At 41.8% G+C, this 144179-nt stretch overlaps 5 protein-coding genes across 7 annotated transcripts; 2 read left to right on the top strand and 3 right to left on the bottom strand.

The window, feature by feature from the left end:
* Window positions 1–640: 640 nt before the first annotated feature.
* Window positions 641–42509, bottom strand: PDCD11 (programmed cell death 11). 2 transcript variants are annotated; one of them, XM_027112494.1, is made up of 36 exons: window positions 42387–42509; window positions 40943–41061; window positions 39825–39956; window positions 38585–38752; window positions 36924–37085; window positions 35324–35447; window positions 34651–34832; window positions 30136–30243; window positions 28818–29024; window positions 28080–28204; window positions 27839–27899; window positions 27050–27196; window positions 25463–25714; window positions 24778–24912; window positions 24082–24276; window positions 22951–23121; window positions 21963–22182; window positions 21021–21170; window positions 20495–20610; window positions 18492–19033; window positions 17541–17603; window positions 12819–12927; window positions 11198–11287; window positions 10904–11006; window positions 10300–10477; window positions 7657–7713; window positions 6946–7068; window positions 6262–6384; window positions 5575–5881; window positions 5261–5377; window positions 4427–4576; window positions 3958–4208; window positions 3095–3263; window positions 2381–2534; window positions 1721–1886; window positions 641–984 (listed from the first exon to the last, which is right to left on the bottom strand). In XM_027112494.1, exons 2-36 carry the CDS (start codon window positions 41048–41050, stop codon window positions 813–815), a joined length of 5637 nt encoding a protein of 1878 aa, XP_026968295.1. In that variant the 5' UTR covers window positions 41051–41061; window positions 42387–42509; the 3' UTR covers window positions 641–812. The 2 variants fall into 2 exon arrangements, with proteins under 2 accessions (XP_026968295.1, XP_026968296.1); XM_027112495.1 differs by having other exon boundaries at window positions 3958–4205.
* Window positions 42510–42567: 58 nt separating this feature from the next.
* ATP5MK (ATP synthase membrane subunit k) lies at window positions 42568–47890 on the top strand. Its single transcript, XM_027112493.1, has 4 exons — window positions 42568–42737; window positions 46152–46247; window positions 46330–46422; window positions 47787–47890. The coding sequence occupies exons 2-3, from the start codon at window positions 46161–46163 to the stop codon at window positions 46417–46419; spliced, it is 177 nt and encodes a 58-aa protein (XP_026968294.1). The 5' UTR covers window positions 42568–42737; window positions 46152–46160; the 3' UTR covers window positions 46420–46422; window positions 47787–47890.
* On the bottom strand, window positions 47875–62040 carry TAF5 (TATA-box binding protein associated factor 5). 2 transcript variants are annotated; one of them, XM_027112491.1, is made up of 11 exons: window positions 61441–62039; window positions 59294–59531; window positions 55742–56057; window positions 54804–54967; window positions 54561–54696; window positions 53744–53864; window positions 52863–52992; window positions 50985–51149; window positions 50065–50242; window positions 49259–49436; window positions 47875–48932 (listed from the first exon to the last, which is right to left on the bottom strand). In XM_027112491.1, the coding sequence occupies exons 1-11, from the start codon at window positions 61997–61999 to the stop codon at window positions 48715–48717; spliced, it is 2403 nt and encodes an 800-aa protein (XP_026968292.1). In that variant the 5' UTR covers window positions 62000–62039; the 3' UTR covers window positions 47875–48714. The 2 variants fall into 2 exon arrangements, with proteins under 2 accessions (XP_026968292.1, XP_026968293.1); XM_027112492.1 differs by lacking the exon at window positions 50985–51149 and having other exon boundaries at window positions 61441–62040.
* A 12107-nt stretch (window positions 62041–74147) lies between these two features.
* PCGF6 (polycomb group ring finger 6) lies at window positions 74148–101877 on the top strand. Its single transcript, XM_027112490.1, has 10 exons — window positions 74148–74572; window positions 75303–75402; window positions 75495–75591; window positions 76392–76447; window positions 76548–76607; window positions 77612–77720; window positions 82343–82370; window positions 91193–91291; window positions 97162–97248; window positions 100637–101877. The coding sequence occupies exons 1-10, from the start codon at window positions 74210–74212 to the stop codon at window positions 100691–100693; spliced, it is 1056 nt and encodes a 351-aa protein (XP_026968291.1). The 5' UTR covers window positions 74148–74209; the 3' UTR covers window positions 100694–101877.
* Window positions 101878–114802: 12925 nt separating this feature from the next.
* On the bottom strand, window positions 114803–127125 carry INA (internexin neuronal intermediate filament protein alpha). The gene is made up of 3 exons (XM_027112487.1): window positions 125978–127125; window positions 118276–118400; window positions 114803–116839 (listed from the first exon to the last, which is right to left on the bottom strand). Exons 1-3 carry the CDS (start codon window positions 127040–127042, stop codon window positions 116530–116532), a joined length of 1500 nt encoding a protein of 499 aa, XP_026968288.1. The 5' UTR covers window positions 127043–127125; the 3' UTR covers window positions 114803–116529.
* Between the last annotated feature and the right edge of the window lie 17054 nt (window positions 127126–144179).

Here is a 144179-nt window from a genome sequence, read left to right as displayed (position 1 = left end):
ACTTTAATTCCCTTAAGACCAAGCCAAAAATGAACTGGCTTCAACAACTAGCTGGGTGTGTTTTGGCCTCGAGGAACTCTAGAACATACAGGATTATTACTTATCAAGCAGAAGGAGAGACAGTCTTTCTGGGAACTTTACAGGGAGGTGGGGGTATAGCGGGCCCGTCATGTCCCCTTCTCCCTCAGGACTCAAGGACCAGCAAGTCAGTCAAGGCCCTCTGCCCAGCAAGCTCTCTTCAGGGGAGCTACAGGGAGCCAGAGAAACTGTGCAGCTCTCCCAAAGCCACACAGCATGTGTATCTACGTCCCAGCCTCACAGCCTCCACAAAGGGGCACGAGGCACTAGCTGAGCTGAGGCTGAGGGAATGCCCAGAGGCTCTGCGATCTAGGAGAGCAACGCGCTTCCCAGACCCTGCTGACCCCTAGTAGCCGGACCAAGAGCCTGGCCAGGGCCAAAGTGGGATCCTGACCACAGCGTCCCTGGGGGTCGGCCCTCCATTCCTGCTCCCCGGGGACCTCCCATGAAGGAGAGACTCAGCTTTTCTGGAAGCCCAGGAGCCTACCGCCTGCCACCACTGAGCAGCCCCAGAAAAGGAAAAAGATGAAATAAATTGGTTCCTAAAACAAGCAAAAAGGAATTATGAGAAATCTTAAATCCTTCTTTATCTTGACAGGATTACCCCAGGGATGCTGCAGAAAAAGCAACACTTAAACAGAGTCCTCAGGCAACACAGTTTCTCAACTGCCCAGGCGCCTGAGGGTCGGCCCGGCTGGCCCACTGCCACCAGTGCCCTCGGAGCCAGCTGGCCACTAGTCCTCCCACATGGAGCTCTTAGCCTCCACGTATTCCAGGGCCTTCGCCTTTACCGCCTGCACGTCCTTCTCGGTGCCGTGTTGCTTCTCGTAGTCCAGGTAGCGCTTGAAGAAGAACTTCATTCGCTTGGGGGCCAGGCTCAGGTGAATGACACGCTCAAAGATGTCCCTGGGAGGGAGAGCAGCCAGTGTCTGCCTCTTGGTCCCCGGCCACACGATTCCTAGCTAGCCTTCACCCACTTGCTCTACGGCTCTGGAGCCAGGCCCTCTGTTATCCAGCACTACCACTTCTACCTTTATTTTTATTCCCTTTATAAACTCCCATCACGTCTGTGGAGAGGGAGAACACCACCCTCATTTTCCAGAGGAACAGAGATGTTAAAGGACTTACTGGTCTGAAGTCACACAGTGAATCTGGACAAAGCTAATGGGATGGGGACAGGCAATGAGGTGTGGCTCTGTGAGGAAAGCTCTGCTTAAAACTCACTGATGGGCTTGGGTGAGGCATCAGTTCTTTCTGGACTGAAGTCCACCACCGGTCTCTAATCCTCCCTGCCTTGGGGGGATGCTGGCGGTTATCAGTGAGATCATGCCTGTGAACACTCTCTACCACGAGAGCCAGGCTCAGCATTAATTATGAGGAAAACCCAAGTCTCCTGATTCCCAGGCCTGGGGCTAGCCTACCTCCCACCCAAGGTTCCAGCCAGACCAGAGGCTAGCCGCTGAGGCAGAAAAGAAACTGGAAACGTGAATGTCATAGGACGTGTCACGTCAAAGCCGTTTTTCCAGACAGAGTAAGAGAACTGGGGTTCCGGGAGCTGCTGGGGGGCTAAAACGCCTCCAAGTGGCCAACGTTCCCAACCCCCCAGCAGGCAATTAGGCCTCAGCCTGTCCTCCCCTCTCACCGGACTTCCTTCTGGCTGCCACGCTTGATGAGCATGTCGATGTAGACCGACCAGACATCCGTGCGCTTTGGGTAGGTGCTCAGCGTGTTCTCGAAAATGGCTTTGGCGCGCTCCGCATCCCCCAGCTGGAACTCAAGCTGCGCAAACTTGGCAATCACATCCACGTCTGCAGGGAGAGGACAACTCAGACATAGAAAGCAGACAGATGCCCTCATCAAAACACACTACCCTACAGGGACAGAGTCTGATGCCTGATTCCCTGCTCTTGGGTCCTAAGACCTAGGTGACGACAAGAGGGACAGTGGGGCGGGTTTAGGGCCGAATACACAGATGGGCACTGATCTATGACTCCCAACAGCAGACATCCTACTCTCCGGACTGAGAAGGGGGAATCGGGGGATGAGAGGTAGGCCGTGGGGCAGGCAGAGGAAAAGAATTAGTGCTAATTCCTTTCTGTTCCTCTGTCTTCGGAGTTTAGAATTTAAAATGCAACACGAGCTATGTTCATGAGCATACGATCAAGAGAGAGAGAGCCACGTACGCTCCACAAGGCTGTCCTAACACCAGCCCTCGGATGAGGAGACCCCCGGCCCTCTGCCCAGATGGGAGACAGCCTGCTGCACCCTGGAACTGGGCCCGTGGGTGGGAACAAGCACTCACGCTCTTTCTTAGGCAGGCACTCGAGGGCTCGCTGCATCACGCGGTGACTGGCCCCAGCCTGGCCCCTCCGCAGAAGAAAGGCGCCGTATTTGATCCAGACAGCTTTCTCCTGCCTGAAACGTTTCAGCATCCGGTTGTAAAGTTCACCAGCTTCCTGTGGGAAAGACGACATAAGCTGAGGAGAGTGATTAAGACAGAGGGGGCAACGGCAGAGACAGGCACCTACACTTCTGGGAAGCTAGACCTGGGCTCAGACTCCATCAGTATCCAGGCCCAATGTCAGGTACGCGGGGGGAAAGGGCAGGCGCACAGGATGAGGAGAGCGCATGATGGAGAGTCTCCCTCCTAAGCCTGTGCCGTGAGGAGGTCCTAAGACTAGAAGAGAGAACGTGAGCATGAGGAGGGGGAGGAGGAGAGATGAAAAAGGGCTACTGGGGTATGTCGCCTCCTGTCGGTGACACCCGTCGGCATCCCAAGGGATAGACCCCGGGGTCTGCTGTCCCTTCCCTTCCCTCATGCCGGCCCCACATTCCCAAAGCGGAGGCGGGGGAAACGACTTCTCCCACCTGGAAGGTGAGCAAGCCTGGGGCAGGACTGGGTCCAGATGCGGCTGTTCTCCCCCGAGACTTCCCTGCTGCCTCTGGGACTCCCAGGAGCTCGTTTCTAAGTGGCTGAGGTCCCCCTGGCAGCCGGCCACCTGGCCCAGACTCCTACCTGGAATTTCTCTGACTTAGTGTAGATGTCAGCCAGATGGAGAAAGACCTTGAGAGGCTCGTTGTACTGCACGGCCCGCTCGAAGACCTTGGTCAGTGACCCCTGGGAGCCGTACATGTTTTCTAGGTTCAGCAGGGCCACCCACACGTTCAGCTTCTCCTGCTCCTCTCTGGAGGGAAAGCAGTCAGCACGTGAGCTCCATCATCTTGGCCAAATGAGCCCCCCACTGCCATCGGGGGACCGGAACTACATCCTCCTCCCCAGGCTCCACCCACGTCCTCAGTTCCCACCCCCAAGTGCAGGCCCCGAGAGGCCCTGTCCCCACTGCAGCTCACACAGAAGCAGGAACTCCGACCCCATGGCTGTGGGGTCTGGGGCTCCCCTGGTTTCTGCCTCCACTCCTGGGAAGGAAACCTACCAAATCTCAAACCGGCCTGAGGTCTGGACTGGAAGGCATCTGTGGTCTGAATCTCCCCCCAAACTAAGAGAATGATGCAAAGGAGCGCCATCCCTCTTCACCAGCCTTTGGGAAACCCGCTCTACCCTCTGCCTGGAACATGGTCCCCGACATCGTTTTCGCCCAGGTATGTGGAGAGTGTTTTCCCTCTTGTACTTCTGCTCCGAGTGGGGCACCTAACTGAGGGCCCATGCCTCGTGTAAATGTTACCCTTAGCTATCTCGGTGAAGAGGACTATAATATATAAATGAGCAGATCTATTTCACAGATGGCACATCTCTGAGAGAAAGCCCGTGAACCCACAGGCGCCCGGTGGCAGCCACCCAAACTGCCGCCAGCCTGCCGAGGAGACGCAGCGCCCCCTGGAGAAAGACAGGGCCCCAAGGCAGGAGGGCACAGCCGAGACCTGAAGGAGATGGTCTTGAGCGCCCTCTCGGCCACGGCCCGGGCCTTCTCGATCTCCGTGGCCTGCAGGTGGAAGGCCATGTACTGCAGCCACAGGATGGAGCTGCTGGGGGAGCTCAGCACGAGCCGGTCGAAGTCATCTGCCGACTCCGGCTGCCGCCGGGGGTCCATCAGCGCCTCCTCGATGCGGGACAGCTCTTTCTCTGCCTTCTGCTTCTCCAGCTCCCTTTCCTTCCTGCTTTTCTTCTTCTGCTGTGGAAGGCAGAACACCAAGTGAGCAATCTGCTCCTCAGCCCCGGGGAAGTCTGTGGTGGAAGTCAGGAGCTGGCAGGGCAGCCCCCGAGCTCCGCAAATACTCCCAGCCTGAGACGGCCCCACCCCTCGGAAGAGACACCCAGGGTAGGACAGAGCACGGAAGATGGGTGCCAAGGGTCCCTGCAGAAAGGACGAAGCCCTGGAAAATACAGCACCGTGGCCTGCTCTGGCTTCTCGTCCTCCTCGCTGTCAGAGCTCTCTTCGCGAGGTGGCAAGGCCGGGGTCAGACTGTCCAGCTCCACATCCCAAGCGAAGCCGGAAGACAGCTGCAGCCGGGGTGCTTCTGCCGGCCTGGTCTGCTTCTCCTGGAGGATCACAGGCGCATGTGAAAAAAGCACTGAGCCCAGGCTGCCCCTGTTCTGCAGCCCCTTTCCACCCGGAGGAGCAGGGACTCCCACGGTGCCCAGAGACCTTTTCTCTCCTCCCACCGCCAGGCTAGGCCCCGGTGCACTGGGGACACTTTTAGGAGTGACATGAAAGCTTCCTTTGTAAATAAGTAGATTTAAGTAATATTTTTAAAAAGCTATGTAGGCAAACACATATAAACGTGCAGGCATACAACAGCAGCAGAGCTGGGACAGAGGCAGGACATGTTCCGAGGGTGGCAGGGATGCGACACCTGAAGTCTGGGAAGCCCTTCCACACCTGCCCTCAGTCCCAGTAGCGCTGTCCTCATTTCTCAGAGCAGGACACAGGCTCAGACGGACAAGCCTCCTTTCCTTTGCCCGTCCCCCCACCCCCCCCAATTCAATTTCACTCCAGCTAATAAACATCGACTAGAATGGACTTTCACAGCCCACTCCGCAGGTGAAGCAGCAGCCCTGTTCTCAGGAGCTGATGACCAGCTGAGGAAACCAGGCGGCCCCACCTCCTCCCATTTTACAGAAAATGAAGACAGAAGGGTGGTGCTGAGGACGGCCCAGCCCTCAGGCAGGGGAGCAGGGACTCCCTCCTGGGGCGGCCCTTCCCCCACATCCAGCGCCACTCACCTGGGGCCGCACACCCGTCTCCTCCACCTCCTCTTCTCCCTCCCGGTAGTACACTTCCACACCGCTGTCGTCCTCCTCGGACGGGGCAGTTCTCCTCTGCCTCTTGTTCCCGCTTTCCTGCCATGACAGGCGGGGACGACGCTGAGCCTGGCTTCTTCTCGCCCTGAGCGCCCTCTGCGGCCCCGGGCGGTACCCTCTCCCCAGCCAAACTCAGCCTCTCTCTGTCCGTGAGGCTGAGGCAAAGCGGCTGCCGGGCGGATTCTGGAAGGCTCTCCTTTTCCTGTGAAGGAGGCCATCCTCCCCGAGGGCCCTACCTGCTCACTGCCAGACTCCGGGCGCGGCCGCTTGCCCAGCTTCTTCGCCCGGGGCTTCCGGGGCTCCTTCTTCTCCTTGCTGGGCAGCTGTGCCCCCTCCTGACCCTTCCCAATCCTCTTCTCTTTCTGTTTCTGATTCTTCCTCTCCTCCTTCTCTTCTTCTCCTTTGTGGTCTCTCTCCTCTGCCTCTGTTTCCCTCCCCTCTTGCTTCGGAAGTGGCAGTCCCAGGGAGGCAGAAAACACGTCTGGCTTTCCAGTGTCGTCGGCGGGGATTGACAGCTCTACCAGGTTCTCCCGGCGGTTCAGGCTATGACAGGGAGACCAGACGAGCGGACCATGGGGACAGCATAAGGAGCACAATGGTCATAGCGAGGAGCCCACCGTTTCTGGGCCTGCCCCCACCTGCCTTGGAATCTGTGCAGTAATCTCAGGAATGATTTGCACAATTGCTTGGTAGAAAAATACAGAGGGCAGCTGTGTTATCCCTTCCTCCATCCCCAAAGACGGGTGCCTGTGCAGAGGAAAGTCTCCACAATTGCCTTTAGGAGCTGAGGTAGAAGGCTCCACACAAAGGGAGCTCATTCATCGTTACTTAGCACTGCCTAAGCCATTATGTTTACAGTTCACCTCTCCATCTCCACCCAGCGTTCCCAGAGAAAGAGGTGAGAAAGAGAGAAGAACACCTACCTTAGGACCTTGGCTGTGAGCAGCTTGCCTTCGGGGAGATACCTGTCATAAGGGGCATCCTTGGACAGGCTGTACTGGGAGACATGTGGGTATTGGGCCAAACCTGTAACTGAGGGGCCAAGGCTGACAGGAGAGAGAGACAAGGGTCCTGTGGTCAGAAACACAGCAACAGAGTCCCCAGCCAAGCCTAATGCCTCCTCTCTCCCAGAGACTCAAGTTGTGATGAGGATTTAGGACAGACATAAGGTTCCTGGCACTCAACAAAATAAAGAGGGCTTTGTAAACTGGAAAAATCATCAAGCGTAATGAAGACATAATTGAAAGATACTCTTTACCCATATCAGAGCATCACAATGCACTCACAAGCTGCTAGAAAGACCAGAAGAAAATGAGGAAACAGAATTACAGCAGGGAAGGCTGTAACATCTGGGGGTTCACGGAACATTTACAAATCATGACCATGGATATGCCATAGTCTTTGTCAAAAACACCAAACAAGAGGAATTCAAAACTTTTTTGAAAGTATAAAAAGACTTGGAGTTTAAAACACTGGTGGGAACACAGACTCTCCTTCCTTCATGATCCCTCCAGAGATGGTGACCGAGGGCAGCAGCGGGCCAATCAAGACAGGCCCCGGGAGAACCCTCGGGGCTGGTCCACGTCCCCGGGCTCCGCCTCACTCACCCTAAGAGCACACCGGACGGCTGGACGGACTTCACGTAGCCCCTCAGGAGCTGCCCTTCCTCAATATCCTGGATGGAGTTAATCTCAGGATCTGTTATTTTGCTTTTCGTCTCCGGGTTCGTCCTAAAGGAATGAAAGGCTTACTACACATGCACCTCTGACCCCATTTCCCGACCCTCACCCCCAAATCTCCTGTGATAATCACACTTTGTAAGAACACGACTCTGGACCTGTCAGTAGGATATCACCATCAGAGCCCAGCCCTACCCTCTCCTGAACTCCTGTCAGCTGGGGACGGCTTTAATAGTAACAGGGAGAGGCTGAGCAAGCCAGAGGGAGGTTAAACCTCATACATTCATTTCGAACCATGACTTCAGGCCAATCCACTTCACGGCACACTTGTCCCTACTATGGAGCCCTGGGGGCTCCATCACCTCCCCTCACTAGGACCGCCATCTGGCAACTCTGAACACTACTATGGATGTTTGAACCTTTCTTTGGGAAACAACAGCCTGAGCAGACAGGTTCTTCTACAACTGAATGTCCTCAGCTTTTCTGGATAAAAAACGGGGCCGGGCATAAAGGGGGTGAGCAGGGAAGCAAGCTGGGAGGCCCAAAGCTCTGTGTCAGATCCACACAGCCTCTCCTCAGTCCTCTGGGGCTGGGGGGGAGTTCTCCCCCAATTCTTCCCCCAACAACACAGACACTCACCTGGACGATCGCAGTGACAAAGTCAATACAGGGCCTGTAGCGGACAGCACATAACACCTGGAGTGAGAGCAAAAGAGAAGGAAACGCTGGCGCCAGCCAGCACCTCAGGAGACTGGAGAGGGCCTCGGCTTCCTCTCCACAAGGCTGAGCAACAGGCGAGAGCAACGGCTCTGTTCATACTGCTCACAACCTGCTGAGGGACTCGGGACAAGTCCCCTCTCCAGGCCTCAGTTTACTAGTTCGTCAAGTAAAAATACCGCTACTTTCTCTCCTCACCCAAGAACGGTGCTGGGAGGAGGAAACAAGAGGATACATGCAAGCCCTATGGAAGGCGCACAGAGCCACGCGGTGAGTACTTAGGAGGTGAGACCAGCCCTGCATCGGGGGCTGGGAGGATCCGGTCTCGTGGAGAGAAAGACTTGGCACAGGAAACCATGACAGGGGGACGGCCTGGTGCCACTGCCGACTCAGAGCAGTGGGTCAGAGGAGCCCATGAGGGAGGCCTGAGCAGGGGAGGCTTCTGGGAGGGAAACAGGGTTTACTCTTCCGGGGGGCTTCCAAACCCACCATGCAATGGTGGTGTCATTTATACCACCACGCAAGGTAGAGAATCTTATCAGTAGAAAGGATCTCAGCAACAATGTAGTCCAAATTCTCCCATGACAGGTGAGTGCCTTTTCTACCAGGGAATCACAGCCCTTAAAGCAGGAAAGGACCTGAAGGGATCATCTGTCTTTAGGCATTTAACCTATTATTCACATTGATAGACGAAGGAATTACAACTGAATGCTACTCATACATTTAACTACAATAATGTTATTTATTTATTTATTTTTTAAGATGTTGGCGGTACGAGTTTATTAATTAATTTATTTATTTATGCTGTGTGGGCCTTTGTTTCTGTGCGAGGGCTTTCTCTAGTTGTGGCAAGCGGGGGCCACTCTTCATGGCAGTGTGCAGCCTCTCACTATCGCGGCCTCTCTTGTTGCGGAGCACAGGCTCCAGACCCGCAGACTCAGTAGTTGTGGCTCACGGGCCTAGCTGCTCCGCGGCATGTGGGATCCTCCCAGACCAGGGCTCGAACCCGTGTCCCCTGCATTAGCAGGCAGATTCTCAACCACTGCACCACCAGGGAAGCCCAATAATGTTATTTTTTAAAAATATTTTGCTAAAAAAAAAAAATCACACCTGTATTTTGTAAGCCTAAATAAGCGAAGCAGAGATGATCTTGGGCTTCCCTCTGACTCATTCTTTTTCTCCTCCTAGGCCCTGGGCATTTTGTGCTCTTTAGCCCTGACAAGTGGTTGAGAATTTACGCAGGTGCTGGTGCCTGGGACACTCGAGATGGGAGGACAATTACTACTTTCCAGTCTCTGCCTCCTGAAGGTGTCTGCTCCACTGTTGGATAACTGTGGTTGTCAGACAAGTCTGTATTGTACAAGGCTGAAATATGCCTCTCCATGCTAGTTTATTCAGGCTATAAAATGGTTTTAAAACTCTGAGGTAGGTTCATTTCTGTGCACCCAAAATACTTCATAAAGCACCCCCCAACTGCGAAAGGTCACTGCTGTCCTCTTGCAGAGAACACACACAGATCAATTTTGCTTTAATTAAAAAGATGAATGGTTCAATAGTAAAATGAGGAAGCAACTTGGCCAAGCAAAGCACAGAACAAATGTAAACAGCCTATAAACATGAAAAATGACCAGTAAGAGAAATTCAAATTAAAATGCGAGACCAATTTCAGCCTATTCAATGGCAAAGATTAAAAATTAAGAATATCCGGGCTTCCCTGGTGGCGCAGTGGTTGAGAGTCCGCCTGCCGATGCAGGGGACACGGGTTCGTGCCCCAGCCTGGGAAGATCCCACATGCCGCGGAGCGGCTGGGCCCGTGAGCCATGGCCGCTGGGCCTGCGCCTCCAGAGCCTGTGCTCCGCAACGGGAGAGGCCACAACAGTGAGAGGCTCGTGTACCGCAAAAAACGCAAAAAAAAAAAAAAAAAGAATATCCAGTGCTGACAGGGGTGTGAGGAATGAACAGTCATATTTATTGTTAATTGAGATAAAAATTAGCAAAGTCCTTTTGGAAGACACTTTGGCAAAATGCATAACATTGTTTGACCCATCAATTTTACTCCTAGGAATTTATTTCACAGTTATACTTTCACTAGTATCCAAACATATGTGCAAAGATATCCACTTCAACATTATTGTCCATCAACAGAATTGTTTAAATAAACTGTGATTTTTAAAAAAACACATCATGCAATACTAAAAAAAAAATGTTAAAAATAAGGTAAAAGAACAAGGCTGATTTCGATATATTAGCACAGGAAAGAAAAAGTGTATGCTAAACTGCCGTGAGAAAAAAGCAAGTTGCAGAATAGCACATAAAATGAAATTCTACTATTACGTACGGGCAAATTATACCTATATATGTTAGAGTCTTGAAAGATAGAGCTCAAAGTATCTAATGGCAAAAAGTGGTGGAGAAAGAGAGGAGCAACAGCAATTTTCATTTTCCATCTTATATACTATTTTTTTCTGGTACAAAATCACACATCTATAATTAAAAGGAAAACAAAAACAAAAAAACCCCACCAATCCCACAGAGAGCTGAAAAGAGGAAAAGAACTCAGCCTACCTGACAATCTTCTGTGGGGTAAAGTTTTCCAGGGGCGTCTCTGAGTAGGAGTCACTCACGTGAAATATACTGACTCTTCCGATCTTCCCGAAGGGGAACGAGACGGTCAGTCCCTCCTTGGGAAGCACCTTCACCACGCGGCCCATGGCCACTTCCCCTTTCTCGAGCTTGTGAGGACCTGGCAGGAGAATGAACCAGATTCAGGGAAGAGGAAATGAGCCAAGAAAGAAGCCGAGACACTGGCCAACCAGAGTCCAGGGGAGGTGGAGGCGTCCGGACTCGGGCTGTCTAGGCTGAGTGGACCTGAATGATCGTATAGACTCAGATCACCATGCCATGTGGTCAAGAATGCCAGGGCCATGTGGTGGACAAGCCTTTCTGAGAGACCAAGGAAAAACAACTGTGTAGGTAAAGGTGACTCAGACACAGGCCACAGAGCAAAGCCCCGAGAGAAAAACTGTTCCAAGGACATAGCCACCACACTAGGCTTTCTAAGGACTCCGAAACCCACGGCATCCTTCAACCTGGGCAATGACTGAAGACCTCTTCCCGACCTCTTCCCACCCCCTCCCTTCCCTGACCAGGTCCCATTTCATCACCACACCTATGAGTGAAAGACACAAGAAGGCCTTGGAGGAATCTGGGCCAACCACGGTGGCCTTCAGGGCCTGGCCAATCCGGAACTTCTTATCTGGATGTTTCAGAACCTGGAAGGGCAAGAAAATTCTTCTGATGTTTGAGGAAAGGCCTGTCATTTATCCAAAACCACAGCATTTAAGTCTGCACGGTAAGTATCTCCCACAGTACAGTTCCCTGTACCCACTGTGAGCACACACCAGACACTAAGTTGAACTCAGGGAGCTGGGGTTTCCTCTCCAGGGATCTCAGGCACACTGACCTTGAAGCTAAGAGAAGTGAGCAGTAAGGGAATTCTCCCCCGGATGTCTGGAGCGATGTCCACCTCAAGCCATTTCTTAACCACGTTGTACTGGGGAAAAAAAAAAAAACAGGAGGAGAAATGGAATGGGCAGATACAAGCGTCTCTTCTCTTCCCTTCACCAAAACAGACTCTCCCAAAATCACAGGGCTCAAAGAGCCCAAAGCCTACATTTTCCCAAGGAACAGGAACGCACCCCTATGTCCCAATGCCCCTGTCCAACCTCCACTTCTCGCAGGCTTCACTCAGAGTCTAGCTCAGAGCCTTTGCCAGCCCAGCAGAACATGCATCTCTCCTGGTGCCTCAGCTGATTAGGAGGCAAAAAAGGCCTCAGAGATATCCTCAAGCAGTAGGACCAATCCCACTGACCTCTGTCACCTCCCCCAAACTCAGCTGTGCCCAGTGAACGTTAACCATCCTCAGGGACTAACATCTTATTTCTAAATCAATTTAGATTTTGCTATTGACACAGTGCTCTGCCCTAAATACACACCCCAATTTTCAGGTCAACTCAACAAAACATTTATCAAGCAGCCACTATGTATACGGCATGAGACTGATAAGTAAAAGCCAGGCCCTGCCTTCAAAGAGATTACAGTCTGCAAAGAGTAAGTCAAATGAGTATGCAGGAGCAAGCAACAAGTAAGAGCACAGTATGTTACGGGACCTTGTAGGAGAACTAGTAAGAAGGGAGGGTTATCTGTGCTGCACCTTGAAGGGTTGTAGGCAATAAGAATAGACAGTACTCCCAGTGTAGAAATAAAGACAAGAAGGGAAAAAAATAGAGGAGGTTTTCAGCATGACTGGTATACCAGATTCATAAAGTCTGATTATGAAGAGCTTAAACACCACTCTAAGGCATCTTGGGTTTATGAATGTCTACAGACAATAGGTAACTAAAAGGATCAAGCACCACAGACATACTCAGATACATGCTCATGGAGGAAGAATCTGGCAGCAATGAAGAGGAATTATCCCTCAGGGTCAAGCCCAGACCAACCTTCTCTCTGATGTATTCCAACTGGTATAGTTCTCACTGATCCCTTCCCTTTACTCAACTCCTGTTCCTCTTGGGGTTAGAACACATAACCTGGCACCCAATTATATACTGTTTTGCACTGTTCCCGAACTTTATAAAAGGCAAGAATCTAAAATCCAACATTTTATTTTATTTTAAATAAAACATTTTTATTTTTATTTAAAATATTTGTGTGTGTGTCTTCTGATAAAACTTTATTTGTGGACACTGAAATTTGAATTTTACATTATTTAAAATAAAATAAAGAACTGGATTTAAAATCTTGCTCTATGATATATTTTTCTTTCCACTTTGTACAATTAATCTATAAATATGTAGAACTGTGGGTTGCTTGCTAGCTGTTTTGTAAGCCATAAATTTAGCTCCTTGATTAGACCAGAAGTTTTCTAGGAGCAGAGGCCTTCTACAAAGGCCTTTGTCTTCTACAAACCAGCATGGCAGCAAACACAGAAGCAAAGTCTAGTGCAAATGGTCATTGTCAGTTTCTCCCCGTTTTCTTCTGTAAGAGGGACAGCATCGCATTGCAGGGCGTGCACTACTCACCTTCTTCAAGAAGCAAGTCACAGTCTGACCAGCCTGGTACTGTTTAATCTTCTCCAAGCGGCTAACAGAATGAGTGTTGAGAGCGGTGTGGCCATCCTTCTCCAGCTCACTGGTTGCAGAAAGGCAATGCAAAGAGTAAACCAACCTCTGGATAAGCTTCTAGCTTGAAACCATCTCCCTCGAGTGGCCATGGATTGATTTTACAGGACTCCGCTAACTCATACACACCCACCATGCACCACCCCCCGGCCATTTCTCTCCTTAAAGGGGAATGAATGTTCATAATACCTGCGTGAAAATTAATCCCTTCCAATTCACTCACCTAAAGCAGGGAGCCAACAATAATCTTTATAAGTATAGGAAACAAAACTATTTTACTTCTTTCAGTGCTTTAGCTACTGCTTTACAGTTTGCAGAACTGCTTTCACAAATAATCTCTCACTGAATGTGACAACACTCTCGTGTGTGAATCAAGTAGGATACTTTTTTTTTTTTTTTTTTTGCGGTACGCGGGCCTGTCACTGCTGTGGCCTCTCCCGTTGCGGAGCACAGGCTCCAGACGCGCAGGCGCAGCGGCCGTGGCTCACAGGCCCAGCCGCTCCGCGGCACGTGGGATCTTCCCAGACCGGGGCATGAACCCGTGTCCCCTGCCTCGGCAGGCGGACTCTCAACCACTGCGCCACCAGGGAAGCCCAGGACAGATATTATTAAACTCATTTTATGCTACAGACCCAGGAGTTGAAGTCAGAGTTCCTGATTCAAAAATCCAGTGCTCTGTGCCCTATGCTACCTCGGCATTATCACTTTCTTGATTCTCTTTTTCTTCTCAGAAAAGCAACAAGGAGATGCGGTCTGAAAGTTATCAGTCCACAAATCACTTCAAAGGAAGCACAGAATTCCCACCATTCCAACCAGCCCAGCTTACCAATTCAAATTTCTAAAACAAAACAGAACTCACCAGTAAAATGGTACAATACTGGTAAAACTGTAACGTGTAATAGCAAGTACTGGTGAATATAGGAACACAGGAAACTCATACACTAGTAAAGCTGAAACACACCCAGCAATTCCACCCTAGAGAAATCCCTGCACATGCGCACAATGGAACGAGTTCAAGGATGTTCACTGTGGCATTGTGGAAACAACCGTAAACGTCTTCCATCAGCTTGAAAATATATACAGTTTGGCACAGGCACAGGATGGGTTACCGTTTTAACTCTAGGCCCCAAAATGGAGAGATGGCAAAAACAAAATTTTGAGTGAAGAAAACAAGCTGCAGAATATTAAGCACAGCATACTATTTATGTAAAATTTGAAAACCATACAAAATAATTTTTTGTAGATATATATATATATAACGAAAGTATAAAAGCAAGAGATGGATATATGTCAAATAATGGAGAATTCATCCTCTGGGGGTGAAGCGAGAAGCCTGGGAAGGGAACATCTGTAAAATGTTATTTCTTAAAACACACACAGAACATCCATTTGCCTGGCACTCTAACAGATAACTAACAGATAATTTACATTCATTATCTATAATACCTTTATACATATGTATAGTTAGGATAAAAAAATTTATTCACTCAATAGCTGATACGGGAATGCCTCTGTTATGAGCTGAATTGTCTCCCCCAGCCCCCCAAATTCTTATGTTGAAGCACCAACTTCCAACACCTCAGAATGTGACTGTGTTTGGAGACAGGGAATTTAAAGAGGCAATTAAGTTAAAATGAGGTGGTTAGGGTGGGCCTTAATCCAACACGACTGGTGTCCTTATAAGAAATTAAGCCACAACTCAGTAATAAAAAAACAAATAACCTGACTGAAAAACAGAACTGCAACAGACATTTCTCCAAAGAAGATAATACAAACATCCAAGTAGCATAGGAAAAGGTGCTCAACATCACTAATAGTCAGGGAAATATAAATCAAAACCACAGTGAGATATTAACCTCACATCTGTGAGGATGGCCATTATCAAACAGAAAATAACAAGCATTGGCAAGGATGTGGGAAAAGGGAATCCTTCCCTGTACACTGTTGGTAGGACTGTAAAATGGTGCAGCCACTATGGAGAACAGTATGGAAGTTCCTCAAAAAACTACCATATGATACAGCACTCCTACTTCTGGGTATGTATCTAAAAGAATTAAAAACAAGATCTCAAAGAGATATCTGTATATCCATGTTCATTGCAGCACTATTCATAATAGCCAAGGTGTGGAAACAACCTAAATGTCCATTGATGGATGAATGGATAAAGACAACATATATACACACAATGGAATATTACTCAGCTTAAAAAAGAAGGAAATCTTGCTGTATGTTACCACACGGATGAACCTTGAGGATGTTGTGCTGAGTGAAATAAGCCTGTCACAGAAGGACTGTGCAGGACTCCACTTATATGAGGTATGTGAAGTAATCAAACTCTAAGAAACAGAAAGTAGAATGATGGTTGCGAGAGGCTGGGGAGTCAGGGGGAAATGAATGGCTATAGAGTTTCAGTCATGCAAGACGAAGAAGTTTAGAGATCTGTTATATAAAAATATGCATATAGTTAACAATACCATAATGTATATCTAAAAAGTGTTAAGAGGGCAAATTTATGTTATGTTTTTACAATAAAAAAATGTGAAAAAAGAGGAGATTAGGACATAGATAAATACAAAGAGGAGACCATATGAAGACACTGGAGAAGATAGCCACCTGCAAGCTAAGGAGACAGGCCTCAGAAGAACAAACCCTGCTGATACCTTCATCTCAGACTGAAAGCCTCCAGAATTGTGAGAAAATAGATGTCTGTTTAAGTTAAAAAAAAAAAAAAATTAAAAATAAAACACAAACACACATAACAAGTATGTGTTACCTTTTTTCTTTTCCCAAAAATGATTTTAAACTGACTCTCTTAAAAAAAAAAAAAAAAGGTGGGCATAACTACATTAATGGCAAGAGAAAACTCAGTGGCTAGCAGGAATTCCAGAGATACATGTAATGACTTCTGAACCGCTCTGCTCTCTTAACTTCCCCCCCTCCAAATGGGCAAACGAGCAGGCAGCGTTTATCCAGCTTGAGTGTCCCTCACCAACCCTGAACTCAACTCGAAGACACACGACATTCTCTTTGGGCACAAGAGCTCCATATACAAGTGGGAATGAAAATATGATGGCATTTTGTAAGTCAACACCGTCAATTAAATAAATGTTTTTCCTCCTGACTTCAAAACATGTATTTTAAGACATAAAGCATTTGAGAAATATAGCAACAATAGCAGTATGTTTATACTAAGTTTCTCAGGGGCCTTGATTAACATAAAATAATTAACAATACAACATAGGTGCGTGGAGGAGGGGGAAGATGTGCTAGAGTTTTTTACCTGTCCATCTGTCTATCTGTCGTTATAACTCTCCATCCTCCACCTCCTCTATGGAATGAACACATTTCCTGGCTTGGCCCGCACTGCCACTACCAAGGACCACCGCTATGGCTCACGCTAGTCTCCATAGACAGGAGGGTGGACCAGCACAGCAGTGATAGTTCATGAGAGGCTCCAGACTCTGAGGGTCAAGAACCATTCAGGATGTTAGTAAGTCTTCCCACAATGCTCACTGACTCACCCCTTGCAGTATTCATTAATTTAACATACCTACCCTTAGCCTGGATAAACACTACTTGACCTTAACCCTTAATTAAACAAGACGTCCAGCCTCAGAGGTGAAGACACCACAGACTAAAACAACGAATATGAGGAGGTCTGTTTTCATGACAAAGGGACACAATCAAATCTACAAAACTAAGGAAACCGCAGATTAAGCAAACAGGAACGTGTGCATCCACCAAATCCCATCATTCTGGAACTCAAGGGCTTACTTTCACATCCTTCAGAGGAAGCGTCATTAGCATCCGGTACTTCAAGGTTCCAGGAATATTTCCCTACCTCAGACACAAGCCTTCTCAGAACTATTCCACTTCTACTCTGATCCCTTCAGGATGCTGACCAAACCCTATACTCGGAAAGCTGCTTAAGAGGTCTTTCCATGACATCCTAGGCACATAAGACTTACAACCTGGATGGATCTGGGCCTGACCCTGCAGAGGTTCTGGCACAGTCACGTGTATCTAGCTTCAGTCACTGATGGCCTATCAGTTCCTACAGGCTGGGTTTTTTTAATGGGGGAAGCAGAAGCAGACAGGCCCATAGATCAACATGCTTGAGATCCTCTGAAAGAATGACCCCAGACAAACTGGATCCACCACTTCACGGAACTACTAGTTCTACCGGTCCACCTAGAATCCCTCGTGGAACATCCCTCTGCAGAATCCACCAGAACGTGACCTCAAGTCTCAGTCACCAAGCAGTGGTCTATTATCAAAGAACAGGCATTCTTGGCTACCTGGTGTTTATTTAGGGAATTACTGAGTTCTAGAAAATTAGGTTGAGAGCAAAAATGTTTCTTTTTGTTACATGCCAACAAACAGAACTGCAATCAGCCTTTAAATTGATACTTAAACCCTGAATACAGCTTTCACGTTAATTCTCATATAATCCCTCTAACCAGCTGTATGAGAACCAGACAAATATCCCTCCTGGAGAAAAAAAGACAACCTGGAGAGAGAGAGGCAAAATAAGTCTCAACCCTGGCTGAATCAAGCCTAGAACTCAGGCTCCTGACTCCAAGCCCGGCGCTCCTTCCACGAGACCACCGGAGTCCCCCTTACCTGGGCCGAACACTCAGCTCCGGGATGGTTCGAATAAATCTGGGATGACTTATTGGGAGAAACCTGGAGAAACAAATAATGTCAAATCATTTCTCTTATTCTCTGCAACACCATAATCGGGAGACCAGAATTTCTAACTGCCCACCACACCGAGCTTAAAAACCCGCCCACTCCACTGCCACACCGCCCAGTGGTAATACCAGGCCTGAGGGCTTCCATTCTCATCGTTTGAGTAAATGTTAAGGAACTGGCTCATCTGATCTTTTAGGGTTGTCATATTAAACCCTGAAAAGAATTTTCCAACTCTTTCATTCTAAAAATAAGGAAATTGAGGTCTAGAGAGAACAAATGACTTACTGAAAATCCCACAGTTACTGAAATTAATATGCAAATCATTGGCTAGACTTTGAATTCTCTTTTTGGTTTTCTTACAGCAAGAACTTCTGCTGCAATAACACACTGTAACTAGATTGAAAGTAAACGAGTATAATTAAGGTATGCTGTGGAGGATGGATTATAGTAACTGCTGACACATACGGAGCAATAACTATGTGTCAGACAGCACACCAGGCACACTCAGTGCTACGTGTTCTCTCTTCCAATCTTTGCAATGGCCCTGCAAGGTAGTCACTACCATTACTCTCACTTTACAAATTAGGAAAAATAAAACTCAGAGGGCTGAGTAACTACTTAACTCCTGGTCGCATAATTTTAAGCGGCAAATCTGGAATTCGCCCCAGATCTGACTCTAAATCAACGCTCTTAACCACTACATTATACACCATTAAAAAATAAAGACATACAAAAGGATTATTTGGTGAATATTTTGGTTAACTAAAAGAAAATCTAACGTATGCACAACTTTTTGGAAACTGCCTCAGTTCCCATGCCTTCTCCCACGATTACCACCATCTCCCCTCAAAGCCAGTCCCTCCCCCAAAGCCTCCATACTTGAATGTCTTCATGTCTCTCCCGCCAATCACTCGGGCAGTGACCTTCTTCCCAACTTTCAGCTTGGCAGTAGGAGATGTGCCCACTGGAACATCATCTAGAATGTGGGAGGCATGGATGCAGCCAATGATGCCATCTTCCAGGGTCACAACCACATGGGTGGGCTTAATGGACTTGACGGTCCCTGTGACCACGTCCCCAATGGACAGGGTGTGCTTCCTTACAGTCCCTAAAACCAGAGCTGGATCTACTTCTTCATCCTCGTCGACCGTCTCAGAGTCCTTCCGGGTCTGTCTCATGGTCCTCTTAGCAGCTGGCCCCTCAACGGCCAAAAGAAGACCTGTCACTCCTGGTTCTGTGGTCTGGAGGGTTAGGGAGACACCCTGTCCCACCTGCAACTTCTCTGAATCAAAGCGGAAGGTGTCGTTGAGGTGAGAGGTCAGGGAGAAAGCTGCTAGCTGGCCAGTCTCTACCAAGGAGGCAAGGGCAAAGGGTTCCTCCAAGTACTGCACAATCGCCTGGTGCTCACTGCCTTTCTTCAGCTGGAAAACAGAAAACCCACCATCCCTGCTTCTTACAGAGCACAAGGACTTGTTCCTCACCCACTGGGCAGGGTAGGTCTGGGAAAGTCCTCTGAGTCCAGGGGGCTCAAGGCTAATCTGAGCTGTAATAAACTAGCCTCCACTCCCTGGACCCAGCTTTCCCCTCCTGTACACTGAGGCGACGTGACCACACTCAAGGCGCCACATCAGGATCACCTGGAGTTAGCCTCCGTTTTGAATTCAGATTCTGAGATCCTGTCCTGGAACTAGTGAAAGCAGAACTTTCAAGGTGACTGTGACGCACAGCCAAGTGACCTCTAATGGTTCTCCAGCTTTAAGACACTGTGGTTCCCCCCCTCTTGTCCTACAGCTAGCTCTCCACCCAGTTTATTCACTCACTCAACAGAGACAGTCATTACTGAGAGCTTATTGTGTGCAAGGCATGTAGCCTGTCTTTCTCCAACATCCAACCTGTGCTCATGCCTTTACATGCACTAGCTTCACTCGGATGACAAAACGGGACAGGGACCTGCTAGAAAGCTTAGTGAGGGGTTAATACTGTTTTCTATTTCTCTTTGTCTCTCAAAGTCTTAAAATTATAAGCAACTGGAGGTTAAGGATTACATCTATATAATTCTCTGTAACATACCCTATGCGATTAGGGGATTAATAAGTACTTTAGACGATGACGAAATATACGCGTCATCCGGAGAAAGATACCACTCATTTTAAGATTTCCCTTGAACCCATTCTTTGCCCACACAAAAGTGGACAGAAGAGGGTGTTAGATGAGCAGCCTGGAGGTCAAAACTACCCACAGACATGTTTTGTTTGGTTCACATGATGTTTAAAAAGAAAAATAGTTTCCAACATTTCCTACATTTATTTCAAATAAAAAATCCACATTCTGCCTTCTCTTAAAATTCAAAGACTTCCCAACACTAGACCCAGATGTTCTCATGTGGCAACAGTGAGATGGAACCGAGTAGTCTCTGCTCCTCTGTGGCAGTGCGTGCACTCTGCAGTCTGTCAGTCCGGGTGTCGAGTCCTACTGTCACCACCCCCTAAGACACCTGGCCCGCTTCACTCATCCAAGCACCTGCTTGGCCCTAATCAGGGTGACCACGTGATTTACAGCCCAAACCACAGTGAAAGTCACTGCAACGAACAAGCACACCAGGGGAATTCCCTGGCGGCCCAGTGGTCAGGACTCGGTGCTGTCACTGCCAGGGCCCGGGTTCAATCCCTGGTCGGGGAACTAAGATCCCGCAAGCCACGTGGCTCAGCCAAGAAAACAAAAACAACAAGCGCACCAGGGGGACAGGTACACCTGGGAGTGACCCAGACAAACCCAGGCACACGGCCACCCTGTCTACAGGTATCTGCGAACCATGTGGGGTTGAAGGGGTGTGTAAAACCTTTGAAACCATGGGAATGGAAGTCCTCAGTCAGCAAGCTTACCTTTTTAGCTTTTCTATTCACCAAATCGTGGCAGAGGGAAACATGTACTTCCAACTTCAACATATCAACATTTAAGACCACAACCTTCTTTTTCTGCCCAGATTCCACCTCCTGCCCTGCAGTGCAGAACCAAACACAATGTGATCACCCTCCTGGAGCAGGGGCGAAGGGAGACAGCATCTCTCCAACAGCCCTGCACAAAAAGGAAAAGTAGACCTATGTCCTAGGTTTATATGCGCTAGGGAAGCCAAGGGTCTAGCTCCCATAATTCACATTCAGGTTGTGTCAATTTATGCAACCTGGTATATAAAAATCTAGATTTACCCAAATACAACAATAAAGAGATTCATACCTAAACCTTCTTTAGTATGCTGCTGTCTTCATTTGCATTTACACAAGATAAGCATGCCAAAAATTTCTGCTGGATCAGCTCATCTATGTATTTGGAAATTCTGTACCCAGAAGAGGAAGCAACGGGCAAGTGGTTTCCCCTACAAACCATGATGGGCGAGAGAGATGCACTCACCTGCCCGATGATACTTGCTGGCTCTTAGGACCAGGCCGGGCACTGGGCCCTCACTGAACAGTACAGAGCCATCTCCCAACACCTCCTGCACCTCTAGGTCAAGGACCATCCCTGGGGTCATCTCAGCCAGCGTCTGGATCAACACAGAGTCTGCCAGAGACCCAAAGGAAATAGGGATTAACAAGATGAAATGACACTCACCATTCTTTTCCTTTGGAAATATGCTGACACATGGAGGACATTTCCAACATGGAGCGTTGGAACCACTACAAAGGCAAAATTGCTCTTGGTAAAAATGTCTGATATCCATGAAAATTCCCAGTACAGGCAGAGACCTATGCCCCTTGCTCACCCCACATGGCCATAATTCATGGAATAGCCAACGAATGCCAGAAACACATGCTTTCCTTTGATTTCGGAATTTTCATTCTTTCTGTTTGGAATCTACCCTATCAAGGTTCTTATTCCCAAATCCCATCAGGGTTCCAACAAATCTACACAATGGTTCAAAGCTTAGTAGAGTCAGACTAATAACCCCCCCCGCAAAGTCTTCTAGCAGGTCCCTGTTCCATTTTATCATCCACTACGCATCTGATAAATAAAGGAACAAAAAGTGAAGAAGTGAATGGATTCACAACAAACGCAAACCTGAGGTCACAGAACTCAGGGAAATTTTGATTCTGAACTGGGAGGGAACTTCTGGGATACCAACTAATGATCTTTTATCTGAATCTGGATGACAGTTAAACAGGGATGTTCACTTTATAAATGTTTACTGAGCTGTACTCTAGAAGATTTGTGCACTTTATGGAGATCCCACTCCCATCAACAAAAGTTTACCCATATTTTTTTAACGTCGGGGAAGACCAACAACTCATGGGAACAGACTGAAGACGCACACGCCCCACCCCTGGCCCTCATCCTCCGCCCTCCTGCCCCCACCTCGGTTGCTCATGAGGCTGCGGACGCCCTGCCGCTCCTCCAGGCACTGGCTCAGGAGGAGGAGGCTGGTGGTGGCCAGGTCCCCCCGAGTGCAGTCCGACAGCCGCAGCGACAGCAGCATCCGCTGCTTCTCCTCGTCCACGTTGGTCACCTTAGCAACCACCGTCTGCCCCTCAACAAAGTGGTCACTTGTGGAGGTCACAAACTTGTCACTCATGATCTAAAAGGGAAGAGCGGGCACAAAATGAAGAAAGGAAAGGAAGTCTCTATTAAGACAACCCACTTGAAACACCCAGAAAGAAGTGTGTGAGGCAGGAGATGGACCCCAGGAAGGTCCCCCCAGCCCTCTGAGCACAGCTCACCTCCCTTTTCGTGAAAACACAGGAGGCGCCCTGGCTGCCAACCCAGCCGAGAAGGCCCCAGAGCAACTCTCTGCCCCTCACCGTGCATGTTTCTGGGGCCCTCCCCCCTCTCCCTTTGTTAAAATTGTTCTGGCAGGGGATGCAAATGGGACCTGCCCAGGCAAAACATCAGGGGAACACACGTACGGAAAGGACGAAACACTTATGAATTGTCTGTGGCAGGAATGAGCGATGAGCCCTTTGCTCACTACCGTCTTACAGGGGCTTTGGTAAGACTCCTCCCCGCTCTGGGTGTCAGTTTATGCAGCAGGCCTGAAAGGGGGTTCAACTACGGGATCGCTAGGATCTTTTCCAGTCTGAAAAGTCTGCTATCCAATGACCTACCCAATGCTGTAGCATGAAGTAGAAAAGGTGCCCCTTCCTCCAGGACACAGCCCTGAGCCAAGACTTACAGGCTGGGCAAGAGGACTGCAGACTGAGTCTCAGCTCCACTCCCCCTCAGCCAGGTGCCTCTGTGTCATGCCCCTGAAAATCTTTCAAGAGAATAGATTCTTTCCCACCAACCCTCAGGTTCCATGTCCCTGTTGTCTCCCCTCAAAGGCCCTTGTGCAGGGAGGTGAACTTACAGCTTTGGGAGCCAGTCCACTAAGGCCTGACGGGAACTGGACGAACACACCGTAGTCCTTGATGTTCTTCACAAAACCAATGAGCAGCATTCCAGGATGGATCTCTGAGAAGCTCTTGGGATCCTGGCCACCCTCTACTGCAGACACCAAAGCTGGCTTCCTGCAAAGGAGCTAGTGGCACTTCGTCAAGGAATGTTCCAGAAAGGGCAGATGAGCTGTCCATCTCTCCCATCTCCGTTCTCCACTCTACACCCTCTCTACCACAGTGATTCTCTAAGTGTGCAGACCAGCAGCATCAGCATCACCGGGAACTAGCTAGAGAGGCAAATTCTTAAGCACCAGCCCAGACCTACTGAATCAGACACTTGGGGGGCGCGGGGAGCAGGCTGTGTTGGACCAAGCCCTTCAGGGGATTCTGATTCACACTGAAGTCTGGGAATCACTGTTTCGTTCCTGCCCTTATTAACTCACCTCCAGATTACCGGAGGGGACCTAAGGGGAAGGCTCATCCCTGTGGTTTGGCAGCTGGACCGGCCGTGACACCATCCTCCTGCCTATCTTCACACTAACCAACCCTATTTCCCCTCCTCTGCCTATCTCCACTCTAAGGAGAATCGATTTTACATTCTGCAAGAAAGGAGGCAGTGTCTTCCTTCTAAGCGCCCACACGAAGACCGAAAGCAATATTCTGAGACCTATATCCCAGCAGAGGGAGGCGGAGGAGAGAAAAGAGGACAGCAGGTACTTATTAACTGTTCCAACTCAGGGGTGAGCACTGAGTGCCCCAAGAAGGCTGGACGTGCCACTGGGAGTGTCCTACTGGGCCTGAAGTGCCACGTGGCCCTCTCCCCAACACCCTGGGCTCCCCCTCTGCCCTGACCACCCGCATCTGCCAGCAGCACCTCGATCCTGCTCTAACGCCCACCAGGGGAACAGAGGCAAAGTGCAGGCTTGCCCACTGGTTTGGTCTGTGGAGGTATTTCTGCAGTCAGAGGGCCGACTTCTTTCCCATGGAGTTTCCAACTAAGAGCAGAGCCTGACCCGGAGTTCCCCAGCGCCCCCCACCCCGCCGAGGGCCCACAGCTCCCACACCTCCACCTCCGCAGCCCCCCAGAGACCAGTAAAGGATACAACACGCCCCTCACCCTCGCTCAGACACAGGACTCTGTGAAGGGTGTCACCTGCCTGGAGCCAGCAATGCAACAGTGGGCCATTGGTGACGTGGTCTGACAGATGAGACGTGGGAAGGAAGCCGGGGATGTTGTGAGGCAGGACAGCCACCTGCAGCCCATCTTTGGTCTTCTCCAGAACCTTCACATCCACCAACTACTCAGGGAAAAGGAAGACAAAAAAGAGCGCTTGTCTTGAGCAGAGAGCAACTCGTGCGGGTCAGGTAGAGATCAGAGGCATCGAGTATCTAGCACCAGGGATGACTGAGAGGTCGAGATCAGAGAAGCAGCTTTCTCCCACTCCCCACCCCACACTCCCAAACACCCAACAGGCACACACACCCACACACACAGCAGGACCCATCTGGTGCTCACATCACTCCTCTCCCAGGTCCCTCCACTGGGTCCCAAAGGAAAGACAGTTTTGCAGGCTGGTTCTAGGGACCAAGAGGAAAGAGGGCAGCAGCACACTGCTGACAAGCCACACCGTAACCGCACCTTCCTTCCTAGACAGTCCATCTGCTCTGACACACAGCCCCAGAGTCTTATCTAGCTTCCTTGATCATCCCCCTGCATGGCTTCCAGCACCCCAGGTGTCAGTGGCGCCCTGCTCTCTACCACCGTAACTAAAATAATTTGTCTGGAGAAGTCCAGGTACCTGCCCAGCGTTAATGGCTTTTTTTTTCTTCTGACTGTGTCCCGCACATTCTTCCTTCGGATCACCTGACAGCTTGAAGGACAAGAGCATCCTCTCTTTGGATGGCTCACAGTTCAGCACTGCAACCTTCACCACCTGGTGAGAAACCACACCTGCTTGGCCCTGGAGAGAGGTACCCCCCACCAGCACCACAGAGGCCTTGGGTGATTCGCCAAGACCCAGGATCAGATCAGAAGGCAGTGAAGAGAAACATACTGAGAGCTACACACAATCCCCACAAGTCAGCCTTTCGGGTGACAAAAGACATGAATGAATTTTGGGGTATAATCCCAAGTTTTAAAAAATCACTTTTTCCTAGACAGAACCAGACTCATCAGATTTAGGGCAGTGCCCCCTTGTGGTGATAGTGGCCTCAGAACAATTTCTGATGTGAGGGACACTAGTGTATAACAGGTGAAGATTAATTTCTTCTAGGTTGAGGGCCTAAGGTTTGTTAGTTTGTTAGCATCCATTGAGCTCCCTTGAGGGTTTCTCTCTGTTCTGTTCCATCTCCTCCACTTAGCTGGCTCAGGCCCGCTACCCAACATGCTCTCTTCTGTAACCCTTAAAAAGTAGCCTTCCTACTCCTTCAAATCTGTGTTCATGGGGTCACCAATGGTAGGAGCCTATCCAGGGGAAGGCTTACCTGGCCAGTGTAAAAGACACTTTCTGGGTCAGGGATATACTCGGCACTGAGCTCATGCCTGGGCACCAGTCCCTGCACGTCATTGTAGAACTTCACAATGCAGCCGTAGTCCTTGACCCTGAGGATAAAGCCGTGTGTCTGCAGACCAGGCTTAGCATCAGCATAGCAGGTAATGGCAGGAAGTTTCGACTCAACCAGGGTTTTCTTCAGGGTCATCATCAGCTTCCTGGCTTCAGGGTCACAAAGCAAAACCTAGGGAAAGGATACTGGCCGTGACCAAGTCATCCATTACCAAGAGAGCCACTGAGCTGGTCTCTGCATCCCCCTGAGAGCCACGGTCAGTCCCTAAAAACCTGCTCTTTCTCTCTGAGAATAATAGCTACAGACCATCCCCGCTTCCTGCTGGATGACGACCTAGGGAGCATTCATCTCTATTTCAAATGTACTACCTCCCAAAAGTCCCCTCCTGGGCCTAGAGCAACACTCACCATCCCAGTGCACCTCCAGAGAGTCCTATGTCGGTTACTCCTACTCTGCCTCCGCTCCCTCTCCCTCCTGGACCACTGCATCTCGTCTAACAGAATGAATGACTGAACCTTTACCCCCTCAACTGTGTTGTGGACTAGCTATAAACTAAGACTGAGTGCGCCAACCACCTCTCATTCCTCAAAAAGTCATCTCCTCGAGGGCAGAGAAATTCCTCTATTTCTAACTTCCTGACCCCACCACTATAAAACTTTGTACCAATGGGTAATCAATATCTTTGTTGAGTACATAATGAAATAAAATGAAAATAAGAAAATCCAACATTCTAAGTGTCTGCACACACCAGGCCCTAAGCACCGTGTATTATCATGTCTAATCTTCACAACTCTGTGAAGCTTCTCTCAGGATCCAAGCCTTTGTTATAAAACACTCAAGTTTCGGCAGCTTTGGTTGGGCTATTTCCGTGCCTGACACAACCCCTGCTCCTCCTCAACCTTCCAAATCCTACCCATCCTTTCCAGTTCAAGCCCCACCTCTGCCAGAAATCTAGAAGACATTATTGTCAAATAGAGCTCAATTCGAAAACTGCTTCTGCCATTTATTAGCTGTGTGACTCTGGGCAAGATACTCTGCTTTCCTAAGCTTTCATTTCCCCATCTGCAAAATGAGGATAACAGTACTTCCTTCATAGGGCCGTTTTAAGGATGAAATGAAGTAAGGCGTGTTACGATGTGCCTAGCACAGCAACTGGCACAGAATACATGTTACATGGTAGTTGCTATTGATCATATTGATCATCATTGATTATCAATGATTCTTGCTGCCCCAGCCTACCCTCACCCCCCCGTTCTGAGATATGACCACAGCATACAGCCTGCACCAAACCACCTGGCCTGCTCTCTTCATGTATGGATATTTTAACTACCAATTATACCATACAATTATCAAGGGCAGGGACCCAGTTTTCTCTTCCCAATGCCAAGCGCAGGACTGCAGATATTATGTGGTCACTTTGTGGAAAAAGGCAGAAACTTCAGCTGAGAAGCATCATTCTCTTCCCATATGGCCAAAACCCCACCAGCGACCCTTGAGGAGGCTCACCCGGCACTTGACCTCATCCCCAACATGGTACTTCTTCTCTGGATTCTTCATAAGGATGTCGGCCAGGTGCATGGGAGGTACCAGGGCCCTGATTTGCCTGCCCACCTTCACCAGCATCCCGTATGGCTTTATGGTCATCACTTTGCCCTAGGAAAAGATGCCATGATGCCTCAAGAATATCTTTCCTATATTTCTTACAACAAAGCATCTCACACCTCTCTTTCGAAGCTCAGCTTCCTGAGGTAACTGTGCCTGTTATTCCAGATCTCATAGGGACAAAGCACATACCCCACAGTGATCCGGATGCAGTAGGGTTTATTTATGAGAAACTTCACATCTTTTTGTGTGAGGATCTTCTTTCAATCTGCCTTACAAATTCATTATCCAACGGAGAGGATTATGTCTCCTAAGGAATGAACTCTACATATAAAGGGGAGCTGCTCAGTTGGGGCTAAGTGGTTGGACAGGCGCAGCAACTGGCTTCTTACTAATATCCCAGCTGGCTCAATTATCAAAGAACTAACTTTTGACCTGGTCTAATCAACACCCATCAAATCCCAGGACTGATGACGTACTGCCTCTGCGTAGTGGGGTGGTACTAGCAAGACCTTACCTTGAAATTAATTACAAGTTACCCAAGGGAAGAAAAAGAAACCCCAGTTAGCAGGCCAAGAGAAGGAATATGACTTTAAACGTGTTCACATGGGGACTAATGAGCTGACAGTTAACCTGTGAACTAAAGACTATCTGAAGGTGGTGGAGTATATAATTATATGCTTGAGGTCTTACCTTTACCAAGGCCCCAGGTTTGATGTCATGATAACTAAGGAACTGAGCTTCAATAACGGACCTAGAACAAAAGGCAAATACAAGATTAAATAAATTAGGACAGAGGCTGCCTAAAATTCAGGGCTACCAAAATCATGTTGGCAAGAAAGGAACCCTCACCAAGCAAGGCCACGAGACACTGTGGGTGTGCGCTGCACAGGAGCACACCTCTACACCCCGCACAAGTTAGTGACAGACTTACGTCCGCAGAGAGAGCAAAGCCAGTTCATCCATTTGGCTGTAGTCGATGATTCTACACTTGTGAGTGTTCCCCGGCTTGAAGGTCTCAGGTTTGAAGACTTTCTTAGAATTGGAGAGATGGCTGAGCTACAAAGTACCAAGTGATTAAGGACCAGCCAGAAGCAACAGATCTGAGGCAATCAGACATTAAATCAGACATGGAGTTGACTCAGTACATTTGTCACCTCCCATAAAACCAGCACTCTTGATTACCTGTTAAAATCATTGCTCTAACTAAAGAACTGCTTTGTACTATCACAGGATCTCTATAAAGTCAGAGAAGAGTCTAGATCATGGGTCGATAAATTACAGCTCACGATTAAGTGCCTATATTTGTAAGTAAAAGTTTGACTGGACCACAGCCATGCCCTTTCATTTACATACTGTCCTTGCTGCTTTCAGGCTATAACAACAAAACTGAGTAGTTAGGACAGAGTCTGTATGATCCATAAGCCTAAAATATTTACTATCTGGCCCTTTAAAATAACTTTCCCAAGCCCTGGTGTAGATCCTAACTCATTCTTATACCTACCATCAACCAGGTATCAATTACGGCAAGTCAATTTTAAGGCACTCTAATATAACAAACAGACCTTGTTCTAGTCCTTATGAACTGTCTGCCACGTTTGGGGAAATTCAAAAATAGGAAACTAATACCCAGGGATGAAGGAAGCAGAAAAGAAACAAAGAGCCTCCTTACCCGGGCATAGGCCAGAGCCCCATCCGTCAGCCTGAAGGTGGCCCCGGCATTGCCGAAAAAGCCCTGGACAGGAACATCATCCAGTACAGCTCCCAGCTGCTGGCAAGAAAGCCGGGTGAGTGGACGCCCGGGCTGCAGGAAGACAGCGCGCAGGCTCAGCCGTACAGCTCTGGTCCGAGGATGGACGCAGAGGACACAGGCCCGTACCTAGGCAAGGGAAAGGGCATAATGAGCAAGACAAGGCACACCAGGGACAAGGCACCCTGGAGCAGACTTTCAGGAGTCAAGACTCTCCATGTGTTGACCAAGCTACAGATGTAAGTACTAAAATCAGCTTGTGCAATCAAACAGAATGTCCCAGAGGAACTATGTCCGACTGAATCAACGCTTACACAAGGCCAGGAAAACATATACCAGGGTCCCCTCAACACCATGAGGCTAATAATACATATGCAACAGGAGCCATGTACTGGCATCACTATATCAGAAGCTCATCTGAAACACACCAGAAACAGCCTGCTCTGATCACAAGGCCATAGCATGTAAAATGTCTCAACTCTGCAGACAAATATGGCTACAAGGAGAAAAAAATTACTAGAAAGAGGTTCACCAAAAAATTAACAATATTATTACTAGGTGGTGGGAAAACCTACTTTTACTTAAAAAAAATAAAACAACAACAGAAAAAACCAACAAAGTCTCTATAGCTTCCATTAGTATGTGTTACTGTTAAAAACAAAAAATAAATCATTTTAGGATTTTTAATAAAAAACAATGATTACCATATATTGGGATTTTCTTCCCAAATATCCATGTTCATTGCAGAAAATTTGAATATTTAGACAAGGGTAGAAAAATCACCCAGACTTAATCACTAACACCTGATTGCATAATCAGCCAGCATTTTGACCAGATGTACTTTTTAAGACTTTTTTTTCCCCAAAATTGAATCTATATTATAGCACTTTGTAAACTACATTTGTCTATTTAAACATATATCTTGTTCTATGTTAAACACTCTATTAGAACACTTTAAATTATAAAAGCAAAAGATTTACTACCAAGAAAAAAAATCAAAGAGTATGAAATAAAAACTACAAGTTGCCTTCTTCTCCACAGGCTCCTTCTCTAATCTCAATCCCCAGAAATAACCACTGGCAGTTTCTTGTAGTCCTTCCAAGACACTTTTCATTCCCCTCACCAGCCCTCTGACACCTGTACACATGCAGTCCTAGGACCTGCCTGTAGCAGCTGTGACACTGGATGGCTGGTTGGGACACAACTGAAATCCAGAAAAGATAAGTGCAACATTTCTTACCGGCTGATTTGAGAAGTATGTTCTGCCTTTCTTAGGGTCCAGGTGCATAAAGTCAACCAGGCCAGTGAAGAACGAGAGGAATTTTAGCGTAAGGCCAAATGGAGTCACCTAGAAATAAAAAGAATCAGTTATGAAAAACATCTCTCTGAAGGAACCAGGAATGAGACTGTTCATAAAGCCACATTATCCATGATAATGATAACTGTGTGTCTCTCCTCCCCCAGCTAACCCTTATCGTCTTCTTCCCATAAAATGAAATGGCAGCACATCTCCTGGCACTGGCTGTTCCTTAATTCAGTAAGCTCATCGCCCCCGGGCCTGAGAGGACATCAGTCCTCCACGCTTGGGATTTCCCAATGGGATGGAAGGCGCTTTACATGAGGATCCTCAGGGAACTGCCAGCCTGACAACTGGGACAAATTGTTGCTAACTTGGTGATGTGCTCAGACTAAGGTAAAAACCCACATGCTTGCCAGAGGGAGATACTGACCGTGAGCAATTCACCCTACAGAGCCCCACAAAGCTAAGAAAGTAGAGGTGACAAGCCTCTCAAAAGAGAGCAGGGAGGCAGGTGACTGAAATAAGGGAAACTAAGTCAGATCCCCAGGTCCTCTCCTCAAACTATAGGGTCCACCCTTCTCCCATCTCCACAGAAAATGGGAGAGTTATTCTCTGGGAAACGGTACCAGACTCAAAACACAGGAACAGTGCAAACCATGAAAATGTGAATTAAGAAAAATTCTGAATATCATATATAGATATGGAGACCGCCAGCCCCTTTCTGCCATCTAGCTCTTAGGCAGCCAGGCTTATATGCTCCTGAATCGGGTGTTAGTAGATCCTTTCCAGAGAAATCTAACATGCCAGAGAAGACTTCTAACAGTGACATCTGGAGGTTGCCACTAGTTCCTGACCCTGACAGGGAAGTCAGCCAGTCAGCAAGTCGCGCCCAGGAACACAGACTTCCCCACAGTTTTTTAGTGCCTCTCTCATAACATGGCAGTCAAAACAAAAACTCAATAGAGAATGGGAAGTTTAAGTTGAGAGACTTTCCCAGAGGTAGGATATAGACAAATACATGCATGTACCAAACCAAAGAAGAGAGGAAAAAAAAGAAAATTAGAACTGATCCTTTAAGTCCAACATCATACTAACAGGAGTTCTAGAAAAAGAAAAGAAAATTATATTAAAAATTTTAGGGCTTCCCTGGTGGCACAGTGGTTAAGAATCTGCCTGCCAGTGCAGGGGACACGGGTTCGAGCCCTGGTCTGGGAAGATCCCACATGCCGCGGGGCAACAAGGCCCGTGAGCCACAACTACTGAGCCTGCGCGTCTGGAGCCTGTGCTCCGCAACGGGAGACGCTGTGACAGTGAGAGGCCCATGCACCACACGCGCACCGCGATGAAGAGTGGCCCCCGCTTGCCGCAACTGGAGAAAGCCCTCTCACAGAAACGAAGACCCAACACAGCCAAAAAAATAAATAAATATATATATTTATTTAAAAAAAAAATTTTTTTAAAGATCTGATAAGGGGCTAGTATCCAGAAGATACAAAGAACCCTTACACCATTAACAATAAAAAGATAATCTAATTTTTAAATGGATAAAGACTTCTGATTCAATATTTCTCTAAGGAAGATTTATAAATGGCCAATAAGCACATAAAAAGATGCTCAACATCACTAATCATTAGAGAAATGCAAATCAAAATCACTAAATACCACTTCACACCCACACCCACTAGGGTGGCTATAATAAAAAGAATAATAATAAGTGTTTGTGAGAATGTGGCGAAATTGGAACCCTTATATTGCTGGTGGGGATGTAAAATGTTGCAGCCACTTTGGCTGTTCCTCATAAAGTTAAAACACAGAGTTATCATATGACCCAGCAAGTCCATTCCTAGATATACACTCAAGAGAAATGAAAACATATGTCCCTACAAAAACTTATATACAAATTTCATAGCAGCATTACCCATAACAAGACAAAAGTGGAAACAACCCAAATGTCTACCAACTCCATATGATGGAGTATTATTCAGCCATAAAAAGGAATGAATCATTGATAAATGCTACAACATGGATGAACTTTGAAAACATGCTAAGTGCAAGAAACCAGACATAAAAGGCTACATACTGTATGGTTCAATTTATATGAAATACCCACAACAGGCAAATCTAGAGATAAAAAGTAGATTCGTAGTTGCCAGGGGCTTGAGGGAGGGAATGAATGGAGAGTGACAACCAATGGGTACAGGGTTTCTTACTGGGGTGATGAAAATGTTCTGGAATTAAATAGTGATGACAGCTGTACACCCTTGCGAATAAACTGAAACACCACTAAGCTATACACTTTAAAAGGGTGAATCTTACTATATGTGAATTATATCTCAACTTAAGAATTGGAAAAGAAAAAAAAACCACAGTGATACAGAAAACTTTCCCAGAACTTAAGGATTTACCTTTCTGGATTACAGGAGGTCAGCACAAATAAATGGAAAGAGAGTCATACAAAAGCACATCATTGTGAAATTTTAAAATGAAAGGGATAAAGATAAGATCCTTGAACATATAAAGAAAAGGAAATCAAAATAACATCAGACTTTCCAACAGCAGTAGAGGCCAGGTGACAATGGGAACAAGAACTTCAAAATTCTGAGGTTTGTTTTTTTTTTTTTTTTGGCGGTATGCAGGCCTCTCACTGCTGTGCCCTCTCCCTTGCGGAGCACAGTCTCCGGACGCGCAGGCTCAGCGGCCATGGCTCACGGGCCCAGCCGCTCCACGGCACGCGGGATCCTCCCGGACCGGGGCACAAACCCACGTCCCCTGCATCGGCAGGCGGACCCTCAACAACTGCGCCACCAGGGAAGCCCTCTGAGGTATTTTTTACCTAGAATTCTAACCCCAGATTAACTATCAATCACACGTTAGAGCAGAATAAAGTTATTTTCAGATATACTAGGTGTGCAGAAAAGAGTTAACGTAGCAGGCCTGAGACTGCGATCCTTGGAAAAGCATGCTTGCGGTGTTGGCCCTGGCCTGGTGTCTGGGAACTTAGACTTCAAGAGGGTTCCCACTACTCTCAGAACTGAGTGGCTCACTGTACCTAAACTATTTGTGCAAACAATATGGTTTATGCTAAACACTCGAATTCCTTAGGAGAGTCAGGAATTTTGGTACATGACAGGCAGCAGGTGCCTATGTGACCAGCCGCAAATAAAAACCCTCAATGAGCTTTGCTGCTAGACAACATTCACCCATGTTGTCATAACCTGCTGCTGGAGGAATTAAATACACCCTTTGTGACTCCACTGGAAGAGGATTCTTGGAGGCTTGTGCCTGGTTTCTTTCAGACTTCATTCCATGGGGCTTTTCCCTTTGCTGATTTTGCTTTGCCTCCTTTCACTGCAATAAATCACAGCCGTGAGGGCCACTATATGCTGATGGTGTGAGTCTTCCTAGTGAATCATCAAACCTGGGAGCGGTCTTGGGAATTTTAAGACACATGAGGTGAAGAAATTAACCTCCCATCTGCTTTTCTGAGGATGCTTCTGGCGAATGTGACACATTACGATGAGTGAGTAAACCCAAAAAGAGGAATACATGGAATCAAAGAAGGTTCTATCCAACACAGAAGAGTGGAAAAGGATCTGGGATGACAGGGAAGGGAGCCCTACAGAGCAACCAGTCCAGACTGGAGCCGGATGACAGTAAAAGGGGCTCCGGGTAGGGGAAAAAAGTAGCAAAGATTATTTAAAGGGTTTGAAAACACAGAAAATAGTGAGAGAAAAATAACTACAGGATGTATGAAGAAATAGTGAAAGGCAGGAAGAGAATTCAGCAAATGACAAAAACAAAGCTGATTAGCAACTCCAGGAAAAAAAGCTGTTCAAGAAACAAATTATATTATCTAGCCCAGCAAATAAATAATATCTATGTAGTCATATAATTTAAACACTGAATAATGATTTAGCCAAAATTTTAATATTCCTTTGTTGAAAGGTTGGGAAAAGGTAAGGATAAGAGAGCCAAAACTTTATCTACCTTGATAAGAAGTTAAAACCCAACGCCTCAAAGTGATAAGATGCAGCAGAAGCTTATTATTATACTTCGAAACACACAGGTAAATTTCAAAAGATAAGCTAAGAGTTAAAGATGAGGGTTAGATGGGATGAGAGTTCTTCATCATAAGCCTTTTAATACCATTTGATCTTTTAGATCAGCACTGCCCAAGAGAAATATAAGCCACATATGTAATTTTAAGTTTCCTAGCAGTCACATTGTAAAAATTACAAAGAAACAGCTGAAATTTATTTTAATAGTTTATTTAACCCAATATAGGCAAAATATTATCATTTCAACACGTGGTACTGGCTACATTTCCAGTGCTTAATGGTCACATGGGACCAGGGGCCACCCCACTGGACAGCACTCTTTTAGATTGTGTGCACGTACTACTTTAATAAAAATTATTTTTATTTTAGAAAATAGTAGTAACAACGAACGGCTTACCTTCTGTACCTGGGCTTTGACTACCAGTCCTGGTAGCAAGCTGTTGAGGGTCCAGTTTTGCTCCTCAGTAGCAATAGCAGCAGAAACTTCTGAGTAACCAACAGACAGACTAACAATTCCTCCATTGCCTTTCACCTCTTCAATAAGGCAGTTCAGGTAGTGACCTACCTTCAATTTAGCACCTGCAAGTCCAGCCCCCAAAAAGAAAAATACCTATTATGAGAAGGACTTTGAACTTGGGCTCGAGTGATACCTGAAAGATCCATGGCCTACCTGCCCAGTTACCATGCAATACTCCCCATATTCCCAATTTCTCAGGGACCAACTACAAGAAGGGCGTGAAATGACCCTGACTGATCTGGAATCAACTACCACAAAAAAATATGAAAACCTCAACAAGGCGAGAGAGTACTGGTTCAGAGGCTCTGGGGGCCCAAATTTCAGTGGAATCTTCTAAATGAGAAAAAGGTCCATCAGATCTTAATGAGACTGCCACTCCCTGACCCTTCATACGTCTCCCTTTTTCTATCACCTAAGATTAACAGTTGATTTTAGCAAAGCCAAACATGCTTCAGGGTCAGCATTCTGCATTTTACTCACCAAAGTGGCATTTAAATATAATCCCCCATATACCACCTCACTACCATGGACTGGTCCCTCTTCTTCCTCTCACCTTTGTTCTTCTGTTGGATGTACTCCTGGGCTTTCTGCAGTGGCAGAAAAGCTCTGGCCCCACTAACACCAATGTCCACTAGATAGCCATGGTCTTCCAGGCTGGACACAGTGCCCGTGAGCAGCTGGAGGAAAGCAAAGCATTCCCAAAAGTCAAAGGTCATGGGACACATAACAAACATCCACTACCAAACATGACTGTTCCCACCATCCCATAATCCCACACATCCTCTCACTTTTAACTTTAAACCTCAATCCCTACAACACAGGGAATATAGCCAATACTTTATCGTAACTATGAATGGAGTATAACCGTTAAAAATTGTGAATCACTATAACGTACACCTGTAACTTGTATAATATTGTACATTAATTATACTTGAAAAAAAATTTTTTTTAAAGAAAAGAAAAAAACCCTCAGTCCCACTACAGGATAGAAGAGGGAAAGACATCAACTTTAATTCTCCCAGGGTTTGAAGGATCTTATAGTTTGTAGACAGAGAGGAGTTGAATAATGGAATGACAGAGAGGGGATTCTCCCCTGGAGGATTTTCAAAAGATAGAAGACTTTCATGTTATGCAAAGAGATAAACCAGATGGCCTTGCAGTGCCAGTACTCTCAGCACCCTGACTAATGAGAATCCAGAACTACCCTTCTAGCTGTCATCAAGTCTTTTCTAAGCACCTCCAAGATGTCCCCCCCCCAAATCCTGCCAACCTCCTTTACCTTTCACGGGAAGCACTGTGGCATTCAAATCTGGCTCTGACACTTACTAGCTATTTGGTGTTTGGCCACTTAAGTCACTTAAACCTTTTTCAGTCTGTTTTCTCAAATGTACAAGAGGGATACCTATCAGCCTCACAGGGTTGCTATGAAAATTTCTTCAGAGAAAGTGTCTAAAACAGCACCTGTCAAACAGTGGCCTCTCAATACCTGTCAATTTCCTACACCTTGGCTTACTGTCATTCCCCACTCTACCCAACGTTCAGGGCCTGGTCCAAACTCCACCACTTCTAACCAAAGGTTCCAAGATCATACTGATCTCCTTCCTCTTAAGTGAGTATAGTTTACATGAGTGTGTTTTGTACCTACTTGACTTGGAGGCACTGAGTGGGGATACATTTCTCCTGAACCTCCACAGGACTGGGAGACTCAGTAGTGGATCATCCACTAGTACGGCTGACAGTCTAATTGCCCTGTCTACCCTGTCTCTCGCTCTCAGAGAGCAGCCCTCAAGCTCTCCCCACAAACGCCAGTGGCCTCTGAAAAAGACTTAATCTGTGAAGAAGTCTCGGTAACGAAGGCACTTCAAGGAACTCCTTCTTACCCTTGCTAAGATTCCTTGGAAGCATTCTTTTCCCCCTACCAGCAAATCTTGGGCTTGCTTTCCCTTTATCCCCTCCAGGGTAATGTGATTAGGTTCAAGTCTTCAATTTCCATTAAGTACCCAAAGTACCCTGGCGACCTTCCCCCCAGGAAAAGACTCACCCCCATGTGTAACAGTTAAGCTGAAAGTGAAAGGTAGTCTAGACACACCCCAGGAGGCAGGACAGGGAGAAGGCATGTTGCCTGCTCCTCTGCCCTGGCGCCAGAGACGTACCATGCCGGGTTTCAGGGCCTCAGCACTCAGCACTTTGTTGACATTTCTGGGGTTCAGAGACAGCTTGACATTCTTTTTGCCCCTCTTTGTGATGTCCAGACTGCTCACCACACATCTCACCAGCATCCCAGGTGAGAAGAGCTCAGGCAAGCTGACCAGGTCCTGCAGAATACAAATGAGAAAAACCTGATACGTACCCTTCCCCTGCACTGAGAATTTATTGCCTGGTCCTGGCTCAGCAGTGTCTCATCCTCAGATCCCAAAGAGCCCAAAAGGCAGATGAAGGGAGTAACTGCTCACCCACAAAGGAAGCGGCCTGTGGCCATATCACAGTCTTGGATTACAGCTTAAGGTCTCCAAACATCTCCACGCAATGGGCAGATGTAAAATGACGTGTTAAAAGAATCGTCTACAATTACTGTCTCTACTTCCTCATCTTCTCCTCACTCTTCAGCTCACTGCAATCTGAGTTCCACCCCCATCACTCCATACTTGATCTCCCAACAAAACCTCCAATGACTTCCATGTCGCTAAACCCAACAGTCCACTTTACAGCCCTTCTCTCACATGACCTTTACAAAGCATTTAACTCTGGTGCTGCTTCCTTAAGCATTTCCTCCCGGCTTCCAACCCTTCGTTCACCATTTTTCTTCTCTGTGTCTCTGGTCCCACCTTCTTCTGACAGCAACTCTCCTTTTATTCAGCAACTAAAATATAGTATTTGCCCCAGGCTCGGTCTTTCAGTCTCTTCTCCCTCTGTGTGCTCCCTCTAAGCAACTTCTTCCCTCTCCATAGCTTCAATTACCACCTATACAAAGAAGTCTAACACATTCATGTTTCTAACCCAAACGTCCCTGAGCTCCAGCATCACCTATCTACTGGTTGTCTCAACTGTACCTCAAACTCAACGTAACAGAAAATCAAATCATGATCATCTCTCCTAATCCAGGTCCCTTTCAGGGTTTCCTGTCTCAGGATGGCATGGCCAACTGTCAAGCCGTGCTCAACAGAAACCTAGGACTCACCTCTGACACGTCTCTCGGCCTTGCCACCCATATGGAATTCGTCACTAAGCGCTGACTTTACCTCCTCAGCCCTCAGTAAATCCATCCATCTCAAGACCCTAGACTACAACAACAGCCTCCTAACTGGTCTCTAGGCAGCTACGCATGCCTCTTCAATTCAGTCTCTGTGCTGTCTACATGGCACCCACCCCAGTGAGGACATTTCAAGGGCTTCCCACTGATTCTAGAAAAACAATCCTAAACATGGTCTGGCCTCCACCCAGCCCTCCAGCCCCATCCCACTCCACTCTCCCCGGCTCTCTCTGCTCTAGCCACACTAGCCTTCTGCTGCACATTGGGCTCCTTCTGCCTGAACTCCCTTCCTTCCTTCTCTAGCATAACCTCATCCTTCCTACCTCAGCTCAGGCATCCCTTCCTCAGGCAAGTCTTCCAGGTTCCCTGGGCTAAGTCAAAATCCCCTTATTTAAAAAAAAAAAAAAAGAAGAAGAAGAAGAAGAAAAGAAAAAAAAATTTCCCTATTATAAACTCTCTTGGTACCTTGTACCCTTCCTTCTTAACACTTAGCAAAGTTGTCATTTTACATCTGTTGGTGTACTACTTATTTCCAGTTACAGATTTCATGCGGGTTTCCCATACCTGCAGGGGTTCTTCTTGTGCCACCTGCTCATTCAGCTTTTCAGTGTAGGCATCACAGATTTCAGTCACTTGCACACACCCCTGGAGGCCGTTGGGGAGACTAATCACCAGTTCCAGTTCATTTACCTCTTTCACGCAACCCAAGATCCGCATCCCCTCACACAGGGACTAGAAGAGAAAGAGTGAAATGTATACAACAGGGAAGAGAACAATGATTGGGGAGGTTGGGGGGGTTCTGGCTTCTAGTCCCAACTCTGACATATAAAAGCTACGAGACACATATGTGTACATGTCAGTACACTCATCACACATCTGAGCACCACGAAAGATCGAAATTATACAACAGTGTTTACAGCAGGGTGCTGGAGGGCACGCTCGCCTTTTCCTTTATTCCAAGCAGCCCAAACTCAAAGGCCTAGCAGGCAACACAATGCAGGACAGAATGTCAGTGGAGACAGAAGTCAGTCTGGAGGGTGCATGCCAGGTCTAAAGGGCGCAACCACTATTCAGCTCTGTGTCCCTACAAACATGAGGGAGTGCGAGCTTGTACTGTCAGCACTTTCAAATTTTTACAAAAAAGCCGGAAATCACGTTTTTATGAAAAATTTTTTAGTTTTCTAATGTTGGCATGAAGTTAAACAATTATTTTTTTTAAGTAGCACACAGGACAAAGAAAATAATTCTGCAAGCTGAATCTATATGTTTCCCTTCACTATCATTTGACTTTTTTTTTCTTTTTTTACAACTAATGTGTATCAGAATTATCTAAAAATTTAAGGAACATAATAAGACTGCTTCACTTCTCTGAGATAATTTCCACATCTATGAAATGAAAGGGAAGAATTAGAGTGATTGCTAAAGCTATTGCCAGTTCTAACCTATGACTCTACTAAAACACAAGTTCCATGAGGGCATCGGCGGGATGAGGGACTCAGCAGCTAAAAAGAAAAACTAAAAAAACAACACATGATCACAGGCACTGGTTAATAATTGAAGGAAATAATGCTCAATTCTGAACAAAACTGGAAGAAGTTCTAAAGACATAAGCTACACACACATATTTATATGAAAAGAATGAAGGAAAAAAGGAAAAAGGAAAGGAAGAAGAACATATACAGACTTAAGCAACTCAGAGAGTTTGTTTAAAACAAAACCAGTTATAAAACAGAAACTAACACACCATTGTAAAGCAATTATACTCCAAAAAAGATGTTAAAAATAAAAAAAAACTTTGACAAACCTCCACACTAAGGATTTCAAACTTCTCTCTTACAAACTTGTTGCTTTCTCTCTTTTCAACTTTCAACTTTTTTGTTTTTGCTGGCTCTTTCTGGATCTTTTTCCTTTTGGTGGATTCCTCTTCAGTAGAAATCTAAAGGGGGCAAAAGACCCAAAAGAATAAAAACCAGTAATCCTGGCCTTTCCCTCCAACTTCAGGTCATCTGTCACCTTGCTTTGTCTTCCCTTCTACTCCACCCCACTCCCAATTGTTCCTTTAATTCCTGCCTCAACGCCAATCTCCTGTTCTAACAGCAATTCTCCCTTTGACCAAAATCTGAGCTCTGTTCTCAAAGCCCCTTCTCTCCCGTGTTCTTCCTCCCTTGACTGGGATGAGCACTGGGGTTCCCCGCTGGGAGAAGCAATTTGGAACAGTGAAAGAAAATAAAAGGTGGAGTCACGAAGACCCAAGTTAAATTTCTATCCCCATCATTACAAGCTGTGTGATTTCGGCTAAATTATATAACCTCTCTGAGCCTCAGTTCCTCACCATGGAATGATGATCTCTACTACACAGTACAGTTGGAAAGATTACATAAAATAGACATGAGACCATACAATCAAGTGTTAGTTACCATCCCTCTAGCATTTGGAGCGCAACCTACTCTAGGTGAAGATTTCAAATTCTACTGCAAATTATGATCGCTTCACACAGCAAGGACCTCATTCCAAAATGCAGTGATCAAACTGTTTTCTCTCCATCCTTAATCAACATGGTAAGTTTCTAAGAATAAGAAACAGGGAATTCTCTGGTGGTCCAGTGGTTAGGACTCCATGCTTTCACTGCCAAGGGCGCGGGTTGGATCCCTGGTCAGGGAATTAAGATCCCACAAGCTGGGTGACGTGGCCAAAGAAAGAAAGAAAGAAACAACGGCACTGCAAACTCAAATATTAAATGCCATGCTTCAAAGGATATAGTCTTGTGGTGGCATGGACTCTCTAACAAGTTTAATTTATAAAAGTTGACTTCAACAAGAATCCAATCTGGAAAACCACACATTCTCAAACAAGGCTCATTCTCCAAAAGGACACTAGAGAGAAAGTGTTCAGTGAGTCTTATCAAAAAAGCACACCACTTACATCAAATAAGTTGTCTTGTTCAAATGACTGCTGGAAAGCTTTCTCTTTCTCTGATTTGTGGGTTTTTCTTGTACCCCCTCGGGGGAAGCTTTCTTCCATGGTTGCCATGTTTGGGTGTCCTAAAAACAATGCAAAGAATTGGTGAGTTGTATCCTTAGTGTCAAGGTTGTGATCAACGGGCAAGAGATAGAGCCTTCTAGCACCAATGTGCTGGACAGCATTCAGGACTAAGAAATGGATGGTTTGATGCCAGGCAACAGATAATCCATAATTCATCTTTCCAAAGGTCTTTGCTTCAAAACCACAAGTCTACACATTTTTCTCCAGCAAAAGAAGTTAGTTTCAATGTATTAAATATCATTAAGCAGCTTCAGTTAAGTCACAAATACACAGATGAATACATAACCCCCTACCTTCAAAGAATACGCACATTTTTAAGAAGATAAAACAATTATGCAAAGGATCTAAAATACAAATCAGATTATAAACTATCAACAAGGAGGTAGGAAATAATGAGGCTTCAGCAAAGGAGGAAAGCTTCCTAAAAAAGATGCTTTTGAGCTGAATGTTAAAAGATTAATAAAATTTTGACAGGTGGAAAGGGAAAAACAGAAGGAATACGAGAAAAGGCATGGAAATAGGAAAAAAACAATTATTTTGATAAGCGCCAGCAATATGTCTGTCAAGCTGCTCAAAAGCTTGCTCTTGCCTTTCTTTGAAGAATTGTTCAACTAGATTACAAGGTGAATAAACCATAATAATTGGAGTTAAATTTTAAAAGACACGTTGGGCTTTTTGTGTCAGATCTTTCATCAGGTGTGAATAGATTAACGTTCACTTTGGCAAGTCAGAGCCTTAAGAAGAGGGAAAGACAGAACAGTAACAAAAATATATATATACTTCAGGCTATAGATTGGACAGGGAGATAGGACTGAAGGAAGGTACACCGGGTACAAGGATTCAACTGCAGTACAACAGAGAAATCATGAGAACCAGAACTACTGAATAGGTATAAGTGAGAATAGAAAATAGGAGGGGTTGGTTCTGAGAGACACTTGGGAACAGGAATCTAAAAAGGCTTGAGACTGTGAAAGAGGTGAAGACCTAGAGGGAGCCTAGGAGTTGGAATCAGGAATGGATGTGTTTGGTAGAAATAGAACAAGCAATGCCGTCCAGTTTGCTAGGCATTTGACCCTTAATCTCATTTCAGACAAGGTGAAACTGAAGCTTCAAAGAGTAAACTGATCCCGCGACAAAGAAGGGTCTTGAGCTACTTCCTGGGGACATATTCTGACGTTACAGGGACCACTCCAGCAGAGCCGGCTTCGGAACCCAACCACTCACCCGGCACTGCGGGTGCATGGCAGGGATCCAGAGGACCTAGTCCTGGGACAGACCTGGAAGCCACGAAGTTTCCACCCTTGTCGCCTTTTCCCCCACTCACCAGCCCCGGGACGCCAGCACTTCTACTTCGGAGGCCGAGCCACTGTAATCACACACGCGGAGTCTAGAACACCAGCAACCCAACTCGGCTCTTCCGGAAGCGTGGGCGGGCTCAAAGCCCACTTCCGTTAGTATGCGGTACCGAGTCCTATAGGGCGGGGTGGGGTGGGGGAGAGAGATTTAGAGACAGGAAGCGGAAGGGCGGGACTTAGAGCCGTAGGCAGTCGGCACAGAGGGCCGAATCCGTAAGGCCCGTTGAACGTTTGCGGGGGAGGTGGCTTCTTCCGGTGGGGCAGAGGAGCAGCTTCTTCAGCTGAAGGACACCTGCAGCGGGGTCTGTGCGTTTTGGAAGGTGGGTGTGGAGGGGAACCCGGGCTCGGACCTCGCGGCTCCGCTTTGTGGGGCTGGCCTAGAATCCGACCGTTTCCTGGTCCGGGCACATCGCGAGGTCTTCGCTTTGGGTGGGGGACGTGGGGGGCGGGGAGAGTGATGGTGAATGGAAAAGAAATTAGAGAAAATGAGGGCCGGGCGTGAGGGTTCGGACGGTGGCTGGGAAGCTTTGGTGCGAGGTAAAGGCCCCCTTCCCCCAGTTTATAAAGGCCTTTAGAATGCATTTTCCAGTGGAGAGAAATGAGGCCCGCAGCGAAGGGAGTGTCCCAAGGTCACCCAGTGACGTAATATTGGATGAGAACTCGGGCTTCTGACCCTCTCTGGTCATGTTAACCTCTTTCCCACTGTATGCCCAAAGCAGTTTGTTTGCACTGAGCTGTGCTTAGGAAGCTGTCCAGCCAGGCCTCCTTTAGCTGCGCTGCAGCCTTTGTCAAGCGCGAGTGAGTGTAGCCCGCCTTCTGCGCTTCGCCGAGCCCGCGATAAGCGGGTTAGATTTCAATCTGTTCGATCAGTGGGGAAGGCCTTTCCTAGGAGGTAGGCAGAACAGAGAGCTGTAAACTCCTTTAAGTGCAAGAGGCTGCTTCTGGTACGTGAGCGGCTCTCCCTCGTCTTTGCCTCCTTTACCGCGTCATCTCACCAATCCAGGTAGGTGTCCGGTCCGACACAACAGCGGTACCGAGAAAAAAAGTAGCGAGGGTAGTTTCTGAAGTGCCCATTTTACAGGTGAAGAGAGGCGTGGAAAGATTAATTATATTTAATAGCAGTTCGCCGCTTAATTAGAAACAAGCGAAGACCCCGTCGCTTAGACTTTGCCATAGGCTACAGTTTAGCAATTAGTACAGTTTAGTCTAGGTATTTTTCATTAATGTCTTTCTAAACTGAAGTATGACTCAGAAGGAAAGCAAGTTTCAGTTCAGTTATTCCACAAAGTACCATCTAACACAAGGATTCCTGATGTTTGCCCAAAAGTAACCTGCAGTTTGCTGAGGAAGCAGACCCAAGTGCTTGCAGGCTTTGCTCCAGTTTATCTGTTTCCCCTCCATCTCAGCGTTTTTTAAGAGTCTTTCTTTACAACCTAGACTAAATTGCAGTTCCTGTACTGTGCCTTTCCCTGCGGTCAGAATTAGTCCTCTGTGTAATATTGGAAACATCAGCCTTCCTTCCATATTGTGTGGAGAGAAGTTTAAAGCACCTTAATATTGTTTCAGTTGGACACCATTTCACCTTCTGAAAATGTTTGTTAAACACAAGGTAGTGGGAATTATCAGTTAATAATTGGACAAAGTTAAGCCCTTGTTTTCTGTAGGGTTTCTCCGAGAAACCTACTTGATACTGTGAGAATCCAAAAATCTGTTCTGAAGATGAATGGGAAAGCATGTGTTTAATAAGTTTACTAAAATAAAACAATTAATATGAAAGCTATATCATAAAGATTTCTTTTAATGGAGATTTTCCTACTTGGCCTGAACTGGCCAAGGCCCCTAAGGTGGCCCAGGGAAGTTTGGAATCCTTCATTGCTACAAGAACTTTCTTGAAACAGTTTTCAAAATTAAGGTCATTTGTCCAAAGTTTCATTGCCAATTCTATGCACGTGAAGGCCTTTGAATGGTAAACTGGAGAGTGCCAGTTTCCATAGCAACAACTTCCTCGCAGGTCTCTCCCGCTTCCATTTCATCAAGAGCCAACTGAGTCACTGCCACTGCCTACCAATCTCGACCGGACCTCGACCGGCTCGTTTATATTGCCAATCGACTCGGCGTGGCGTCGGTCGTGGTAGATAGGCGGTCATACAGACGAATTTTCGAGTGTTGTTCTGGTGACCTTTGAATGTGCCTTTACTATTTTTTATTATAAAAGAAATATACGCCTTTGTGAAATACATAGGTTCTATAGCTGTAACCCCGTTTTAAAGTTTGCTGTATATTCTTTCAGGGTTTTTTCCCAATATAATTACTAATAAGCATCTCGTTTTGTTTCTGTTACTGCAGTGTTTTTCAAACTTTTAACATACATCAGAATCACTTAGAGGGCATATTAAAACAGATTGTTGGGACTCAGGTCCTTCTGATTAAATAGGCCTGAGAATTTGCATTTCTAACAAGTTGCCATGAATAGTGACAGTGTGGGGACCAGACTTTGAGAACCATTGATGTGCTCTATAATGTCCAGAAATAGGATTTTTTAAATATTTAACATGACATTGGGACGTGTTTCCATGTCAGTACATAAAGATCTGCGTGCATGGGGACATCATTCCATGTCTATATATAAAGATCTCCATGCATTCTGTTTTCTTCAGTGAAAACCATCACTTATTAGTCTTCTGTAGACGGACTTCTAGTTCTTATTATTCTCATAAACTGTATTTCATTTAACCATCCTTGAACCATACTATACGTTTCTACTTTGTAATATTTCTATAAGGATAAATTTCTGGCAAACAAATGAACCAGCTAGGTAAAAGGGTATGCTAAGTTTTTAATTTGATAGCTGTTGCAGAAGAATTGCATATTAGGAAGGTTGTACCAGTTTACACTCCCTCCAGGCAACAGAGAGAATCCTTATTTTCCCACATTCCCACTACTACTGCTAATTATCATAAATTTATCTTTGTAGTCTGATGGCTAAATATTGGTCTCATTTTACATCTTTGATCATTAGGTGATGTATGTTTTACCGTTTTGCGTTTGGCCACCTTTATATTTTCCCTTCCCTAAGATGATTAAAATATTTGCCCATGTTTTCTTCAGGATATCTTGGCTTCACTTTTACATTTAAATCTTTTGATCTGTTTTGGTGTAAGGAGTAAGGATTTCAGCTCCCCCCACACACACATCAATAGTTAGTATGTATCAACTCCATTTAGTAAATGATCCCTTCTCCCCCTTCCCATGGAGGTCCTAAATTTATAAGAAAAACTGTAAAAAGAGGGGTTGCAAGGTGAGCTGTTTAGTTGGTGGTTACCCCTCTGAGGAACTTTGAAAAGTATCACAAGCTCCAGCTTTCAGCTAGTCTTAAAACTGATTAATTCCAGGTACAGTGTACTGTGGTATAGATAGAGCCAGGAATGAAAACATCAACCAATATTGAGTCAGAGGATGGATTTAAAGACTACTGTGTTCTCTTCCTGTGCTGAGTGATTTGATATATATTCTGGAGTGTTGTGTGATAACAACCAAGATAAAGTCCTCCTTCCAAACGTTTCTCTTATCAGCAAGGTTTTTTCCACCGTTTTGCTGCTGCTTTGTTGGGTGAGGCATACATAAAATTTACAACATTTATATGCAATGAATTTTTTTGGATTTTTTAATTAAAAATTTTTTTTCTTTTAAATTGCATCCAAACCAATTTGTTGCTTTCTTTCTTTTTTTAAAAGATTGAAATCATGGCAGGTCCAGAAACTGATGCCCAGTACCAATTCACTGGTATCAAAAAATATTTCAACTCTTACACTCTCACAGGGAGAATGAATGTAAGTATTAATGATACCTTTAAGCAGTTGTTTTAGAATAAGATGTGACAACAACTCGTTTACTTTTTCCTTTCTTTTTCAGTGTGTACTGGCCACATATGGAGGTATCGCTTTGATAGTTTTATACTTTAAGTTAAGGTCTAAAAAAACTCCAGCTGTGAAAGCAACATAAATGGTAAGAAATTAACATTTAAAACTTTATATAACTTTGCCATTTTGATCTTAGGGGTCCCCCCCCACTATACAAGTATATTGTTCAAAATTTATTACAATCAAGAAAAAAGAAAAATATTGTCCATGTCCCCATTACCCTGACAATTTTCGTTAACATTTCAGTTTAGCTCTTTTTTAATATATTTGTTTGGTTTCCAGTGGCTATGATCCGTATCTGTAATTTTATCTTATAACATGCATGTTCTCTATAATTTGAATGCATGAGTGCTCATGGGTATATGATTTATTTCACAGAGGAAATGTCTCCTACTAGAATTTTTTCTTAATATAAATAACATTACAATGAATGCCTTTGAGCATGAAGTGTTTGTATCTGTGATTGTTTTCTTAAGGTGAAGCGCTTTCCCAGAGGGTTGTGGGGCGCCTAGCTTTCTTCCCCAGGCAGTGTTGAATAACATCAGTTTCTGATTTTTGTTAATCTGAGGAGTAAAAATAATTTCTTTTTGATAAAGTTGTATGTTTTTTCCATTTGTTTACCACTTGTATTTTTCTTAACATTCTCTGTGTTCTTCTCATTTAACATTTGGGACTTTATCTTTGTGAAGACCTTCTCTCTCTTGTATAAGCTCTCTTAATAGTTATTAACCAGCCTTTTAAATCAGTTGCAAATATATCTTGGTTTTTGCTAGTTTCAATTTTTATGTAAGCCATTCTGTCTTTTCCTTAAATCCCCCTAGACTTCATTTTCTTCTTATAGTGCCACCCAACCCCCATTTGCCCTTGCTTGAGTAAATATTTGTTGTGTTGGTGGTAGATGAGGTGCAGAAAACCCAAAACCCAGATCTTTATCTAATGTAGCCCTCCATGACAGAAAATTTTTTCCTCTCCTCTTAAAAACTTTTCCAGTCACAAAACTATTGACCTTAAGGGACTGACTGCATATCCCAGAATGCAGTGGTCCATGGCTTGTTCCTGACAAACAGGTAGTTTTTTGCCCAATTTTTCATGTTAGGTTCCTCCTAACTTTGTTTTTACAATGGGGATAATACCACCCTCCTTGTTTTCTACTGTTTAAAATACTACTTTATGAAAAAAGATGTTACTCTATGTACTAGGCTTTTCTAATGGTATACATTTAGCATCATACTGAATTATTGGCAGCTCTTTTGTTAAAGGGGGAGTGTTAAATTGTATTAAGCTGAGAGACACCTAAATTTTGGGGGGTTACTGACTCCTTTGAGAATCTAATGAATTTGCATTCAATTTCAGGGGGGTTCACGGATAGTCTTGTACTAGTAATTACTGAATGTCTTAAAAGTAGAGTTGAACACATTGGTGTCTAAACAATTTTTGTTTTGTTTATAGGATTCTCAACTGTACGTCATCTGTTAAGTTCCCATGCCTGAAGAAGCTAATGTCAGCTCATCATGTGATACCCAATTTGTACAATAAATTATGAACCTGGAAAAGCTGGTTGTCTTTATTTACAAGATATCAAAAATATAAAAACTGTACAAAATGCAACAAAGGCAAAAAACTGGCAGTGACTTGGTCTAAATCTTTTAGTTTCCCAAAGCAAGGCTCAGTACTGGAGGTAAGCAATTGAAATGTCTGACTTCAAGTGTACTAGGTTGTATGTAGCCATTTTAGCTGAAGTAGAACATGGAAGTTAATTTCTTCACCTGGTTTATAGTGTTTGCGTGCACTCAATCCAACCGGTATAAATTCAGATGTCAATGGATGGTTGTACTTCATCTATTTCTCAAAAAGTAATTGTAGTTCACCCTACCCAGTTAACGTACATTCCACTAATCATGAGCCAAGCAAAAATGGTAGTGGATCATTTAACATAGTACTTGAGTGCCATACAGTAACTACATTTTTACAGCAGGAACATACATGCTCATAGAATTCTTCAGCTAAAATTCAGGATGGTATTATATTACTCAATTTGAACCTTGAAGCAGGATGAATTACTGAAATCAACTGATTTTTTTCTAAACATAATAAATTAAAATAGCATTTGAACAGGCGATGCATAGTTTCCACAAAATCCAAAGCACCATAAATGTCCCCTCCATGAACATAATACCTCTTATTCAACTAACGGAAATTAGTTAAATGTGGTTGCTATAGAAATGTGGAACTATCCTGTTCAGATTTTCCAAGCAGCATACTTCCAGATCCATATAGACAAAACATTCTTTGTAGCTTAAATATTAATCACTGAGGTATTTGCTTTTAGTCTCCCTTTTTCAAACAGTAGCTTCCAAAGGTCTTTAATACCGATGGTTTATTGCGGACTATAAGCTCCTGCAGCTAGAACCAAGTTTCTTCTAGTAAAATGGAGGTGTACAACTGGTGTTGATTTGGTCATATATGTTCCCAACAATAACTCCTGTGAATTCTCAGGTAAATTTATATGCCCAGTGGCTGTAGTAAAGTCATCAGTCTCTAAATCTTCAAATGCTTTGATAGCATCCCATAACCGTACTGTATTATCCATTGAACCTAAGGGGAAATCAAAGGAAACCATTTAGTAGCATCTGCCTTATTTAGATTCTGAGATTCTGTCAAGTATGCTTTATGCATTTACTTTTTATTTCTGGTGAAAAAAATCTGAACTTGATTAATAACTATTATTCCCTCTAAAGAAGCACTTCAAGCAGTAGTTTTAACCTGAGAAGTCAACATACATATAGGGTAACAATCTGGAATCGTGGCTAAGGAGAAGCAAAACTTAGAAAACAGCAGGACTTAATTTTGCAATGGTCATTCAGTGCTTCCTTTAAATATACCATTGACCCTTTACCACAAAGCCATATCTAGTCATTTACCTGATGCCAAAATTTCACCATCTCTACTAAATCTAAGTGAACAGACTGTATCACTGTGGCCTTTTAATTCTCCAACCATCAAACCATGTCCAATATCCCAAAGGAGTACTCTGCCATCTGTTGCTCCTGTAGCCAGGAATCTCCCATTGGGAGAAAATGTCAAGGAATGAATTGGTCCCTAGAAAAGAAGTCCATGGAAAGAATCAAAAATAGGGTTAAAAATACCTAAGAAAATAAGACAAAAGTTAGAATTATAAAGTTTAGTGGTGCGAATAGTATCTTTAAAATGTGTCACTGGTTAGTTTTTTTTTAACATCTTTATTGGAGTATAATTGCTTTACAATGTTGTGTTAGTTTCTGCTGTATAACAAAGTGAATCAGCTATATGTATACATATATCCCCATATCCCCTCCCTCTTGCGCCTCCCTCCCACCGCTCTAAGTGGTCACAAAGCACCGAGCTGATCTCCCTGTGCTGTGCAGCTGCTTCCCACTCCCTGTTTTGCATTTGGTAGTGTATATATGTCAATGCTACTCTCTCACTCTATCCCACCTTACCCTTCCCCCTCCCCATGTCCTCAAGTCCATTCCCTACGTCTGCATCTTTATTCCTGTCCTGCCCCTAGGTTCATCAGAATCATTTTTTTTTAGATTCCATATATGTGTTAGCATATGGTATTTGTTTTTCTCTTTCAGACTTACTTCACTCTGTATGACAGACTCTAGGTCCATCCATCTGGTTAATTTTTAAACTATTTTTATCTCAAAAGAACCTTGTGCGCTGGAATAATGAAGGTATAAAATACCTTGTGTCCAGTGAAGATCCTTACACAGTTCCCATTCAGGACATCCCAGAGCCGCACAGTTCTGTCTGCAGAGCCCGTAGCAACATAATTAGAATTGGGATGGAATCTGGTACAATTCACATCAGCAAGATGGCCAGCAAATATCCTTAAAGGCTGATAGTGATCTGTAGCCCAGAGCCTTTTAAAAAAAATTATTGAAAACAAGGTAATTAGTTAACTGTGAAATGCCAAAATCAATATAGAAACAACCATGTGAACTGTTAGCTCCAAATGGGTCCCACTCAGTAGTTACCTGAGGGAAAGCAGATGGAATGACTGAACCTAACATTCTTTTTTTTTTTTTTGGCCGCAGTGCGGCTTGCGGGATCTTAGTTCCCTGACCAGGGATTGAACTCGTGCCCTCGGCAGTGAAAGCGCAGAGTCCTAACCACTGGACTGCCAGGGAACTCCCTAAACATTCTTAAGAAAAACTAATTGACACGGTACAAAAAATTTTTAATTCTATAATCCTTTAGTTCTCTGTATGTACACCCCCCACTCCAACTCCTAGTCTAACTTATAGAAGAGTATTTTTCCCTAGTTTTGGCCACCACATAATTAGTTTCTAACCCAAGACACCTCATCCTCAACTTCTAAGGAGATGACAGGGAAATAAACGTGCTCACAGTGGTTCTAAAAGACAAGGTTTAGCATCCGGTTGGGGAAGGGGAGGGCATGGACTCTTGGTATAGACATAATTGCAGACATAGTAATATTCCTGTCCCAAATTCGTTTTCAAATAAGGACCTATAAATGCTGATGTTCTCAAAATGTGATCCTGAATAACAAGCAAAAATGAGTTTGGCTGGAGTTTCTAATTCCCAACAAGAAACCATTCTGTTCCTTGAATAGGCCCAGTCCTAAGCTCATAATGTTCTTACCGAGCTACTCGGTCGTGGCCCCCTGACACAAAATAATATCCATATGGAGAAAACTGTGTGTCCCACACTGGATAGTTGTGTCCTTTATATCCCACCAAGCAGGTAAATGTTTGAAGACTCCACAATCTAACAGTTCCATCTTCTGAAGAGGAAAGCAGGTAGTTCCTGAGAGAAGAGAAGGTAGTACATTCGATTCCTAGAATAACTTAGTTACCTGTCCAGTTTCTCTGTACATTTGTATATATTAAACATAGCTAACTGACATGCTACATCTCACTTTTAATTTATACATGAAATTCACAGTAGATAACAAGAGTTGAAAGTACTAATGTTAGCTGTGACACTCTACATCTACCGAGCACCTACTGAATGAGGCTAGATTATTTTAAAAACATCTATTAAGAGGAAAATCACAGTTCTTCGAAAAAAAAAAAATACCGAAGAGGTAATGACAAAAAGTATGATCAAATAAGGTCACCTGAGAAAGGCTTCTAAGAAATGCGATATGTCACTTAAAACTTAATTTTTTACTTTAAAATGGAGATGCTATTTTCATATCCTGTAAAAGTTGTGTAAGAATTTAAAAGTAAACATCTTTTGGACCAAAAAAAAAAAAAGCCAAAACAAAAAACACTATAGACGCGAGAATAATACTCTGCCTTCTTCAGGAATGAACAGAAAAGCTGAACTACTCAGAAAGTACTATGGTTTTCAATGAAATCAGAAGTTTCCCTCAAGTAAAAATGTACCATCTGGCTAAATCCTATAAAATAACAAAAATCCTCATTCTCAAAGTTTCATAAGGATAAAAATCTTGATGGTTTGAAAGCTATTATCTATAAAATAAGATACAGATGGTATTATGATAACAAAATACCCTCCCTGCATTTCTACAGAATGTTAGAGATCATGAAAAATAGGCAAACACATATTTGTGGCTTTCAAATTCCCTTTTCAGTATTCTCTTAGTTCTTTTGATTATACAAAGATAAATCTTCAATTGATAGGTAATATGCCTTTAATATCAGTCATCTGTTGTGAATTTGGAGATGACAGAAGACAGCAGTAGCCACAAAACCCAAAGAAAGAACCCAAAGAAGCAATTCAACCCCTACTGGAGTTACACAAAACTAAAGTTGATTTTTATAACCAGCAGACACTGAAGCTATGTATCCTGATTCTGTAAATTTGGGTATTATACACTAGTACCCCAAGATAAATCAGCAGAGGGCAAGATGCTAAAAGATAACGCACTACTATGTATAAAATAGATAACTAACGAGAACCTACTGTATAGCACAGGGAACTCTACTCAGTGCTCTGTGGTGACCTAAATAGGAAGGAAATCCAAAAAAGGGGATACATGTATACATATAGCTGATTCACTTTGCTGTACAGCAGAAACTAACACAACAATGTAAAGCAACTATACTCCAATAAAAATGAATTTAAAAAAATTTTTAAAGGATAATAAAATAGTTCTCTACAAAAAAATAGTAATAATAAAAGATAATGGGGCTTCCCTGGTGGCGCAGTGGTTCAGAGTCTGCCTGCCGATGCAGGGGACACGGGTTCGTGCCCTGGTCTGGGAAGATCCCACATGGCGCGGAGCAGCTGGGCCCGTGAGCCATGGCCACTGAGCCTGCGCGTCCGGAGCCTGTGCTCCGCAACGGGAGAGGCCACAACAGTGAGAGACCCGCGTACCACAAAAAAAAATAATAAATAAAAAAAAATTTAAAAAAAGATAATGAATGATAGGCAACCACAAGATTTTTCTAAAGGAATTTTCCCCAACATTCTCATAATGTTCCCAGTAGTTAACTTTCATATAATCTCAATGTAATACAGCAGTATTTAATTTTTTTGTTTGTATTTTACCTATCTGGACTGAAGCTGGCTCCATAGACGGGCCCACTGTGACCATACAAAATCTTCAACTCACTTGCTGTTTTCTCATCCATGATTCTTTCTAAGACATCATCAGATTCTTTATCTATGAGGCTAAGATCTAAAATGGTTCAGAAATGTTAATTTTTTTAAGTACATTCATTAAAACATTTTAAGGCAATTACATCACAGTTCAGGAGAAGAACTAACATTTGAACTGTTCCTCCTACATACCAACCACTGTGCTAATGCCTCTAAATTAGGTGCTATCATCCCAGTGTATAAGAGAAGAAAGTGAGGTTCAGAACAGTTAATAATATGCCAGAGTGCACACAGCTATTTAGTGTTGGAACTAGGGCTGAAACTCAAATTTATCCATTATATCACCATGTTTCACAAAAGGAAACTACAGAAATATTAAAATAAATTATTGAAAATGTATTATCTTGTTTAACAATACAGTTAGCAAGAAACTTTCTTTAAAATGTAACCCTGGTCTTAGTTCATTTTAGCCATTTTTATGGCTAAAACAGAAAGTACTCTCCCACTATTTAAAGGTTTTTTTTTTTTAATTCACAAGCAAACAATCATAAACTGTTAGATTTTTAACCTTAGGGAGTTTTCTAGCCTAATGCCCTCATTCTACAGATGAGAAAACTGAGGACCAGTGAAATTAAACCAGACTAGCACCCCAGTCTCCTGATTGCCACTCCAATGCACTTTTCACTGTTGGCAATGTTATTAGCCGTTTTGACTTAAAGTAAAATCAAGTGAAATTCTGCTAAGATCACAATGTCTTCTGTATATTTCTTGGAATCAAGATTGGTGTAAACTAACAATGAGCTTATATCCTGACAGGTCATGTCAGTTACCTGCTGCTTGTTTGACACTACGAAGCTTTTTGGGTGTCACAGACCACACTCTGACAGTTGAATCTGCAAAACCTCCAGCAATCAAACTAGAATCATCAGTGACATCCACTGCAGTGAGGCCCTGCCAATTAAAAAATATATATGTATATATAATATACACACACACACACACACTAAATGATACTGTTTTAGGGAAAAAATTATAATCACATCTTAGAAAATATATAATGATAGCTATTTTTCTCATATAAAAGATCATTTGAGATTTCATTCTCCTTTGAAATCAACTGTTCAAAAGCACTTACTTTGAGAACATGTCATTTACCCCTTTTTGCCCTCTGAATTTGGAGTGCATCATATAAAGCAAATGTTAATCATTTTTGCACTTTACTAAATATATCCTCAGCAGCCTATTATAAAGCCTTATGTCTATAGAGGCTTACAGACATAAAGATATGAAGAATTCTTAATAAAAAATATTAAGTTTACATAAGTACTTAAGTTCAAGAGAGATGAACCACATAGCTTCCTCCTTTTTCAAAGCCTAGCAGAATTCTGATCAGTGAAATGAAGGACACATACAAGCAAGATTCTGGTACCTACAAGTCGCTAAAGGTCTTTTAAACATTGCCTTCTATCTATTCTGAGCAATGTCCAATTCTCCTTTCCTAACTGCTGTCTTTAAGCCATATTTATATCAAGAGTTTAAAGAAGAAATCTTCGTTTTAGTTAAGACATCTAAGTTACTTTTAATGGTAATCACTGTTTTTCATGACTCCTAATTTTCTCCCAGAAAGTGCCAAATCATATTACCAACCTGGTAAGCATTGAGGAATGTATAGAAACAAATTGAGGGTAAACAATCTGGCCCAAGGCGTACTCGTTTGGTGGTTTCTTTCATATTCATTATCTTATCCAATTTATCTGAATCTTTCAACTCAGGAAGAGGGATTCTGTGAAAGAAAAACAGACTGGAAATTACTCTGAATATTAAATAACTTGAACCATCTATAACATTGTCTTAAACTTCCACACATGTTCCTGAGGTTTTTTTCCTCACCTGTTTTGAGGTGGAGCATTGGGATCTTGTTTTTTGCTTTTGGATCCGATACTATCTTTTTTAGGCTTCTTCTTTTTAGGTTTTCCTTCTTCATTTTCTCCTTCTTCATCCTCATCATCCAAAGGCACCTCAATTTCTGGCTCTTTTAATAAACCAAAAAATACCTACAAGTCAAAGGAGCCAATTTTTTAAATTACTTTTTTGTTCATTAATACATCCTTTTCATATCTTGATAGGAGGAATCACAATTACAACAGGGTCATGTATATCCTGAAGCAGATTCTGTACTTGTCTACCCAATAGCCAATCTCCCCTTCTTCCTTACTAACAGAACCCTGATTTTGTTGGAGCAGCAGTATGCTCAGATAAAATCATTTCTGTTGCCGGGCTCCCTTGAAGCCATACAATGGCCATATAATATCATTCTGGCCAATAGATGTACACACAGATATACTGGGTAGTGTTTTAGAAAAAAATACTGTTTTCCTGATAAAAAGGGAGAGATTCAGCAGGTATGTCTTTCATCCTCCCCCTTCTGCCTTCCTGGAATACAGATGCAAAGCTGGCGCTGCAATAGCCACCTGTGAGCACAATGAAGAAAGCCACATTCTGAAGATGGCAGAGCAGAAAGTAGAAGGAGCCAGGGTCCTTGATGGCATTGTGGAGCCCTCACACCAGCCTAGGAGGGCCTTCTGCTTTAATTCATTTTATGTGAGAAAAAACTCTTACTTGTTTCTGCCAATGTAGTCAGGGTTCTGTTAAATGCATCCATTCCCAAATTCTCACTAATATATACATCATCCTTAGAACATGAAACTTAGTATACAGTGTAATATTATTCCCAAACTAGCTATAAGAAAAATGTGTAAATTATGTAGATGGAAATGCTACAATTTTTCATAATCTGCATTATATAGTTCTTAGGTTTATTCCCATACCTTTGATTTGTTTGCCTCTCGTTTAGCCTCTCCTGCCAAACTTCCCACCATCGCATCTATCTGTTGCTTACTACGCGGCATCCCATCAAAGATGTCAATGTAGAGGTGCTCCTGAACTATGTTCCATATCTGATTGTTCTGTTTCTCCTGAAGATGCCTCTTCAAGAGTTGGTACGAGTCTCGGGAAATACGCAGAACAAATTTACTTGTTCGAAAATCCAACATGGTCTCATTCCCTTTCATGTGTTCCTTTTTGGTAAGACTAGATAATACTCGTAGGTCATCCTGGTAATAACATTCCTGATCTCCATGGAACCTGTTTCAGTGATTTTAAAAAGTCATTTTTCAATGTAATCGTTAAGGGATCTGCCTCTCCCCCATATATTTATAAACATCCCAGAATATTTTCAACGTAGTAGTCTGAATAATCGTGGACTAAGCTGTAGGATAAGAAGTAACGCATTTCAAAATGATTACAATTCAGTTCTGAATTCATCCTAAAAATGACCAATTTAATTCTCTAATGAAATAAACGCATCATAAACATTTTAAGAGAATTTGAAATAAATACCATAAATGAATGAAAGATAAGCTATCCACCATTGGCAGACAGTCTCATTTGAATGCCACCATTGGTAGACATTTGAAAATGTTAGAAACTTTGCTCTACTAAATTTTATGTTCTCTCAAAACTCACTTTTTAAAACTTTTTATTATGGGAAATTTCAAACACATACAAAAGTAGAAACTATTATAAGGAATTCAGTGTACCTATCACCCAGCCTCTCAACAATAATCAACACATGACATTCTCACAAAACCCATCATTTTTAGTGATTTCGCATATTCTTAATACCAGATATAAAGATTAAATATCCGTACTTTAATAACATGACTAAAGAACAAACGTGTTGATATCAAACAGTGAGCACTCCCATTTACTCACCATTACCAAAGGCAATTAAATAAAGCTTTCAGCCTTGGTGACAATTACTAAATTTAAATGTACTTTTGTTTCTACAAATCTTAATTATCCTAATAAAATAAAATGTAAAGATCATATATTGACACTCACAAAGAGCAGCAAGCAATGCAAAAACATTTAGAAAACAAATTAAACATAAGATATTAGGACTGTAGCTCTGACACATAGCCAATAGATTCCTAAACTGTTACCTGTGCTACACTATTATGACTCATCAAGACATGAATTAAGAGTTTCTGTCTAAGATTTGAATGAAATTAGAAATCTCAGCCTCTTGGTGTTGTATTAGTCGCCACCAATAAGTTCATCTGAGCATGGGTCCTGGCAAGGGCTGAGACTGTCCATGACAAGGACACAGAAAGTCAGTCCCCTATGATATTCCAGCTTCCTATGTGAGGAGATGGCTACACCATGAGACTGGAAGAGAAGGTTTTTTGATGACAGTACTGTAAGAAAAATTAGCTTAGAAATTCTGTCACCATCAGCCATAATCTTTTCTTTCAGAAACACTGAGCTACAGAACATTTGCCTTATATACTTTCTATTAGGCACTGTAGAATAATGAATGAATATAATGACACAGAAGCCAGGAGTCCTGAGTTCTACTGTTCCTCTATTACCACTACCTGTGTTACCTGACAAGTTCTAGCTTCTGGGTCTATTGCTTGTACCAAAGAGCTCTCATTTAAACTGTTAAGCACTGCCTCCTTCTTAAACACTCCTTTTCTTTGGCTTCTATAACTTAACACTCTCCTGGTTTTCTTCCTACTTCTCTGGCCTCTCCTTTTATATCTCTTCTACTTGGTCATCTCTTCTACTCCTTTTATTTCTCTTCTACACCAAATGCTGGAGTTCCTTGAGGTCCAGGCCTAGCCCTCCCATTGACTTATTTCATGCTCCTTCCTAGACAGTCTCATCCCTATCCATCAATATTGCACACACTCCAATTTATGGCTCCAGTCCCTACCTCTCCTCTAAGCTCAGAGCCTTATATATCCTCCATCTATCAACTTGACATCTCTTAAATAAGTCAAAGGCGTAAACAAATCTGAACTCAAGATTATTCTACAACCTGACAAAACCAGTCCTCTTCTAGGGTTTTCTACCTCAGTGAAGAGCACCCCTATCCAGCCAGGGGAGCCAGAAACCTAGGGATTATCAATTATACTTTCATCTCCCTTACACCTCCATATCCAATCACTCACCAAGTGCCTCAGGAATATGTCTACTTCCCTTCACCAACGCTATCACACCCTAGTCCAGTGTTTCTCAACAGGGTTGCGACTAGTATCTGGGGCAAAACAATTTGTTGCTAAGTGGGACTACCTGCACGTATTGGAACTTTTGGAATCCCTAAGACACCTGATCCTCCAGCCTAGTCATTACGACAACCAAAATCACCTCCAGTTTCAAACAGCCCAGAGGAAGGAGGCATAATATTACCTTCAGTTGAGAACCAGTACAATAACCCCCAAAATGGTCAATCTATAATCACTGTCCCCCACCATCTGTTCTCCCCACTGCATAAAGGTCCTTTCAAAATGTAAATCTAATAATAACATGGTCCTTCAATGACTTCTCTGGCAAAGATGTCTCACTGTCCCCAAATATCCATTTTCTTCCTTCTTCCTCCACAATAAAACACCTGAATACTAGCTGTCACATAGACACCTAGGTAAAGACCATATTTCCTACCTCCCTTGGCCATTGACTAATGACATAAAAAAGGGAGAAATATATGTCACTTCCAGGAAGGATGTGTGCCCTCCCTGCTGACTGTAACACTGATATGATTTCTTAGAGCCAGAGAATCACCTTGTACCACAGGTGGAAAATGCATGACAAGGATGTCAGAGCTATAAAATCAACAGAGCCTGGGTCCTTGATAATCAAGGACTCCATACCAGTCCTAGACTGCCTACATTCATGAGAGAGAGAAATAAACTTTTATCGTATTCAAGTCTCTACTGTTTGGGGTCCAGTCACTCTCAGTCTAATCTAATCCTAACACAGCTTCATATTGCTCTTAGGATAAAAGTAAAAATAAACTTTTATTTATGCCACTCTTGTTTTGACTTTTCGGTGAATCTCAGCCAAATCTAATCCCATCCAATACAACCTCCTACTGCTCTGAGGATAAACAAAGACCCTCAATATGGCCCAAGAACCGCCTGCTCCAGCCCCTAATCAACCGGCCAGCTTCCTGTTGTACCACACCCCACCCTCACACTCTGCTCCAGCCACACTTGCCTTTCATCTCTGTACCTACCATGATCCTTCCTGCCACAGAGCTTCTCCTGCACACATGCTTCTCCCTCTTCTCTTCCCCTGGTTAACTCCTGTTCAATCTTCAGATCCTACCTCAAGCATCACTTCCTCTGGGAGCCTTCCCTGACTTCTGCAACTAGATCAAATCCCTCATTTTAGGTTCTCATAGCACCAGGTACCTCTCCTTCATAAAGTACTTTTTGAGTTGCAGTCTTACATTTGTGTAGTTACAGATGCGTGTATTCATTATATATATATAGCTATATATACATATTATATATATACATAAATTCACATACTTCTCAAAGAATGATTTTGCTTCATTCTCATGTTGATTGTAGACTAGTTCCAAATACATGTGTACAAACAGGGGATAAAAGAGTTGGGATAACTCTGCCCGATGGCAGTCCAAGGAACATTCAATGAAGTGTTTCAGTCCACTATAGTATTCTTCATACATTGTGGGGTCTCCTTGTTGGTTGTAGGCTGATAGCACGGCACTGACATCCGGCTGGTCTTCCACAGCTACACTTCCAACTGTTTAAAAAATGAAAAATAACTTTCAGGAAAGTGACCTGACATGCACCAAGAGACTAAGGCTGTTTTGCTAAGGTCCAGAGGTGAATTGTTTCTCAGATGTTTGTCCTTCTCCTCTCAAACGCTCTTCCCCAACTCAATCACATAATCTTTTAATGGGATTCACTTTGTTTCAGTCACCCATCCAAAATTCCTTCGGTTTGTCCATATCTTAAAATAAAATTTTCAAATCAATAACAGAAAGATTCAGTATTTTTCCTAGAGGTACCTTATTTTAAAGACAAATTTTATAAAACACGGTATGTGCAAATCAAACAATTATCTTAATCTTCTCTCAAGGCTCAGTGCAAATGGCACCCACCACCACCAAGCTATGCCCTGGAGTAACATTTCCAGCTCTCTGAACTACCTAAATATTTTGTAACTGTCCAGCAACACATCCTATCCTGTTACCTTCATAGATGTACATCTATCACTCCCTATAAAATATAAGCATGTTAATGGTGGGAAGGACTTGCCTTATTTATATTTCCAAAAGGCAAATCTATTTTATATGCTTAAAACAATTTCCATAACCATTATTTCAAGGCAAAAAGCATGAGTATTTATTTGTAATATTTCTATCCCAAACAATGATACATCTGTCAATCGAATCAGAGTTTGTTGGAAATTTTTAAGTTGCAATTATAGTACTGTTATGCTTTTTACTGCACAAATTTTAGAGAAGTTCTTTAGAAGTTTACTCTGATGGCCTCTTTTCCTCCCTACTGGTTTCTGAGTTACAATCTAAAAACTAGGTCAAGTTTCTGAAGAGATGAGAGATTACAGCAAAATAACCAACAACATAATTCATCCATCTTATAGTTCATTCACAAAATTCAGCATTCAAAACATTCCTCTCAATCACATTTGCATACATTTCCACTTATGGGTTACAATGCTACATATTCATACTTCACTTCTGGCAACGCTGCAAAGTTAGGTCTCATAAATACAAAAGGGGAGGGGGGAAGCCTCAGGTGTCAGGGATGGATACCTAAGCATAAACTTATCAGTGCCAGATATTTTACATATATTATATCTAAATCTCACAATAACCCATTTAATAGAGAGGGGAAAAAAACTCTCAAGCTTAGGAAGAATAACAATCAGCATCACACAAGTAAAAGCAATAGAGACAGAAACTGAACTCAGGTCTGCCCAACGCCTGTTCCTAAGTGAATGATTCTCAAACTTTGCCCTACATCAGTACCCCTTGGAAGCATTTATTTTAAAACGCAGATTCCCAGACTCCACCTGCACAGGGTCTGATTCACTAAGTCTGAAGTGATGCCCAAGAATCTGCATTCCTCTAAAAGATTTAAAACCAATGTTACTTAGCCTATATTTTGAGAAAGACTGGCTACACTGTATTCATCATTCCCTGGCTGTGTGTCCAAAGCAAGTCCCTTGGCCTTTCTCAGTCTGTTTTCTCATCTCTAAAATAGAGGTACTGTCTACCTCACAGTGGAACTGAGAAAAGTAAGATACATAATAAAGTATTTATAGTAAAAGTACGTTAGTACAAAACTGTACAAATATTGCTAGTGTTAATGTATCCCTGCCCAAGGCTCAAGAGCCCAAATGAGAGGAAAGGGACCAAAAGCCTGAAGTCCCCGCCTCTTCGCGCCCACCGTCCCCATACATCCCTCAGCTCAACAGCTCTCCACAGCCTCTCGCTGGAACTGACAGCTCGGAAGAGGGTTTGACTGCGCAGCCGGCGCACCAGGGAAAGGGGCGGGCATGTGGCCCTAGAGGCGGGCCCAGGAAATTCAAAACAAGCCCGCAGAGGTGCAGGCCTGCCAGCCTCTGCCTTCCCGGCTCGCTCCCCTTCGTGCCGGCCCTGCCTCGCCGGGACCCCGCGGCTCACCTTTCCCCGGAGCCGCAGGACCTGTCGCTAAGCCCGAGACGGCGGCGGACCCCGAAGCACCGCTGACCGGAGGGTCGGGGGCCGCAGGGCCGGGGGCCGAGGCGGTGACCCGACTAAGAAGCGCGCTAGCCGTCTCAGCGCCGGCGCCGTCCGCCTCTCCCGGGGCTCCGGAGCCCGCCACTGCCTCCTCCAGCAGCCGGGCCTCACGGCGCAGCGCCTCTTCGGCCTCGCGGAGGTTGCTCTGCCGTAGAAACTGCAGCACGGCCAGCAGAGTCTGTCGGTCGTGGGGAGCGCCGGCCTCCGGAGCAGCGGCGGGCACCGGGGCCGCCCCCGCCGGGGCAACGGCGGAGACAGCCACCGAGGGTTTGGGGGTCCCACCATCCCCGCCGGCCGACGACGACGCCGCAACGTTCCCACCGCCGCCGTTGGGGCCGTTGTTGGTTGTGCCGCCGCCACCCTCGCCAGCGCTGTCCCCCGTCTGCGGAGGTAGCAGCGTCGGCGGTCCCTCAGGCTCTAACTTGACCGCCACCTCCGTCTGCTCCTCCGCCAGCGCCGCCATCTTGCGGCTGAGCCACCTTGCGCCGTCAAGCGTGATTGCGTTTTCGCCACATGGAGGGCGGGGAGGAACATTTTACGACAGCTCTGGAGGGCCATTTACGGCAGTAGGAGGGGCGAGAAAGGAGAAGAAAAAGGAATAGGAGCAAGAGCAACTTTCAAAAGTGAGTGACAAAAAGACAGGAAGTGAGAGTTGGCGACTGCCTTGTGCTTTTGCCCGATAGTAATTACGTTTATTATAGACCAGATATATTCAGGCACTGCGATAGACATTTTACATTTTGTGACCTTTAATTCAACAGTTTTTTAAGGTACTATTATCTTCACGTTACAGATGACTCAACCAAGACCTAAAGACAAAATGCCAGATCAAGATTCGAATCCAGGTCTTTAATTTAAAAGCATATACTATTTACCACAGGGAGCCTTCTGAGATACTGGTAAAGTTTTATGTTTTGATCTGGGTGGCGGTTACTTGTTTTTTTTCAATTTATGCTTTGTAAAAATTAATTGAGCTGCACGCTTACGTTCTGTGAACTTTACAGCATGTATGTTATATTTCAATAAAAAGTTTTTAAGGACCTGAATTTTGTGATTGTGAAATGTATATGTTCTGTAATCGTGCTATGTTACCCATTATTACAAATAGACTGTATTTTAATTGTATATTTTAAAATAGTATGTGCCATTTTGCAATACGCTTCATAGGTTTAAAAACCTGCTGCATATTTTATCTCGTTTGAATCTCACAACGCTGTGAGATAGGTGCAGACAAGAAAAGTGAGCCTAGGACACGGAGAAAATCTAGCAGTTATTCGGGTTGTTGGTTTTGAGGTCTTACTGGCTTCCTTTGACCCTGCTTACTAGCTGAATAACCTGGAGCAAGTTACTTAACTTCACTACCCCAGTTGCCCAACTTCTAAAATAGGAATAATAGTACCTACCTCATAGAGTTGTGTGAGGATTAAATGAGATAATGCATATATGATACCTAACATGTAATAACTATTGGTTAATTTTACTTAACCAACCTAAAGAGGTGTCCTGCAAATGTTTGATAAGAAAGTCCAATCATGATGTTCCTGGTTATCTCAAGACTGAAATATAAAACTAATCTAATTTGACATAATGTAAGATTGTGAAACATGGGGAGGGGCAGGGAGTAGAGAGTGGCGGGGAGATGAGCAAGAATTGGTTAGCATTTAATCATCAGTGGCCAAGAGAAAAACTGAAATAGGATGATAACACTAAAGAGATGAAGAAATTAATCCTCTTCCTCATGATCATTCAACTAATTTTTCTGACTCGGTATTCACTAATTGATATGTAATTCATTGGTAATTAATTGAGAACTTAGATGAGAAATGCCATGAATAACAAGCCCAGGTGTATTTATAATTCCCTGGAAAGATGTTTTACCCATTATGAATAGTAAATTAACATCTTGATGCATACATCAGTCTCGTGAATCAGGTCCTAGGAATGGATCCATCTGTACAGCTGAAGCCCAAATACTGGGACTACAAAAGTACAGCCACCCCGTTTCCTTCCGTGGAGTCTAACTTTTTACCTGGCTTTGTGTCTTAAGTGCCAAAGAGTCTGGGTTGGGACTTCAGCCAAGGTTTCTTACACCAAGCTGAGTGGTTTTTCTGTTACACCGCAGTAGAGATAAGTTTATTGAATGATTACAAAGCCCACTTTTAATTTTTGTTTCTCTTTTCCCCTTCCTTCCTGATCCCTACTTCCTTTCTCCTACTCTCGCCTTAGAATGCTTTAAGAAGTCTAGTGTCAATCTCTATCTTGTTCCTTCATAGGAAAGCTGCTCTTTCTCTCTGGATGTTGCTCTTCCTCTTTGATGTTCTTTCATTTCACTCTAATGTATCTAGGATTAGATTTTTCCCATCTCTCCTGATTGGCCCTTTATGTACCCATTCAATCTGAGAATTTTTTTTTTTTTAGTTCTGGGAATTTAGCAAACATTGTATCTACAAATATTTCCTCCCCTCTATTTTTCCCCTTCTTATACTCTTTATGATGTAGATATTGATACTTCTATCCTCCAGGTTTGTTAACTTTCATATTTTCATGTTTACCCCTTTCTAATACCTTCTAGAAGACTTCCTATACCTGATTTTTCAATGCGATAATTCATTCTTGGCCTAGATCCATATTGCTACATAACCCATTTACTGAGTTATTTACTTCAACCATTATATTTTTCACAGTATTTTGAATTGGTTCTTCATGATTTATTGTTCCTGCTTCATGTAATCCAGTTGGGTGACTTTGTTACCCCCACCGCCAGAACATTCAGCAATGTCTGGACACTTTGGGTTGTCACAACTTGGGGTAGTGTTACTGGCATCTAGTGGGTAGAAGCCAGAGCTGCTGCTAAACATCCCATAATGTACAGGACAGCCTCACCCCACCCCAACAAAGAATTATCTAGCCCAAAATGTCAAGGGTGCCAAGGTTGAGAAACCCTGATGTAACCAATATGAATTCTTTTCACTTTGAGGATATTTACTATTTTATTTAAATTATCTTTCCGTATGATGCATTTAATCTGTTTCATCTATTCTAGGTTGTCCAGTTTCTTACTTTCCTAGATGGTGCACCTCCTTCTACATCTCATTACTTTTCTACATGCATTTGTATTTCCCAGAAGGTATCAGCTACCTTGACTGATATGTATGCCCATAGGGAGAGGCTGAAGCCCAGCATTGGGAAAAGGTGAAGGATGCACCAAAAACAAGAAAACTTGTGATGTCATTGGCCCCATCACTCCCTGTTTGTCAACATACATGCACACATGTACACACACACATATCCTCAGGGTTTTCACAGTTTTTACAGATCTATCAATTTCTGTGCCATCTCTAGGGTTGGATATGATGGGGGATCCAGCCACTGGTGTGAGTTTACAATCTTGTTTAGTTCCTAAGTTTAAGTTCACACTGCTAAGAGTGGATTTAGAGTTTGCCGCCTAAGGTAGGTAGTTGCAAAACCTGACCTGCACTACCTACTACAGGAGCCACCAGTGTGGCTCTTGACCCCTGCCACTGAATGTGGCTAGTCTGAGCTGAGATGTTCTGTAAGTGTGAAATACGTCCTGGATTTCAAAGACTTAGTATAAAAAGAATGTAAAATGGCTGAATAATTTTTATATTGATAACATATTAAAAGGATATTATTTTTGATATGAGTTAAATATTTTATTAAAATTAATTTACTTTTTTCATGTGGCTTATGGAAATTTTTCTTTACATATGTGGCTCACCATATATTTCTGTTGGACAGCACTGATCTAGACCAGTAGCTTTCAACCATCTTTGGCCATGATTCACAGTAAGAAATATATTTAACATCAGAACCCAGGACTCACATATGTATGTGGATATTTATTATAAGTGAGGCAGAAGTTGTAACAATAATAGGTATAATTATTACATGAAATGCACTCTGATATTTGATATTCTTAAAATGTTCAGTATGCCTCATTAAATTTAGTTTAATTAATTTTAGATTGATCTGCAGTTTGAAAACCCCAGACCAGACTAATTATTATTAGCAGTATTAATATTGGAGGAGGGCTTCCCTGGTGGCACACTGGTTGAGAGTCTGCCTGCTGATGCAGGGGATGCGGGTTCGTGCCCCGGTCTGGGAGGATCCCGCATGCCGCGGAGCGGCTGGGCCCGTTAGCCATGGCCGCTGAGCCTGCGCGTCCGGAGCCTGTGCTCTGCAACGGGAGAGGCCACAACAGTGAGAGGCCTGCGTACCGCAAAAAAAAAAAAAAAAAAAAATATTGGAGGAGATGTGAATAAATCATAAAATATATCAGTTTTGGAAACACAGGACTTCATAGTTGAATTTGGGGGATGAGGGCAAAGATTGGATTTGGCAGACATCCAGGCATCTGGCTTGGGTGTCTGAGAGGATGGAAATATAATTCCCTGAGAATTGAACCCAGATGGGGAGGAAGATTATAAATTCAATTTTTGACTTGCTGAGTTTGAGATCCCTGGAAGTGTACAAGGGAGCTAGCCAGTAGACAGAAACACATACGGTTTAGGGGTAAGGAAAAAACGTCTGGACAAGAGAGAGAGATTTGGAAATTAGCATATAGGTGGTAATTGAAGTCATATGAGTGAATAAGATTACCCCAGATAGTGTATAGGGCAAGAAATGAAGATCTAGAATAGAATTCTGAGGAACAATCATACTTAAAGACAAATCCAGGGACCACTCACTCACACGTTCTTGAAACTATCTTTTCTCTTGGATTTTGGAACCCAAACCTTTCCATGTTTTCCTCCTCCTTCTGACCACTCCTTGACTTTTCCCTTGCCGCTGCCTTCTATTCTACCTCACTTTAATTTTTTTTTCCAGATTTAATTTATTTTTAAAACTTTTAAAGTTAACAATTTCAGATTTATAGGAAAGTTGCAAAAGTAGTACAAAGAATTCCCAATTACCCTTCACCCACATTCCCCAAATATTAACATTTCCTACATATACTTTATCCTTCAGTAGATAAGATAGACAGATGGATAGATCTCTCTATATATAGATATATAGAGTTCAGACTTACTCTCAGTGGTTCGGTTTAGTTCAACTTACTCTTCGTAGTTCAGAAAAAAATATATATATATATATACACAAAAAGTTGTAGACATGATGTCCCTTTGCCCTTTAAATATCAATACTTCAGTGTGTATTTGCTCAAAACAAGGCATTCTCTTACATGACCACAGGACAATTACCAAAGTTAATAAATAAACATTGATTCAACACTACTGTATAAATAATTGTCTACACACCTTATTTTGATTTTTCCAGTTGTCCAAATAACATCCTTTATAGCAAAAGAAAATCCAAGATAATTGATTACATGCAGTTGTCATATCTCTATAGCCTTCTTTAATTTGAATCTGGTTATATTTCAAAAGTTTGACATTTTTTAAGACTATGGGCCAGTTAATTTGTAGATTGATCTTCAGTTAGAATTTGTCTTATGTTTCCTTATGGATAGATTCAGGTTATGCATCTTTGGCAGGAATATTATAGCAGTCATGCTGAGTTCTTCTAGTGCATCACATCAGGAAGCACGTGCTGTGGATTACTGCCATTACTGTCAATGTTAACTTTAATAATTTGGTTAAAGTGGCAACTGCCAGATTTCTCCACTGTAAGCATGTTATAGGGAGATATTTTGAAACTGTAAATATCCTGTTATCTCTCAAACTTTCACTCACTAGTTTCAGCATCCATTGATGATTCTCGCCTACATAAATTATTAATATGATGGTTACCAAATGGTGATTTTCTAGTTCCATCATTCCTTTTACTTTTTTTTTTTTTTTTTTTTTTGGCGGTGCTGTGCTACTCGGCATATGGGATCTTAGTTCCCTGACCAGGGATGGAACCCACACCCCCTGCACTGGAAGCTCAGAGTCTTAACCACTGGACTGCCAGGGAAATCCCTCCTTTTACATTTATCAGTTGGCTTTCTAATATAAGAAAGAGCTTTCCCTTCTGCCATTTATTTAGTTAGTTATATCAATGTGGACTGATAGATTCTTAGTATATTCAATACATTATCATCTGTTACTATCATCATTTTTATTTTGGTGTTCAATTTATTCAAGATTTAACCATTAAAAACTCCTTTGAACTGGCTCCTTTGTTCTTTTGACATAGCCCATCTTACTTTTTAGCACAATAAGAGGTTCTAGGTTCCCTTTGTATTTTCCCTGCTCCAGAGCTGGAATCAGCCATTTCTCCAAGGAAACTTGGTTCCTTTTAGTGGTATTAGAAACCACGAACAGGGTGCTAGGTGTGTCACTGCTTCTAGGCCTTCTCAGGTGACAAAGCTGAGAAATACACGTATGCATGTACATATACGCATACATATATCTATATTCATTTATATCTATATATCCCTGAGTTCACCTTGAATATCTCCAATTCCAATACAACAAAGCAAGGTTTATTCTATTTATGTTAACTTTCCTTATTTTTAACACTCTTTTCCAATAGTGAGAAATCTGGCTTTCAGCCTTCACAATATATTTGCTTATTTGCTCAGTCCTAGAATATTTAGAAAGCAGCTTCAGAACTGCTAACCCATGGCTCTAACAAAACTAGGTCTACTAATTAGAGTTTAGAATACTGTCAATTCCCACTTTGCACAGTAGTGTGGGAACACAAAAATAAGTATGCATGTTGAAACCATGCAAATTGATCTTAATAATCCATGGGAAACATTACAATGTTCCATTACCCTTAAAAGTTTCATCAAAATATTAAACACTCTTACTGTTGGCTATAAGTATATGGAGAAATGGAAAATCGGATAAAACTATTAGTTACTTGGTACACTGTCACTTAAAACTTTAGAAATATTGAAAATTAAAGTGCTTTATTTCTTTATTTAAAAACAAGACAAATAAACTTTAGTATGAAGGAATTCCCTGGCAATCCAGTGGTTAGGACTTCATGCTTTCACTGCCGAGGGCACAGGTTCAATCCCTGGTCAGGGAACTATCATCCCACAAGCCATGGCAAAACATAAATAAATAAATATTTTTTAAAAAGCTTTAGTTTGAATAATGTTTGCCTTCTCTCATATTACTTACAATACAGAGTATCTTTTCTATGCCTTAGCAAATTGTCATTCTTTCGAAGTTTGGATCAGCTTCCAACTTTTTTTTTTTTAATCTTAAGTAGTCATTTATTAAATGTCAAATCAGGGGCTTCCCTGGTGGCGCAGTGGTTGAGAGTCCGCCTGCCGATGCAGGGGACACGGGTTCATGCCCCGGTCCGGGAAGATCACACATGCCGCGGAGCGGCTGGGCCCGTGAGCCGTGGCCGCTGAGCCTGCGCGTCCGGAGCCTGCGCGTCCGGAGCCTGTGCTCCGGAACGGGAGAGGCCACAACAGTGAGAGGCCCGCGTACCGCAAAACAAACAAACAAAAAAATAAATGTCAAATCAGTCATGCAGAATAGAAATCAAGTACTATTCAAAAAAGGGCAAGAAAACTGGGGTTTCAACTCATCAGGAAATTCTTCACGACTAAGCATGGTTTAAGAAAAAGTATAGACTCTGCATCAGACTCTGGGGCCAGAATTCCAACTTTGATATTTACTCCCTGCATGAATTTGGGTAAGTACTTTAACTTTTCCAAGGCTCCTTTTGCCTACCTGTAGAATGGGAATACTGATACCTACTTTGAAAGGTAAGTAGAAAGGATTAAATGAGGCTATGTATGTAAAGTATCTGGGAGAATACCTGGTTCATGGCAGATGTTCAACAGAGTATCTGTTATCGGTATAAAGGAAGAATAACTTCAGCTGGCCTTTGAAGGATGGCAGGGGTGGGGGAGGGAAGGTAGGCACAGGGTGACCAAGGCCTGGAGGCGGAAATATCTATGGTGGGTTTTGCAGTAAACAGTTCAATGAGTCTGGCAAAGAGGGTGAGAGTAGGAGGCATGATCAGCAAAGTGGGCACATTTAAGAGGGTGCAGCCTTGAATGCGTGGCTAAGGAGGCTAGCATTTATTCTTTTTTATTTATTTATTTATTTATTTAGCTGCGTTGCTGCGTGCAGGCTTTCTCTAGTTGCAGAGAGTGGGGGCTACTCTTCATTGCGGTGCACGGGCTTCTCATTGCGGTGGCTTCTCTTGTTGCGGAACACAGGCTCTAGGCACGCGGGCTTCCGTAGTTGCAGCACATGGGCTCAGTAGTTGTGGCTCGCGGGCTCCAGAGCACAGGCTCAGTAGTTGTGGTACACGGGCTTAGTTGCTCTGCGGCATGTGGGATCTTCCTGGACCAGGGCTCGAACCCGTATCCCCTGCATTGGCAGACAAATTCTTAACCACTGCGCCACCAGGGAAGTCCCCTAGCATTTATTCTGGCTAAGAAGACAATGAACGTGGAGCAGTCCTAGACACAACCTAGGTTAGAACTGAATGCAGATGAGCCCAGCGAGAGCTACAGTCCTCACTGCTCTAAAGAGCTGTGTTCTGCACCACGTGTTTCTCACACTCTTCTATGCCTCAGCTGAGGTGAACTGAGGTGGCCTTGGACTGGCTCGCTCGCGCTCTCCCTCTCTCTCTCTCTCTCTCTCTCTCTCTCTCTCTCTCATCCCAGCCGCGCATGAACCGGCATCCCCTAAATCGGCAGGCGGACCGTCAACCACTGCACCACCAGGGAAGCCGCCATGTAGCTTCTTGATACCAGCTTCTTTCACTCAGCATAATGCCTTTGAGATTCATGCATGTTATTTCATGTTTCAATGTTTCATTTCTTTTTATGTTAAATAACATTCCACTGTATGGATGTACCACAGATTTTTACACTTTACAGCCTACCACATCCCCTCTTTTTCACCCTGTAGCTAGAGTGATTTTTTGAAATGTAATTTTATTTAAAATTTTACATGCCTATAACCCTTCAGTGCCTTCTCACCCCAGTTATAATTATAATAATATACAAATTCTTTCCCTTGATCCCCAGGCTCCTGCCTAATCTGAAGCCTCTCTCTCCAATCTCATCTCCCATTCATCTGCTACCCACTTTACCTAGACAGCACTTCCCCCAACCTCCATTTTCATACGGTTTACTCCTATTATAGCTTCTCTCTCCATAGGTTAGCTTATCAGCTGGTGTGGGAGTCCACACCTAATTCTAGGATGTTAGTTGTTCTACAGCAGGAGTCAGCAAACGTGCCTTTTTTTTTTTTGGCCGCGCCACGTGGCTTGTGGGACGTTAGTTCCCTGATCAGGGATTGAACCCACACCCCCAAGGTGACGGCATGGAGTCCTAACCAGTGGACTACCAGGGAATTCCCAAACCTGCCTGTTTTTATAAATCAAGTTTTATTGGCACACAGAATTCTCTGTTTATGTATTATCTATGGCTGCTTCTGTGCTACAGCCGCAGAGTTGAGGGGCTGCAACAGAGACTGTATGGCCCACAAAGCCAAACATATTTACTACATATGGACCTTTCCAGAAAAAAAATTTGCCAATATCTGTTCTAGGGTATTAGTTTCCTATTTAGTGCTCTCAGGTCCACTATTTGGTTTCCTCAACATCTTTCCAGGTGCTATTGCTGCCTCCTCTAGTAAATACTCTATGTTTTCAACAACTTGTGTTTATTGTAGATTGTGTTGCTTGGTCTATTAATAGGACATGGTGTGACTTGTGGAACAGGCAGCAGACATCAGGCAGCCACTGATCTTCATCCATGTCAACACAGCCCTTCATAATAAAGAGAAGGGGTAATCTCGCCCATCATGAGGGAATTTAAATGACTAGCACATATTTATCTTATAAAGGAGTGACCATTTCTCCACTTCTCCAGCTCCTGTGCCTGGGTCTGTGACGGGCCCTGACTTATGAAAGAGCATGCCCTGTTTACTATGCCCAGCAGGTGCCTATATCCAAAGCCAATGTTGCTGGCCTGCAGACTCGGTACTTGCATCAAACTCTCTCTCTCTCTGTCTAGATACACTGTTCTTCATGGAGCGAGATAAGCGTGACCCACTTCTCCTACAATGCTGGAGCCCTGACCTGGCTCTTCTGTGGGAGCCCGTCCTTGCTGGGGTGTGTGGCTGACTGATGCTTTGTCCCCTCCTGCCTGAATATCCTGCAGGGCATGGACCACTATGCTCCAAAGTGCAAGCTCTTCTGCCATTTACAAGCATTTATAGGACTTGGCCAAAGCCATGTCTGAAAGGAGGCTATCAGCTCTTCAAGTCTTTTCTGACTCCCACCTGGTAGAGGTTTTTCCTCAGAATTTCAATATTTTCCAGTGGAACAACAGCATATCTTCTTACAAGGGGAAAATGAAGTGAAAACAAACTCCCAAACCTGAGAAACTGCTGCTTGGATGACTAATACAGGATATGCAAAAGTATTCACTTTCAGCTGTTGGTTAAAGTGTTCTCTACCTATCTGGACCCAAAGTGATCTTAAGGAGATTGTTGCTTTACTTAACTATCTTGCAGTGGTTTACCACAAACTGGCTCCTTTTCTTTCCTCAGCGGGCCCTTCTGATAGTAGTCTCAACCAAGAAGCCATGGGTTGCTTTATCTTGCCGAGTATCTAAGTATCTTGCAGAGCATCTAAATTAAGCTAAACCAACATTGTGTCTACCAATGTTTCCACACGCCAACCCCAAATGACGAGACTCTTCCTTATACACTTTAAAATATTTGGATCTCAGAACTATCAGTTGGAGACATTTCATTTCATTAGCACACACACACACAAAACCCCCTTTAACTGTTTTATTTATTTTTTAAGAACAGGAAGGGGCTATCTAACATTTCTTAACACATGATGATGTGTACCAGACATATATCTGTGGGTTCACGAAAGCATGTTAGAAAAACTGTGCTTAGTCTTATTTAGTCTCTGTTTCTTTGGTCCAGTGCCATCTTATGTGAAGACTTTTTTTAAATTCGGGAATTATTTCTATTACACAATTTTAATGACCTCTTTTTTGAACATAATTTTGAAGAAAAAGTTTAATGTAATCATAATTACTATTTTCATATTTGCCATTTTACTCTCACTTTTAACTATCTTTATTGAGTATATTTCACATACCATACAATTCAGACATTTATAGTATACAATCCAATGTCTTTTGCAGCCATCATCACATTAAATTTTCATGCTTTTCATCACCCCCAGAAGAAACCCTGTACCCATTAAAAATACACGCCCCATTTACCCCCATCACGTCAGCCATAGGCAATCACTACTCTATTTTCTGTCTCTATGGATTTGCCTCTTCTGGACATTTCATATAAACAAAGCCATACAATATGTGGTCCTTTATGACTGACTCCTTTCACTTAGCATAACGTTTTCAAAGTTCATCCGTGCTGAAGCATGTATCAGTACTTTATTTCATTTTGTGGCTAAATAATATCCCACTGAATGGATATGCAACATTTTATTTATCCATTATCTTGATGGATATAGGAATGTTTTTTGCTACTGTAAATTATGCTGCTATCAACATTCATGTAAGAGGCGTTGTGGGGACATATATTTTCACTTCTCTCGAGTATATACCTAGGAGTGGAATTGCTAGGTTATACGGTAACTTTATTTTTTGGCATGCATGCGGGATCTTAGTTCCCCAACCAGGGATTGAACCTGTGCCCCCTGCAGTGGAAGCGTGGAATCCTAACCACTGAATGGCCAGGGAATTCCCTATATGGTAACTCTTAGTTGTTTTTTTTTAATTAATTAATTAATTTTTTAATTTAGTTTTGGCTGTGTTGGGTCTTCGTTGCTGTGCACGGGCTTTCTCTAGTTGCGGCGAGCCAGGGTTACCCTTCGTTGTGGTGCGCGGGCTTCGCATTGCGGTGGCTTCTCTTGTTGCAGAGCACGGGCTCTAGGCGCGCAGGCTTCAGTAGTTGTGGCACGCGGGCTCAGTACTTGTGGCTCGCGGGCTCTAGAGCGCAGGCTCAGTAGTTGTGGTGCACGGGCTTAGTTGCTCCGTGGCATGTGGGATCTTCCCGGACCAGGGCTCGAACCCGTGTCCCCTGCATTGGCAGGCGGATTCTTAACCACTGTGTCACCAGGGAAGTCCCTACAGCAGACTCTTAATAAGTGTTCGTTGAATCAAATATAATTGACTTTCCTTTATGTGATGAGGAATTATAGATGGCCTTCAAATTGTGATTAAATTTCCACCCTGTGGCAATACAAGCGTTAATTCCTCCAAATAAATAAACTTACATATTTCAAAATAGAAACTAAATACTTCCTAACGGAAATAATCTTGCATGGAAGAAACGCATAATTGGTACTCAAATTGAAATCATTATTATTCGTAATGCAGTATGGTTATAGCCCCTATTTCAGTGCTCTGTGCATGTCAGTGCAAACAGAATATTGTTGTCTAAAAGGTACCAATTCCGTTGTTTTCAGAAGGCAGTGCAGAGAGCGACAGGCTTTCAAAGGAAAAAAAATGGGTGAGATTCCTCTAAGATGCGGCCTGCAAGCCCCGCCCCATATACCTGAGCGGCTCCGCCTACGCCCCGGCTTAGGTGCGGGGTGGTGAACCACATTTCCCAGCGGGCCTTGCAGGCCTCTCACGCCTGCGCACTGTCAGCTCAGGCAGGCGGGCGGAACTCCCGCGCTATCCAGCCACCTGGTCTCGGTCTCGCCTCGCCTGGTCTCTACCCCTGGCATGGAGGGGGTCCCTGTGATAACGGCAGGCACCGCGGGCTCTGCCAAGGCTGAGGGAGCCGCAGCCATGCCGCCCCCGCCTCCCGTCTCCCCGCCTGCCCTTACTCCGGCGCCGGCAGCGGGTGAGGAGGGCCAGCCGCCACTGTCCGAGGCGGGGGCTCCAGGCTGCTCGGGCTCCCGGCCCCCTGAGCTGGAGCCGGAGCGCACCCTGGGCCGCTTGAGGGGCCGCTTCGAGGACGAGGACGAGGAGTTGGAAGAGGATGAGGACCTGGAGGAGGAAGAAGAGGAGGAAGAGGAAGAAGAGATGAGCCACTTCTCGCTGAGGCTGGAGGGGGGCCGGCCGGACTCCGAGGACGAGGAGGAGGTATTGATGGCCCCTGTTTGACCACGCCGGGCCTCCTCAGTTAGGGCCGGGTTCCCCGCTCGCCGCTGAAGCCTTTGGCACTTGCACGGACCCTCACCTCTCCTTGCGCTGCCTGCTTGTGGCGCGGACCGGCCTCTGTCCCGGCCCGGTTCCCTGCCGACTCATATTGTAACGTTTCTGCAGTCCCTTAAGCTCTCTGGGTCCGACTCACTCATTATTGAAGCTACTGCGTGCCAGGGATGTAGGCGCCAAGGGTACCGGCCTGCTGCCCTCCAGGAGCTTACAGTGGGCCAGGGAAACAGTCCATTTCTACAGGGTGTTGAGAGGATGGGAAACCCTTCCCCACCTAGTCAGTCTCTAATTGGGAGATTTTTTTTTTAATGGGGCAGCGCATACTTCATAAAGTTAGACAATATACCTAGTTACTCAGAATTAATATTAAACACCAGTATCTGGAAAGTTTGTCCATTTCGCGATAATTCATATAGTAAGATGCCCCTCATCTGGCAATATACAGTATCTCCAAAAGAATGAGATCTTTTCGGAACATTGGTGTATATTGTGTTATTGTAACTTTGATGAGAGTGTTTGAACGGTTGGAGGTAAGGTAACATGTTTCCATGTTGCAAAGTAAGCTACACATTGTTGATAATAAAATTTGGGGATTATCGCTTAAGAATTTGAAAAGGCAAGGACTTGTATTTTAAAACTATTTCCATTGTATTTGCAGCGCCTGATAAATCTCTCTGAGCTGACCCCATACATCTTGTGTTCCATTTGCAAAGGTTACTTAATAGATGCAACTACCATTACAGAATGTCTTCATACATGTAAGCATATAGTTCATCATATTTCCAAATAATATGTTGATTTTTTGAAATGTCTTGAAAGTATCCTAATTTCAACTTTTTTTTTTCAACAGTTTGTAAAAGCTGCATTGTAAGACACTTTTACTATAGCAACAGGTGTCCAAAATGCAACATAGTAGTACATCAGACACAACCTCTTTACAACATAAGGTAAGAAGAATATATAAGTAAAATTTATATTTTAGGTATACTTTTTCTGAAAGCTTGAAATTGTGTAGTTGGTGATAAATTCTTGACCTATCTCAAAATGACAAGAAAGGGAAATACATATTCTTTAAAGAAATACATATAGAGCACTTACTGTGTACCAGGCACTGTAATATCCACTGGGAACTTTAAAAAAAAAAAAAAAAAGGCACAGATCTCTTTTCTTGAAGATTTTAATTTCATCAGTCAAGTTGATGAGGCTAGTTTAGGCTTATCCTTTTCTGTGTATCTAGAGTTCTATTTTTAAAACTAATACCTGAAATAACTGGCCTCTTTAGAAAAGCCTGTCTGTCATAGGTCATTGTGGCTTATTAAATTTTCAGTTCATGCTCAGTTTCCTAAGGGAAGAAAAACACTAAAGGTGACCTGCTTTCATTTGTTTAGCAAATACTATTATGTTTTTACTACCTTCATAGAAGAGTGTTTTGCAGATGATACACAGAATTTCAAAATACAGTCTCTGCGCTCAAGCTCACATTCTTATTAAGGGAATAAGACCAGTTCACATGGAACAATTTAGCAAATAGTTCAAGAGTCTATAATTACTTGTAATTATGACCACATACAATTACTTGAGGTTCTCTCAGATGAGAACCATGAGTGCTACCTAAAAGTAACTCAGCTCTGAGAAAGGAGATAGTCACCCCTAAGAGAAAACAGTTACTTACAATGAACATCATTCACTCTGTACCAAATGCATTTTTCTGAATTCTGAGGTATTCTCCATCCTTTCCTTTTATTAGGTTGGACCGACAGTTACAAGACATAGTGTACAAATTAGTGATCAATCTAGAGGAAAGTAAGTTTATTTTATTACATAGTTGTGAATCCCAGAATCTCTTCTGACTCTGCTAGTTACATTTTAAGTGTAATTTAGTCTGTGTTTTATCATTTTTTAGGAGAAAAAAAGCAAATGCATGATTTCTATAAAGAAAGAGGTCTAGAAGTACCTAAACCTGGTAAGTTTGGGTGTATACCATAATGTATTTATAGATTAAAGAATACTAACTTAATAAAATTTACTCCCTTTGAGGTTCTTTTTGGTGATACCTGGTTATTTTATGATCAAAGAGAGAGAAAGATTTTGAAGGTCATGATTTACTGTAATCCAATTTAATTATTTATAAGGATTAAAGAGTACAGGCTCTGGAGCTATATTGAGTGTGATCCTAGCTCTGCCACCTTACTAGGTGTATGACTTTGGCAAATTACTTCAATGTCTCAGTTTCCTCTTCTATAAAGCAGGGATAATCATAACACTATAAATTGTAAGCATACATTGAATAATACAAAGCACTTAAAACAGTGCCTGGAACATAGTAACTGCTCAAATATTAGTTTTTATGATGATGGTAATGTCACAGTATGGAAGTTAGATTTGGGTGTAAATCTTCATTCTTCCACTTACTATGTGGGTGACTTTAGGCAAATTGCCTAATCTCATTAAACTGTAATCTCATTTTCTTTACAGTTAAAGTACACAAAATTGTAAATCAACTATACTCCAATAAAATTTAAAAGAAAAAAGCATTAGTACCTATGGCATGCAATTATAATAAGGGCTAAATGAGATGGTGCATGTAAAGTGCTAAGCATGAGCCCTGAGCCCTGGCACATAGTAGTGCTTATTAAGGGCTACCTATAGCTATTGTTGCTATTATGCTGAGCTCTCTCTGTGGCCCTGATAAACCAGCCATACATGTCTGCCTTCCATTGTGGAGTGCTCCCCAGGCTTGTCACTAATTTCACTGGCTTTGACAGATCAACTGATATTATTTTTTTTTATTTTTTATTTATTTATTTATTTTTTTGGCGGGAACTGATATTATTTTTAAAAGGGAGAGTGAGTGCTTTATGATCTTTTAAATAGTCAACATAGTTAAATTTCTGTAATTATTTTCCAAAGATCTCAGTTTATGATATTTATATTCTAACTCAACTTTTTTGTTTGGCTATCAAATAGCTGTTCCACAGCCAGTCCCTTCGAGCAAAGGAAGATCTAAGAAAGTCTTAGAATCAGTGTTTCGTATTCCACCTGAACTTGACATGTCTTTATTACTAGAGTTTATTGGGTGAGTACCCTAAACCTCTACCTCTAAACTTTAAAATAAAGAATTTTTTAAGTCCCAACAGTTACAAAATCATCCTGAACTAAGGTCATATCGAGTTTTTCTGATATCCTTTTAAAAAATAATTCTGAAATATTTAAGACTTAGAAAAAGGTACTAAAGAGTAGTAAAATAACCACTTGTATCTCCATCATCTGGCTTTTGAATTAAACCATGCTAATATGGCAGAAGGCACTTGGCTACCTCTTCCTGTTCATTCCCCCCTTCCCTTAGAGGTTAATAACTACTCTCCTAAAAGTAATGATTATCATTCCCATGCATTTTTTTTATGTGTTTGCCACATGTGTATCTATTTCTAAACAATATGTAGAATTGTTTTTGGCCACTTAAAAACTTTAAATGGTATCATACCATGTTTTCTAACTTGCTTTTCTCACTTAGCATTGTATGATTCATCCATGCTAAAATGTATAACTAGTTCAGTCATTTTTACCATTGCCTGGTATTCCCTTAAAATAAATATACCATAATTTATCTTTTCTTGTACTGTGGAACACTTTGTTTCCAATTTTTTTCCTATTATAAACACTGTTGCTTTAAGCATTTTTTACGTATCTCCTTATATATATATGAGATATTTTTCTAAGAGTGTAGATTTGCTGTGTCTTGGGATACATTCGTCTTCAGCTTTACTTGGTTTTGCCAAATTATTTTCCAAAGTAGTTGGATATCTCCCTAATTAATAAAAATTGCTTCTTTCAAACACTGTAGCATATGGTGTACTCCATTATCCTGCAATATTGTTAGGCCGACTGTCATCATAGAGTTGGCCTGTATCAAACTGTAGTTTTCAAAATAATTCCATAGTTTGCAGGATAAACTAAAATGCCTTTCTTGGAAGATCTAGATCTTCCATTTTATGTCACTGATGACTATTTGACTTCTCAGTCACTTCCTCCTTATAACTCTAGGTTGCCTGTATTATTTATTTAGTATCTAGCTTGTACTATGTTGTATTTATCTCTTTATGTATTCATCCTGTGTTCTCAACTGATATTAAGGATCCCTGAGAGGCGAGAAACCTTTCTTATGCCTCCACAGAGCCCACGTAGTAGTGGTTGATGATAATGAAATAAAGATCTCTTTAGAAGAATGAGAAGAAATCATGTAATACCAGACTTTAAACCAGCAATTTCTGTTATTAAAGAATGTGTTCCAACCTAAATGTCCAAAAGGGAACTGGTAAAATAATGGTATATAGCAATGAACATGTGCTAGTAACGTATGTGCTAATATGGAACAATTGCCAAAATTCACTTTCTCAAGTGAAAAAAGCAAGATGCGGAAGAGAATATATAGCATGTGCTCTTTATGTTTTTTTTTAAAAGTGGATGGTGGGCATATATGCATATATATATATTTTTTCCCCACAGGCACAGACCATTCCTGAAAGGACATATAAGAAAATGTTGATAGCAGTTGCTTCTAGAAAAGGGCACTGGAGTGTATGAGTATAGAATTGGAAAAGGTCTTACTTTTCATTGTATTTGACTTTTTACCATGTAACTTGATTTTTAGTAAGTCTAGTTAATTAAAATTTGAAAATTGAAAGGAATTTATATTTCTAAAAAAAATATTTTCGGGAAATGTAACCTTTTCCACTAACGCACAGTTGGAACTGACAGTTTTTTTATACCTTTTTTGAAAAGTGGCAGTAATGCAAAGATGGCAAATATGTGACAAGTGTGCTACATTATCTCTGTCTGTCCAAAGGAGAAATCAATACTTAATCATGGCAGGCTTTCCTAACGAGTGAGACTTGAGTACTCTGGTCAAAGCAGTCATTACCACTTACTGGAGTTGTTACATTGTTAACACATTCCCTGCTGTAGAAAAAAAGAGCCCTCACTTGGAATAAGAAGATCTCTATTTAAGTCCTAGCTCCTTTGTTATATAGCTTTGTAAAATTGAGGTAATCGCTTTCTGTTTATTCATAAGATGTTTATTAAGGTCCTGCTGTGTACCAGCACAGCACTCTGCTAGCTGCTGGGAATGTAATTGGAATAAGTCAGCCATGGCTCTTGCCTTCGTGGAAATTGTATTTTTAACTTCTCAGAGCTTCAGCTTCCCTATCTGTAAAACAAGAGAATTGAACCTTATATGTTGAAGATTATGATGAGTAGTCTGTCTACGTCATAAAATAGTCTTTTATCTGTTTTCAAATGGTTATGGGGAAGAAAGCTTCCAATGTGGCAAAGAGTTCTTTTGAAGAAGTCGCCAGCCCCCAGAGTTAAATCCCCACATGTTTACTACATTGAAAAGCTTGGTGTTACCACTGAAGTCAGGCTACTGAGGGTAACCCATAGAAAGCTCTTTCATGGCAGGACAAATGGCAGGTGAGTTTTAACCTGATGCAAGTACAAGGGCAAATTTGGTCCAGCTGGTGACCCTGCTTGAATTGGATTAGCAAAAATCCTGAAGTAGGTTCAGCCCATGGAAGTGATTTTTCAACCACTGGAATGAATATGATATTCCCGGCCCCCCTAAATTTGGTATGCATGTTTTGTGATCTTAAGATAGTCTTGTACAGTACTTCTCCTTTTTGTTCTTCAGTTTCTATGTGTAAAGTAGAAGATTATAAAGCCTTAGGCAGTATAGTGTATATAGAAAGAGCATAGACTTTGAAGAGTGTAACTGAAGGTATGTAACCCCTAGGATGTAGCTTAACTTCTCTGATCATCAGTTTCCATGTTTCTAAATTGGGGATTATAATACCAACTCACAGGATTGTTATAAGAATCAACATATGGTATTTCTAACATGTCTAAACTATTATCAGTATATGAATATTGAAATAATGCAGGGTCATTCAGAAATAAAGGTTAAAGTAGTCTGTGGTGCTGTAATGTGTACAATATCTGCCTAGTAAAGAAAATGGACTCACATGAAATAAGTGTATGAGAGAAGATATGGCAAAAATTTAATGCAATCTTAAACTCAGTGGTGTTTAGTAAACCAGGGAGGTGCTATCCCACTGTATGCTATGTTATCCAACTGGGGTCTTATGTTCAGCTCTAAGCACTACCTTTTAAGAGAGATGTTAGTAAATTGAGGTGTAATCAGAATAGTAAAAGGTGTGAAAACTATGTCATGTGTAGTAGCAGAAAGATTGAATCTAATTCACAAGAGTACCAAAAGGCAAAACTAGGACCAATAGGTATAAGTTACAGGGAGAAACGTATTTGATTCAGTGCAAGCAAGCAATATCTAACAAAGTTGCCCACAAATGGAATGAACCGACTTGTAAGTTAAGAAGCTATCTCTTTAGATATTCAAGCAGAAGCCAGATGCCCATATATCATGGATTCTATAGAGATAATTCTTATAATGAAAAAGATATTTAATTTATTTATTTATTTTGGCTGCGCAGCTTGCAGGATCTTAGTTCCCCAACCGGGGATCGACTTGCGTCCTTGGCAGTGAAAGCACGGAGTCCTAACCACTGGACCACCAGGGAATTCCCAAGGATATTTTATTTTGTGGCTCTTAAGATATTATAACCTTAGATTTACATCTATATATAATGTGTATACATAACTTATGTTTTATGTTTGTCAGTATAACATATTCTATAGATATTTATACTATCTATATTGTATATTAATATATTTCTCTATATTTGTATTATAAGAATACTCTAGATGATGCAATTGTGATCTTGCCTATTCTTCACAACATGATAGGGAAGAAAGAATGTGAGCTTTGGGAATTCCCTGGCGGTCCAGTGGTTAGGACTCAACGCTTTCACTGCCCTGGCCCAGGTTCAATCTCTGGTCAGAGGAACTAAGATCCAGTGCAGCATGGCCAAAAAAACCAAAGAATGTGGGCTTTGATATGTACACCCGCGTTTGAAACCCAGCTTTATTACTTACTAGCTGTGTGACCTTAAGCAAGTTATTCCGCCTCTCTGAGCTTAATTTTCCTTATCCGTAGAATGGTGATTCTAATGCCTGACTTAAAGGGTTACTGTGAGAACTGAATGAAACACATGCATAATATATGAAGACCTAATATAATGCCTGGTGCATAGTAGATGGTCAAAAAAAGTTTGTTCCTTGTCTCCTCATGATATAAAAGTAATTGATTTAATCAAGAAATCTCTTCGTACTTTTAGAGGAAAAGCAAAGTGAGTAAATCATGCCCAGGTGATTATGTTACAAGTAAAACAACAGGAAATGTAGCAGCTTTCTTGTAAGGACTCTATCTTGTAAACGTTGCTATCAAGAAAAAAACACATTAATTATGACAGAAAGAAAGAGGTTTTACTTTAAGCTAGAAGATGTTAGAATGCTACATGTGGGGGAAATATAAATATTAAGAGTATACTTTTAACTCCTGGAAGTAAATATACAAAGCAATGTAAAATACTGTATAAAACTGCCTTTGCCTTACCACTAGGTGGCAGATATGACAATTAACTACATTTGTTTATTTCATAAAGGGTTAGGTGACCGTGTTTTAAAATTAAGTTGATGTTCCTCAAATATGTGTATTTATGTTATTTTTCTGTGTTATATAATTAAACATATAGTTCAAAATTGATTAATTTTGCTTTCGTTTTTCAGTGCTAATGAAGGCACGGGACATTTTAAGGTATTTTACTTTTATTTTTCATTTACTTTACAAGAGGACCCTGTAGCACACAAATTTAAGATTAGCAATCATATGGAGACTGTCTTCAGTTACAGTCTATAAAATTTGTTCTGTAAACAAAACTTGTTGAAATATGAAGTACATTCAGTAATGCTCTCTTATAATAGGTTTATGAGAAAAGAGTTATTAAGTAGGGATTTGTTATTAATTCAGAACAGTGGTCTAAGGAAAAATAAGTGAGTAATTTTTAAAACTGAAACCAAATGCTGTGTTAATTCGGTGATTAAAAAAATGTTTCAAAGCATTTTTTGCATATTTGGCATTTAGAGTTAAATATGAGCTTAAAATTTCATTTGCATGTAACATCTTTGGTTGAAGTTAGCCTGCCCCAACTTGTTACTTCAATCATTTACTGAAACTTTAAAGGTAAGAATGAACTCTTTTGTAACATACTTAAGTTCAGAGTTGTCTTAAAGGCTTCAGCATCACAGGTGCCATTGTACACAGTGTTGCTCCTATAGTATGAATCATTCAGGAAAAGGTGACTTTTTTAAAAGGGGTAAATCAGGCCTATAGTTACTTGGGATTATAAATGTATAAGGAAATAGTTGACTTTGATCTGGTTAGATTTTCAGTGACTTTGTCAAAGTCTATACTAAAATATGGGTGGGGCTTCCCTGGTGACGCAGTGGTTAAGAATCCGCCTGCCAATGCAGGGGACACGGGTTCAAGCCCTGGTCTGGGAAGATCCCACATGCCGTGGAGCAACTAAGCCCATGTGCCACAACTACTGAGCCTGCATTCTAGAGCCCGTGAGCCACAACTACTGAAGCCCACGCGCCTAGAGCCCATGCTCCGCAACAAGAGAAGCCACCACAATGAGAAGCCTGAGCACCGCAACCAAGAGTAGCCCCCTCTAGCCGCAACTAGAGAAAGCCCGTGCACAGCAATGAAGACACAGTGCAGCCAAAAAAATAAATACATAAATAAGTTCAAAAAAAATAAATAAATGAAAATAAATTTTAAAAAAAACACCTAATAAAAAATAAAATAAAATAAAATATGGGTGAATTATACCTGGTTGGGCATAGTGTTTTGTTTTGTGACTATAATGGCTTAGGAGGCATAGGAATTGAATTGAAGCATAGGAATAAATGAGTACTTTTCTGGATGAAGTATATTATAGGTTTTTCCCAGAGATCACTGTGATGGAGGGAATGCAGTGTTAGGTTTGGTAACTTTTTACCTCTTCTAAGTTGTAAAATAACCAAACTTATGGTGATTAACTTTAGGAAGTCCTTTCATAGTGTACTGGGTGGGAAAGTAGCATATAAGTTTCTATATGGGACAACTGTAGAGTCATATGCTCCTAGAGTTCACTGAAGACACCTGTCCAGTGACCTGTAGTAGCCAGACGAGCCAACAGAGTATAAGAATGTCGTGAAGAAAGAACTAAAAATTAAATTAAAATATTAGCCTATTGCTTCCGTGAAAGCACATATGCGCTTAGAATATTTATGTAGTTCTGATCCTCATACATCAAAAAAATATGACACTACCACCTATGAAGTGTTCTTGCCAAAAGAAATGTGAAGCTGATCATACCCCTAGATTACTAATTTACAGGAAATCCAGGGGACACAGGAACTTATTAAATTACTCTGTAAGAATATATAATAAGCCAAATCTAGACAGTGGAAAACTGCAGGACAAACAGTTCTGTTTCTCCAGCAAATTAAAGGGAAAGATGTAATGAGGGAACATGTAGATAGAACATACTGATTAAAAGAGACTCAAGGGACATCAGTGTATGGCATTTATTTGGATTGGATTTGATAATAAACTAAAAAATTTATGAGATGATAGCCCCAGATTGTAAGTAACCCAAATATCCATCAGCTGATGAATGGGTACACGAAATATGATATATCCATACACTGGAATAGTATTTGGCAATAAAAAGGAATGAAATATTGATACATGCTACAACCTGGATGAACCGTGAAGACATGTTAAGTGAAAGAATCCAGGCACCCAAAGACCATGTTATATGATGCCATTTATATGAAATGTCCAATATAGGCAAAAGCATAGAGAAAGGAAGTAGATTAGTGGTTGCCAGAGGCTTGGGAGAGAGGGGAAATTGGGAGTGATTAGTAATTGGTAAGAGTTTCTTTTTGGGTGATGAAAATGTTTTGAAATTAGATAATGGTGATAGTTTCACAACTTTATAGATGTACTAAAAACCATTGAATTGTATACTTTAAAATGGTGAACTTAATGGTATGTGAATTATATCTCAATAAAGCTGTTAAATTTTAAAAAACAAGCCAAGATCCAATAGAAACTTCGAATAGAAGCATTATTTGTAGTATGTTTAGTGTATACATTTGAGAGTACAAAAATATATCTGATAAAAATAATATATGCATAAATTAGAATTTTAGCTTGAGTCCATCACTGGTTATTATATTTTGTGTGTGAAACCTTTGTTTTATTTTTATTTTCTCTGTAATAACAACCCTAAAAATAATAAAATCATTTTCTACTAGGTAAGAAAATTGAGATGGTGAAATTTGTACATTTACTGTCTATTTTCTGATATCAAGGAATTTTAAAGTATGATAGTGGTATTATGTTTTTAAAAAGAGTTCTTATTTTTTAGAGATACATACTGAAGTATTTACAAATGAAATGATGTGTCTGGGGTTTGCTTCAAAACAAAACTGGGGAATGGGGGCCAGTAAGCAGTTGGGGTAGGAAATGGATGGGGTATACTTAAAACAAGATTAGCTGTGAGTTGATAAAGCTAGGTTTATAGAAGATTATTACACTGTTCTTATAGTTTTGAGGCATTAAGTTTTCAGTGTTAACTAATGATACTGATGTTAGTTTGCAGGCTTATGTCTATAAGAGGTAATGAATATATTGTTTTAGAAACAAATGATCGTATTTCTGCATATTTTGACTTTTTATTTTGCTAAAACAGTCATTTTTTAATATTTTCTTAGCTAACACATTGGCAATCTTAACATTTTTCTTTTAATTCTGTATTTATAAGGGAGTTCTAGCTTTTGATATTATAGCTCAGCATTCTCTACTACTTAAAAAGCTGTTTTTATACCTTGTCTTTTACTTATTGTTCAAATAAATATGTCTGACTAGGATGATGCCTAGTTAAACTATTCACCATGTACACTTATGGCATGAAAATCATAAAGTCTGTCTGTTACATTTAATTTAAAATTGTTTCACCAAGCAGTCATATAGTTCAGAAAATTTTTTCTTGCACTTTTAATTATGAAAATGTTTAAATACACTGAAGAGTAGACAGAATAGAACCTCCATGCATCCATCACACAGCTTTGCCAATTAACTAATGACCAATTTAATTTCTTTTATACCTCCATCCACTTCCCTTCTTCTTTTTTTTTTTGGCCTTGCCACACGGCTTGTGGGATCTCACTTCCCCACCAGGGACTGAACCCGGGCCACAGCAGTGAAAGCGCCAAATCCTAACTACTAGGCCACCAGGGAATTCCCACACTTCCCTTCTTTCTTTCTTTTATTTTTTAAATTTATTTTTATTTATTTATTTTTGGCTGTGATGGGTCTTCTTTGCTGCGTATGGGCTTTCTCTCTAGTTGTGGTGAGTGGGGGCCACTCTTCGTTGGTGCACATGCTTCTCATTGCGTTTGCTTCTTTTGTTGCAGAGCATGGGCTCTAGGTGCATGGACTTCAGTAGTTGGGGCTCACCGGCTCTAGAGTGTAGGCTCAGTAGTTGTGGTGCATGGACTTATTTGCTTCCTGGCATGTGGGACCTTCCCAGACCAGGGGTCGAACCCATGTCCCCTGCATTGGCAGGCGGATTCTTTTCTTTCTTTTTTTTTAAAATTTATTTATTTTTAATTTTTATTTTTGGCTGCGTTGGGTCTTTGTTGCTGTGCACGGGCTTTCTCTGGTTGTGGCAAGTGGGGGCTTCTCATTGCAGTGGCTTCTCCTGTTGCGGAGCACGGGCTCTAGGGGCACGGGCTTCAGTAGTTGTGGCTCGCAGGCTTAGCAGTTGTGGCACGTGAGCTCTAGAACGCAGGCTCAGTAGTTGTGGCGCACAGGCTTAGTTGCTGTGCGGCATGTGGGATTTTCCTAGACCAGGGCTCGAACCCGTGTCCGTTGCATTGGCAGGCGGGTTCTTAACCACTGTGCCACCAGGGAAGTCCCTTCTTTCTAATATTATTCCGAAAGAAATCCCTGGCATTTTGCCATTTCATCTGTAAAGTGTTTCAGTACTCTTAAAAGATGAGTCTCTGTTTTTAATGACCACGTAGCATACCAAAACAAAAGTTACAAAATGTCAGTGTTGAGAAAGATAAAAATAAAGAGACAGATCTATTCTAGATTAAAGGAGATTACAGAAACATGACAACAAAATGCAGTGTGTAATCCTTCATTAGATTCTGGATTGAAATAAGAACAACTTGTAAAGGACATTATTAGGACAACTGGAGAAATTTGAATTTGGACCCATTTAGATAATTGCATTGTATTAATGTTATAAATTTCCTGATAATTATATTGTAGTTATAGAGGAGAGCCCCTTTATTCTGAGATGATAACTGCTGGTATATTTAGGGGTTAAATATCTCAATGTCTGCAAGTAACTTAAATAATAAATGTACACGAATATACATACATATTACATACATTGGAAGAGGTGAAGCAAATATAGCAATGTTAATCATTTGTAAAGTAGGTGAAGGCTATCTGGATCTTCATTTACTAGTGTAACTTCTTTGTAAGTTTGTGATTTTTCAAAAGGTTGAAGGTGGTGAATAAAAAGAAAATAAGTTTCTTACCAAATATCTAGTCAGTGTACAAGTTTTTATCTCAGCTGTAGTGGGTGTTTTGTTTTGTTTTTTTAACATCGTCGTAAATCAGGATCCAAATAATGTTCACACATTGTGATTGGTTGATAGGTTTTTAAATCTGTAAGTTTTCTGTTTCTTTTTTCTTGCAATTCATTGTTGACAAAGCTGGGTCATTTGTGCTATAGTTTCCTACAGATGGGGTTTTGATGTTGCATCTCTGTGCTGTGATTTAATGTGTTCTTCTGTCCTCTGTCTTTCCCATAAACTAGTAGTTAAGTCTGAGGTTAATCAGACAGGTTTGATTTAAGGGGACCAAGAATACTTCATAGTCGGTGGTGTTTTTGTCCATCTGGAGGCACATTAATGTCTGGTTGTTTGTGTCTTTGTGTTGTTAGCAACAATTGGTACTCAATGTCTAAGCCCATTAACTTAATAGGGTTTGGAAAATGATGCTGTCATTCCTCCTCCTTTTATTAAAATACTTCAATAATGAGGAACTTCTATTTGATTAGCCAGTGGTACCATTCATATAGGAAAGAAAGAATAAATGCTGATTCTTTCCCTTGACTTACAAGGTTCAAAATAATGAGTTGGTTCATTAGCATGCTCCAGTCCTAATCAATTAGGTATTTTTGATTTTGTTTTTACTTTAATATGAACTCATGCATTTAAATATATTTGTGGTTTAAACCCCTTTTAATTATTATCTTTATTGATGTTCAAATTGTCTTATCATAGATAATCAGGGTCTATAATAGCTTCCTTGCTATCTCATATGACAAGATGTTCCATGCTCAACTCGTACATCTCTTGCCCCAGACACAGAATCTGTCATTTCTCCAAGGTGTCTTTTGGTGGTATTTCAAATTCACCATCTGGTTGCTAGGGATTTACCTTGTGACTGGGTTGGTAACTATTTTCAGTTGACAGAGGTAGGAATTTTTTCAAGGTAAAATGAGTTGATACCATCTTTTTAAAAGATATTGGGTTGGCCAAAAAGTTCACTTGGAAAAACACGACCAAACTTTTTGGCCGACCCAATATTTTTAGTGGTATGCATTTTCTATAGTCAGAAAATAACTGAATGTCTCTTAAATCTCCCTATAGATTCTACCTGATTGTTTCAACTTTCTTCTCAAATTGACCTGTGTTATAGATGGTAGGGAAGATTGCTGTGCTTAATTTCAAAGAAGTAAAATTCTTCTGTGGAATTTTTCTTTCCTGTTTATATGCAGATGGTAGGAGGCTATTAGATGCAGCAGGGAAAAAAAATGAGTTGACCATTTAGGTGAGAACCTGCTTTGTAGCTTAAGAAAAGAAAAAAAGGCAAAAAACAAAAAAAGCAAATTGTTAAAAAAGCTGGATCTGAATTATATCGGAAAAAATTTCTGTTAACTTGTGAGCCTGGGGTATGAAGACTAAGGTTAACCACGTGAGAAGCCAACTTTGAAAGCCAAGGCCAATGTTTTTCTTTCAGTTACTGGCAGATCTCATAATTCTGTTCTGGGTGGTCTAAAAAGTACAGTATTGATAACTTTAGCTAAGTTGGATTAATCTTAATAAACACTTGGGGGTGAAGTGCTCACCAAGAACTAGAAATGATGAATATTGAATTGTCCTCTGTTGGTATACCTGAAGCCTACTATTGAGATGGTAAGCCCCAGAAATTAACCTTCAGAAATGGCACTGGTTGCCAGGCAGGCATCTAGCTAGATTACCCAGAATAGCTTCTCAAGGCACATGATGGGATTCTCATGCTAATCAGGCAGTGCCACCTACAATGCGGTACCTTCATCAAGACTTCACCTGGAGCACTGCTGTATCTGCTCCTTAGTGAGAAAGACTGCCTTAGGTTTTCAAGATGATTCTTAAACCTGCGTTTAAAGAACGCGAACCTTTGCCATTTTTGTCTAGATTATATCAGTATCCATGATGACAACTAGGTCCTCTAATTAGATTCCTTTACATAAAGAACAGAATAAATCAATACACTAGTAATAACTAAGTACTTACTATGTGCCAGGAATTATTAATAGTTATTTACGTATATTAACACACTTTCCTTATGATAATTCTATGAGGTAGGTGCTATTAGTATCTCTATGTTAACAATACAAATGGGGAAATGGAGACACAGAAGCGTTTAGCAACTTGTCCAAAGACTTGCAGCTAGAAAGTGGCAGAACCAGGGTTTAAACCCAGGCAGTCTCTGGAATATCTGCACTTAACATGCTATCTGCTGCACTGTGGTAATAAGGGATAGATCTATTGTTAGGAAAGTTCTTAAGAAACCAAATTACAGATAAGAGAGCTGAGTGCTGTTACATGGAAGAAATGTGTGCCTAACCTGCCTGGGTCTTCTTGGTAGCAATTCTGGGCTCCCTCTCTGCTAGTGCTAGAAAAACATTGTTCACATTTTCCTAAAAGGTACCCTTTTAGTTCTTATTACCCCAGCTTTTCATTTTTATTAATAGTAGTATCCTTAAAATTGCCTCAGAGAGAGAGTGGCTAGGTAAGCATTAGTTTCTACTTTAAAACCCTATGGTCTCTCTACCTATCACCTTAGACTGTTGGATCAGATTCCAGCCATATACGTCTAGATGTTAATCTTTTTTTTTTCTTTTTTTGCGGTACGCGGGCCTCTCACTGCTGCAGCCTCTCCCGTTGCGGAGCACAGGCTCCGGACACACAGGCTCAGCGGCCATGGCTCACGGGCCCAGCCGCTCCGCAGCATGTGGGATCTTCCCGGACCGGGGCACGAACCCGTGTCCCCTGCATCGGCAGGTGGACTCTCAACCACTGCGCCACCAGGGAAGCCCCGATAATCTTTTTATTTTCCACTTTTAAAAGAAAATTTCAAACTCATACAAAGGTAGACAGAATAGTAAAATGAATGCCCATGTACACATCACTTAACTTCAATAATTATAAAATCATGGCCAATCTCAATTCATCAATACCTTTAACACTTCTCTTATATAATCTTGAAGCAAATCCCAAACTATCATTTTATCAGTAAATAATTGTTTGTTTCTAAAAGATAAGGACGTTTTATAAAAACATAATAATGATACTATAATTTTTATTTATTTATTTTTATAACTTGTATCTGAATGTGTAAAGCAGCTTTTTAAATATTTATTTATTATTTATTTTGGCTGCACTGGGTCTTAGTTGCAGCATGTGGGATCTTCGTTGTGGCATGCGGGATCTTTTTTTTTTAATATTTATTTATTTATTTGGTTGCACCGGGTCTTAGTTGCAGCACATGGGCTCCTTAGCTGTGGCGTGAGAACTCTTAGTTGCAGCATGCATATGGGATCCAGTTCCCTGACCAGGGACTGAACCTGGGCACACTGCATTGAGAACATGGAGTCTTACCCACTGGACCACCAGGGTAGTCCCAATACTATCATTTTTTAAATTTACAGTAATTCCTTAAATATCCACATGCTATTTAAATTTCCTAGATTGTCTTATGAAAATTGTTTTAAAGATTTTTAAAAATCAGGATCCAAATAAGATCCATATATTGTAATTGGTTGATATATCCCTCATTTACAGGCCTTGTATCTTTTTTAGTCTAGCGGTTCCTCCTCAGCCTTGGTTGGTTTTTTTTTTTCCCTGAAGTTTTTTTGTTGAAGAAACCAGGTTGTTTGAGACATTGAATCTTGGGTATTTGCTGTCAATAAATTTTACTCTAAGTTTTATTCTTGATGAGGTAGTAAAACAAATCAGTAAGCCGTTCTATTAAAAAAAATTGTTGACATACTTTTTGGAGAGGTGAAGCTAAGCAGGAATTCTTTTTTTTCTTTTTGATAGATAAATTAACTCAAATTTCATAGTAATTTTTCTTTCATAAATCTATTGAATTATCTTTGCTATAAAATGTGCTTTAAGGTTTATACATTTTATGTATATTTAATCTGAAATTGGTTTGTTTGTTTACTTTTGTAGCCATTGGAAAAGAAGTTTGTCCGAGTTTCAGGAGAAGCAACTATTGGACATGTAGAAAAATTCCTCAGAAGAAAAATGGGTCTTGATCCAGCTTGTCAGGTAGAGTATATGTGTGTAAAAAGACAGGAAGTTGTGAGATTACCTTTAACACATTGAAGAAAGAACCGTCTCTAGGATTTCATGCAGTGGCTTTTGTTTTATGACATTGTAGATATTGTAAATGTTAATTGAATATTGGTACACAGTGATCCCCACCCCCAAATTTAATCACATTTGACTTTCTGCCATTGGTGACCATCTATGGGTGTCAGAGAAAAGCTGAGGGTGTGAGAACGATTAAAGAGCTTCTAGAGCTTCAGCTCCAGCTCTTTTCTTTTTGATAGTAGAGCAAAAGTTTACTTTTCCATCCATTAACTTCTCTTCAGAGGATATCCTTGGATTTATCAATGTCTAGCTCAAGACACCTAGAAAAGTGAAACAGCTGTCTAATGTAGACTCTGTTGGTTTCCTAAGGATTGAAAAAGATCTCTCATTATAGCTATATAATACTTTCTTGTTGTAAGATGGGAATCTCAAACCTCATGTATTGTTGCATATAAAGTGTAAGTAAACTCATAGTTTAATAATGTGGGCCAGTGAAAATGCACGTTTATATAGCTCTGCTTTTTCATTAGTCAAATTTAAAAGGGGTTTTTGTTATTCTCCATCATGTGTAAAATTTTATAGAATAATTTTTATCTAAAATGTCTATTTGCTGTAGATCTGAAATTTTGCTAATGTTTTTAGTATCAATATCTGCCAGTACTAAATATATATTAAATTCAATTAAAGTGATTTCTCTTACTGACTTTGACATAATGCTAGCTGTATCTCATGGCAACTGAAAATTGGAAATGACTTATCTATCACCTTGTAGCCAAAGCATACTTGAGGTTATTCTTAGCCTTTTGGTTAGAAATAGATAGCTGTTTAGGGACTCCTGAACAAAGAATTGTGAGTAATCCCATAATAGTCTATTATTTCTAAAAGCAGAAATCAGAAGACTTGCACCTGATTATATAGAATAAGAAGTGGCACCCAAGAGGGCTTTCTTTAGGATATAGATTACTTCCTCTGTGGCTAGATATTGATCAGAGCCATTTATAAGTTTCACACTGGTGTTTTAAGAAATTTGGTTGCCAAAGCTCTAAATTGGTTTTATTGTGTAAAAATGTGGGTTTATTTTTTCCTCCTATCACAGAATTCAAGGCTTTTAACATTTTGAAATAAAATGATGTAAAATTTGTTTCAGTCTTTAATTTTGTCTCTCAGCTCTTCGCTCTTTAAGTAAATATTTTTTTTTCTAATTCAGGTACTATATAGCTGGTGACATTCATAAATTACTATTTCACGAAAATGTTAAAATAGTGGAACAGAGAATTATCAAATATGCAGACCCATTTGTGACTAAAATTGTTTAAGCCTTCTAAATCCAAGAGACAGTAAACAAGAGTTACTTCTAATATGAACAAAACATTGAGCTAGTTAACCATTAAACAAAATAAAATTCTTGGTCAACCCAGTCACTTGAGCCTTCTGTGCTGACCTTCCTTAAAACCATTTAGTCCCAAATAGAAAATGTATTCTTTGTTTACAGATATGTGACCTTCGTAAATGGTTATTTACTAGCAGGAATGAATGATTACTAGGGGACTGTTAAATGATAAAATACCTTTAAAAGTATTATTTATTTGTGGCAGATAAAAATAAAAAAGGAAGACAGTTCTGAAAGATAAAAAAAATGTAGACGTGTTCTTAAGAGATTTAAGTTAATTCAAATCAGAAATCAATAATTATCTGAGTAGATTTCTTTCACATAGGAGAGCCCAGTGCCTCTGGATCTCCATGGTTGATTTAGTGGTGTTTTGAATTTATTGCTGTCTTATTGTATCTTGTTTTTTAATAACTCTTGTGTTCCTTTGTACATTATTTGACCTTCAGACCTTATTTTGCTTTTTTGAAATGATTACCACATTGATCACTAAATATTCTCTATATAAAAGATGTGGTAGTAGATTTTGTAGTTAATCCTACCATAATTAATTCTGTCTTAAAAGACAGGTTCTTTTTTTTTTTAATAAATTTATTTATTTGGCTGAGTTGGGTCTTTGTTGCTGCGTGGGCTTTCTCTAGTTGAGGTGAGCAGGGGCTGCTCTTTGTTGCAGTGCGCTGGCTTTCTCATTGCGGTGGCTTCTCGTTGCAGAGCACAGGCTCTAGGCGTGCGGGCCTCAGTAGTTGAGGCTCACGGGCTCTAGGGCGCAGGCTCAGTAGTTGTGGCACGAGCTTGGTTGCTCTGTGGCTTGTGGGATCTTCCTGGAGCAAGGCTTGAACCCGTGTCCCCTGCATTGGCAGGTGGATTCTTTTTTTTTGCGGTATGCGGGCCTCTCACTGTTGTGGCCTCTCCCGTTGTGGAGCACAGGCTCCGGACGCACAGGCTCAGCGGCCATGGCTCACGGGCCCAGCCGCTCCGCGGCATGTGGGATCCTCCCGGACCGGGGCACGAACCCGCGTCCCCTGCATCGGCAGGCGGACTCCCAACCGCTGCGCCACCAGGGAAGCCCGGCAGGTGGATTCTTAACCGCTGTGCCACCAGGGAAGCCCAGGTTCCTTTTTTCATTATTTATTTAGTATATGACCTTAACCCTATCATTGAATTGTTTCCAAATCATTTTTCAGAGACCCTAACATGTCATATGGTGTATCCCTACCATTCATTTACTATCTATTGGTACTAAATTGAGCATCTATGTGCTTGGCCTCCAGTACAAAGATGAGACAGAAAATGCCACCAGGTGACTCAGTTGTGTGGGAAAGATATAAAAGTAAACAACTGAATGACAATAGGTTATGATGAGTGCCACAAGAGCACAGAGTGAATGATTTAACTCTGGAGAGGTCAAAGAAGGGATTTGAAGAATGGATTTTTTTTTTTTTTTTTGCCAGACAGACAAAGAAAAAAAGAACTTTCTATCAAAGAAAAGTATGTATGAACAACGAGGAATGAGTGTGGCACTGGCTCAATCAGTGAAAAATCCTGTCTTGAAAGCTTTAGTGTGATCTTGCTTTTAAAAAGATAAGGGTTTTTCTTCCCTTAAGACCATCTTCACGTTATGATTTCTGCTCTGAGATTCAGAAATATCGTAGTTATTCTTCCTAACTAAGACTTAATACTCCAAAGGGTAGAAAGATTATGCAGAAAAGAGTTAACAAAGCAGACCTGAGGGTGCTGCCTTTAGAAGGGCTGGCTTACAAGGTTGGCCCTTGCCTAGCATCTAGGAAGTTGGCTTGTAAAAAGTTCCCTGTGCTAATATGAAAAGTTACCTAACTATTAAGGGTGTTTCCCCGTACCTAGATTATACAAACAATGGGTCTATGATGAATAACTGCTTTGCTTCTGGGAGTCTGGAATTTGGTGGTTGCTAGGTAGAGAATGCCAACATGACCATCCCTCAAGAAAAACCCTAAACTCTAAAAAAAAAAAAAAAAAGCCCTAAACTCTGAGCCTCATCTGGGCTTCCCTGGGCAGAAACACTGCACAAATTGACTACATTTCCACTGCTAGAGAAAAGAGTATGTGGGTGTTATCTCCTCTTGGACTGAGAGGGAAGAGCATAGGAAGCCTGTGCGTGGATTTCTCCAGACTCTACCTACATCTTTTTACCTTACTGATGATCTGACTGTGTATCCTTGCTGTGTTGCTGTAATTACTCATAGCTGTGATCATGCTGAGTCCTGTGAGTCCTTCTAGCAAATTATCAAATATGTGGGTCATGTTTGTGGCACCCTCAGAGATGTGATTCTGTTTGAATGAACTAATTTATGAAGTATTTACAGTCAAGTAACTTAAAAATCAGCATGTAAAATGAGAAGTAGTTTAAATGTTTATCAGGAGGATGGATAATATAGTTTATGATATATTCATAAAATGGAACACTATGCAGCTATTAAACACAGAGAGCTAACTATGCATTCCAAAAGATTCCATAGTATATTAAGTTTTTGTTGTTTGTGTGTGTCTGTGTGTGTTTTAAAAATATGTAGAACAAAATATGTGACATGATCCCATTTCTAGAAGAACAAAACCAAAATCCCCACATGCACACATTGCATTTAGGAGCATATGCATCAAACTGTTAGTAAATGGCTAATCTCTGGGAGTTAAGATTAAGTTGAAAAGAAAATTGTAGTAACCAAATCATAAATGTATACCATGTGGTGAAGCCCACTAAGGGTGGTGGTCTCTGGATAGTTGGATACTTAATAAAAACATAATGTTAGTTTCCAAGTTCTTTAATTTTTCATGGACCTAAGTTCTATGCACAAGATCTGCTGTTAGTGCACAAGATCTGCTATTATTGCTTTCAAGTCCTTTTGCAAACAAGTATTGCTTTGCCAACTTTAAAACTGGTAAGCATAAAACAAAAGTTGTTACTAATCGGAGGTTATTCATTGTGAGATACCACAGGGCTTGACTAACTGACCTATGTACCAAATCTAACCTGCCATCTTTTTATGAATTATGTTGTATTGGAACAGCCATACTATGGCTGCTTTCATGCTACAGTGACAGAATTGAGCACATGTGACAGTGATCCTGAGTCCCACAAGCCTAAAATGTTTATTATCTAGCTCTTTGTAGAAAGTTTGCCAACCCCTCACATGCACTTATCTTTGGAGAAAGATAGACCTGGGGACAGACCTGGGTTCCGATCTGAACTTTGCTACTTACTATAGCCTTGTGACCTTAGGAAAGTTTAATGTCTTTACTTCTTAGTGTCCTATCTGTAAAATGGGAATTACAATGCCTAGCTCACGGGAATGTGAAAATGAGATGAGATAACATATGTCAAATATATAGTGTAACAAATGCTGTGCATAGAGGCCGCTCAGTTAAATGCAACTGCTTTTACTATTCTTACCCAACCATGCTGAAGGTTTTAGGGAAACTAACATGTTGGCAGTGCATAGGATTTTTAGAGTAAACAGAATTTGAAGGTCGGAAATCTGGTTAGGAGACGGTTTCAGTGGTTTAAGCCTAAGAGCAGCAGTTGAAAGAATGATATGAACTTAAAAGGCAGGGTGAAGAAGGAAGCAACAGGACTTGGTAACTGCATGTGAGAAGAAAGGAAAAGGAGAAATAGGAGTTAGAGCTGGTATTTTGGTTTGGAGCAAGGAGAAATTTCATGCTGTAAGCTAAATAGGGACATTAGGAGGGGGAGCCTGTTAAGTGATATGTTATTAATAAGATGTTGAGGACCTGTTCCCACTTTAAGGCAATGGGAAAGGAGTACTTAGTGAAAGAGAATATAAGGATTTGCATTTCTATTTCTAGCAAGTGAGTATACTGGAATCATATTACAATATAGTATATAACTGTACAACCATATCGTTCTTTCTAGAGCATTCTATATAAAAGTAGATTTGTCTTAGAGCTTTGACCTTACTAAAAGGGCTGAAAAGACCTTGTTAAGATTGTTCCATCTGTAAAACAGTTCCCCTATTGTGTACTTTATGTCAGCAGTAGACTTTCCACTGTTGGAAAATGAGATATTCCTCATTAAGAAAATTATTCAAATAACTAAAGATTGCCTTTTTAAGCATTATAAGCCCTATTAATCATTGTGTCATGAAACTTTTTAAAATAATAGACTTTTCTGTGCCTTCTTGTGCTGAACATATCAAGTATGATTTAACTTGTTCTCAGAGATTCAAGGAAATCATTCTGAATGCCTGTTGTCTGCCCTGCTATGTCCTCTAATGCTCCTTCCATTTTACTTTATTTGTAAAAAGTTTCTAAAATCTTTCTTGAGAACGTTTAATCAGTCTAAAATAGCAAAGACTAGTCTAAAAATAATTATGTTGATCTTCCTCATTTTGTCATATGGTTTTCTGAAGCAGGAAAGCAAACTTATACTCTTATTTGCCTGTAGGTAGATATCATCTGTGGTGATCACTTGTTAGAGCGCTATCAAACTCTAAGGGAAATTCGACGTGCAATAGGTGATGCAGCAATGCAGGTAGGTCTTAGACTTTACCATATTTATGCCTAATGGACAAGTTATTTAATGAAAGAAAAATGTTCCATGTTATCAATAAATTTTTAATAAATATTCTATAATTTTCTTGAAATTATCTGGACTGAAAATAAGAAAGCTAATGTTTATTGAATGCTTACTGTGTGTCAGGCATTCTTCTAAATGATTTGTATCAATTAGCTCTCTTATTCCTCATAGTTTTATGAGATAGATATTCTTTTTTTCCCAGTTTTAAAGATAAGGAAACCAAGGTACAGAGAGGACATGTAACTTACCCACAGTGAGTGAGTGAGTGAGCCAGGGCTCAAACCCCAGGCAGTTTGATTCTAGAGGCCTTTTTTTCTTTTTTCTCTGTCCAGTATTGCAGTAGAGCTTTGAAGACTACTGGGCAAATGTATCTGCAAGGACATTTCTTTAAGAAAAATTTGTAGAGACTCATTAGTCTATAGAGATTCACATACCATTCCTTGCTCAATTGGTAAGAAGCCATGGTAACCGTTATGATGTTTTAATTAGCCTATAATGTGAGTGGGAATATAATATGAAATCTGGTAAGGATACATGAAAAGCAAGATAAGACTTACAATTTTAATGAAGAGAAAGATCCAGTTTCTCCTGGAACTTTACCCTCTAATTCTAAAATCCGTTGGTGGATCATATAGATGAGGAAACTGGTCTAGACAGATTAAGTAACTTGCCCAAGGTCACTTGGCTAGTTAGTGGTAGAATCAAGGTTCACCTATTAAAAAATTTGAGCTTAAAGCTTAGAATCTTAACAAAAGGGTAGCTGAATACTTATTTAGGTGATTATTTGATTATTCTTACATGTTTTTAGAAATATAGCACCATACCAATTGTCTACATTTTGGTAACAAATAATTCAAAAGATTCTTCATAAAATACAAAAGCAAAATTGTTTCTTGGCTAAGTAAAGCATACTTAGAGATATAAACAAAACATTTCTTAAAATTTTTATAAGGTGAAACTTCAGAAATCTTAAAAAATGATTGTCTTTTTTTAAAAAAAAAATTTATTTATTTATTTTTGGCTGCGTTGGGTCTTTGTTGCTGCACACGGGCTTTCTCTAGTTGCGGCAAGCGGGGGCTACTCTTCATTACCGTGCACGGGCTTCTCTTGTTGCAGAGCATGGGCTCTAGGTGCTCAGGCTTCAGTAATTGTGGCACGTGGGCTCAGGAGTTGTGGCTCATGGGCTCTAGAGCGCAGGCTCAGTAGTTGTGGCGCACGGGCTCAGTTGCTCTGCAGCGTGTGGGATCTTCCCGGACCAGGGCTCAAACCCACATCCCCTGCATTGGCAGGCGGATTCTTAACCACTGTGCCACCAGGGAAGTCCCGATTGTCTTTTTAAAAGTTAAGCTTGATTAGAAATGTAAGAATCTAGGAGTAAAATTGCAAAGTCAGTGGAGTGGTTAGAAAATATGACTTCAATTCAAAAAGTATTTACGGAGCACTATTCTAGACATGGGGAGATTCAGAGATGAGCAAGTCCCAGAACTTAAATAACCTGAAATATAATTAATTAAAGTCCTCATTGATAACAATGTGTCATGTAATCTCAGGACCTCTTAGCTAAATGAATAACATATCTCTGCAGTGAAAGCTAGGAGGTAGCAAGTGAGGGAGAGAATGGTAGGAGCTGAGATCTGAGCAGCTGGAATAAAACCATGCAGGACTTTATAGGCTATAGTATGAACTTTGGATTTTAATTGAGTGAAGTGGGAAAGTACTGATTGGAGAGATTTGAGCCAAGGACAGAAGAGACATAAGCTGACTTAACCTTTTAGAAGATTCACTCTGGTTGGATAGTTTAAGAAGACCATGAATGGAGACATCTAAATATAAAATATAAATAATATTAATAATATTTATATATTTCTGTCTATTTATATGGAATATAAACGTAATAGACATAGATTTAAATTTGAATTATAAGGAATTATCTCATTTCATAAAATGCGATTTTATACATGTATTGAAGTTTTGAGATTTTGAAACAGCTTGTAATTGTGAAATATAACTATATGCAAAAAATTGACATTATGTAAAATGTAATTTGTATTCATGTAAAAATGTTAATAGGATCCTTCTGTGTGTGTTAGAATACAAATTCATTTACTTTGATTAGACTAGTTAGTCTAGAACAGGTCTGATGGTCCGTGGGCCAAACATGGTATGGGACTATACTTTATTTGGCTTATTCTAATTTTTGAGTTTAAATTCCTTTAGCTAAGCATCTGCTCTCTGGTTTACCACTGGTCTCAACATACCCTATTTGACTACATACGTGATTCACATATTCATTTATGTTACTTTTCTGGCCTTTGTGGGCATTTGAATTGGTGAACCCCTTTCTAGAATTCTGGTGAGTTTTCACCGAAGTTGCCAGTAACAGAAGCCAGATTGCAGTGAGTTGAATAGCGAATGAGAAATGAGGAAGTGGAGCCATGAAAAAGCTTAATAAAGAAGAAAGAGAGAGCGATAGCTAGCGAAGAGTTGGAAATGCAAGGCGTGCATGCCACCACTCCCTCTATATGTTGCTCAAAGTAGGCCCATTGCCCATGGCATACTTCCCCAGTGAGCCTTCCTTTTAAGCTAGTTTTCCAGTTCATAGTAGATTAGAAATAACACCTTAAAAACACTCTTTTAAGCAGCCTTGGTGAGAGCACAAAGAATTAAGACCTGATATCAAGAGAGGAGACATAAAAAGACTCAGAAACAAGTTATCTGGAGTCATTTACTGTCAGGTTAAATTTCCCACGACCCCAGAGGACATCACTGTGTTACAGCATAGTGTAGTTACTGTTCATAATGATGACTCTGGATATCAAAGAAAGGGTAAATTGTATTGAACAGACTTCAAGGAAGAAGTAAAATGTATGATACATTAAATGGGTAAGAGTTCCAAAATTTTCTCACTTGTTTTAGTTGTAAGCTGCATTTATGTAGGAAATAAATGTTTTATTTTCTTAACAGATCCATGATATTTTATGATAATTGAGTCTTTTTTAGAGAAGTCCAGTGCTTGGGTGATATATTAAGTAATCTGTGCAGAATGAAATGTGTATCTTTTAGTTCTTTTTGAAGAAATGTTTTGCCATAAACAACCGTGACTAACTGTGGATACCTGGTAGTTTCAGAATTTTCTTCTGAGAGTCATTAAAAAGGCACATTAACAGGGAGTGTTTAGTAATGAAGTGAGTGAACAAGCAAGTTTATTTATCTTGGACTCTTTATTCTCTTTAAATCAAAGAATTTCACATTCGTGTTGGGTTACGAAAAATAAACTATCTTTGACTTGATCATTTACGTAACTGATTTTTAAATAACTGCAGAACACTTATTTTCTTTTCAGGATGGTCTGCTGGTCCTTCATTATGGACTTGTGGTTTCTCCTTTGAAAATTACTTGAAGATTCTAAGGGTATTGTGAGGAGGGAAACAAAATAAGGAGACTTCTGCAGGATTGCCTCTCACCAAAGAATTCCACAGAATGTGTAATTGTTATCACTTTGTGCTGTTTGAGACATAACTTATCTATTTTCAGCACCAAGAATCATAGGATTTATAATTACAACTTGGTATTATAGAATGCATCTGTTTTACTAGAGACTATATATAAAAAAGCATCCACAGCTCAGGGGGAAATTTTTAAAGCAATGAATTTTTATGATTTCAAATACTTTGACATTGATTTTGTTTCGTAATCTTTGAGGTAAATCAGTTACTGTTTTTGTTTTTGTCTTCATTGAGCCATACCCCTTTCAAGTTGGTGGTTAGGATTCTGCTCTCTGAAATGGCATCAGTTGGTCAGTCACCCTTTCGGAAAAGAAGTGTGCTTTTGAACTGAAGATTTAAAGCCAGTCTTTGTTAAATTACAGAATGTACCTCTTAGACAAAGACCAAAACTATGGGCCACTTTTTGTATGTTGCCATCTTATTTCGAACTTGTAACTTTTTTTTTTCAACCAGCAACACTACTAAAGAGATATTATTCACTTCTAAAAGGGATGGATTATAATTTTTCTGTGTGAAGAGACTGTCTCCTGTAGGGTTTACGGCCCGTACCATAAGCCTTCAGTGTAATAAACACTCCTTTAACATACCTTACAACAAGGGGTGCCTCTTTGCAACAGTATTTTTATTTTTTGAATGTTAGTTTGATTAACATTCATTTTGAGTACATAATGTGATTGTCAGTACCTTGTAATGGCACTGCTTTTGAAAGTAATTTAAAAATTTGAGTGAATTTGAGAAGTTTACAGAATACTTGTTCATTGTTTCCTCAGTAAGTCAGTTTAATGTTCATTTTCGCATTACTTTGTCACTGGGATAAAGAATACGGGTGTTTGAGAGCTCACTCACTTGCATGCAAATATTTCAGTTTTAAAGACTATTTTGCCTAAAATTATCATTGTGATGCTTTCTAAAAGAAATATTTTGTAGACCTTATTTCACTGCAAAATTTCCAAGTCTGCATAAAAACAATTACAATTGGAGAAAGATTGGCAATGTTTTATAAAGCATTTGTGAATTGTGTATAAATCTCTTCTAACATTTAATACAATTTTTTTAATAAAAATTTATTTTAACCTATTTTGAAATGTTTGTGTTTATTGTGGAATTTTAAAAAATAACCAAAACTCTTTAAGAGACGACATAGCCAAATCAAAGTTAAACTGTGCCATCAGAATAGATATTTTATAAACATCTTTACCTTCACTGGTTATACTAGATGCCTTTATTTGACAATGGACAGAATAGCAACTATGGAGCTCATTGCCTCTTAAATGTTTCTTGCACAAATTGCTTACTATTTTTATTCTTGTCCCATGTTAACATCTGTGTTGGGCATCCCCAAGACCACTCTCAGGTTTAATGGTTCACAAGAAGGACTCATGGGACCCAGAAAGCTATTATACTCTTGGTTATAGTTTATTACCGTGAAAGAAGACAGATTAAAATCAGCAATGGGAAAAGATGTATAGGGTAGAGTCCAGGAGAAACCAGGCACGAGCTGCCATTTGTCCTCTCCCAGTGCAGATGCAGGGAGAGTGTTTAATTCTCCCAACAGTGATGTGTGACGTGTGTGAAGTGTTGCCAACCAGGGAAGCTCACCTGAGCCCTAGAGTCCAGAGTTTTTATTGGAGTTAGTCACATAGGCATGCAGCATTGATACCCCAGCACCCTCCCAGTAGTCAAACTGATATGGCATGTCCCAGAGCCCCAGGTGTACAAAAATAGGCATTCACCATAAATCACATTGTAGCATAAATTACATAAACTTACTTAGCATAAACTAAGTAAGAATGCTGATTGACTGGTTTAAAAATCTGTACTTCCAAAGCCAATGTGACCTTGGCTACATCAACAGAAATACAGTTTTAGATCAAGGGAGTTGATACTTTTAATCTCCAATGCATCTTGTATCCAGTTCTGGGTAGCATACCTCAAGGATACTGACAGATGGGAAGGCAGTGGGATAGGGAACAGTCAGAGGGAGAGACTCAGGAACAAAAAAAGAGCAAGCATTGAGCAATTGCTTCTATGTTGGAGAAGAAAAAACAGCGGTGAGAGGCAATACATGATAGCTGTCTTCAAATAACCAGAGGGTCAAAGACTTAGATGAGGGAAAAAGCACAAGCAAGAACAGACAAATGCCCTGTCTTGCCTTGAGTTAGTCTTACTGCCGTCACCAGCAGCATGCATTTACTTTAGTTAAGATCAAATTTTTTTCAAGAGGGATTTTTGCTAGGAACATAAGCAGAAACAGAACTAAATACCCAAATCTGCACAAGTAAGACTATATGAAGTGCAGACTCCAGAGCCTAACTTCAATGGCTAGAGAAAGATTTGTTTGGTTGGTACATCTTGCAGGTCCCTCTGTTTTTGTTCAAGCTCTCTCTGAGCAAAGATGCCCAGAGGGCTGGGCTGTGGTAATAGTAGTTCGGCAGAATGTGCGCTTGGCAGGTTTCTCAGATCCTCCCTAAATGCCATCCCAATCTTTTCTCTCTGGTATCGTTATTACCTCTGACCTTGGGCTTCACTGAGCTTCCCCTCTGCTTCCACTGCATTGCCCTTCCTTCCTGATTGAGTGAAATACATCCTTATCTAGTTTCTGACAATCTCTCCTCTGGACTCAAAAGTTGACACAGACCTTGCACATACTCACACAGTGACTCTCCTACAGCAACTTTGGCTTTGAATTCTTGAAAGTAATGCCGTTGACCAGTTTACTTGTCCTATTCAGTCTACCCAAAGTATAATCTCAGTGATTCAATCCTAGATGAATATTCTTGTAGGATGACCGGGTCATAATTGCTTATTAGATATATGTGTGACTAATTAAAATTTTTTTTCCCTTTCAAGTTCTAATAGTTGCAACCTCTGTAGTGTATTTTGTTATCTTGGAAAGCCCTAGCAGTAGAGAAGATTCAAGCAGATGCTGGTTCTGAATGTTTATTTTTGCTGTCTTCAGCAGATCATGACCAAAGGGTAGGTCCTCATTTTTAACCTTTTTCAATATGTTGTTGTGTACATGAGTTTTATTTTTAACCTCTCTTCAAAACTGGACTGATGAAATCTAAATTTTATTATCTATTGACATTAATAGTCCATGAATAAATGAAATGCCATATTGATCTTCTGAAAGCTTGCCAAGTATTTACTTACATAGAATGGATATTATGATTTGATCTTTACTGAATTTTGATTTCAGTTTGTTGGTGTCTATTGTTTTACAGAGGTTATAATTGTGATACTATTTTCTTTTAAGTGAGAAAAGTTTTTTTCTTCTGTTTCTAAGAAAGTGTTCTCCCAAAAGAAAATCTGGTTAAATAACATTTTAAATCAGAAGATGAAGAAGACAGTATTTGCCCAGAACAGATTTTACCCCCAAAAAAACACAGAGGCAATATTGCACACTGGTTAAGGACATGAATTGTGAAGCCAGACTCACAGCTTTGACTTCCAGCTTTGCTATTTTCAAGCTGTGTGATCTTGAACATGTTATATAACTTCTCTGAGCTTTAGTTTTCCATATCTGTAAACTGGGACATGGTACCTAACTCAAAGACTTATGAGAATTAAGGCACTCAGAACAGTGGCTGGCATATAGTCTATTTTCAAATTCAAATATGGTCCCTATATAGTCACTTCTTAGATTACTTTGCTGAGTTAGCTTCTAATGAATAAGTAGGTCCATTATTATTAAAAGATTGATGTTAAACCATCTTTTTCCCCCTTTTTTCTTTCTTACATATTTTCTCTATTCACTTCCTTCTATTAATTACTGGACGAGGGGTGGGGATACAGGCTCTGAAGCTGGACTTGAATTCTGCTTTCAGCTTAATTCTAATCTTACCTCTGCTGTTTCTACTTCACAGACTAGGTCAGTCCATGGACAATTTCAGTTGCCAGAAAGGAGTTCCTTTTGCTGAGCTTACATCTGGCTTAAGATAAAGATAAAAGATTGTCTAGCCCTAAAGGACATCAAGAATTCTGTATGTCATGTATGAGTCCTTATGCCAGGAAATCATGGGAGATGGAAGTTACCCCTTTCATTTATTCACACTTATGGCATAGCAGATAAATCTGAGTTAAATTTGTTTTAATAAGCCCTTCTAAGGAAAAATGCTTTTTTTGCCCTGCGTAATAATCAGCAATTAACTAGACCTGCTACTGATTGTATTCCAAAATTCCAGCCCTCATATTAATGATTTTGGTTACACTCTGCTGAGCATTCTCTAACCCCTAGGAGAACGTGATAAAACTGGGATGAAATGTCTCAGAACAGAGACCACTTGTCTCATCAGGGGAGAGAGTAGCCATGTGGTGATCTACAGTAATTAATCAATGAGGAAGGGAGCCTGGAGACCCTTCCAAGATCAATCTTCATTTTTCTTTGTAGCCTGAGCTTTCTCTCTTTTGTTTTATTCAGAATCACTGAAGCACTGTAGAAACATAATTCTTCAAATATCTGTGGTGTGACTCACTGTTTTATGACAATCCTGGTGTGTGTGGATGTGTGTGTATATTTCAAGGGATTGAAACAAAGAGTTTATAAATCTTAGCTCGTCCCCACCCCCACCTAGTAAGCTTGTGAAATAGCATAAAACATGAGGGCAACCAAGTCATCTTCTAGGAGATGGACAGAGGAGTAGAGAAGCCTTCTGATCTACATAGTAACCATCCCTTTCTCCCTTTAAGTGTATGTGGCAGGGTTTGGTAATGTAATAAAAACCGTCCTTTGTTTGGCTGGATTCACGAGCACTCACCCCATTTGCAAATGGCATAGCCATGTGAGATATTGGAAAATAGCAAAGGCATGGGTGACATCAATCTAACCTGTACATTAAATCTGAATATGCAGCAAAGCCAGTAATGTATTGTCTATAAAGAAAAATAAAATTTCACATAGGAGCTCTGTTTTAAGATCCTGCAAAGCTCCCCTCAGTTATTTCCATTTTAAATTAGTACTGTGCTTTCAGGTATGCCAATTTATTTGGTTCTAAGAAACAAAATGTATTCTCATGATTTAGATGTTGCTTAAAAGCAACTTAGAGATTTCTGGCGATATAATAATAAAAATAAAAATAGTTGGAAATCAGTGATCACCACTCATAAGCAAGCAACATTTCTAGCTATTCTTTCTTTCGTTTACATCCAGGGAGATTTCTGGCTTTTTCTCCAGGCTCTGTTTGGAAATCAATACTACTCTTATTAGATCTGGCGTATGTGTTCCTAATGGAATTGCTTCTAACTGGGTTGACCCAGGTGGCTGTACATAATGGTCTCAGCTGGAGCAGAAGGTATGGTAGACTTCATAATTATATTTTTCTGATAGTTTCATAAATCGTCTATCAATGGATTTTTAAAATTGAGGTGAATTTACATGACATAAAGTTAATCATTTTAAAGTGAATAATTCAGTGGCATTTAGTACATTCGCAGTGTTGTGTAGCTACCACCTCTATCTAGTTTCAAAACATTTCCATCATTCCACAGTAAAACCCCATCCCTATACCCCTTTTTTCCAGCCCTAGCAACTACCAGTGTGCTTCCAGTTCTGATGGATTTTAAATACATTTCAAAAACTGTCTCATGTTTGCCTTTAGATCCATGAATGGTGGTTCTGGGCTCCCTGCTTATGTTCACAGGTAAGTTCTAGAAATTCATCCCCAGGACTTTGTGTAATTTGCATTATCTCTGGAGGTAAAATTTGGACTCTAGCTTCCAGACTATTGTTCAAATCTTGCCCCCCTCTTTGGCCAGTACAGTAGAATGAATTATAAGTATCCTGGATTTATTACCCCTTGAGGAGTGGTCCCTTCTGTAATATTCCCTTATTTCCAGGCTCTTTGATACTGAGCTACAGAAGTCCTTTAAATTATTTTTTAAAACTCCTTTTTAAAAAATAGGTAAATAGCCCCCAATTCTATATAACTTTTAGCAGGAGCAAGGGGAGACTCATGATTGGATGGGCCCAGAGCCCAGTTTTGGTCTGCCACCACCTTACTGCAATACAGGAAGGCAGTAGGCTCAGGAAGTCTGCAAAGTGTAGCGGTTTGCTTTTGAGACTTGGTGTTGCTAAGGATTTCTGGGGCAGAGAAACCTTAAGTGAAACCTGGTGAGGAAGGGGTGAAAAAGAAGATAAAAAGAAAGATTTTTATTCCCTCAAGTGAGTGGACTTTCTTTTACATAGAAAGACAACGAAGGAAAGAAAAGCAAGCATTGTAGAGTCAGAAGACCAGGGTTCAACTCCCTGCTCTGTTGCTCACTATGTGGCATCAGACAAGGGTTTTAACCTTGTCATTCCAAGGATCTATTCCTTCATTTGTCAAATGGGTATACAAATACTACACCTAACGAGGGTTGTGAGGCTTAAATGAGATCATTCTATGTTTACTGCCTAGTACAGTGGCTGGCACATAGTAAGTAGGTACTGAATAAATAATAGCTGTTACTAATACATCTCAGGATGCAGAGGATCACATTGCCTAGTGACTCTGAAAGTCATATTGGATATCATTAATGTGCTTTGTGGACAGGCTTCCCCACAATCTCACAGACTCACTTTCTTGTCCTGTTCCATCATAACAGTTGATGTTGCTGCTCCCCTTTCCTTCTCCTCCCTGACTTATGAGTCTGAACACCATTTTTCCCTGTTACTATAATTGTTCTGATTTAATAATTTATCAACTCCATAATATGCTGTTTTTCTTTAAATCACAGTGTTACTTCTGCCATTCTTTCTCTTTTTACAAATACACTTTTTTTTGGGGTGCGTTGGGTCTTTGTTGCTGCGGGCGGGCTTTCTCTAGTTACGGCGAGCAGGGGCTACTCTTTGTTGCGGTGCGCGTGCTTCTCATTGTGGTGGCTTCCCTTGTTGCGGAGCACAGGCTCTAGGTGCGCGGGCTTCACTAGTTGTGGCACGAGGGCTCAGTAGTTGTGACTCGCGGGCTCTAGAGTGCAGGCTCAGTAGTTGTGGCACACGGGCTTAGTTGCTCTGTGGCATGTGGGATCTTCCTGGAGCAGGGCTTGAACCTATGTCCCCTACACTGGCAGGCGGATTCTTAACCACTGCGCCACCAGGGAAGTCCCCCATATGCTTTTAACGTCTTTCTTTTATAAACGAGCTCATGGCAATTAGTGGCGACTCATTGAAAATAGGAGATACAAATGAGTCAGAGCCAGAAATTATATAAATTAATGAAAGGACTCTGGTCTTGCATAGAGAAGGATCCATTAACCATCTAGTACTATTCTTAGAAGCGGCAACCAACATCTACATTACAAACCCGTGTATTGATGAGACTGTTGTTCTTTAACAGGCCCTGAAAGATGTTTTGATTACTACAAAACTCTCATTGTTAGTGTGCAACTAACATCTTTTTCACTAGCAGTACCACTAATGTATCTTCAAGTGGCATGAAACTGCCCTTAGCCAGATGGACTAAGAATGACAGTATTGTTCGGGATTCAGCAAGCTCCAGCTTCAACCACTAGCACCAGCTGTGAATTGCATCCATATATCCCCTCATCTGCAGTCTCCATCCTGGAACCTGGGATGGCATTAGGGAATCTCAACTTGGCGTCCATGGACTCCTGGATACCCCAAGTAGATAGTCCTAAAGGAGTCACAAGCCCCTTGATCTTTACAGTTTTGTGTGTGCATTCTTTTTTGGGAAGAGGATCCATAGCTTTCTCCAAGGGGTGTTTAATCCCAAAAAAGGTTAAGAATCATTATAGTAGAGGAAAATTCTATTACTGCTGCCCATGTTCTACCTAGACATCTGGGTTCTGCAAAAGTATAGCCTCATTTGCAAAGAAGGAAAAGATTCTTATCATTTTGAAGAACTTTTTTATCATGTGACTTCTGCCAGTTCATTCTCAGAAATCTTCACCAAGTTAAGCTAGTTAAATTATTATCCAGAACGTGATTGGTTCAAGGTGGCAGAGTAGAAGGACGTGTGCTCACTTCCTCTTATGAGAGCAACGGAATCACAACTAACTGCTGGGCAATCATCGACAGGAAGACACTGGAACTCACCAAGAAAGATACCCCACATCCAAAGACAAAGGAGAGACTGCAATGAGATGGTAGGAGGGGTGCAATCACAATAAAATCAAATCCCATGACTGCTGGGTGGGTGACTCACAAACTGGAGAACAATTATACCACGGAAGTCCACCCACTACTGGAGTGAAGGTTCTGAGCCCCATGTCAGGTTTCCCAACCTGGGGGTCTGGCAACAGGAGGAGGAAGTCTCAGAGAATCAGACTTTGAAGGCTGGCAGGATTTGATTGCAGGACTTCAACGGGACTGGGGGAAACAGAGACTCCACTCTTGCAGGGCAAGCACAGAGTGGTGTGCGCATGAGGACCCAGGGAGGAGCTGTGATCCCATAGGAGATGGAGCCAGACCTACCTGCTAGTGTTGGAGGGTTTCCTGCAGAGGAAGGGGGAGGCTGTGGCTCACTGTGGGGAGAGGGACACTGGTGGCAGAAGTTCTGGGAGGTGCTCCTTGGCATGAGCCCTCCCAGAGTCTGCCATTAGCCCCACCAAAGCACCTGTAGCCTCCAGTGCTGGGTCACCTCAGGCCAAACAACCAACAGAGAGGGAACTCAGCCCTACCTATCAGCAAACAAGCGGATTAAAGTTTTACTGAGCTCTGCCCACCAGAGCAACACCAGCTCTACCCACCATCAGTCCCTCCCATCAGGAAGCTTGCATAAGCCTCTTAGATAGCCTCATCCACCGGAGGGCAGACAGCAGAAGCAAGAACTACAGTCCTGCAGCCTGTGGAACAAAAACCACATTCACAGAAAAATAGACAAAATGAAAAGGCAGAGAATGATGTACCAGATGAAGGAACAAGATAAAACCCCAGAAAAACAATTAAATGAAGTGGAGATAGGCAATCTTCCAGAAAAAGAATTCAGAATAATGATAGTGAAGATGATCCAGGACCTTGGAAAAAGAATGGAGGCAAAGATTGAGAAGATACAAGAAATGTTTAACAAAGACCTATAAGAATTAAAGAACAAACAAACAGAGGTGAACAATACAGTAACTGAAATGAAAAATACACTAGAAGGAATCAATAGCAGAATAATTGAGGCAGAAAACGGATAAGAGACCTGGAAGACAGAATGGTGGAATTCACTGCTGTGGAACAGAATAAAGAAAAAAGAATGAAAAGAAATGAAGATAGCCTAAGAGACCTCTGGGACAACATTAAATGCAACAGCATTCACATTATAGGGGGTCCCAGAAGGAGAAGAGAGAGAGAAAGGACCAGAGAAAATATTTGACGAGATTATAGTTGAAAACTTCCCTAACATGGGAAAGGAAATAGCCACCCAAGTCCAGGAAGCACAGAGAGTCCCAGGCAGGATAAACCTAAGGAGAAACACGCCGAGACACACAGAAATCAAATTGACAAATATCAAAGACAAAGAAAAATTATTAAAAGCAACAAGGGAAAAACCACAAATAACATACAAGGGAACTCCCATAAGGTTAACAGCTGATTTCTCAGCAGAAACTCTACAAGCCAGAAGGGAGTGGCATGATATATTTAAAGTGATGAAGGGGAAGACTACAACCAAGATGACTCTACCTGGCAAAGAACTCATTCAGATTCGATGGAGAAATCAAAAGCTTTACAGACAAGAAAAAGCTAAGAGAATTCAGCACCACCAAACCAGCTCTACAACAAATGCTAAAGGAACTTCTCTAAGTGCAAAACACAAGAAAAGAAAAGGACCTACAAAAACAAACCCAAAACAATTAAGAAAATGGTAATAGGATCATGCCTATTGATAATTACCTTAAATGTGAATGGATTAAATGCTCCAACCAAAAGACAGAGGCTTGCTGAATGGATACAAAAACAAGACACATATATATGCTGTCTACAAGAGACCCACTTCAGACCTAGGGACACATACAGACTGAAAGTGAGGGGATGGAAAAAGATATTCCATGCAAATGGAAATCAAAAGAAAGCTGGAGTAGCAATACTCATATCAGATAGACTTTAAAATAAAGACTGTTTACAAGAGACAAGGAAGGTCACTACATAAAGATCAAGGGATCAATCCAAGAAGAAGATATAACAATTATAAATATAAAAGAGGAAACCGACAGTAACACAATAATAGTGGGGGACTTTATCACCTCACTTAATGGACAGATCATCCAGACAGAAAATTAGTAAGGAAACACAATCTTTAAATGACACAATAGACCAGATACATTTAATTGATATTTATAGGACATTACATCCGAAAACAGCAGATTACACTTTCTTCTCAAGTGCACATGGAACATTCTCCCAGATAGATCACATGTTGGATCCCAAATCAAGCCTCGGTAAATTTAAGAAAATTGAAATCATATTAAGCATCTTTTCTGACCACAATGCTATGAGATTAGAAATAAATTATGGGGAAAAAACCCCGTAAAAAACACAAATACATGGAGGGTAAACAATACGTTACTAAATAACCATGAGATCACTGAAGAAATCAAAGAGGAAATCAAAAAATACCTAGAGACAAATGACAATGAAAACACGATGATCCAAAACCTATGAGATGCAGCAAAAGCAATTCTAAGAGGGAAGTTTATAGAAACAAGAAAACTCTCAGATAAATAATCTAACCTTACACCTAAAGGAACTAAGAGAAAGAAGAACAAACAAAACCCAAAGTTAGTAGAAGGAAAGAAATCATAACGGTCAGAGCAGAAATAAATGAAATAGAAACAAAGAAAACAATAGCAAAGATCAATAAAACTAAAAGCTGGTTCTTTGAGAAGATAAACAAAATTGATAAACCATTAGCCAGACTCATCAAGAAAAAGAGGGAGAGGACTCAAATCAATAAAATTAGAAATGAAAAAGGAGAAGTTACAACAGACACCGAAGAAATACAAAGCATCCTAAGAGACTACTACAAGCAACTCTATGCCAATAAAATGGACAACCTGGAAGAAATGGACAAATTCTTAGAAAGGTATAACCTTCCAAGACTGAACCAGGAAGAAATAGAAAATATGAACAGACCAATCACAAGTAATGAAATTGAAACTGTGATTAAAAATCTTCCAACAAACAAAAGTCCAGGTCCAGGTGGCTTTACAGGTGAATTCTATCAAACATTTAGAGAAGAGCTAACACCCATCCTTCTCAAACCCTTCCAAAAAATTTAAGAGGAAAGAACACTCCCACACTCATTCTACGAGGCCACCATCATCCTGACACCAAAACCAGACAAAGATACTACAAAAAAAAAAGAAAATTACAGACCAATATCATTGATGAATATAGATGCAAAAATTCTCAACAAAATACTAGCAAACAGAATCCAACAACACATTAAAAGAATCATACACCATGATCAAGTGGGATTTATCCCAGGGATGCAAGGATTCTTCAATACATGCAAATCAATCAACGTGATACACCATATTAACAAATTGAAGAATAAAAACCATATGATCATCTCAATAGATGCAGAAAAAGCTTTTGACAAAATTCAGCACCCATTTGTGATTAAAAACTCTCCAGAAAGTGGGCATAGAGGGAACCTACCTCGACACAATAAAGGCCATATATGACAAACCCACAGCAAACATCATTCTCCATGGTGAAAAACTGAAAGCATTTCCTCTAAGATCAGGAACAAGACAAGGATGTCCACTCTCGCCACTGTTATTCAACATAGTTTTGGAAGTCCTAGCCATGGCAATCAGAAGAAAAAGAAATAAAAGGAGTACAAAGTGGAAAAGAAGACGTAAAACTGTCACTGTTTGCAGATGAAATGATACTATACATAGATAATCCTAAAGATGCCACCAGAAAACTAGTAGAGTTAATCAATGAATATGGTAAAGTTGCAGGATACAAAACTAATGCACAGAAATCTCTTGCATTCCTATACACTAACAATGAAAGATCAGAAAGAGAAATTAAGGAAACAACCCCATTCACCATTGCAACAAGAATAAAATACCTAGGAAGAAACCTACCTAAGGAGGTCAAAGACCTGTACTCAGAAAACTACAAGACACTGATGAAAGAAATCAAAATGACAGAAACAGATGGAGAGATATACCATGTTCTTGGATTGGAAGAATCAATATTGTGAAAATGACTACACTACCCAAAGCAATCTACAGATTCAATGCAATCCCTATCAAATTACCAATGGCATTTTTTACAAAACTAGAACAAAATATCTTAAAATTTGTATGGAGACACAAAAGACCCCAAATAGCTAAAGCAATCTTGAGAGGAAAAAACGGAGCTGGAGGAATCAGACTTCCTGAGTTCAGACTATACTACGAAGCCACAGTAATCAAGACAATATGGTCCTGGCACAAAAACAGAAATATAGATCAGTGGAACAGGATAGAAAGACCAGAGATAAACCCATGCACCTATGGTCAACTAATCTATGACAATGGAGGCAAGGATATACTATGGAGAAAAGACAGTCTCTTCAATAAGTGGTGCTGGGAAAACTGGACAGCTACATGTAAAAGAATGGAATTAGAACACTCCCTAACACCATACACAAAAATAAACTCAAAATGGATTAGAGACCTAAATATAAGACCAGACACTATAAAACTCTTAGAGGAAAACATCAGAAGAACACTCTTTGACACAAATCACAGTAAGATCTTTTTTGGACACACCTCCTAGAGTAATGGAAATAAAAACAAAAATAAACAAATGGGACCTAATGAAACTTAAAAGCTTTTGCACAGCAAAGGAAACTATAAACAAGCTGAAAAGACAACCCTCAGAATGGGAGAAAATATTTGCAAATGAATCAACGGACAAAGGATTAATCTCCAAAATACATAAACAGGTCATACAGCTCAATATTAAAAAAACAACCCAGTCAGAAAATGGGCAGAAGACGTAAATAGACATTTCTCCAAAGAAGACATACAGATGGCAAAGAAGCACATGAAAAGCTGCTCAACATCACTAATTATTAGAGAAATGCAAATCAAAACTACAGTGAGGTATCATTTCACACCAGTTAGAATGGCATCATCAGCAAATCTACAAACAACAAATGCTGGAGAGGGTGTGGAGAAGAGAGAACCCTCTTGCACTGTTGGTGAGAATGTAAATTGATACAGCCACTCTGGAGAACAGTATGGAAGTTGCTTAAAAAACTAAAAATAGAATTACCATATGACCCAGCAATCCCACTACTGGGCATATACCCAGAGAAAACCATAATTCAAAAAGACACATGCACCCCAATGTTCATTGCAGCAATATTTACAATAGCCAGGTCATGGAAGCCACCTAAATGCCCATCAACAGACAAATGTATAAAGAAGATGTGGTACATACATAGTGGAATATTACTCAGCCATAAAAAGGAACGAAATTAGGTCATTTGTAGAGATGTGGATGGACTTAGAGACTGTCATACAGAGTGAAGTCAGAAAGAGAAAAACAAATATTGTATATTAACGTATATATGAGGAATCTAGAAAAATGCTACAGATGAACCGGTTTGCAAGGCAGAAATAGAGACATGTAGAGAACAAATGTATGGACACCAAGGGGGGAAAGCGGGGGGTGGTGGTGGTGGTGGGATGAACTGGGAGATTGGGATTGACATGTATACACTAATATGCATAAAATAGATAACTAATAACCTGCTGTTTAAAAAAATATAAAATTCAAAAAAAATTATCCAGGTACAGAATACACTGTCTTTCATCATCTGATTGATTTGATTTCCCCACTTCCTGCCATGAACTGTCCACTTAGTGCATTATGTGTTTCAGACCAGACAGTCTGCAGACTGCCCGAAGGCCTTGGCAGGGAAAAAACAAACAAACAAAAGAACATTAAACGAAACTAAATGTGGATGCAGGAAACAGACAACATATGGTTTCTGAATGACTTGGGGGTACACCTGTCTCATTGAACCAAAACAGTGCTTCTCTCAGTTAAAGCAGCAAAAACCACGAAACACAAGTTATGTTGGTGGGATTCATGTGACTTTTAATTCTCATTTTACTAACATTTTACAGTAAGTGTGGGGAGTAAAGATGGGGTGGAGTAAGGGAAAGGAAGAAGCGAAAAGTATTCTTTCAAGTTCGTGAACGACTGAAGCATGTGCTACGATAAGAAAGTTCAGTAAAAGCATCATGTCCTTTTCACCACAGAGTTCCTAATGGAGATGTGTGACAGAGATATAGCAACTCTTTAGATCTGGTGCAAGTGACTCCAACAGAGAATTAATTCTGCATCAAACTTGGCACACATGGAAGACTGGGCAATGCAGCTGCTACACAGCTGGGCAGGTGAAAACTGAACTCTCCAGAATCTACTTCCTAGCATGTGAGTAGGAGCATGTGTGCCTCTTCTCTGGTCTGAGTATCTCTTCGTCTCCAGTAGGGAAGGGAGACCCCACTAACCATGCAGCAGTGGGAAAACTGTTTGGGCAAGACTCTTTTAGAAAAGAGAAATATTTCTTTTTTGTATTCGCTGGTGGTGTTGATTGACCAGAAGTGTCTTCTTTTACTTTTGGGCAGGAGCATTGTGTCCTGGTGATAACATAATCTATACTTAGCACTCTTAAAAGGCATAAGAGTGAAACCAAGGCCTCCTTAGGACCTAGACTAGTGGGAAGGGGAATATGTGGATTCTGTCTAAGGGTAAAGGCATGAAACAGCTAATTCTCTATCACCACAAATGAATTGCCACAGATAAATGAGACCTTGGCTTTTCCCCTTCATACAAATACCTCTTCTAGCTTATACTACTAAATCTAAGGTCAGCTTAATCACAGTTTGGGATTAACTATGACTGTGCTTCTAAAGTTAAGGTGAAAAGCTACACTCAATAAAGTATTCCTTTTTCCTGATTAAGTGGATTTGAATAAGCTAAAAGCCTAAAATCTAGGGACTTTTTTCAATATTTTATTTGTTGGGGGCAACCCATAAAACTTATCACTGCCATTTCTTTTAAACTATAGCAATAGAAGGACATGAAATGGACAGGGAGAAGTCACTACACAAATCACAGAAATGGTCAGCATGCATCTAATTCTACCTATTGAGCAGAGAGAGCTAAAGGGGGTAAGTTCTTTTGAGAAGAACCGAAATGTATTTCAAAGGGATAAATACTACACTAGCCTTTTTTTTTTTCTTCTGAATGGAAGAAAAGGATATATGGAATTGAGGGGGGATGGGAGGGAAAGAGTCCATTAAACAAACACCTATCATCTGTGAAACAGTTCTATCAGAGTGGTGTCAGGTGTGGACCGTGGGTTTATCTTTGGCAGTGACCTTATGTTTTAGGTATCTAGAGTGAGATTAAATAGCTGGGTAATGGCTGGGTATGGTGAGTGAATATAGGTTTTAATTTCAATTCACAGCAAAATGATGACGATCACAGATTTAGTACCTTAGTTTGTACTTCCTCTGTACCTGAATCATCTATTGCTGTGAAGCCTAAGGTTTAGGTGAGAAAGCTGCATTCTTAGATAACTCCTCTGTGATTGCTCTAGGACTGTGGTTTGCTCCAATCTAAGGTGTGGTTTTCTTATTAGAGAAAGTAAGTATTCAATGCTAAATATGAGACTGAAGCCTTGAAAACATTGTATAGTGGCGACAGGTGTTTTGGATCAGGAATAGGCTGTTTAACAAGTCAAATGCATATTATCCCCTCTTAAGCATTAACTTTTTTCAAGCAACAGAATTATATTTTTTGGCTTGAAATGGTGCTTTCTTCTATATTTGATTTCTCGGTTTTCTTAGCAGATATCACTGTCTCCTCCAATATTTCTTCAAAACTTTCCCCTATCTGGGAGGTTTTCTTCGTGGCTACCTTAGAAGCCTCCTCTTCCTCCTCCTCTTTCTTAAGAGACAGCCCAGTGGATGAGACTTTGGAGGTGGTGGAACTGAGGATTCTAGGAGGGAGCAGATAGCTTGGATTGGGAAGTGGATTCAGCCCTGAAATGCTTAATCCACTGGTGCTAAAACGTGTCTCTTCGCCTTCCAGCAGTTTCCTGTAAATCCAACAGAGAAAAACTCTCAGGAAGTCAACTTGAAACTTTTAAAGAATTTAACCCTCCAGCCTCTATTCATTTTAGAAAGATTAGAAAGATTTCGCAGTTTCTTCATGAGATTGAGGCCAATAAATATTGAATTTCAAGGCTCAAAGACCTGGACTTTATCCGGCACGTGCACACACACACTCAAACACACACTCACACACACACACACACTCACAAATCTTTAGCACAAGCTGCGTTTAAAGCACTGTCAAGGGGAAACCTATCCTATTCGCAAATACATTTAAAAAAACCCTACAACTCCCCTTAGGTTTCATCACACCCATTTTTGGCACTCAGAGTCTACAAAGCTCTAAGGAGAAGTAATTTTACTAATTAACACCTTAAGTGCAACAGGGATAAGAAGGTAAGAAGTCCACAAAGGAATTGCCTAATCAGCCTGAACTTGAGATTTGTATTTTTTTCAATGTGTAGGGGTACAAAGGAAATGGAATCAGCAATAACAGAAACCAGTGAATTAAACTCTTTCAGATACCAAGCTTTTTCCCAGCCTGGCTTAAACAGCATCATAAAAGCATGGCCCCAATACCTTTTTTTCTCATAACTCTAATAATTTTTATCATTTTTTTTTAAAAATCAGAAACTCAAAACACTATCAACTCCTCTTGGAGCTTTGTTTTGAAGTAGTATACATAGTGTAAGGAAAAAAAGAAAAAATTTTCAGACAGATCTGGGGTTGAGTTTGAGCTCTTCCGTTACCAGCACTGTGACTTTGAGCATGTTGCACAGTCTGTGGTTCAAGTTTTCTCATCTGAAAAAATGGGAATAATATGACTTGATACCTAGATAATTTATATGCAGTATCTAATATAGTGCCTGGCACGCAGTAGTCATTCAAAAAATGGTAGCTGCTGTTATTTATTTATTTTGAATTTTATTTTATTTATACAGCAGGTTCTTATTAGTTATCTATTTTATACATATTAGTGTATACATGTCAATCCCAATCTCCCAATTCATCACACCCCCACCACCCCCACCCTGTATTTATTTTTTTAGAGGTAAATGTTCACTTACATATTGCTTGAGTAGGAATCCAGGGGGATACCTCACCTGTTGGGACTTTCTATGTTACATGAACCTTATTTTTAAACTTAGAGTCTGATGGATTTTATTTCAACCTCTGTGCACTCACATTATCCCCTTAAATCCTTGCAGAGGTAGGCAGACTACTCCAGGCCTAGTAAGGTGGAGCTGGGATATAACCAAGTCGAGGGACATAAGGGTCAGCTCACCTGGAAGGAGCCTGTGATGCCTTTCCTTAACCCCCCCCCCCCCCCCCCCGAAATCAGAGAGACTAAAACCACTTATTTGGGTAGAGATGCCCCAGGTGATGGGATCTGCTTGGGTGAGCATGCCCTGTGACACACCTGTAAGCTGCTATCTCAATGTCAAGAGCCATTTTGACATTGAGCAAGTCCTGGTACTCCCGAAGGTGACGGGCCATCTCACTCTTGGTGTTCCTCAGATCATTCTCCAGCTGCCCAATGTTATCCTGAAAAGCAAGACATGTCCAACATATTTAGGCCAAAGCAGCTGGCATTCATGGAGACTGAGACTGAAATTGAGAAAGCAAGGATTCTCAACCCTGCCTACACATTAAAAATCCAGACCTGTCCCCCAGCCCAGATTCTGATTCATTTGTTCTAGGGTGGGGTCCCAGCATCTGCATTTTTTCATAAAGGTCCCCAGGAGATTTGGATACATTTCTACCACGGAGCACATGGTTCTAAACTGAATACTGGGGAAATATTTATTTTTTACTTACTTACCGTCCCTCCCTTGCTTGTTGTATTACTGCTGAATCACTCAGTTGTTACATGTACTTTCCCAAACCAAAGGCTCAGGTTAGGAGCTCAGATTCAGAAAATTCCAACTGTGGACAGCACAGAGGGGATGGCAAGTCTTCTCTGCCTCCATTTGTTTTGATGGTTTCCTGGAAGTCTGCTACTCAATCACTTTACTGAAAGCATTTTCATGACAGATAGGAGGAAGCATAAACACTCCAAGGAATTTTTTTTAATCCAAATGGCAGATTGAAATTATAATATTTTTTTAAAAGGAAACTAAGTTCATATAATACTTTTGCTTTAAGTTCCTCCAGGTGCAAACCCAGGCACAGAAGAAAAATAGCTTTAAATCTGTGATTCTTGAGAAACCAGAGGATCTTTTAAAAACACAGTAGATCCCATTGCTCATCTTCCTAAAACCCTCCAACAGCTTTGGAATTAAGTCCAAACTCCTCAGCATGGCCTCTACTCTTCCCCTTGCTCAATGTGTTTCAGCTACCCTGGCCTTCTCTTTTGCTCCTTAAACTTACCAAGTTCATTGCTATCCCAGGCCCTTCAGGCTAGCTATTTCCTCTGTTTGGAATGCTCTGTGGTGGGTCTTCACATGACTGACATCATGTCATACTAGATTCAGTTCAAATGCCCTCTACTCAGACAGGTCTTCCTCAGCATCCAGTTTAAGTACCCTTTCCACACCGATCTAGCACGTGATTTTACCTTAAACCAGGGCAGCTGCTAGCCCATGAAGGAACTTTGTGTAAATTAGAAAAAGGCACCTCCAGTGGGAAGACAACTTAGAAAAAAGCCCCCACCTGAAACTGGCCACTCTGATTTTTATTTATTTATTATATGTAAAAAATAGATTTATTTATTTATTTTTGGCTGCGTTGGGTCTTCGTTGCTGCGCGCGGGCTTTCTCTAGTTGTGGCGAGCGGGGGCTGCTCTTCGTTGCAGTGTGCGGGCTTCTCATTGTGGTGGCTTCTCTTGTTGCGGAGCGCCGGCTCTAGGCGCGTGGGCTTCAGTAGTTGCAGCACGCGGGCTCAGTAGGTGTGGCTCGCGGGCTCTAGAGCGCAGGCTCGGTAGTTGTGGCGCACGGGCTTAGTTGTTCCGTGGCATGTGGGATCTTCCCGGACCAGGGATCTAACCCGTGTCCCCTGCATTGGCAGGCAGATTCTTAACCACTGCACCACCAGGGAAGTCCCCACTCTGCTTTTTAGCTCTTCTCATTATCTGGGTAATTCCTTGTTGTGGGGGGCTGTCCTATGAACGTAGGATTTTTAGCAGCATCCCTGACCTCTATCCACTAGATGCCAGTAGCACGTGCCCTGCCTCCCAGTTGTGAAAATCAACAATGTCTCCAGACACTGCTAAACGTCCCTGGGAGGGTGAATCACTATTAGAGAACAATTGAACCAGGATGTAATTTACATGGAAACCTGGACCCCTTCTGTCTAGTTCACCTCTGGAAGCCCACAGCCTAGCACAATGCACACTGTAGATGCTCAATGAATGACTCTTGAATGAATGAATGATGCTACATAACCATTTATTTTCTTATTCTGAGCAAATAATTTATATAATTCAGTTGCAACTCTGTCAACATGAAGAGCACAATGACTGAGAGTTATTTTTATGAAGTAGTGATGCAGATAAAAATATCAGAAACCTCAAGAAAGTAAGAGCTGAGGAACCTTTGAACTTCCCTTGTGGGGATGTTGAAGCAATGGTGAAAGGCAGGGCTGACACATTGCGGGTACAAACTTCCAAATCAAGAGAATCTGCAGAAAGAACAAAAATTCATACCACCTACCTGTTCTATAAATATTGACAGGAATACCACAAAGAAGAAACTCAATTAACTGATGGGTACAGAGCAAGGGATGATAAGCAGTGGGGAAAATACATAATACACTGGACAGTGATGAAAATATTCCAAAGTGTGTTAAGAGATCATGAGAGTTTAAAAGGATTTTTACCAAGAAATTTTACTGGATGGTTGCTATATTTGAGGTTAAACTAGCCTACAAGCAAGTCTGCTAGTGACGCATTAGAGGTAAGAGAATCAATATTATTGTGGTAAGGGGGAAAAGCATCTAGGGTGAAGGAAAAAGGAGAAAGGGGAGGGAGTATACTCATTATGCAAAGGAGCAAGAGAAATGTTATATGAGGAAAAAAAGAGGATTTCATCAGGATCTTTGGGTTGCATTTCTTGCCCTGCCACAAACATCTAACATACCTCAGTCAGTCTTCTATATTTTAGTTTCTTTGAAACTTCCATTTCTGTATATGGGAAATTACAGTGTTTATTCTTTTCTGAGGTGTTCTGAGATCCTCAGGTTAGGATGCCAATTTAATGTACCTCACATTATTATGTGATGAATCCATTATCTGTTAAATTAGATAATAGGCATTAGAACAGCATTTGGCACCTAGGAATGCTCAATAAATTTTAGTGATTTTTAATATTGTTAATATCTCTACCCTTGTTAACTCTCTACCCTTATAATGATATGGACAATCACGAGCCCTCCCTACAACCCTTTAGATAACTAAGGAAGGCAACGTAAAATAAAATTTTAATGTTGGAGAGTTGGAGGCAAACCCCTTAAAGCACCACGTTATTATTTTTTGTTTGTTTTTCACGAAGATGTACATCTCCGTAACAGATTTTTTAAAAATCACAATTTTAAATAAAAACCTTTCTAAAGTGGTTTGTAGTACTCTTACCTAGGACACTAAACACAATGCAACCTTTCTCAGAAACTAAGGATTAAGATAATGATCAATTATTTTTCTATAATACTGTGATGTGATTTTTAGGTCAACTAAGATATATCAGACTGTTTATTTCTATCCTAAATGGCCCCTTAGAGCAGTATTTTTTATAATTTTTAAAAATTTTTTAAAATTTTATTATTTTTTATACAGCAGGTCCTTATTAGTTATCTATTATATATATATTAGTGTATATATGTCAATCCCAATCTCCCAATTCATAGAGCAGTGTTTGAGTTAGTGTTTGCTATGTATTGGTTTTCTTTGTCCTGAAAGTTTAACTGATCTGTTTCTACTCATTCTTGACAATGCCTGACTCCAGTGGCTCCTCTTCTTTATCTTGCTGCAGGCTTGAAATCCAAATAGCAAAGTACTTTAGAATCATGTAAAGTTAACAATAAACAGGCTGGGAGCAGCAAAAGGGCCAACTTCCCAATATGTGATTTAGAGATAGACATTTTGTCACATCAGCAGGTTAATTAGGTCCTTTTTAAAAAAATTATTTTTGTTTCACAGCTGTGTTTTCTGAATGAGAGGTTGTTGGGGACCTGAGTTCCAGATAGCTGAAATTTCCTTAAACTTTTCTGTTACACATTTCACGTCTATTTTATGGATCAGTGTAGACAGAAAGCACGACTTTGCTCCTGTTAGAAGGAACTGTGCTGACTGCTGACCACTGCTCCTCAGTGTCCAGTCTCGTTTGCACTCTCTTCCCCACCCCAGGCTGTCTTGCATTGCCCTTCAAAAGCCCTGCCAAAGATGGCCTCCAGCTCGGAATGTGAGCAGAGCGCTGCAGACTGCTCCCTCCCCCAACCACGCAGCTACTGCTGGATTAGCCTGAGGGAGTGGGAGAGAGGCACTCCCAGCTCCAGCGGGGGTCTCTCCTGGAATGGCTAAACCAAGTGCTGAGCATCTTCCTCAGGGCCGGAAGGAAGGATGCGGGCTGGGAGTAAAGAGAGAGAACTGGCCACACTAGCATCTGCAGTGGAGCATAGGAACAACAGACAGTGCTGTGGGTTTCATCACTTTGAGGGGCCCTCAGCCAGGTGAGCAGTAATGAGTGCGGCACTCACTGATTGAAAGAGGCTGTTCAGAATTACTGCTCTGCCTGATAAATGAAGGTGGGGAGAGAGGATTTCTATATATGGTACACTCACAGGTCACTGTGCTGCCTTTTCTCACGCCTATCTTTGCTTCATCCCATATTTTTATTTCCTACCATACTTTAAAATGTTGCATTATATGTATTTCTATAGGCTGATTTACACTGGGAAATGTGGTTTAAGTCAATGCACACCCAAATCAGTCTGAGGAATGACGGTGCTTTTACCGAAATTGCATATTCCTGGGCCCCACCTGCAAACTGCTGAATCCCTATCTTTGGGAGTGGGCCTGAGAATCTTTCTGTTAAGCGCCCAAGTAACCTTGGTGGGTCAATGGGTTTAGGAACCACTATTTTTTTTTTTTTCTGTAAAGGCGCTATCAGGATGGCCCAGGTGACAATAATACAGTGAGGTAGAGGGGGCAAAAACAGAACAAAAGAAAGCAAAAAGCACATGGATGAGTTGGAAAAAAAAAAAAAAAGAGGGACCAAATGAAGCTTTTTTCTTGAATTCTAATTTCAGAAATGGATCTATCAAGCTATAGATTTTTACTCAGCCACTGCCACCCCCAATCTCCAAGGGGCCAGCCCCTTCCTCCTATTTAATTAGGCTGCATTCCAATCTCATACTGGAGAGAAGAGGGCAGACTTGGCTCATCTCCCTGGAGAGCATTAACTAATGGTGTGATCTTGATTGTTCAGCAAGGTCTTTCAAGGAAAGCTTCAGCTTTCCAAGACTGACCACAGTATAGGGCCAGGGCCCCCAGGACCCTGCAAAAATGTCCTTTGACATCTTTGGCAGAGCAAGAACTCTAATGGTGGTGAAGCAGCTATGCAGGAACCAGAATCACCCTGTGTCAGAAATGGAAAACCTTCAGCTAAAGAGGGTGGCTCTGTTTGGCTTCTGAGGACAACAGCCCTAACTCCTCATAATTTTTCCTGTTACCTTATTCAGGCTCTCTCATACACCACTGTATACTTACTATGTCACCTTGAATCATTCATCACCCTTTCAAAAGTGTGATAAGCTTTCTTTCCTCAAATAGGCTGTTAGCTCTCAGGAGCAGGGAAAATGTGACTTTAATGGGGCCCTCCTCTGCCTCTAAGAGGGTGGCAAACTTGCAAAAGAAGATGAGCCTACCACTAATCTCTGAAGCAGAAGAAAGAACAGCCTCCATTACTGCAGTGAAAGGGGAGGGGGAGGGGGTTAGAGGGCAAGAAAACAATGGCTGAATCTCACTGTGGAGGAGGCTTTTCATCTCAGTCAGCACTGCTAAGACTGCTACAGAGAATAGCCCGATGACTCCCTTGTGGCTTCAGGACTTCAGGATCCTTAGGTGAAGATGTGAACCCCACCTCAGCCTTAGGTCCTAAGAGGTAGGTAGGATACACACACACACACACACACACACACATATACATATATACATATATATATATGTATATATGTTGTCTGATCTTCTCTTCCATTCAAAGCAGGTCCACTGAGGCTCTGAGGCTAAAGCTGACGGGGGCAGCACTGCAGAGCTGCAGAGGCTGCAGTTTCTGGTGTTTTTTGTTTTCTGCAGACTACATCTCCATGACCCTACTATTGTCTAACACTGAAAGCCTTTTAAAGCAAACAAAACAAGCCAGACAATACTGTCACTACCTCTCAGAATACAAGGGCTATAATGAGCAAACAGAGGACATGGCAAAGCCCAATTCAGATGGAGGTTGTGGGTAAGTTATCCTTTTTAGAGAAATACTGGGCTAGCCCTCCAGAAGACCACCTAACTCATCCTTTGAAGCTTCTAGAAGAAAACATGAAGTCTCAATTAACTAAATGTGATTAGTTCAGGCCGTCTGGGACCTAAGCCACAGAGTGAAAAGTTCAAGTTACAGATATTGAAGTGGAATAGAAGTATTTGAATATTACTGTAATTCCAAACACCAAAACAAATGGTCTAAGCAAGCTTCCTTCCTTTATCAAAGGGAGTAACTTATAATGAACAGCAAATACTGCACATCAATAGCTCCAGACTCAAATAGCATTTTGAGGTTTCACTCCTTTCTTGATTGTATTTTATTAATGTTCCCAAACCCCATTAATTTTATCAAATGTAAACTTTGATCTTGGCTAGAATGAATTATTGCAAGTTTCCGAATTATTAGCATTCTATCCCATGGAATTTCTATTGCACCTTGAAACAGAACCACACTATTTAGATTCTTTTCTACACTTTCCTCCTGCCTCTGTGTCCTTTGTGGTCATAAGCCCAGAATGTTCTATGTGGTAAAACTGAAGAGGCAGTGGCCTTTGTTTGTAGAGAAAAGGAGGAAAGAGCCAATCGATACCTTCACAGGGGCTTAGAGGACAGGCAAAGACGGAAAAAAAATAAGTGACCTATAACAAAGATGAACCCATCTCTGTGATTTATCACATGCACTTAGGATGGAAGAATGTTAAGGAAATGGGCATGTTCGAGTGGGATTTCACTGCTGCTGAGCAGATTAAGTGGTTTTTGTTAAGTGCTAAGCCATCCATGAAAGTGAAAATTGATGCTGTCCACGAGGTGACCTTTTTGATTGCAGGTAGCCAAGACTGATGTGTTGGTGTTGCAGAAGAAAAAAAAATCAAAGCAGTTAATTGCCTAGAGACTCATAACTGGGACATGAGACAAGAGGGAAATTCTGAGATGGGAAGAACGAGAGATCAGCACCGAGGACAGCGACCGACCACTCTCATTTGCTGACGACTGCAAAGCTTTCTTTAGGAAGTAGTAACATTACTCCGTGGAGGAGGGAACCGTGTATCTGTGTTGGGGGAGGACAGAGCAGAGCGGTTATTACTAGCCCAATCACTCATCTTGTTGGCTCCCAATCTCTACTCCTTTGAGGGCAAAAGTCAAGACAATGGGATAGAACCCTTCCCAGTTTAGTCCCTCATTCTTCCCCCAACCCAAGGGCAGGACTATTTCCAGGGCGCACAGAAAGCCTTTCAAAGTCAAACAAGCCAGACAGCGGAAACAGCACCACGAGCCATGGAGAGGCTGTGACCCACCCCCGTTGGGCTCACTCCTACTTTGGGTGGGTGTTGTTCTTCAGGTCGCCAGCGTGTTTATGCCCACTTGCTGACAGGGAGGCATGAGGTAGATTTTAAGACTCCGAAGAACAGAAGCTTGAGGGCTTCTTTGTTAGAAGGGCTTGGATAGGGACGTTAAGTGAGGGGCAGGGAAAGAGGGCGTCCAGGCCCCTAAAATTAGCGAGAGAGGCTCCAGGGCTTTTTGTTTGCTAATGCCTCCAGGCGGGGCTCTTTCTGTCCCCTCCCTTATCCTCTCCTTGGTTTCTAGAGCCCCAACTGTGCGGGAAGTATGCGCGGGAGAGAACAGGACTCCCCTCCCTACGCAGCGTTCCAACCTTTACCTGGTAGCTGGCCACCTCGGCACTGTGACGCTCCTCCAGCTCCAGGATCTGCCTTTCCAAGGACTCGTTGGCCCCGCGCAGCCCCTCGATCTCGATGGTGCGTGCCTGCAGCTGGCGCCGGTACTCGTGAATCTCCTCGCGGCTGGCCCGGATGGCCTCGGTGCTGCGCGCCGCCTGCTCGTTCAGGTTGGCAAACTTGGACTTGTACCACTCCTCAGCTGACTGCAGGTTCTTGGCGGCCAGGGACTCATACTGGGCGCGGATCTCCCTCAGCGCCGAAGTCAGGTCTGGTTTAGCCACAGCCACGTCCACCTCGGCCGCGGCCTGCGACGACGCCTGCAGCGTGGCCAGTAGCTCGGCCACCTCCTCGTCGTGCACCTGGCGCACGAAGGCCAGCTCGTCCAGCAGCGACTCCACCTTCTTCTCCAGATCCAGGCGGGCCAGCGTGGCGCCGTCCACGTCGCGCTGCTGCGCCTTCAGGGCGCGCTCGGCCCCTTCGCGCCCTCGGCTCTCCTCCTCGCAGCGTGCCCGTAGCCGCTGCACCTCCTCCGCCAGCCCGTCGCGCTCCAGCAGGGCTTGCGCGCGCGCCGAGCTCGCCTCCTCCAGCTGCGCGCGCAGCTCGCGCAGCTCGCGCTGGAAGAGCTCTCCGAGGCGCGACGGCTCGGCGTGGCGCTGCCGCAGCGCGGCCAGCTCGGCCTCGAGCGCGCGGTTCTGCGTCTCCAGCTGGTGCACCTTCTCGATGAACATGGCGAAGCGGTCGTTGAGGCCCTGAAGCTGCTCCTTCTCGTTAGTGCGGATGATCTTGTACTCGTTGGTGCGCGCCGCCGCCTGACTCAGGTCCAGCCCGTCGGACGCCGGAGACCGGCGGTAGGCCAGGCCCAGGCCGAGCGACGAGGCCGAGGAGCAGGCAGCCGAGGAGGCCACATTGCAGCGGGACAGCGACTGCGAGCGGAAGCTACCCGCGCCGCCGGCCCCGGGGAGACGCGAGGACAGGCGCGAGCCGTCTCCGAACACCTTGCGGTAGGAGGAGGCGGCGCCCAGGTAGTGCTCCGAGCCGAAGCTCATGGTGCCGGGACCAGGACCGGGGGAGCGGCTGCGCTGGAGCTGACGAGGAGAAGAGAGGTGAGCCGGCCGGGACGCGGCGGAGCAGTGTGCACCGGCTTTTAAGGCGTGGGGTGGCGGGGTTGGGGGGTGCCTGGGGCGGCGCGTTGTGGGCGGAGCTCCTGCTCCGGGCCTGGCGGAGAGAGGGAGGGGGGGCATCCAGGAGCGGGGGCGGGGAAGCGCAGTGACTACCGCAGCTGCGCGCGCCACGGACCGAGGGCGCGGGGACAGAGCCATTTGCGTAGGAGCCACCGCCTGTCTGAAGCGCCCGTCCCCGAGAGTTATCTGGTTTGGAAGTGACTTGTGCGGAAGGGTGCCTAAACGATGGGGGTTTCCCATCCGGAAACCACACGGCTCCATCGCGTCCTTTGACCCTGTCCTCCTTGCCCCCTTTATTCCACTGGGAGGTTAGTGTTTTCTGGGAGGTATGCTGTACGCTCATCGCCACCCTGGAGCTCCCGAGCGTGAGGCCCTGTTTTTCCAGACAGAATGTGGACCCTCAGGGCGCGGCTTTGGCCCCTCCCTCTGCCCGCTTGGGGTTCCCAGGGGAGAAGTGGGTCTACGTCAGAGAGCATCTCATCAGCTGTTCCTCTGCAGCTCTCCGGAGCGCCCGGGGTTGGGTGGCTGTGCTGAAAGCCTGCGACGCCCGGGAAGAGAGGGGAGGAAGGAAAAGGGAGTGGGCCTGAGTTGCAGAGACTGGAGAGAAGCGGAGGAAAGAGCTGGGATGGCCACGATGGACAGAGCTGAGGTGCCCCTGCCACTTGTATAAGCGTGCTCTCCTGTTCACCACGGTCCCCCGCCACTCTCCATTGAATAACGTCCACCTTCTTAATTCATTTACTTTACCTGTCTCGCCCTGTAGGCAGGCATTTGAGATTTCAGTCTGTGTAAATGTTCATCTGGTTTAGGGAGGGCCCCTTCTTGTGGAGATCTGTCTTTGGACAAAAGAGGTCCCTGCAAACAGATTAAACTCCAAAAGTGGGGAAGAGTGCTGATGACTGAGCTGGCCTCCTTCACTACACAGTGGTGGGTTTCCAAGAATGAGATCTGTAAAGATGAAGGCTGGGAGGAGGTCGGGTGGGGTCTTCAAACTTATAATCTCTCAGGATGTGGCTATGGCTTTGAAGAGGGAGGATGAAGAACTTTTTAGTAGATTCCAGAATTCCAAACTGAAGGCCTTTCTTGATCTTGGAATCTCAAGGATGTAGTTCTAGGATGTTTTACTTTCATGGAGGAAATATTACCTGAGACAGGCCACTAAAGGAAGGGGGGGAATAGAGGCCTATGGGACTTTGGAGCATATTCTTGGCTTTGTGCTTTATGTCATGTAAGATGGTCAGGCCCTGCCACAGCCTGTCTCTGGGGTTCCTCATCAGAGACCAAGACCTGAGCTGGAGGGACTCAATGCTGAGTTCAGTGGGCTCAGAAATTCCTGGTGATGTGAAGGATGGAAGAGTGCTAACATCACAGAATGAATATTCTCTGCCAGCCTTTGTGCCAGGAATTTTGCATAGGTTTACCTCCTTTTGGCCACTCTTCAAGGTAGCCCTTACCCCCATCTTACAGATAAGAAACCAAGGCTTAGCTGCAGCACTCTGCATAAGGTCACTAGCAAGCAAACATACATTCTTTCCTCGCTGCATAATTCTACTTCTTAGAAAAATGAGACTCTTGAAGTCTTATTAATTTCCATGCAGCCAGAATAAGCCTAAGTAGGCTTCAGGAAAGTTTTGGCCAATAACAAAGTAGCAGGCTGGTTTGTAATTCAAAGAATCAGAGGTGATGGGCTTGAATTGTGGCTCCTGCCACTTCCTAAGCATGTGGGGATAACAACGCCCACCTCGCCAAGGTCATAAAAAACTGAGTTGATGCATGTGAAGGTGCTTTGTTCAGGTATAAGGGGTTATTGTCATCATTGTCCTCTTTCAAATAACAGACATTCCTTTGCATCTGCTGTCAACAGCAAATGAGTTGGGTTTCGTGATGGAATTGTCCACAGTAACCTTGCACAGGCCTCCAGGCTTTCCCCCTGGGAGTGAGAATACAGCCCACTTGACTGTGCTACCAGGGACCAACATGAGTGTGGCTAAGTGGAAACAACCACAGATAATTAGAAGATCTTACATCTGGGCTGTTGGTCCGATCTCATTTTAACCATGTTATCAGGACTACCAAAAATCAGCAAAATGTCCTAGTTGGAGTTTCACCTTTCTTTTCCTTTCCATCCTCCAATAGAAGCAGTAATCCGAAGGCAAAACACACATAGAGCAGGAGGTGAGGCAAAAGGCCTGAATAATCCATCAAAGGGGTAGTGGCCCTGGAAAATCTAAAGTGGGCTGCATTTTGCAATTTCTGAATAGCTTACCTGGGATTCCATGCTGAGATTCCCCAGTGAGACTTGTGTCTCCCTGCCTCCCCTTTCTTGACATACCACTCCGTAGGCCCAGATGTTTGGCTTTAATCATTTTAGCACAAAGCTGTACTACCAAGGAGTGATCTTGGCTGAGTCTCAAACCACAACTCCTTCCAGCTGGCCAGGTCTCCTGAGGGAGTGCCCTGCCCTATGCAAGGGGTGTGTATTCATCTTCCTGTAATGTCAGACTCAGGCAGACACATTGTTCAGTTATCCCCAGGTTCTCCTTCATGCCACATCCTCTGTGGCCTCTGCATTTGGCAGTGCTCACTACTCTCCTGGGTTTCAAGGACTTAGTCTTTGGCCTCTGCTCTTCCCTCATAAATTCTTTTTTAGGTATGATGCCTCCCAGAGGCAGGGAGCCTTGTGATAAAGTTCTGTCCATAAGAGCTCTAGTTTTGCATCACAGTTCTTCCTAGCCATGGGACTTTGAACAAGTTGCTATTATTTGCTGAACCTTAGTCTCTTCATATGTAAAATTTCAATAAAACCATCCACCTGAGGGGTCTCCAAACCTGACTGCTCATTAGAAGTACCTGGGAACTTAAATTCAGATTCCCAGGCATTACCCCAGACTCATTGAATTTAGGTTTGAGAACCCTTGACCTCTCTCTCATGAGATTACTATGAGGTATAAGTGTGATTATGTATACAAAGTGGGTATCACAGTGCCTGCCATGTGCATGCTCAAGAAATTCCTTGGAATTTTTTCCTGTGCCCCCACTTCAGCTGTTGAAATCCTTAAGGCTCAAATGCTGCCTCCTCCGTGAAGCCTTCCTGATATTTCCAATGTAAAGTGATCCTTCCCTCTCATGAACTCTCCTCCTCCTACCCACAGCCTTTGTAGTATTCACATGACATAATTGCCTCCCATCTTCTGCTGTAATTATTTGTGTGTTTGTATATCTGAACTGGAAGCTCCTTGAGCACAACTTCTACATCTATGTATCTCTCTCAGCATCCGTCACAGTATTAAACACATGTGAGGAGAAAAAGATGGTTGCATTTTTTCCTCTACAACCACTTGGGAAAACTCTTTGGCATGACACCAAGGGTGCGATCCATAAAGGAAATCAATTTCATAAAAATTAAAAAATCTTTTGCTCTGTAAAAGACCCATTTAAGAAGATGAAAAGACAAACCGCAGACTGGAAGGAAGTATTTGAAAATCACATATCCAACAAAGGATGTATATCCATAGTAAATAAAGAACTCTAAACATAGCAGTAAGAAAATGAACATTCCAATTAGAAAATGGACAAAAGACTTGAGCAGACATTGTACCAAAGGGAATATACAGATGGCAAATAAGCATACGAAAAATATGTTCAACATCACTAGCCTTTGGGGAGATGCAAATTAAAACCACAATGATATATACTTATTAGAGTGGCAGAGACAAAATACTGACAATATCGAGTGCCTACAAGGATTCAGAGCATCTGGATCTCTTATCCACTGCTGGTGGGACTGTAAAACAGTACAGCCACTCTGGAAAACACTTCGGCAGTTTTTTATAAAGTTAAAAATACACTTACTGTATGACTCAGCAATCTCACTCCTGAATAATTAGCCTAGAAAAATGAAAACCTATGTTCACAGAAAAATTTGTATACGAATGTTCACATTAGCTTTCTTTATAATAGACAAAAACAGAAAACAACCTAAGTGTCCTTCAACAGGTGAATGGATAAACAAACTGTGATACGTCCATCTAAAGGAATGCTAATCTGTATTAAAAAGAATCAACTATTGATGAATAATTCTCAACAACTTGGATGAATCACAAAGGCATTATGCTGAGTGAAAAAGTACTCCATATTATGTGATTCCATTTATGTAACATTCTTGAAATGAAAAAATTGTAGCGATTGAAAACATCAATGGTTGATGGATTAGGGTTAGGGGGAGGAGACGACTATAAAGGGGTAACATGAAGGTTGTTTTGTTCTGTAACTTTGAGTTCTGTTACTCAAATTTATACACGTGATAAAAATTCATAGAATGAGAGAGAGAGGGAGGAACCTAGTGAAATCCAAATAAAGTCTGTAGTTGAATTAATTTGTTGTGTCAGTGTCATTTTCTTGTTTTTGATAATGTACTAAGGTTATGTAAGATATTATCATGAAGAGTGAGCTGCATTCATGGTACCTGGGAACTTTCTGTACTATTTTTGCAACTTCTTTTGGGTCTTAAACTATTTCAAAGTAAGAAATTGTTCTTTGAAAATTATATACATATCAAAAATAGGCAAATGTTCTTTGTAGGTATATGCTGAAGTATTTAGGTTTGCAATGTCATGATTTATATAACGTACGCTCAGATGGTTTGGCAATAGTACACACACACATACACACACACAGATGCAGAGGATATAAAGCAAATGTGGCAAAAAGTTAACAGTTGGTGAATGTAGATGTTTATTGTATTAGTCTGACAACTTTTCTATAGGTTTGGAAATTTCAAAATAAAAAGTTACGGAAATTGATTAATAGATAGGTAGAAAGATAAAATAAGCAAAAAAGAGTGTATTATCCAGAGCCTTCAATCTAATGCTGTACCAGCTTTGTCTAATTACAAAGTGCTCTCCCCACTCCCCTCCTGCCCAACAATAGGAAAATCCTGCTTGTTCTGGAGTAACAACAACAACAAAAAGGTCAGAATTTACACTCTGTTGGGAGTATTTTAAGTGCTATACTGAATCCTTGGTGTTACCATAGCTAATTAACAAATATTTACTGAATCCTGGCTATGTGCCAGCTGCTGGAATTATAGCAATGAATATAGCTAGAAGTGATAAAAAGTGTCCTTTTCTCAGATTAATTTTTTTTTAGTAAATATAGAATCATACACATTTTATATATGTTCTACAGCTTTCATTTCTTACTTCATAAATTGTAGCCGTTTACCACATCAGTTATGTAGATCTATTTACTTCATTTTACAGTTCGGTGTGGTGTGCAGTTATATGGATGTGCTATAAGTTGTTTAATCAATCTCGTGTTGGACTCTTATATTGTTTTTAATTTTTCCACTATTAAAAACACCATAATTTTTTAAAAAGAAAGAAAAATACATGACCTGAAAGAAAAAAAAATATATTACCTGAGTGAAATCCAGCCTCCACGTCTATTTTGCCTTAAACAGCCAACCAACCGACATTTATTGAACACCTACTGTGTGTCTAGTTAAACGTTTTTGCTGCTTGTGTCTGTTTGTGTAGGAAAAGACATGTGATGTGGTCACTACCTCTAAGGAGTGAAGTTGAAGAGTTATGGCTAATTTGAGGTCCTAACTTATGGACTACGATAAGGCAGGGCATATTTGACTGCAGACCATGTGTGTTAAGTACTTAGAAGCCCACCCCTTTTCTGTGTCTGGTTTTATACTAGTAATATTTGTTCAGCCTAGTTTCTTCAGCCCCATGAAAACATGCTTGCGTGAGCATGTCATTAAGGCAGGTGGGGAGGATTATGCCCCAAACTTTCTGGAGAAGCGGGAAATTTTTTTGAACAAAGACATGTGAAAGAGCATGAATGACATCAAGCTAAGTCATACGCTTATTTGTCCTCTGTCCATAAAAATTAAACTGTTTCTATCTACAAGAAAAGGCAAAAGAGCTCTGAGTCCTTTGGTATGGCTCAGTTGATGGTGACACGTCAATCTATGTGGTTGTAGTTTTGCTTACAAATTGGTGTTTACACAGTTTTGCATTGCATTGTTTGTTGCACAGCTTTTTGTCCCCTTGCACTTGTTCCATATGTTTGCTTAGAGGTTTCTTGGTGACCATTTTAATTTAAAAATAAAATCAAAAGTTTCTATGTTTTGGCCTTAGCAGTCTCTCCATGCTTAAGCTGATCCAGAAGGCTCTGTGTGTTTACATACTTCTCTCTCTCATCCTTTCTCCCTTCCCAGAATTAGCTCTTTGTTTACCTCTTCTAAATCCGAGTTCAGGCTGAACCAGAGTTGCCAGAGCCCCAGGGTTAGGAGAAACAGGGAGGCTTGCCCGCTCAGTTGCACTTCAGGACCTAGGACAGCTCCTCAGCCTTCCTGGTGTGGGCGCCTACTTTTTTAGACCTCACAGAACGTCAGAACGCAATCAAGTTTGAGAAGCCATTTGGTCCCCCACCCCACCCCCGCCTTTTGATGATGCCTAGAGAAAGGATCCCACTCAGCAAATGTTTCAGGATTATTAACTGCCTGGCTGTGGGAGATACAAAGGGGTTGGAGGGCTCCCACACCCCCGGCATTTCCTGTACCTACATGTCTGCTGATGCCTAAAAAAATCCTTCAGTTCAACTCAGCAAAATTATGTGGATCAAGCTTTTTCCTCCCTGGAAAGAGGTATGGCCTAAATACAGATATGCTGTGGGAAGGGAAACAAAGGGACTCCAGTTTGAATGAGAAAATAATCCCTCCTGAGGGCTTGTCTCCAAGGGTACTAAAGGAAGAGAGAGCCCAGAGCATTGGGAGCCCAAAAGGGGCTGGAGAGGAAATGGCAGGAGGAAGTAAAGAAGAGAGGCATTCAGAGAAGTCTGGGCAGATGTGGTGAGCTTCACACTGTTGGCCCCAAGTGTACCCTGAACACACAGTCCAAGGAGAAGCCTCACACTTTCTTAAGAAGAATACAGAGGCCTGTTGTCTCCTCTTCCAAATACACATAGCAAAAGTCACCAGACTCCTTTTCAAAAGATATTTATGTAATGGTTTAATGCATTTTTGTCTTCATTGTTCCTCACAATAAACTTAGAAAGGGTTTGTTTGGGGTTTTAAAATTTATTTATTTATTTATTTTTGGCTGCGTTGGGTCTTCGTTGCTGCACACGGGCCTTCCCTAGTTGCGGCGACCAGGGGCTACTCTCTGGTGTGGTGTGCGGGCTTCATACTGCGGTGGCTTCGCTTGTTGCGGAGCACGGAATCTAGGTACCCGGGCTTCAGTTGTTGTGGCTCGTGGCCTCTAGAGCGCAGGCTCAGTAGTTGTGGCACACGGGCTTAGTTGCTCCGCGGCATGTGGGATCTTCCCGGACTAGGGATCGAACCTGTGTCACCTGTATTGGCAGGCAGATTCTTATCTACTGTGCCACCAGGGAAACCCTAGAAAGGGTTTTATTATTTGCATTTTTCAAATGAATAAACTGAGACCCTGAGAGGTTGGGTAACTTGCCCAAAGTGACACAGCTGGAAAGTGCAGAGCTGGGTCTTGAACTCAGTTTCTCTGACTCCAAGCTGGTGTTCTTTCCATCACACTGCGTCTCTAACAGGGTCTTTGTGTGCATGTGGTAAAATATATATAACATGAACTTTACTGTTTTACATGAATTCTACTGTTTTAGCCATTTTAAAATGTACAATTCAGTGGCATTAATTACATTCACAATGTTGTGTAATCATCACAACTATCTATTTCTAAAACTTTTTCATCACTCCAAACAGACACTCTGTAACCATTAAATAATAACTCCCCCTGCCACCTCCCAGACTCCAGTCTCTGGTAACTTCTATGTTTTGTCTCTTTGATTTTGACTATTCTAAGTACCTTATATAAGTGGAATGATAGAATATTTGTTCTTTCGTACCTGTTTTCAAGGTTCATCAGTGTTGCAGCAGTCACCAGAGTTCCATTTCTTTTTATGGCCTAATAGGGTCTTGTGGTTGCAAAGGACAGATTCACTCAGGCCACCAGAAGTAATGAGACGTTATTGTAAGCAACCTTATAGAATTAAGGAAGACAGAAATCTCAGCCACAGGCTAGAAGTTCAGGAACAGCCATATGGCTGGGCTTACTTTGGACTTAAATACAATTTAGGATCTGATCAGCACAGCTCTAGGGACCAAAATATCTCATTGCCCCGATAGTGGCAGGAGTTTGCTGTTTTCTGATACCTAGCCATTTTGCCATCTTAGCAGTCTGCTTCCACAGCTCCTGTATGGTCTGTACAAACCACCAACTGCTTACTCTCTGAAAAGCAATGCTCAGGCTTTTGCTGACTCCAGATTTCTACCACTTCAGTGATATGCTATCTTTTATCCCTCTGTGCCCTTCATCTTCTGTGCCCACTGTCAACTGACAAGCTTTCTCCAAAAATCCGATTCTCTTTTCTGTTGGCCTTGTTAGTCTCCAATCATCTCATATCTCATAAGCCACCTGCCTGCCCAGAAATTAGCTGCCCTTGAGTCAAGCATCTTCCCCTGCTCTGATCACTTGTGGCCAGCGTGATAAGTCACGTGCTATTAAAATATGGTTCTTAATGGTAAAGCCCTGCCTCTCTCAGGAGGAGGTTGAGAGCACCGCAGGCAGGCACCCAGAGAATCATTGACTTAATTCTTCTACATCAGCTCTCCCACACTCTGCTGTGGAGCTGTCTATTGTACTTTAACCCTATGGCCTGCATCTACTTCTGTGACTTCTCAAGTCATGGATCAGAGGTGTAAATGTCTGGGTTAATGTGTACTATGCAGATATTTCTACACATATTTTTAGAATATACAGGCATAGCTCAGAGATATTGGGGGTTCAGTTCCAGAACACTGTAATAAAGTGACTATCTAAAACTAATATCACAATAAAGCAAGTCACACGAATTTTTTGGTTTTCCTGTGCATATAAAAGTTATATTTACACTATTCTGTAGTCTATTAAATGTGCAATAGCATTTTGTCTAAAAAAAAAACCAATGTACATACCTTAATTAAAAATATTGCTGGGCTTCCCTGGTGGCGCAGTGGTTGAGAGTCCGCCTGCTGATGCAGGGGACACGGGTTCGTGCCCCGGTCCGGGAAGATCCCACATGCCGCGGAGCGGCTGGGCCCGTGAGCCATGGCCGCTGAGCCTGCGCATCCGGAGCCTGTGCTCCGCAATGGGAGAGGCCACAACAGTGAGAGGCCTGCGTACCGAAAAAAAAAAAAAAAATTGCTAGGGACTTCCCTGGTGGTGCATGGTTAAGACTCTGTGCTCCTAATGCAGGGGTTCTGGGTTCGATCTCTGGTCAGGGAACTAGATTCCACATGCATGCCGCAACGAAGAGTTTGCATGCCACAACTAAGGAGCCAGCGAGCCACAACTAAGGAGCCCGCCTGCTGCAACTAAGACCTGGTGCAACCAAATAAATGAATAAATATTTTTAAAAAATAAAGTAATAAAAAATATATTGCTAAAAAATGCTAACCATCATCTGAGGCTTCAGTGAATCACAATCTTTTTGCTGATAGGAGGTTTTAAATATTGTGAGAATTACCAATATGTGACACAGAGACATGAAGTGAGCAAATGCTGTTGGAAAAATGGCACCGGTAGGCTGGCTTGATGCAGGGTTGCCACAAACCTTCAGCTTGCCCCAGATAGTCTCAAAGGTCGCCTTCTAAGATTCTCTGATTGCTAGCTGACCATGTCCTGTTGACTTCTCCTGGGAGAGGTTTCTGTCCATTTCTTTCCATTCTTACTGCCATTGAGGTATATTATTTCTCACTCAGGTCATTCCAAAAGCCTTCTAATTGCCCCCTCCCCACCCATGTCTCCAGGCTCATGCATTTCAGCCTTCCTAGTTTTTCATTATAGATTATGTCATCTTCTTCCTCAAAAGCTTTCACTAACTGCCCACTGCCTACTGAACAAAATCCATGTGATGTCTGACATTTGAAGTCCTTGATTATCTATGGTTGGTTATTTGTGCAGAGCTCTCTCCCCGTAAGTGTACTGTGGGCTCCTTGAGTTTCAGAACCATGCATGTCTGACTCACTTTATAGCCTCCCACACAGTTAATGACTATTGACATAGAACATCAAATATCTCCAAACTAGGAATGAAACCCTAAGAAAGTGATAGAAACAGCCCAGTGAATTTCAGTGATGATGTTTGGCAGTTAGCACGCCCATGTTCTGCATGGTGGAAACATGCAGACTATGTGTATGTTCAGATTTGCATTCAAGGTTGATGAAAGACTATCTGAAAGTCATTGTGCAGTAAGGGATGTAAGGAAGTTATGAAAGGTGTAAGGCAAGGTCCCTGCCCTCCAGGGGATGAAGGGTGCAGGGCCCAGGTGTGCAGGAAGAGGTCTGCTTAGAACAGCAAAGGAGTCCTTGAAGTGGCTTCCTGGGGACACAGCAAAGGGAAACTGGTTATTTGGGCTGAGCTTGGTACAGCCCTCCTTCAAAGAAGTGCTGTGACTCAGACCCCACTGGCTTCAGCCCTATTGCCACAGGGGACCCCTGGTGGGTGCAACACACAGGCTGAGGAGGAAAAAGGAGGAATGAGAAAAGGGGAAGGAAAGAGGGAGAGAAGGAAAGTGAAGAAGGAAATGGGAGTAAAGGAAGTACATTACCAAAGAATCTAACATTTATATCCTACCTCCTAGTTCAAACAGCATTTTCACAAGAATGCTGTGAGGTGGCTATTAATATTTTTATTCTGATGATGATAAAAAGAAGGAGAGGTCAAGGGACTTGCCTAAAAATCACATTCAGGGTTCTAACATAAAACCTCCAACAAGAGAAAGTACCTCAACTCCCATGCCATGAAGTAAATTATGATAGTAATGGTTATGACCCAAAGAATAAAATAAGTATCTGTGAGCCCATACTGATGTAATTAAAGGATTGAGTAAATAAATAAGTGGGGAAGAAGAAACAAATCTCCCTTACAGAAGAATTCAAATTAAGACATGTAAAAGGAATGAGAGAAACAGCAAATCATGATTAGAGCACCACAGTAATAATTGCTGTAGGTGAGACCTACTGATGAAGGAAATATTAGTGAGCAAAAGTTTAAGGAGAAACATGATATTTGCATGGCCTCAAAGTATAGACTCCCAAACATTTAATTATCTTGATTTTAACATATGTCCAAAAATGCTTGGATACTGCTCCCTCAGTAAGGTAAAGCTTAATTCCTCTCCCCTTGGATGTGGGCTAGGTTTAGTGATATGTTTCTAACAAATAGAGCAAGAGCCAGCGAAGAACCAAAGAGGAACTATATTAGTCTCTGTGAGCCATACAGCCTTTTGCACAGCAACTCATCTCTGGTGTTGTAGCATGAAAGCAGCCACAGAAAATATGTTTTAAAAAAATGAGTGCAGCTGTGTACTAATAAAACTTTATTTACAAAAACAGTCAGTGGGCTTGATTTGGCCTTCCAGCCATAGTTTGCTGACCTCTGGAATAGTGCATGGAAAGGAAAAAATAGTAACTTTGCAGTGGAGAAACCTGGCAGACCCCACCTTAACCAAGTAATCAAGGTTAACATTGCCAGTAATAAGTCATATTGAAGTGGTGTCAGCAGAGCAGCAAAGGAAGAACACCAAAAGTTGATCCCTTCATAATAGTAACAAAAAATGCAGCAAAAACTTTTTCAGAACACTGGACACTAACTAAAAGCCTCCAACAATCGGGAACGTTTTCAAGAAAAACCAGCTGAATTTCAGTAAGAATAGCAAGCTTTGTGTGGTGTTTCTCTTTTTAAATTTATTTATGGCTGCGTTGGGTCTTCATTGCTGCGCTTGGGCTTGCTTTATTTACGGCGAGCAGGGGCTACCCTTTGCTGTGGTGCTTGGGCTTCTCATTGCGGTGGCTTCTCTTCTTGCGGAGCTCGGGCTCTAGGCGCTCGGGCTTCAGTAGTTGTGGCTCGCGGGCTCTAGAGCACAGGGTCGGTAGTTGTGGCGCACTTGCTTAGTTGCTCCGTGAGATGTGGCATCTTCCCGGGCCAGGGCTCAAACCCGTGACCCCTGCATTGGCAGGCAGATTCTTAACCACTGTGCTACCAGGGAAGCCCCTTTGCGGTGTTTTTTAAATTTTATTTTATTATTTTTATTTATTTATTTATTTTTGGTTGCGTTGCATCTTCATTGCTGCGTGCGGGCTTTCTCTAGTTGCGGTGAGCAGGGGCTACTCTTCGTTGCGGTGCGTGGGCTTCTCATTGCAGTGGCTTCTCTTGTTGCGGAGCACGGGCTCTAGGCACGCGGGCTTCAGTAGTTGTGGCTTGCAGGCTCTAGAGCGCAGGCTCAGTAGTTGTGGTGCATGGGCTTAGTTGCTCTGCAGCATGTGGGATCTTCCCAGGCCAGGGCTCGAACCCGTGTTCCCTGCATTGGCAGACGGGTTCTCAACCACTGTACCACCAGGGAAGCCCCTTTGTGGTGTTTTAACTTATCCTGGTCCCACCCAGGGTTGGCAGTGGCCTTGAAGAAAATAGCTGCATTCCCCGTACAGGTATTGGGAACAGAAAGAACAGAATGGATCTCATTCACAAGAAATTGTGGTTGTTTGTTTTGACCTATCTGGTGGCTCCCTCAAGAATTGGCTCAAAGGACTTACCTTAATTTGAAACCACATGAAAAAATAAAGAATACCATTAAAGGTAACTCCATAGGTAAATACAAAAGACAGTACAAACGTATTTTTTGTAACTCTTTATTTTCTACTATCTTATTTAAAAGATAACTACATAAAGCAATAATAATAACTTTGCATTGATGGGCACACAACATATTAAGAGTGTAGTCTGTATGACAATAATCGTACAAAGAAGGGGAGAGGGAACAGAGGTATATGGGGGCAAAATTTTTGTATAATAGTGAAATTGGTTGGCATTAATCAGAACCAAATTGTTATTAGTTAAGATGTTCATTGTAATTCCAATTATAACTGTCCAGTTATACATTGTCCATGGTCAAACAACAATGACTAAGAAATTAACCCAAAAATATAGTAAACAAGGGAATTAAAATGGTACACTACGACATAGCTAATCAACAGGAAAGAAGACAGTAATGGAGAAATAAGAGAAACAGAAAAGATATACAACATATAAAAAACAAATAGAAAAATAACAGATAAAATTCCTACCTTATGACCAATTACATTAAATGTAACTCCAATGAAAGGGCAGAGAGTGCTATAGTGGATTTTTAAAAAGTGATCCAACTATATGCTATCTACAAGAGACTCACTTTAGATTCAAAGACAGGAATAGGTAGAAACTAAAAGAATGGGAAAGATATTCCATGCAAATAGTAACTAAAAGAGAGCTGGAATGGCTATTCTAACATCATATAAAATAGACTTTAAGACAAAAATTGTTACAAGAGACAAAGAAGGACATTATATAATGATATAAAGATATAACACTTATAAAAATATATGCTCTTAACAACAGAGCCTCAAAATAAATGAAGCAAATATTGACCATATTGGAAGGAAAAATAGTTCAATAATAATAGTTGGATGCTTTATTATCCCCATTTTCAATAATGAATAGAACAACTAGACAGGTGCACATGGAGTATTCTCCAGGATAGACCAAATGTTAGGCCAGAAAACAAATCTCAGTAAATTTTTTAAAAATTGAAATCATATAAAGTATCTTTTCCAACCATAATAGGATTAAGCTAGAATCAATAGCAGAAGGAAGTTTGGAAAATTCACAAATATGTGGAAATTACATGACACACTCCTAAATAACAAAAAACTAAATCACAAGGTAAATTAGAAAATCCTTCGAGATGAACAAAGAAGAAAACACAACATACCAAAACTTATGGTATGTAACAAAAGCAGTTCTCAGAAAGAAATTTATAGCTGTGAATACATACATTAAAGAAGAATGATATCAGATCAATAATCTAAACTTCTACCTTAATAAACTACAAAAAGAACAGCAAACTAAACCCAAAGCAACAGAAGGAATGAAATAATAAATATTACAGGGGACTTGAATGAAATAGGGAACAGAAAAACAACAGAGAAAATTAACAAAACCAAAATTTTGTTCTTCAAAAAGATTCACAAAACTGACAAACATTCAGCTAGACTAACCAAGAAAAAAAGGGAATGCTCAAATTACTAAAATTAGATATGAAAGCAGAGACATTACTATTGACTATATAGAAATAAAAAGGATTTTAAGAGAATACTGTGAACAAGAGTATGCCCACAAATTAGATAACTTAGAATAATTGGGAAAATTCCTAGAAACATACAAACTATCTCAATTGATTCAAGAAGAAATAGAAAATCTGAATAGACCTATAAATAATGAGATTGAATCAGTAATCAAAAAAACTCTTAACAACAACAAAATCCCAGGACCAAATGGCTTCACTGGTGAGTCCCATCAAATATCTAAGGAAGAATCAGCACTAATTCTTCTCAAACTCTTGCAAAAAATAGAAAAGGAGAGAACACTTCCTAACTCATTATATGAGGCCAGTATTGTCCTGATACCATGCCAGAGATAACACATAAAAAGAAAACTACAGACCAATATCCCATATGAATACACATGCAAAAACCCTCTACAGAATACTAGCAAACTGATTCAAGCAGTACATTAAGATTACTCCTCAAGACCAAGTGAGATTTATCCCAGCAATGCAGTGGTAGCTCAACATATGAAAATCAGTCAATGTAATACACCACATTAATGGAATAAAGGACAAAAACTACATGTGATCATTTCAATAAATGCAGAAAAAGTATTTGTCAAAATCTAACACCGTTTCATGATAAAAATACTCAACAAACTAGAAATAGAAAGGAACTTACTCAGGTTATTAAAAGCATCTACAAAAACTCATAGCTAACATCACAATGGTGAAAGACTGAAAGCTTTCCACCAAAGATCAAGTACAAGACAAGGATATCCACTCTTGCCATGTCTATCCAACATGTACTGGAAGTTCTAGCCAAGGAATTAGGCAAGAAAAAAGAAATTTAAAAGCCTTCAGATTAGAAAGGAAGAAGTAAAGCTACTCCTATTCACTGATGACATAATCTCAGATATGAAAAATCTGAAAGAATCTACAAAATACCTATTAGAGTTACTAAACAAGTTTGGCAAGGTTGCAGGATATAAGATCAATGTACAAAAATCGTTTGTACTTCTATAAACCAGCAATGAACAATCTGAAAATTAAATTTTAAAAATTTCACTTATAATAGCATTAAAAAGAATAAATACAGTTTACCCTTGAACAACATGGAGGTTAGGGGTGCCAACCCCTGCCCCAAGCACACAGTTGGAAATCCATGTATAATTTTATAGTTGGCTCCATGGGGTTCCACATCCACAAATTCAGTCAGCTGTGGATTGTATAGTACTGTAGTACTTATTGAAAAAAATCCATATGTAAGTGGATCCATGTAGCTCAAACCCATGTTCAAGGGTCAACTGTACCTAGAGATAAATTTAACAAAAGAAATTCAGGACACTGAAAACTACAAAACATCATGGGAGGAAATTAAAGATCTAAATAAATGAAAAGATATCCCATGTTCATATATTGGAGGTCTTAACATTGTTACGATGGCAATACTCCCTGAACTGATCCACAGGTTTAATGCAATCCTTATCAAAATGTCAGCTGCCTTTTTTGCAGCTGGACATGGACAAACTGATTCTAAAATTCATATGAAATTACAAGGAACCCTGAATAGCCAAACCAATTCTGAAAGAGAAGAACCAAGTTGGAGGACTCATGGTTCCCTATTTCAAAACTTACTACAAAACTACAGTAACTAGAACAGTGTGGTACTGGCATAAGATAGACTTATAAATCAGTGGACTAGAATTGTGTCCAGAAATAATCGCATACATCTCAGGTCACTTGATTTTGACAAGACCATTCAATGGGGAAAGAATAGTCTTTTCAACAAGTGATTTTGGGTCTACTGTATAGATGCATACAAAAGGACAAAGCTGACCTGTATTAGTTTGCTAGGGCTGCTATAACAAATACTACAGGCTGGATGTCTTCAACCAACAGAAATGTATTTTCTCACAGTTCTGGAGGCTAGAAGTCTAAGATCAAGACAGAGTTGGCAGAGTAGATTTCTTCTCTCCTTGGCTTGTAGATGGCTATCTTCTCCCTCTGTTTTCCCTATATGCGTCCCTGTTTTATTGTCTCCTCTTCTTATAAGGAGGCCGGTCATATTGGATTAGGGCCCACAACAATGATGTCATTTAACCTTAATTACCTCTGTAAAGATCCTATCTCCAAATACAGGCACATTCGGAGGTACTGGGGGTTAGGACTTCAATACATGAATTGTGGGGAAGGGGTGCACACTTCAGTATGTGAGGGTGACCTTGGGAGCCCGGCACGGAACACCACAGAGATCCGGAGCAGCAAGCTCCCTGCAGCAGGAAGAGGCAGGCATGTATCAGGCTGTGCATGGAGGGTTTTCATCAGCCACACGTGTAGCAGTGACAGAGGCAGCTGCTCCCCCAAACAGGTTCTCTGGTGAATGGAAATGTGTCTTCCATTCTCTGTCCTTAGCAACACTGGCCACTTTGGTTTGTGTAGAACCAGGAATACAGGACAATTCAAAGGGAGAAAGGGATATTGGACTTTCTGTTTGTCTGGCATGTGGGTAATCAAGCTGGTTTTCTTTTGAAAAGTAGAAAACATGTGACCTTATGTGTCTTCCAGGCTGGTGATTCTGGCTGTTTCAGGTTATGCTGGTTACATAAATTCAAGCTGGGCTTCTGAGACAGAGTTGCTTCGTATCTTTTGTCATTATTTCTTTCCTTGTTTCTTCGGAGAACAGGGCTAGGATAGTGGAAAACCAGAATTCTAAAGTGAATAGAAGGGCCCTTATCCTTCAGAGAGGACTGCCCCCGTGTATCTTAGTATCCGGTAAAATGTGACTGCGCCCCCTTCCCACTCACCACGGATGTGATTTTCTCATCATCTGAGACGG

The sequence above is a fragment of the Aethalodelphis obliquidens genome, unplaced genomic scaffold (genome assembly GCF_003676395.1).
Source record: "Aethalodelphis obliquidens isolate GAN/ISIS:26980383/991018 unplaced genomic scaffold, ASM367639v1 scaffold11, whole genome shotgun sequence".
In the NCBI taxonomy this organism is placed as follows: domain Eukaryota; kingdom Metazoa; phylum Chordata; class Mammalia; order Artiodactyla; family Delphinidae; genus Aethalodelphis; species Aethalodelphis obliquidens.
Note: the sequence above shows the minus strand (reverse complement) of the source record. Positions and strands in the feature narration are given on the sequence as shown.

What these genes read in the sequence shown, in the direction of transcription:
- ATP5MK (XM_027112493.1), top strand. Translation starts at nt 46,161, where the DNA reads ATGGCAGGTCCAGAAACTGATGCCCAGTACCAATTCACTGGTATCAAA. An exon ending in CTCTCACAGGGAGAATGAAT is followed by an intron (nt 46,248 to 46,329) that starts GTAAGTATTAAT and finishes TTTCTTTTTCAG; the next exon opens with TGTGTACTGGCCACATATGG.
- TAF5 (XM_027112491.1), bottom strand. Translation starts at nt 61,999, where the DNA reads ATGGCGGCGCTGGCGGAGGAGCAGACGGAGGTGGCGGTCAAGTTAGAG. An exon ending in AATGCTCCACCTCAAAACAG is followed by an intron (nt 54,697 to 54,803) that starts GTGAGGAAAAAA and finishes TTTCTTTCACAG; the next exon opens with AATCCCTCTTCCTGAGTTGA. An exon ending in GGCCACGACCGAGTAGCTCG is followed by an intron (nt 50,243 to 50,984) that starts GTAAGAACATTA and finishes TTTTTTTAAAAG; the next exon opens with GCTCTGGGCTACAGATCACT.
- INA (XM_027112487.1), bottom strand. Translation starts at nt 127,042, where the DNA reads ATGAGCTTCGGCTCGGAGCACTACCTGGGCGCCGCCTCCTCCTACCGC. An exon ending in CCGAGGTGGCCAGCTACCAG is followed by an intron (nt 118,401 to 125,977) that starts GTAAAGGTTGGA and finishes CTTGCTTTTCAG; the next exon opens with GATAACATTGGGCAGCTGGA. An exon ending in ATTGAGATAGCAGCTTACAG is followed by an intron (nt 116,840 to 118,275) that starts GTGTGTCACAGG and finishes TTGGATTTACAG; the next exon opens with GAAACTGCTGGAAGGCGAAG.
- PCGF6 (XM_027112490.1), top strand. Translation starts at nt 74,210, where the DNA reads ATGGAGGGGGTCCCTGTGATAACGGCAGGCACCGCGGGCTCTGCCAAG. An exon ending in TACAGAATGTCTTCATACAT is followed by an intron (nt 75,403 to 75,494) that starts GTAAGCATATAG and finishes TTTTTTCAACAG; the next exon opens with TTTGTAAAAGCTGCATTGTA. An exon ending in CAACCTCTTTACAACATAAG is followed by an intron (nt 75,592 to 76,391) that starts GTAAGAAGAATA and finishes TCCTTTTATTAG; the next exon opens with GTTGGACCGACAGTTACAAG.
- PDCD11 (XM_027112494.1), bottom strand. Translation starts at nt 41,050, where the DNA reads ATGGCAACCATGGAAGAAAGCTTCCCCCGAGGGGGTACAAGAAAAACC. An exon ending in GTGCCTGCCTAAGAAAGAGC is followed by an intron (nt 1,887 to 2,380) that starts GTGAGTGCTTGT and finishes CTCTCCCTGCAG; the next exon opens with ACGTGGATGTGATTGCCAAG. An exon ending in GGCAGCCAGAAGGAAGTCCG is followed by an intron (nt 985 to 1,720) that starts GTGAGAGGGGAG and finishes TCTCCCTCCCAG; the next exon opens with GGACATCTTTGAGCGTGTCA.